General features: G+C 50.9%; 1 protein-coding gene across 1 annotated transcript; it reads right to left on the bottom strand.

The window, feature by feature from the left end:
• Positions 1-37,429: 37,429 nt before the first annotated feature.
• Positions 37,430-117,533, bottom strand: LOC140729237 (ephrin type-B receptor 3-like). The gene is made up of 16 exons (XM_073048787.1): positions 117,327-117,533; positions 77,128-77,192; positions 73,782-74,454; positions 65,930-66,085; positions 64,601-64,933; positions 63,895-64,022; positions 63,029-63,191; positions 60,184-60,283; positions 59,130-59,182; positions 57,953-58,072; positions 55,242-55,489; positions 52,470-52,685; positions 46,829-46,978; positions 44,834-45,027; positions 40,376-40,531; positions 37,430-39,247 (listed from the first exon to the last, which is right to left on the bottom strand). Exons 1-16 carry the CDS (start codon positions 117,376-117,378, stop codon positions 39,139-39,141), a joined length of 2,916 nt encoding a protein of 971 aa, XP_072904888.1. The 5' UTR covers positions 117,379-117,533; the 3' UTR covers positions 37,430-39,138.
• Between the last annotated feature and the right edge of the window lie 26,646 nt (positions 117,534-144,179).

Here is a 144,179-nt window from a genome sequence, read left to right as displayed (position 1 = left end):
CTCTCCTACAATCTGTCCTGACCAGGCTAACACTCTCCACCATCTGACCTATCCAGGGATTCACTCTCCTACCATCTGTCCTGTCCAGGGATTCACTCTCCCACCATCTGTCCTGTCCAGGGATTCACTCTCCCACCATCTGTCCTGTCCTGGGATTCACTCTCCCACCATCTGTCCTGTCCAGGGATTCACTCTTCTACCATCTATCCTGTCCAGGGAATCACTCTCCCTACATCTGTCCTGTCCAGGGTAAAACTCAGCTACCATCTGTACTGTCCAGCGATTCACTGCCCCACCATCTGTCCTGTCCATAGTGACAATCTCCTACCAGCTTTCCTGTTCAGGGATTCACTCTCCGACGATCTGTCCTGTCCAGGGATTAGCTGTTCCACCATCTGTCCAGACGAGGGTTACACTCTCCTGCCATTTGTCCGGTCCAGGGATTCACTTTCCTACCATCTGCCCTGTTCAGTGATAACCCTCTCCTACCATCTGTCCTGTCCAGGGATTCAGTCTCCTACATTCTGTCCTGTCCAGGGATTCACTCTCCAACATCTGTCCTGTCCAGTGATTAACTCTCCACCATCTGTCCTGTCCTGGGATTCACTCTCCACCATCTGTCCTGTCCAGTGATTCACTCTCCACCATCTGTCCTGTCCTGGGATTCACTCACCCACCATCTGTCCTATCCAGAATAACATTCTCCAACCATCTGTCCTGTCTTGGGATTCACTCTCCTACCATCTGTCCTGTCCAGGGATTCACTCTCCCACTATCTGTGCTGTCCAGGGATTCAATCTCCCAGCATCTGTCCTGTCCAGGGATTAACTCTCCACCATCTGTCCTGTCCTGGGATTTACTCACCCACAATCTGTCCTATCCAGAATAATACTCTCCTACAATCTGTCCTGACCAGGCTAACACTCTCCATCATCTGACCTATCCAGGGATTCACTCTCCTACCATCTGTCCTGTCCAGGGATTCACTCTCCGACCATCTGTCCTGTCCAGGGATTACCTGTTCCACCATCTGTATAGACGAGGGTTACACTCTCCTGCCATTTGTCCTGTCCAGGGATTCACTTTCCTACCATCTGCCCTGTTCAGTGATAACACTCTCCTACCATCTGTCCTGTCCAGGGATTCACTCTCCTACCATCTGTCCCGTTCAGTGATAAAACACTCTCCTACCATCTGTCCTGACCAGGGATTCAGTCTCCTACATTCTGTCCTGTCCAGGGATTCACTCTCCAACATCTGTCCTGTCCAGTGATTAACTCTCCACCATCTGTCCTGTCCTGGGATTCACTCACCCACCATCTGTCCTATCAGAATAACATTCTCCTACCATCTGTCCTGTCCAGGGTAACACTCTCCTACCATCTGTCCTGCCCAGGGATCAACTCACCTACCATCTATCCTGTCCAGGGATTTTCTCTCCACCATCTGTCCTGTCTGGGGATTCACTCTCCTACCATCTGTCCTGTCCAGGGTAACACTCTCCTACAATCTGACCTATCCAGGGATTCACTCTTCTACCACATGTCCTGTCCTGGGATTCACTCTCCTACTAAATGTCCTGTCGAGTGATTCCCTCTCCAACCATCTGTCCTTCCAGGGTAACACTCTCCTACCATCTGTCCTGTACAGGGATTCACTCCCCTACAATCTCTCCTGTTCAGGGATTCACTCTCCTACCATCTGTCCTGACCAGGGATTAGCTGTTCCACCATCTGTCCAGTTGAAGGTAACAGTCTCCTGCCATTTGTCCTGTCCAGGGATTCACTCTCCTACCATCTGTCCTGTCCAGGGATTAGCAGTTCCACCATCTGTCCAGTTGAAGGTAACAGTCTCCTGCCATTTGTCCTGTCCAGGTATTCACTCTCCTACCATCTGTCCTGACCAGGCATTCACTCTCCTACCATCTGTCCTGACCAGGCATTCACTCTCCTACCATCTGTCCTCTCCAGGGATTCACTCTCCTACCATCTGTCCTGTCCAGGGATTCAGTCTACTACCATCTGTCCTGTCCAGGGATTCACTCTCCTACCATCTGTCCTGTCCAGGGATTCACTCTCCTACCATCTCTCCTGTCCAGGGATTCACTCTCTTACCATCTGTCCTGTCCTGGGTAACGCTCTCCTACCGTCTGTCCTGTCCAGGGATTCACTATTACACCATCTCTCCTGTCCAGGGATTCACTATTACACCATCTGTCCTGTCCAGGGATTCACTATTACACCATATGTCCTGTCTGGGGATTCACTCTCCATACCATCTGTCCTGTCCAGGGAATCACTCTCCCACCATCTGTCCTGTTCAGGGATTCACTGCCCCACCATCTGTCCTGTCCAGGCATTCACTCTCCTACCATCTGTCCTGACCAGGCATTCACTCTCCTACCATCTGTCCTGTACAGGGATTCACTCTCCCACCATCTGTCCTGTCCAGGGATTCACTCTCCTACCATCTGTCCTGACCAGGCATTCACTCTCCTACCATCTGTCCTGTACAGGGATTCACTCTCCTACCATCTGTCCTGTCCAGGGTAACACTCTCCTACAATCTGACCTATCCAGGGATTCAGTCTTCTACCATCTGTACTGTCCAGGGATTCCCTCTCCCACCATCTGTCCTGTCCAGGGATTCACTCTCCCACTATCTGTGCTGTCCAGGGATTCAATCTCCCAGCATCTGTCCTGTCCAGGGATTAACTCTCCACCATCTGTCCTGTCCTGGGATTTACTCACCCACAATCTGTCCTATCCAGAATAATACTCTCCTACAATCTGTCCTGACCAGGGTAACACTCTCCACCATCTGACCTATCCAGGGATTCACTCTCCTACCATCTGTCCTGTCCAGGGATTCACTCTCCCACCATCTGTCCTGTCCAGGGATTCACTCTCCCACCATCTGTCCTGTCCTGGGATTCACTCTCCCACCATCTGTCCTGTCCAGGGATTCACTCTTCTACCATCTACCCTGTCCAGGGAATCACTCTCCCTACATCTGTCCTGTTCAGGGTAAAACTCAGCTACCATCTGTCCTGTCCAGCGATTCACTGCCCCACCATCTGTCCTGTCCAGAGTAACAATCTCCTACCAGCTTTCCTGTTCAGGGATTCACTCTCCGACCATCTGTCCTGTCCAGGGATTAGCTGTTCCACCATCTGTCCAGACGAGGGTTACACTCTCCTGCCATTTTTCCTGTCCAGGGATTCACTTTCCTACCATCTGCCCTGTTCAGTGATAACACTCTCCTACCATCTGTCCTGTCCAGGGATTCACTCTCCTACATTCTGTCCTGTCCAGGGATTCACTCTCCAACATCTGTCCTGTCCAGTGATTAACTCTCCACCATCTGTCCTGTCCTGGGATTCACTCACCCACCATCTGTCCTATCCAGAATAACATTCTCCTACAATCTGTCCTGACCAGGGTAACACTCTCCAACATCTGTCCTGTCCAGTGATTAACTCTCCACCATCTGTCCTGTCCTGGGATTCACTCACCCACCATCTGTCCTATCCAGAATAACATTCTCCTACCATCTGTCCTGTCCAGGGTAACACTCTCCTACCATCTGTCCTGCCCAGGGATCAACTCACCTACCATCTATCCTGTCCAGGGATTTTCTCTCCACCATCTGTCCTGTCTGGGGATTCACTCTCCTACCATCTGTCCTGTCCAGGGTAACACTCTCCTACAATCTGACCTATCCAGGGATTCACTCTTCTACCACCTGTCCTGTCCTGGGATTCACTCTCCTACTAAATGTCCTGTCGAGTGATTCCCTCTCCAACCATCTGTCCTTCCAGGGTAACACTCTCCTACCATCTGTCCTGTACAGGGATTCACTCCCCTACAATCTCTCCTGTTCAGGGATTCACTCTCCTACCATCTGTCCTGACCAGGGATTAGCTGTTCCACCATCTGTCCAGTTGAATGTAACAGTCTCCTGCCATTTGTCCTGTCCAGGGATTCACTCTCCTACCATCTGTCCTGTCCAGGGATTAGCTGTTCCACCATCTGTCCAGTTGAAGGTAACAGTCTCCTGCCATTTGTCCTGTCCAGGTATTCACTCTCCTACCATCTGTCCTGACCAGGCATTCACTCTCCTACCATCTGTCCTCTCCAGGGATTCACTCTCCTACCATCTGTCCTGTCCAGGGATTCACTCTCCTAACATCTGTCCTGTCCAGTGATTCACTCTCCTACCATCTGTCCTGTCCAGGGATTCACTCTCTTACCATCTGTCCTGTCCTGGGTAACGCTCTCCTACCGTCTGTCCTGTCCAGGGATTCACTATTACACCATCTGTCCTGTCCAGGGATTCACTATTACACCATCTGTCCTGTCCAGGGATTCACTATTACACCATATGTCCTGTCTAGGGATTCACTCTCCTACCGTCTGTCCTGTCCAGGGAATCACTCTCCCACCATCTGTCCTGTTCAGGGATTCACTGCCCCACCATCTGTCCTGTCCAGGGATTCACTCTTCTACCATCTATCCTGTCCAGGGAATCACTCTCCCTACATCTGTCCTGTCCAGGGTAAATCTCTGCTACCATCTGTCCTGTCCAGGGATTCACTGCTCCACCATCTGTCCTGTCCAGAGTAACAATCTCCTAACAACTTTCCTGTTCAGGGATTCACTCTCCGACCATCTGTCCTGTTCAGTGATAACCCTCTCCTATCATCTGTCCTGAACAGGGATTCACTCTCCTACCATCTGTCCTGTCCAGGGATTCAGTCTCCTACATTCTGTCCTGTCCAGGGATTCACTCTCCAACATCTGTCCTGTCCAGTGATTAACTCTCCACCATCTGTCCTGTCCAGGGATTAGCTGTTCCACCATCTGTCCAGACGAGGGTTACACTCTCCTGCCATTTTTCCTGTCCAGGGATTCACTTTCCTACCATCTGCCCTGTTCAGTGATAACACTCTCCTACCATCTGTCCTGTCCAGGGATTCACTCTCCTACATTCTGTCCTGTCCAGGGATTCACTCTCCAACATCTGTCCTGTCCAGTGATTAACTCTCCACCATCTGTCCTGTCCTGGGATTCACTCACCCACCATCTGTCCTATCCAGAATAACATTCTCCTACAATCTGTCCTGACCAGGGTAACACTCTCCAACATCTGTCCTGTCCAGTGATTAACTCTCCACCATCTGTCCTGTCCTGGGATTCACTCACCCACCATCTGTCCTATCCAGAATAACATTCTCCTACCATCTGTCCTGTCCAGGGTAACACTCTCCTACCATCTGTCCTGCCCAGGGATCAACTCACCTACCATCTATCCTGTCCAGGGATTTTCTCTCCACCATCTGTCCTGTCTGGGGATTCACTCTCCTACCATCTGTCCTGTCCAGGGTAACACTCTCCTACAATCTGACCTATCCAGGGATTCACTCTTCTACCACCTGTCCTGTCCTGGGATTCACTCTCCTACTAAATGTCCTGTCGAGTGATTCCCTCTCCAACCATCTGTCCTTCCAGGGTAACACTCTCCTACCATCTGTCCTGTACAGGGATTCACTCCCCTACAATCTCTCCTGTTCAGGGATTCACTCTCCTACCATCTGTCCTGACCAGGGATTAGCTGTTCCACCATCTGTCCAGTTGAATGTAACAGTCTCCTGCCATTTGTCCTGTCCAGGGATTCACTCTCCTACCATCTGTCCTGTCCAGGGATTAGCTGTTCCACCATCTGTCCAGTTGAAGGTAACAGTCTCCTGCCATTTGTCCTGTCCAGGTATTCACTCTCCTACCATCTGTCCTGACCAGGCATTCACTCTCCTACCATCTGTCCTCTCCAGGGATTCACTCTCCTACCATCTGTCCTGTCCAGGGATTCACTCTCCTAACATCTGTCCTGTCCAGTGATTCACTCTCCTACCATCTGTCCTGTCCAGGGATTCACTCTCTTACCATCTGTCCTGTCCTGGGTAACGCTCTCCTACCGTCTGTCCTGTCCAGGGATTCACTATTACACCATCTGTCCTGTCCAGGGATTCACTATTACACCATCTGTCCTGTCCAGGGATTCACTATTACACCATATGTCCTGTCTAGGGATTCACTCTCCTACCGTCTGTCCTGTCCAGGGAATCACTCTCCCACCATCTGTCCTGTTCAGGGATTCACTGCCCCACCATCTGTCCTGTCCAGGGATTCACTCTTCTACCATCTATCCTGTCCAGGGAATCACTCTCCCTACATCTGTCCTGTCCAGGGTAAATCTCTGCTACCATCTGTCCTGTCCAGGGATTCACTGCTCCACCATCTGTCCTGTCCAGAGTAACAATCTCCTAACAACTTTCCTGTTCAGGGATTCACTCTCCGACCATCTGTCCTGTTCAGTGATAACCCTCTCCTATCATCTGTCCTGAACAGGGATTCACTCTCCTACCATCTGTCCTGTCCAGGGATTCAGTCTCCTACATTCTGTCCTGTCCAGGGATTCACTCTCCAACATCTGTCCTGTCCAGTGATTAACTCTCCACCATCTGTCCTGTCCTGGGATTCACTCACCCACCATCTGTCCTATCCAGAATAACATTCTCCTACAATCTGTCCTGTCCAGGGTAACACTCTCCCACCATCTGTCCGTCCAGGGATTAACTCTCCACCATCTTTCCTGTCCTGTGATTCACTCACCCACCATCTGCCCTATCCAGAATAACACTCTCCTACAATCTGTCCTGACCAGGGTAACACTCTCCAACATCTGTCCTGTCCAGTGATTAACTCTCCACCATCTGTCCTGTCCTGGGATTCACTCACCCACCATCTGTCCTATCCAGAATAACATTCTCCTACCATCTGTCCTGTCCAGGGATCAACTCACCTACCATCTATCCTGTCCAGGGATTTTCTCTCCACCATCTGTCCTGTCTGGGGATTCACTCTCCTACCATCTGTCCTGTCCAGGGTAACACTCTCCTACAATCTGACCTATCCAGGGATTCACTCTTCTACCACCTGTCCTGTCCTGGGATTCACTCTCCTACTAAATGTCCTGTCGAGTGATTCCCTCTCCAACCATCTGTCCTTCCAGGGTAACACTCTCCTACCATCTGTCCTGTACAGGGATTCACTCCCCTACAATCTCTCCTGTTCAGGGATTCACTCTCCTACCATCTGTCCTGACCAGGGATTAGCTGTTCCACCATCTGTCCAGTTGAAGGTAACAGTCTCCTGCCGTTTGTCCTGTCCAGGGATTCACTCTCCTACCATCTGTCCTGTCCAGGGATTAGCTGTTCCACCATCTGTCCAGTTGAAGGTAACAGTCTCCTGCCATTTGTCCTGTCCAGGTATTCACTCTCCTACCATCTGTCCTGACCAGGCATTCACTCTCCTACCATCTGTCCTCTCCAGGGATTCACTCTCCTACCATCTGTCCTGTCCAGGGATTCACTCTCCTACCATCTGTCCTGTCCAGGGATTCACTCTCCTACCATCTGTCCTGTCCAGGGATTCACTCTCCTACCATCTCTCCTGTCCAGGGATTCACTCTCTTACCATCTGTCCTGTCCTGGGTAACGCTCTCCTACCGTCTGTCCTGTCCAGGGATTCACTATTACACCATCTGTCCTGTCCAGGGATTCACTATTACACCATCTGTCCTGTCCAGGGATTCACTATTACACCATATGTCCTGTCTAGGGATTCACTCTCCTACCGTCTGTCCTGTCCAGGGAATCACTCTCCCACCATCTGTCCTGTTCAGGGATTCACTGCCCCACCATCTGTCCTGTCCTGGGATTCACTCTTCTACCATCTATCCTGTCCAGGGAATCACTCTCCCTACATCTGTCCTGTCCAGGGTAAATCTCAGCTACCATCTGTCCTGTCCAGGGATTCACTGCTCCACCATCTGTCCTGTCCGGAGTAACAATCTCCTAACAACTTTCCTGTTCAGGGATTCACTCTCCGACCATCTGTCCTGTTCAGTGATAACCCTCTCCTATCATCTGTCCTGTCCAGGGATTCACTCTCCTACCATCTGCCCTGTTCAGTGATAACCCTCTCCTACCATCTGTCCTGTCCAGGTATTCACTCTCCTACCATCTGACCTTTTCAGTGATAACCCTCTCCTATCATCTGTCCTTTCCTGGAATTCAGACTCCTACATTCTGTCCTGTCCAGGGATTCACTCTCCAACATCTGTCCTGTCCAGGGATTAACTCTCCACCATCTGTCCTGTCCTGGGATTCACTCACCCACCATCTGTCCTATCCAGAATAACATTCTCCTACAATCTGTCCTGACCAGGGTAACACTCTCCACCATCTGTCCTGCCCAGGGTAACACTCTACTACCATCTGTCCTGCCCAGGGATTCACTCACCTACCATCTATCCTGTCCAGGGATTTTCTCTCCACCATCTGTCCTGTCTTGGGTTTCACGCTCCTACCATCTGTCCTGTCCAGGGATTCACTCTCCCACCATCTGTCCAGTCCTGGGATTCACTCTCCTACTAAATGTCCTGTCCAGTGATTCCCTCTCCAACCATCTGTCCTTCCAGGGTAACACTCACCTACCATCTGTCCTTTCCAGGGATTCACTCTCCAACCATCTGTCCTTCCAGGGTAACACTCACCTACCATATGTCCTGTTCAGGGATTCACTCTCCTACCATCTGTCCTGTCCAGGGTATCACTCTCCCACCATCTCTCCAGTTCAGGGATTTACTATTACACCATCTGTCCTGTCCAGGGATTCAATCTGCTACCATCTGTCCTGTCCAGGGTAACACTCTCCCACCATCTGTCCTGTCCAGGGATTAACTCTCCACCATCTCTCCTGTCCTGGTATTCACTCACCCACCATCTGTCCTATCCAGAGTAACACTCTCCTACAACTTGTCCTGACCAGGGTAACACTGTCCACCATCTGTCCTGTCCAGGGATTCACTCTCCAACCATCTGTCCTTCCAGGGTAACACTCTCCTACCATTTGTCCTGTCCAGGGATTAGCTGTTGCACCATCTGTCCAGTCGAGGGTAACACTCTCCTGCCATTTGTCCTGTCCAGGGATTCACTCTCCTACCATCTGCCCTGTTCAGTGATAACCCTCTCCTACCATCTGTCCTGTCCTGGGATTCACTCTCCTACCATTTGTCCTGTCCAGGGACTCACACTCCTACTAAATGTCCTGTCCAGAGATTCCCTCTCGAACCATTTGTCCTTCCAGGGTAACCCTCACCTACCATCTGTCCTGTCCAGGGATTCACTCTCCAACCATCTGTCCTTCCAGGGTAACACTCACCTACCATCTGTCCTGTTCAGGGATTCACTCTCCTACCATCTGTCCTGTTCAGGGATTTACTATTACACCATCTGTCTTGTCCAGGGATTCAATCTGCTACCATCTGTCCTGTCCAGGGTAACACTCTCCTACCATCTGTCCTCTCCAGGGATTCACTCCCCTACAATCTCTCCTGTTCAGGGATTCACTCACCTACCATCTGTCCTGTCCAGGGATTAGCTGTTCCACCATCTGTCCAGACGAGGGTTACACTCTCCTGCCATTTATCCTTTCCAGGGACTCTCTTTCCTACCATCTGCCCTGTTCAGTGATAACCCTCTCCTACCATCTGTCCTGTCCAGGGATTCACTCTCCTACCATCTGTCCTGTCCTGGGATTCACTCTCCTATCATTTGTCCTGTCCAGGGACTCACACTCCTACTAAATGTCTTGTCCAGAGATTCCCTCTCGAACCATCTGTCCTTCCAGGGTAACACTCACCTACCATCTGCCCTGTCTAGGGATTCACTCTCCTACCATCTGTCCTGTCCAGTGATTCACTCTCCAACCATCTGTCCTTCCAGGGTAACACTCACCTACCATCTGTCCTGTCCAGGGATTCACTCTCCAACCATCTGTCCTTCCAGGGTAACACACTCCTACCATTTGTCCTGTCCAGGGATTAGCTGTTCCACCATCTGTCCAGTCGAGGGTAACACTCTCCTGCCATTTGTCCTGTCCAGGGATTCACTCTCCTACCATCTGCCCTGTTCAGTGATAACACTCTCATGCCATCTGTCCTGTTCAGGGATTCACTCTCCTACCATCTGTCCTGTCCAGGGAATCACTCTCCTACCATCTATCCTGTCCAGGGATTTTCTCTCCACCATCTGTCCTGTCCACTTAATCACTCTTCCTACATCTGTCCTGTCCAGGGTAAAACTCAGCTACCATCTTTCCTGTCCAGGGATTCACTGCCCCACCATCTGTCCTGTCCAGGGTAACAATCTCCTACCAACTTTCCTGTTCAGGGATTCACTCTCCTACCATCTGTCCTGTCCAGGGATTCACTCCCCTACAATCTCTCCTGTTCAGGGATTCACTCTCCTACCATCTATCCTGTCCAGGGATTCACTCCCCTACAATCTCTCCTGTCCAGGGATTCACTCTCCTATCATCTGTCCTGTCCAGGGATTCACTCTCCTACCATCTGTCCTGTCCAGGGATTCACTCCCCTACAATCTCTCCTATCCAGGGATTCACTCTCCTACCATCTGTCCTGTCCAGGGATTCACTCTCCAACCATCTGTCCTTCCAGGGTAACACTCACCTACCATCTGTCCTGTCCAGGGATTCACTCTCCAACCATCTGTCCTTCCAGGGTAACACTCTCCTACCATCTATCCTGTCCAGGGATTCACTCTCCTACCATCTGTCCTGTTCAGGGATTCACTCCCCTACAATCTCTCCTGTCCAGGGATTCACTCTCCTACCATCTGTCCTGTCCAGGGATTCACTCTCCTACCATCTATCCTGTCCAGGGATTCACTCCCCTACAATCTCTCCTGTCCAGGGATTCACTCTCCTACCATCTGTCCTGTCCACGGATTCACTCTCCTACCATCTGCCCTGTTCAGTGATAACACTCTGCTACCATCTGTCCTGACCAGGGATTCACTCTCCTACCATCTGTCCTGTCCAGGGATTCACTCTCCCACCGTCTGTCTTGTTCAGGGATTCACTCTCCCACCATCTGTCCTGTCCAGGGTAATACCCTCTTGTCATCTGTCCAGTGAAGGCTTGGAAGTATTTTATTTGTTCCTCCCTGATCGCACCTCACACTTGGAACAGAAGAGCATTCCGATTTTTTTCCCGTTCATGGTGCAACCTTGCCAGGCAGGCTGTATGTCAGGTGTTGCAACCCTAATGTACGGTTAATTATCTGATCTGTATGAACACTGCAAGATGCGTTTTCACTTGTTTCTGGGTGCATTTGACAGTGTACCAGTGTGTGTAAACCAGCTCCTCTATTCAAAGATTAGTTTTATTTGTCACGTGTGGAATGTGAGATTTCTCCTTTGAGGCAGCCATCAAGTGTCACCATACTTTCAGCACCTACGTAGCTTTCCCACAACTTACTAAACCTCATCTGTACTTTTGTGTTGTCAGTTAGTTACATATTGATTGATTGACAAACTGTGCTGAACAGGCACTTCCGGGCTTTGAGCCGTTCCAGCCAGCAACGTCTGATTTAATCAAATGGTGATGAGAGGGTGTAACGGAGTGAGATATACCAGCTAGCTGAGTGGTGTCAGAGCTATAACCTTGCTTTGAATGCCAGTAAGACTAAAGAGATGTGTGTGCACTTCAGAAAGGGGAGGATGAGTCACATGAACCAATCCTCATAGAGGGATCAGAGGTGGAGAGGTGCGCACTGTCTTTGAGTCAATATCTCTGAGGATCTAACCTGGTCCCAACATATCGATGCAAGTATAAAGAAGGCAAGACTGCGGTTTTATTTCATTGGGAGTTTGTGGAGATTTGGTTTGTCACTAAAACACTCACAAACTTCTACAGACGTACCATGGAGAGCATTCTGACTGGTGGCAACACTCTCTCGTATGGAGGTAGGGGGAGCTACTGCACAGGTTCGAAATAACGTATAGAAAGTTGTCAAATTAGTGAGCTCCATCCTGGGTACTAGCTTCCATTGTATCGAAGATATCTTCAAGGGGCAGTGGCTCAGAAAGGCAGCATCTATTATTAAGGACCCCCCTCACCCAGGATCAGCCCTCTTCTCACTGTTACCATCAGGAAGGAGGTACAGGAGCCTGAAGACACACACTCAGTGATTCAGGAACAGCTTCTTCCCCTCTGCCATCAGATTTCTGAATGAACATTGAACCCATGACTCTACCTGCCTTTTTTTAAATATTATTTCTGTTTTGGACTATTTTTAATTTAACTGTTTAATATACATGTATATACTTACTATAATTGATTTACTCATTTATTTTTTTCTGTCTTTTCAGGTAGTGGTTACACTGTACTGGGAATACGGCGGGCAGTTTCGAGCCCCTAATCTAAGAAAGGATGTGCTGGCATCGGAGAGGGTCCAGAGGAGGTTCACAAAACTAATCCAGGGAATCAAAGGGTTAATGTACGAGGAGCATTTGATGGCTCTGGTTCTGTTCTTGCTGCAGTTTAAAAGAATGAGGTGGGGAATCTCATTGAAACCTATTGAATATTGAATGTGGATGTGGAGAGGATGTTTCCTATAGTGGGGGATTCTCAATGAACGCTACCTCACTAGTTCCCTCTCTCTTTTTTGCAGTATTTATTTAATTTTTTAGATATACTTATTACTGTAATTTATAGTTTTTATTATGTGTTGCAAGGTACTACTGCCACGAAACAACAGTTTTCATGACATTTGCCAGTGATATTAAACCTGATTCTGATTCTGACCAGAGAGCACAGCCTCAGGATACAAGCACATCCTGGTCGCCCCACTACAGGAGGGATGTTGAGGCTTTGGAGAGGGTGCAGAAGAGGTTTACCAGGATGCTGTCTGGTTTACAGGGCATGTGCTGTCACGAGAGGCCGGATAAACTTGGGTCGTTTTCTCTGGAGTGCCGGAGGCTGAGGGGAGATCTGATAGAGGTTTAAGAGATTATGAGAGGCATAGACAGAGAGTATCTGATTCCCAGGGATGAAATGTCTAATACCAGAGGAAGGTGAGAGGGGGTAGGTTCAAGGGGGATGTGAGGGGTAAATTTTTACTCAGAGAGGGGTGGATGTCTGGAACGTGCTGCCTGGTATGGTACATTAGAGGCTTTTAAGAGATGTTTGGATAGGCACATTGGGTGTAAGGAAGACTGAGGGATATGGACATAGTGTAGGTAGGAGGGATTAGTGTTTGGGTGTTTTTGATTTGTTTTTTAGCTGGTTCAGCACAACATTGTGGGCCGAATGGCCTGTTCCTGTGCTGTTCTCTTCTAGGTTCTATGTTCTTCAGAGAAGATGACGAGGAATTTCTGTGTGAATCTGTGGAATTTATTGCCACTGATGACCGTGGAGGCCCAGTCATTGGGTATATTCAAAATGGAAGTTGATAGGTTCTTGATTTGTCAGGGCATCGAAGGATATGAGGAGAAGGCAGGAGAGTGGGGTAGAGAGGGTAATAAATCAGGCATGATGGAATGGCGGAGTAAAGTCGATTGGCGAAATGGCCTACCTCTGCTCCTATGTCTTATGGTCTTAGTATCACAAGGACTAAGTGAGGAGGGGCTGGTGGGTTGTTGTGGTTGAGTTCACAATGAATAAACATCTGATGTAATTCAAACAGCCCGTGACAGGGACTGCAGGCCAGGGAATTCAAGTTCAGCGGCCGTACTGCCGGCATTTTGATGTGGTCCAGCCAAGGGAAATGCCAGATGAGCCACTTAAGGCCTGGAATGCATCACAGCCTTAACTCCAAATCGCAGCCATTTCCCTGAGCAAACATTCGCAGCTGCCAACATCTGGTGCTCCGAGGCACTCCACTCCGGGTCGCTGCCTGAAGAGGCTCGGGAATAACGATCCACAGATGTTCCCAGCTTTCCCGGTGTCCCAATCCATGCTTCAGAATTCTTTCCCTTGAGACCAATTGTGAATTAGCACTCATTGGTACACTTGCTTCTGTCAGGAAATTCCAGGATACTTTAAACAGGCTCTAACACTCCAGGATTTTAACGCAACGTCAGGAGAATCGAAAATTTAAAAAAATTGTCGGATTACTTAGAAGATTACATTCATTTTTGGCTACCCTGTTGCGGGGAAGACATCAGTAAACTGGAAAGAGTGCAGAGAAAATTTACGATGATGTTGCCTGATCTCAAGATACGGTAGCGTGGCGGTTAGCGTAATGCTGTTACACCACCAGTGACCTAGGTTCAATTCTGCCGCAGTCTGCAAGGAGTTTGTATGTTCTCCCCATGACTGCGTGGGGTTTCCTCCAGGTGCCCTGGTCTCCTCCCACAGTCCAAAGACGTAGCGGCTGGTAGGTTAATTGGTCATTGTAATTTGACCCGCGATTAGGCTAGGGTTAAATCGGGTGGGGGGGGGGGGGTGCTGGTCAGCTCAGCTCAAAGGGCTGGAAGGGCCTGTTCTGTGCTGAGGGGGCGAGGGAAGGAGAGGGAGAGAGAGGAAGTAGGGGACGGAAAGGGAGAGAGTGGGAGTGGGGGAGGAAGAGGGAGAGAGAGAAAGAGGGGGAGAGGGAGTGGGATTGGGAGAGGGAAAAGGAGAGAGGGAGAGGAAGGAAAGGGAGAGAGGGAATGAGAGGGGAGAGGGAGTGGCAGATGAATAACGAGGGGCACAGATTGGGTGAATACTCTCAGCCTTTTACCCCAGGGTTGGGGGGATCAAGAACTGGAAGGCATAGGTTTAAGGTGAGAGGGGAGAGATTAAAAAGAGATTAAAGAGATTTAAAGATTAGCTTGATTTGTCACACATACATCAAAACGTAGAGTGAGATGTCGTATTTGCATTGAGGATGTGCTGGAGGCAGCCGCAGGTGTCACAACATAGCAAGTCCACAAGTCACTAACCCGAACTCGTACGTCGTTGGAACGTGGAAGCTCGAAGGAAACCCAGGTGGTCATGAGGAAAACGGACAAACTCCTTACAGACAGCGGCAGGAATTGAACCCCAGTCTTACAGCCGGTGCTGTCACGGTTACAAAGACCTTTTCCCCTTCGAGGGGGTCAGTACACAGAGGCAGGTACAACAACAACAACACAGAAGATGGTACTGACGGCTTTGTGGCCAAGTTCGCAGATGATACCGAGACAGGTGGAGGGCCAGGTAGTTTTGAGGAAGCAGAATCTGCAGAAGGATTTAGACAGATTAGGAGAATCGGCAAGGAAGTGGCAGATGGAATATAGTGTAGGGAAGTGTTTGACCATACACTTTGGCAGAAGGGATAAAGAAGTAGACTATTTTCTAACTGGGTGAAAATTCAGAGATCAGAGGTGCAGAGGAACTTGGGAGTCCTCGTGCAGGAGGAGTCGGAGGTTAGCATTCATTTCGAGAGAATGTATAAGCAAGGCTGTAATACTGAGACTACAAGGCCCTGGTCAGGCTGCAGTTTTGAGCCTCGTTTCTAAGAAAGGATATGCTGACATTGGAGAGGGTCCAGAAGAGGTTTATGAGTATAATCCTGGGAATGAAAGGGTTAACGTATGAGGAGCGTCTGAGGGCTGTGGGCCTGTACTCTCTGGGGTTTCGAAGGATGAGAGGGGGATCTCATTGAAACCTATCAAATATTGAAAGGCCAAAATAGCGTGTTTGTGGAGGGGATACTTTCTACAGAAGGGGAGGCTAGGACCAGAGGACGCAGCCTCAGAATAGAAGGATATCCATTTGGAACAGAGGTGAGGAAAATTCTTTTGGCCAGAGAGTGATGAATTTGTGGAATTCATTGCCACAATGACTATGGAGGCCAAGTGAGTGGGTATATTTAAAGTGGAGGTTAATAGGTTCTTGATTAGTAAGGGTGGCAAAGGTTATAGGGAGAAAGCAAGGGAATGGGGTTGAGAGGGGTAATAAATCAGCCAAGATGAAATGGCAGAGCAGACTTGATGGGCTGAATGGCCTAATTTGTTCCTATGTCTAGTAGTCTTATGATCTAACATTTAAAAGACATTTGGGTAAGTACAAGGATAGCAGAGATTTATAGGGATATGAACGAAACGTTGAAAATGGGACTAGATTGGTCAGCATGGATGAGATGGGCTGAAAGGCCTGTTTCTGTGCTGTGTGACTCCATGACACTATCAGGGAGGGTGAAATAAACTCTATCATGGCCTCAGCAGGTAGGTGTGGCTTGGGGAGGAGATGGGGAAAGGAATGAATGGGTTTCAAACCATCCGGTTGGATTTTCTTCCCAGGAAACATCTTCCAGACCATGACCCAAGTCAGCTCCAGACACGAGGACCTCAGTGCTCTGGGTGTGACGCTGAAGGAGAGTTTGAGGATCTCTTTGAAGGTCCCATGCCAGAGTAGAGGTGGGCATCACCCCCAAACCCCCACGGCCATTTTTTTTATTGAGATGCAGCGTGGAATAGGCCCTTCCCGTCCTTCGAGCTGTACTGCCCACCAATCTCCCAAATTAATGGCAGCCTAAACACAGGACAACTTACAACGACCAATTAACCTACCAACCTACACACCTCTGGACTGTGAGAGGAAACCTATATGGTCATGGGGGTGGGGGGAGGAATGTACAAACTCCTTACAGGCAACGGTGGGAACCCCCTCCTGGGGGGGGGGCCATTATAAGGTGTCTGCCATTCAGGAGAGAAATGGGAAGAAGTTTCCTCCCCCAGAAGGTGGGAGAGGTTTGGAATTCTCTTCCGGAGAGACTCCGTGAACTCAAGGCACAGAGTTTGGGATGTTAAGCTTGATGGAAATGGCACTGAGGTCAAAGATCAGCCAAGTTTGAAAAGACCTCCTGCTCTGGTTTCCAGTGGTCTCAGTAACATATGATGCTTGGCGATGTAATTAAGTTGGCGAAGGAGGAAGCCAATCAGCTGACCCCCACGGTGACCTAGAAGTACCTGTGATGGCGTGTCAAGGATGGTGAGTGATGCCACATGCTGCCAATCTGTCGTAGTTATAGAATCATACCAGAAACTCCCCTTCACTCTCTGTGTGGCTAAGTACAGCTCCAACACCATATTCAAGTTTGCTGATGACGCCATTGTTGTGGGCCGTAAAAAAGGGGGTGATGAATCAGCGTACAGGAGGGAGAGCGAAACTTTGACTGAGTGGTATCATAACAACAACCTCTCACAATGTTAGCAACACCAAGGAACTGATCATAGACTTCAGGGGAAGGAAACCAGAAGCCCATGAGTCAGTCCTCATCAGAGGATCAGAGGTGGAGAGGGTTAGCACCTTTAATTTCCTGGGTGTCACTATTTCAGAGGACCTATCCTGGACACCTAAGAACAATTGCAAAGAAAGCATGGCAGTGCCTCTAGGAGTTTGCGGAGTTTTGGCATGACATCTAAAACTTTGACAAACTTGTACAGATGGAGAGTTTATTGACTGGCTGCATCACAGCCTGGTACGGAAACACCAATGCCTTTGAATGGAAAATTCTACAAAAAGTAATGGATTCAGCCCAGTCCATCACGGGAAAAGCCCTCCCAAACATTGAGCACATCTACATGAAACCCTGTCACAGGAAAGCGGCGTCCATTATTAGAGATCCCCACCACCCAGGCCATGTTCGTTTCTCGAGCTGCCATCAGGTAGAAGGTACAGGAACCTCAGGACCCACACCACCAGATCCAGGATCAGTTAATACCCCTCAACCATCAGGCTCTTGAACAAAAGGTGATAACTACACTCATTTGCCCATCCATTGAGATGTTCCCACAACCAGTGATCTCACTTTAAGGACTTGATTAACATGGTAACGGGATCTGAAGTGGGAGGAGAAGTGTCGGTGGATGGAGCCACTTCCTCACGGTTCCAGAGATCCTGACCTCCGGTACCATGTGCTTGTGGGCTTGTGTGTTTGTGGAATTTGCACGTTCTCACTGTGACCGCAAGGGTTTCTCCCGAGCGCCCAAGTTTCCTCCACATCCCAACGATGTGCATGGTTGGTGAGTTAATTGAATCTCCAAAGGATATCTCTTTACTCCACTCTGTCTCAATTTCTCCCTCTCTCTAAATCTTCTGCCTCACTCTTTCTCTCTTTTCTACCTCACTCTCTCTCATGCCTCCCTATCTGTCTCTCCTGTCTTACCTTCTCCTCTTCCTGGACATCTTCAAGGAGTGATGCCTTAAAAAGACAGTGTCCATCATTACTTTCATTCCAGGATGTTGTAGCACACTGTGCTGTTTCTACAGACGTACTGTGGAGAGTGGTACAAAGCCATCTGGTATTGTGGGGTGAGGGGGGGTCTACTGCAGAGAATTGTAATCATAGTCAGCTCCATAAAGGGCTCTAGCCTCTGTAGTATCCAGGACATCTTCAAAGAGCGATGCCTCAAAACGGCAGCATCCATCATTAAGGACCCACATATGCCGGTGATATATATCTCTCTCTCTCTCTCTCTCTCTCTCTCTCTCTCTCTCTCTCTCTCTCTCTCTCTCTCTCTCTCTCTCTCTCTCTCTCTCTCTCTCTCTCTCTCCTCCCCCCCCCATCTTTATCTCCCCTACCTCACTCTTTCTCCTGCCTGCTCTCTTTCTCTTTCATCTGCCCCTCCCTTTTCTACCTCATTCTCACTCCTGTTCCTCTCCTGCATGTCTGACCCCACCTCTTTCTCTACTCTCTCTATTACCTCTGCCACCTCTCTGTCTTCGCCAAGGAGGAGTCAGTGATGAAGCTTGTGGGAACTGATAGGCTGTCTTGGGTTGACGGGACGATGGGAATGAAACGACTGTGTGGCCAGGCACAGCTCAAATGCCATCTACAAATTTGCTAACAACACAACTGACACTGGCAGTATTTCAGGTATGATGAGAGGGTGTACAGGAATGAGATATATCAGCTAGTTAAGTGGTGTCATAGCAACAACCTTGAACTTAACATCAGTAAGACCAAAGAACTGATTGTGGATTTTAAAAAGGATAAAATGAGGGAACTCACTCCAGTCCTCACAGAGGGATCAGAAGTGGAAGGAGTGGGCAATTTTAAGTTCCTGGGTGTCAATATCTCCGAGGATCTAACCTGGACCCAACATATTGACGTAGCTACAAAGAAGACAGGACACCGGCTATATTTCATTTGGAGTTTGAGGAGACTCGGTATGTCACCAAAGACACTCGAAAATGTTTACAGATGTACCGTGGAGAGCATTAAGTGGCTACCTCACTGTTTGGTGGGCGGGGGGGAGCTATTGCACAGGATTGAAATAAGCTGCAGAGTTGTAAACTTAGTCATCTCCATCATGGACACTGGCCTCTGTAGTATCCAGGACATCTTCAAGGAGCGATGCCTCAGAAAGACGTTGTCCATCATTAAAGGTGTCATCCCGTCACCCAGGTTATGCCCTCTTCTCACTGCTACCATCAGGAAGGAGGTTCAGAAGCCTGAAGATACACACTCAACGATTCAGGAACAGCTGCTTCCCCTCTGCCATCCGATTTCTGAATGAACATTGAACCCATGAACACTAACTCATTACTTTTTTATTTCTATTTCTGCACAACTTATTTAATTTAATGTACTTATTTAATATACAGTTTAATATTATACACTTACTGTAATTCACATTTTTTCTATTATGTATTGCATTGTGCTGCTGCCACAGATACAACAAATTTCACAACATATGAAACCTGATTCTGATGGCATCATAGATGGTTTATGGTTGAAGCAGACATGATGGGCCAAAGGGCCTGTTTCTTACACATGAGTAAGCGGTGGAAAATGGAGTGCAAGAGATACTTCGGGAGAGAGAAGGCCGGCGTAATTAAACGAAACTTCAGATCAAAAGACAGGCTTATCCTGCCTATTGTGCACAGGGCTTTCCCCGGCTGTGTGAGAGAACAAGACTGACAGATCCCGTCAGTCACACATCTCCCTGTACCTCATCAATCACTCCTCGGCTCAAATGTATTGAGATAAGCCACATTGTCTCATTATCACTAGAAGGGGGAATTAGAGAACCACCGTTGCTGTTATTAATAAGAGCACAACAGGCGTCCTTTGTGAGGAGAATGGGTTATTACAGCCTGCTTTTCAATCACTTTGCTTTTAGGCCTTAGGCACTGGCAACACCACTGACTAATTAAACACTGGGTAAGGTAGCTCTCTCCTACCTCGCTTTCTCTCCTGCCCCCTCCCTCTTTCTGTCTCTTCCCTACCTCTCTCACTACATGTCTCCCCTACCATGCCTTCTCTCCTGCTCTCCTCTCGTTCTCCGCACAACCCCCTACCTCACTCCCTCCATCTCTCTCCTCCCTATCTCTCTCTTGCTACGTCTCTCCTACCACACTTTCTCTCCTGCTTCTTTCTCACCCTCCCAACATCTCTTCCTTACCTCACTCTCCCTCCTCCTCCCTATCTCTCTCCCTCTACCTCACTCTCATCCCTGCTCTCCTCTCTCCCCCATCTTTCTCTCTCTCTCTTTCTCCCCGCCTCTCTCTCTCACTATCTCTTCCCTACCTCACTCTCTTCCCTATCTCTATCTCTCTCTCTTCCCTACTTATCTCACACTCTTTCTCCCCACCTCTCTCTCTCTCTCGCTATCTCTCTTCCCTTCTTGCTATCTCTTTCCCCTCTATTTTTCTCTTCTACCTCACTCTCTCCTGCTCCTCCCTCTTTCTCCCCTACCTCTCACTACATCTCTCCCCTTTATCTCTCTCCTCTCCTCCTCTCTCCTAATGCACTTTCTCCCTCTCTCTCTCTTTCTTTCTCTCTTGCTCTCCTGCCTCACTCTATCTTTCCTGCCTCACTGTTCCTCACGCCTTCCCATCTGCTGCCCCACCTTCTCCCCCACCTCATCTTGCTCTTTTCTACCTCGTTCTCTTTCCTGCCCCTCTCTCTCATCCCTGCCTCACTCTCTCTTCTGCCCCCTCTCTCTCCCACTACCTATTAAACGTTCCAACGGCCTGAGTATCAGACAGCCTTGGACTACCATGTCCAGCTCCAGGCCTTTACAAATAAGAGAAAATCTGCAGACCTACATTGAGTTCAGTGGTAATGGACAACTCCTGCAACACCATCGATGCCAAATTGTATCTGTCTCTGCCACTCCTGGGGACCTTGGTTAATGGTAGGGGATATAAAGGTTGGGAAGCCAGCTTTGGATTCATCAGCTCTGTGGAGACGAGGAGCCTGCTTTATGGGCAACAGCTGCCCTCCCTTATCGTACAGCCCTGCTTTGTGTATCACATTAGACAATTAAGACACAATATCAATGATCAACCATATTTTTATAGATGTAACGTAACGCCCCAACTCTCCTATGCTATACCCAGACCTAGGGAGGCAAGCAGGACATCACCACCGTGCCAATCTGTGCCAATCTTTCCAGGGAACTATCAACCCCCTCATGAATCTCATCTACCACAGAACCATAGAATACTACAGCACAGTACAAGCCCTTCAGCCCTCCATGTTGTGCCGACCCATATATTCCTTAAAATAAGTACTAAACCCACACTACCCCATAACCCTCTATTTTCCTTTCATCCATGTGCCTGTCCAAGAGGCTCTTAAATACCCCTGTTTTAGCCTCCACCACCATCCCTGACAAGTCATTCCAGGCACTCACAACCCTCTGTGTAAAAAACTTACCCCTGATGTCTCCTCTAAACTTCCCTCCTTTAACTTTGTACATATGCCCTCTAGTGTTTGCTATTGGTGCCCTGGGAAACAGGTACTGACTATCCACCCTATCTATGCCTCTCATAATCTTGTAGACCTCTATCAAGTCCCCTCTCATTCTTCTACGCTCCAAAGAGAAAAGTCCCAGCTCTGCTAACCTTGCTTTATATGACTTGTTCTCCAATCCAGGCAACATCCTGGTAAATCTCCTCTGCACCCTCTCCATAGCTTCCACATCCTTCCTATAATGAGGTGACCAGAATTGAACACAATACTCTAAGTGTGGTCTCACCAGAGATTTGTAGAGTTGCAACATGAACTCTCTACTCTTGAACTCAATCCCCCTATTAATGAAGCCTAGCATCCCATAGGCCTTCTTAACTATCCTATCAACCTGTGCAGCGACCTTGAGGGATGTATGGATTTGAACCCCAAGGTCCCTTTGTTCATCCACACTCTTAAGTAACTGACCATTAATCCTGTACTCAGTCTTCTGGTTTGTCCTTCCAAAATGCATCACCTCACACTTGTCCGGATTGAACTCCATCTGCCATTTTTCTGTCCAACTCGGCAGCCTGTCTATATCCTCTTGTAACCTTCGACAACCTGCAGCTCCATCCACAACTCCTCCAATCTTCATGTCATCTGCAAACTTACTCACCCATCCTTCCACCTCTACACACAGGTCATTTATAAAAATTACAAATAGCCAGGGTCCCAGGACAGATCCTTGTGGCACTCCACTAGTCACCAACCTCCAGGCAGAATATTTTCCTTCCACAGCTACCCTCTGCTTTCTTCCTTTAAGCCAATTTTTTATCCAAACAGCCAAGGTTCTACTTAATCCTATGCCTTATGACTTTCTGGATGAGTCTCTCATGAGGGATCTTGTCAAATGCGTTGTTAAAGTCCATGTAGACCACATCCACTGCCCTACCCTCATCAATTTCTTTTGTTACCTCTTCAAAAAACTCAATCGGGCTTGTGAGGCACGATCTTCCCTTCACAAAGCCATGTTGACTATCCATGAGTAGACTGTACTTCTCCAAATGCTCGTAGATCCTATCCTTAAGAATCCTTTCCAGTAGTTTGCAGACCACCGACGTAAGACTCACTGGTCTATAGTTCCCAGGTTTCTCCCTATTACCTTTTTTAAACAAGGGAACCACATTTGCCATTCTCCAGTCCCCCGGCACTTCCCCTGTAGCCAAAGAGGATTCTTTGGCCTTCTCTCTAAACCCCTTACCTACATCCAGAAGTGGTACAATACTCTAGCTGTGTGTGAACCAGTATTTTGCAAACTTTCTTCATGACTTCTTTACTACTGTACTCCCTTTTTAAAAAAAAGAATTCCTTAAATTCCAAGACCCAAACCACTTTTAATTAACCATACACACGTCCTCAGTCCTCAGTTATTTTAGAACCAAGAATTTAAATCTCCTGATTTAAAAAATTTAAATTTACTAGCAGTTGTAGTGGGATTTGAATTCACAACCACACACCCCCACCCCCCGGTGATGAATCTGAAATTCGGCTACTATCACCATGTCCCTGAATGTAAGCAATTAAAGTAACACTGGACAACAAGGATTTTGGGCTGCTGACCATGAAAATCACCATGAAATCTCCCCATCATGCATTATTTTTTGTAATCGCCTATATTTGTTATTTTATTTCATAACTCAAGTCAGAATAACTGATGCCAAGATGAAGAAAAGCATTTTCGGTGGTCCACAAATCAAACAGGTCCTCAATGACAGGCAATTCAAAGAACTTCTAGTGGGACCAGAGAAAATCACATGGAAGGCATTAAAGGATATTGTTGAAAAATTTCTTGGCAACGACAGAGCACCAAACTACGTGCAGCTGGTTGACAACATGCTTCAAGCACACAAAACCGTGAAGTGCAACATGTCACTAAAGATTCACTTTCTGCACTCCCATTTAGACTTCTCCCCTGCGAATCTTGGCACCGTCAGTGACGAGCCCGGTGAAAGGTTTCTCCAGGACATTGTCATCATAGAGAAACGGTATCAGGGCAACTGGAATCCATCCATACTGGCTGATTATTGCTGGACACTTAAGTGAGAAGCCTCAAACTCTGAGTACAAATGAAAATCATCAGCAAAACATTTTTATCCCAGTTGAACTATTGCCATGTGTAAGCACCATTATGCAATTAAACACATTATATTCAATAAAAGTTAATTTCTTGTTTCACCAAATTTCTACATGATAAAAATAGCCGAAAATTATATTTGTGTTCAGCTTCAAGTGCTCTACCATAAACAAAAAAAATTCTGAGCAAGCAACACTTTTGAAACAAATTGTTGTCCTGTGTAATTTTAAAAATGCTTGCTCCCCCAGGCAATGGTTAGAGCAATGTGTAGAGGTACCTTAAAGGGGACGAGAGGAAAGAGAGAAGGTTAACAAAGACTGACAGCTCGTCGTCTCGGTATCACCTGGGGCAACGCCTGTGGAGGGACAGAATGGGACACGAGTCACTGAGGAGGCCATTGTGCCCATTTTATTTGTTCTAGCCACCCGGGAAGGTACTGACAGGCCCTAGCAGATACAGTTGCTATGCTTGAGAGGGGTTAGGAGGGTTATGGGCCTAACAAAGACAGCTGGGATTAGCAAGAAGGATGCCACGGTCGGCTAAAGGGCCTGTTTCTGTGTTGTACTGATCTACGACTAGGTCAGTAAGAAACACAGCCCTATATCACCCACATGCATAACCTTTGAGGCAATAGAACACAAAAATGAAAGGGCTAGGAGCAGGATGAGTCCATTCAGCCCATCGAGCCTGTTCCACATCGATTGTGAACGCTTGGAACTCCTGGTTGCCAGCCGTTTCCATTCCCCTCCCCACCTCGACAGCCACACTGATCTGTCTGTCCTTGGCTTCCTCCATCGCCAGGAAGAGGAACAGCTCTGCACAATTCACCTGGGTGCTCCACAACCCGACGGCACGAAAACTCAATTCTCCAACTTCTGGTCACCCTTGTTACAAGTGTGTATATTCCCTCCTTCAATCTCTTTCCTCACACCCTTTCCTACCTTTCCCATCCTCCTCAGTCCTCCATTTGTCTTCCCCTTCCCCATAACCCCTCCACTACTACACCCTCAACCTCGTAACCCATCGTTGTCTTTCTCCCCCGTTGGTTCCACCCAACCACATCTCACACAATTCGCCCACCACCTCCCCTCCCTGGTTTGTCTTCTATCTCCTCTCAACCAGAATAACTTCTGCCGACCCATCTCCACGAACCAGCCTCCTCTCGATCTTCTCCCACTCGGACACAACAACCCCCGGCTTCTCCAGTCTGAACTAAGAAGCTCTCAGTGAACCTCAGCTCAGCCTTTTCAGGCCACCCTACTCCTTCCTCAGGCAAAGAGCCAGAACCGGATACCCTCACGGTCTGACTGATGTTCTGCATAACCTCCCTACTTTTGTTTCTCTTCCTGAAGCCATTGCATGCCACACATAAGAGCTGGCCGTTGAACCGAGAAAGCAGGGAAGGATTCACACCCCCGTCAATGATGCCGAGGAGGAGATGGTCGAGAGCTTTGTCTCTATATGCAAATATCACCAGCGACTTGTACTGGCCCAGCCACTGAGACGCCGTGACAAAGAAAGGCTCCACTCCCTCGGAAAGTCAGCACGCCCACAACATTTCCACAAATGTTTAAAGATGCACTATGAAAAATATTGGATAGCGAAGTGGAGATACGTCTCTACCAAAGGAGGTGTAAGGTGCTCCTACCCTCCTCTAGCCTGCAGGTCACCCTTGGGTGAGCTGTAGCACCTGCTTAGGTCCTCCCCCCGATCAGAGTCATGTGAAGCCAAGGGAGCAGGTGGTGGACGGTCATACAAGCAGCTGCTGTAGATCACGTCCTGTTTATGCGACTCCTGACGTCAGGCAGACAATCTCTGGAGTATCGATAGTGGCTGGGGTCACCCGTCTTGTAAAGACACTGCCCAGAAGGCAGCAATGGCAAACCACTTGGGTGTCACGGTAGCGTAGTGGTTAGCACAACGCTTTACCGTACCAGCAACCCGGGTTCAATTCCTGTCGCTGCCTGTAAGGAGTTTGTACGTTTCCTCCCACAGTCCAAAGACCAACCGGGTGGTAGGTTAATTGGTCATTGTAAATTGTCCTGGGATTAAATCGGGGAGGGACTGCTGGGTGGTGTGGCTCGAAGGGTCTATTCCACACTGTACTTCAATAAATAAAACCAGGTCTGTAGAAAAATTAGGCAAGTGTTATTATAGTCATGGGTAGACCACGATCTCCCACATCATGCAACACAGCACATAGCATGCATCAGTGTCTCTACTCCCTCAGGAGGCTGAGGAAATTTGGCAGTTCCCTATGGGCACTTCATCATTCCTATCGGGATACAACACAGCTCGGAATGGCAACGGCTCTCCCCATGTCCGTAAGAAATAGCAGATTGTTGCGAACACAGCTCAGCACATCACAAAAAGCAGCCTCCCCTCCCAGGACTCCATCCGCACTGGCCTCTGACAACCGATACATCAGGGATCCCTGTCACCCCGGACACGGCCTCCTCTCCACACACCCATCTCGGAGAAGATATAGGTGTTTGAGAACACAGGGACACCGTCTACCCTGCTGTTATCAGTATCAGGTTTATTATCAGTGGCATATGTGGGTCCTTAACGATGGATGCCACCTTTTTGAGGCATCGCTCCTTGAAGATGTCCTGGATACTACGGAGGCTAGTGTCCACGATGGAGCTGACAGAGTTTACAACACTCTGCGGCTGATTTCGATCCTGTGCAGTAGCCCCCCACTCCCCCACCCCAATACCAGACGGTTAGGATGCTCTCCAGGGTGTGTCTGTCGAAATCTGCGAGTGTCTTTTTGGAGAGGTACCAAATCTCCTCACACTCCTAATGAAATACAGCCGCTGTCGCGCTTCTTTGCAGCTGCATCGATGTGTTGATATCAAGATTCTTGAATGGACCTCCCTTACACAAACAGAAAAATTCTTGATCGCCAGTCTACCTCGCTGCACCCTTATCTTCCATTTCCTGCACGGCTCGCTCGCAGTAACTGTAACACAATATTCTGCATTCCTTTAATCACGGCAATGTATTTATGTGTGGGATGATCTGTCTGGATGACACCCAATCTAAATCTTCTCGGTCTATCGCAGGGCAGTGACAACAATAAACAGATTAACCCCTCCCTCTCCACTTCCAGGATTCATGTACACACACACCTACCTTAAGATATTGGAGCAGAATTAGGCCATTTGGCCCATCGAGTCTGCTCCGCCATTTCATCTTGGCTGATCCATTTTCCCTCTCAGCCCCAGTCTCCTGCCTTCTCCCCGTATCCCTTCATACCCTGACTGATCAAGAATCTATCAAACTCTGCCTTAAATACACCCAATGACTTGGCCTCCACAGGCAATGAATTCTACCAATTCACCTCTCTCTGGCCAAATAAATTTCTCATCTCCAACCTAAATGGACGTCCCTCTATTCTGAGGCTGTGTCCTCTGGTCTTAGACTCCCCGACCATGCAGGGCACTCGTGCATTTAAACTAGCTGTGCCTTCCTAGCAAACACGAGGAAATCTGCAGATGCTGGAAATTCAAACAACCTGATGGAGCTGACTGAGTTCACAACTCTCTGCGTCTGATATCAAACCTGTGCAGTAGCCCCCCACTCCCCCACCCCAATACCAGACGGTGATGCAGCCGGTTAGAATGCTCTCTATCACGTGCATTCCTAGTCCTTCTTCAAGCCTGGACCCATTGGTGCGGGGGGGGGTGGAGAACCGCTCCAGCAGACTGGTTCAATCCTGACAACGAAAGACCAGACTGAGCGGATGCAATCTCTCATTGACTCTTACCTGGTTATTACTCTATAGATATGCCCACAAGAAAATGAATCCCAGGGTTGTATACGGTGACATATATGCTTTGAATTTTTCCAGGAGACAGAGAGAACGCGAGTTTGTGTTTTGCACCTTCTGACCATGTGACCACATGGGTTCCCAGCCCCTGCCCCGAGTCTATGGCTTCCTCCCTCAGCCCAACGACTGGTGCTTTAAATGGCCACTCTACATTGCACCCCCAGAGGTGTTGGTGGGAGTGTGGGGAGAGAAAATACGATCAATGTAAATGGGAGACTGATGGCCTGCGGACTGGATTGGCCAAAAAGGTTCTGCTGTCGTCCACAGAACCTCGGCGATTGTCCAGCTCCCCAGGGGTGACGGAATGTTGTCCCGTACCCCACCCTGACACCCCCCAGGGGTGACAGAATGCTGTCCTGTACCCCACCCTGACCCTCTCCCCAGGGGTGACGGAATGTTGTCCCGTACCCCACCCTGACCCTCTCCCCAGGGGTGACGGAATGCTGTCCCGTGACCCACCCTGACCCTCTCCCCGGGGGTGACGGAATGCTGTCCCGTACCCCACCCTGACCCTCTCCCCAGGGGTGACGGAATGTTGTCCCGTACCCCACCCTGACCCTCTCCCCAGGGGTGACGGAATGCTGTCCCGTGCCCCACCCTGACCCTCTCCCCGGGGGTGACGGAATGCTGTCCCGTGCCCCACCCTGACCCTCTCCCCGGGGGTGACGGAATGTTGTCCCGTGACCCACCCTGACTCTCTCCCCAGGGGTGACGGAATGTTGTCCCGTGCCCCACCCTGACCCTCTCCCCAGGGGTGACGGAATGCTGTCCCGTGCCCCACCATGACACTCTCCCCGGGGGTGACGGAATGCTGTCCCGTGACACACCCTGACCCTCTCCCCGGGGGTGACGGAATGTTGTCCCGTGCCCCACCCTGACCCTCTCCGAAGGGGTGACGGAATGCTGTCCCGTGACCCACCCTGACCCACTCACCAGGGGTGATGGAATGTTATCCTGTGACCCACCCTGACCCTCTCCCCAGGGGTGACGGAATGTTGTCCCGTGCCCCACCCTGACCCTCTCCCCAGGGGTGACGGAATGTTGTCCCGTGCCCCACCCTGACCCTCTCCCCAGGGGTGACGGAATGCTGTCCCGTGCCCCACCATGACACTCTCCCCGGGGGTGACGGAATGCTGTCCCGTGCCCCACCCTGACCCTCTCCCCAGGGGTGACGGAATGTTATCCCGTGACACACCCTGACTCTCTCCCCAGGGGTGACGGAATGTTGTCCCGTGACACACCCTGACTCTCTCCCCAGGGGTGACGGAATGTTGTCCCGTGCCCCACCCTGACCCTCTCCCCAGGGGTGACGGAATGCTGTCCCGTGCCCCACCCTGACCCTCTCCCCAGGGGTGACGGAATGCTGTCCCGTGCCCCACCATGACACTCTCCCCGGGGTGATGGAATGTTGTCCCGTGCCCCACCCTGACCCTCTCCCCGGGGGTGACGGAATGCTGTTCCGTGCCCCACCCTGACCCTCTCCCCAGGGGTGACGGAATGCTGACCCGTGACCAACCCTGACCCTCTCCCCAGGGGTGACGGAATGTTGTCCCGTGACCCACCCTGACCCTCTCCCCAGGGGTGACGGAATGTTGTCCCGTGCCCCACCCTGACCCTCTCCCCAGGGGTGACGGAATGTTGTCCCGTGACCCACCCTGACCCTCTCCCCGGGGGTGACGGAATGCTGTCCCGTGCCCCACCCTGACCCTCTCCCCAGGGGTGACGGAATGTTATCCCGTGCCCCACCCTGACCCTCTCCCCAGGGGTGACGGAATGTTGTCCCGTGCCCCACCATGACCCTCTCCCCAGGGGTGACGGAATGTTGTCCTCTGACCCACCCTGACTCTCTCCCCAGGGGTGACGGAATGTTGTCCTCTGACCCATCCTGACCCTCTCCCCAGGGGTGACGGAATGTTGTCCCGTGACCCACCCTGACCCTCTCCCCAGGGGTGACGGAATGTTGTCCCGTGCCCCACCCTGACCCTCTCCCCAGGGGTGACGGAATGTTGTCCTCTGACCCATCCTGACCCTCTCCCCAGGGGTGACGGAATGTTGTCCCGTGACCCACCCTGACCCTCTCCCCAGGGGTGACGGAATGTTGTCCCGTGCCCCATCCTGACCCTCTCCCCAGGGGTGACGGAATGTTGTCCCGTGACCCACCCTGACCCTCTCCCCAGGGGTGACGGAATGCTGTCCCGTGCCCCACCCTGACCCTCTCCCCAGGGGTGACGGAATGTTGTCCCGTGCCCCACCCTGACCCTCTCCCCAGGGGTGACGGAATGTTGTCCCGTGACCCACCCTGACCCTCTCCCCAGGGGTGACGGAATGCTGTCCCGTGCCCCACCCTGACCCTCTCCCCAGGGGTGACGGAATGTTATCCCGTGCCCAACCCTGACCCTCTCCCCAGGGGTGACGGAATGTTGTCCCGTGCCCCACCCAGACCCTCTCCCCAGGGGTGACGGAATGTTGTCCTCTGACCCATCCTGACCCTCTCCCCAGGGGTGACGGAATGTTGTCCCGTGCCCCACCCTGACCCTCTCCCCAGGGGTGACGGAATGTTGTCCCGTGCCCCACCCTGACCCACTCACCAGGGGTGACGGAATGTTGTCCCGTGACCCACCCTGACCCTCTCCCCAGGGGTGACGGAATGTTGTCCCGTGCCCCACCCTGACTCTCTCCCCAGGGGTGACGGAATGTTGTCCCGTGACCCACCCTGACCCTCTCCCCAGGGGTGACGGAATGTTGTCCCGTGCCCCACCCTGACTCTCTCCCCGGGGTGATGGAATGTTGTCCCGTGCCCCACCCTGACACTCTCCCTGGGGTGATGGAATGTTGTCCCGTGACCCACCCTGACCCTCTCCCCAGGGGTGACGGAATGTTGTCCCGTACCCCACCCTGACCCTCTCCCCAGGGGTGACGGAATGTTGTCCTGTGCCCCACCCTGACCCTCTCCCCAGGGGTGACGGAATGCTGTCCCGTGCCCCACCATGACCCTCGCCCCAGGGGTGACGGAATGTTGTCCCGTGCCCCACCCTGACACTCTCCCCGGGGTGATGGAATGTTGTCCTGTGCCCCACCCTGACCCTCTCCCCAGGGGTGACGGAATGTTGTCCTGTGCCCCACCCTGACCCTCTCCCCAGGGGTGACGGAATGCTGTCCCGTGCCCCACCATGACCCTCGCCCCAGGGGTGACGGAATGCTGTCCCGTGCCCCACCATGACACTCTCCCCGGGGTGATGGAATGTTGTCCCGTGCCCCACCCTGACACTCTCCCCGGGGTGATGGAATGTTGTCCTGTGCCCCACCCTGACCCTCTCCCCAGGGGTGACGGAATGTTGTCCTGTGCCCCCACCCTGACCCTCTCCCCAGGGGTGACGGAATGCTGTCCCGTGCCCCACCATGACCCTCGCCCCAGGGGTGACGGAATGTTGTCCCGTGCCCCACCCTGACACTCTCCCCGGGGTGATGGAATGTTGTCCTGTGCCCCACCCTGACCCTCTCCCCAGGGGTGACGGAATGTTGTCCTGTGCCCCACCCTGACCCTCTCCCCAGGGGTGACGGAATGCTGTCCCGTGCCCCACCATGACCCTCGCCCCAGGGGTGACGGAATGCTGTCCCGTGCCCCACCATGACACTCTCCCCGGGGTGATGGAATGTTGTCCCGTGCCCCACCCTGACACTCTCCCCGGGGTGATGGAATGTTGTCCCGTGACCCACCCTGACCCTCTCCCCAGGCGTGACGGAATGTTGTCCCGTGCCCCACCCTGACCCTCTCCCCAGGCGTGACGGAATGTTGTCCCGTGCCCCACCCTGACCCTCTCCCCAGGGGTGACGGAATGCTGTCCCGTGCCCCACCCTGACCCTCTCCCCAGGCGTGACGGAATGTTGTCCCGTGCCCCACCCTGACCCTCTCCCCAGGGGTGACGGAATGTTGTCCCGTGACCCACTCTGACCCTCTCCCCAGGGGTGACGGAATGCTGTCCCGTGCCCCACCATGACAATCTCCCCAGGGGTGACGGAATGCTGTCCCGTGACCCACCCTGACCCACTCCCCAGGGGTGACGGAATGCTGTCCCGTGCCCCACCCTGACCCTCTCCCCAGGCGTGACGGAATGCTGTCCCGTGACCCACCCTGACCCACTCCCCAGGGATGACGGAATGCTGTCCCGTGCCCCACCCTGACCCTCTCCCCAGGGGTGACGGAATGTTGTCCCGTACCCCACCCTGACCCACTCCCCAGGGGTGACGGAATGCTGTCCCGTGCCCCACCCTGACCCTCTCCCCAGGGGTGACGGAATGTTGTCCCGTACCCCACCCTGACCCTCTCCCCAGGGGTGACGGAATGCTGTCCCGTGCCCCACCCTGACCCTCTCCCCAGGGGTGACGGAATGTTGTCCCGTACCCCACCCTGACCCTCTCCCCAGGGGTGACGGAATGTTGTCCCGTGCCCCACCCTGACCCTCTCCCCAGGGGTGACGGAATGCTGTCCCGTGCCCCACCATGACACTCTCCCCGGGGTGATGGAATGTTGTCCCGTGCCCCACCCTGACCCACTCCCCAGGGGTGACGGAATGTTGTCCTGTGACCCTCCCTGACCCTCTCCCAGGGGTGACGGAATGTTGTCCCGTACCCCACCCTGACCCTCTCCCCGGGGGTGACGGAATGTTGTCCCGTGCCCCACCCTGACCCTCTCCCCAGGGGTGACTGAATGTTGTCCTGTGACCCACCCTGACCCTCTCCCCGGGGGTGACGGAATGTTGTCCCGTGCCCCACCCTGACCCTCTCCCCGGGGGTGACTGAATGTTGTCCCGTACCCCACCCTGACCCTCTCCCCAGGGGTGATGGAATGTTGTCCCGTACCCCACCCTGACCCTCTCCCCAGGGGTGACGGAATGTTGTCCCGTGCCCCACCCTGACCCTCTCCCCAGGGGTGACTGAATGTTGTCCCGTACCCCACCCTGACCCTCTCCCCAGGGGTGATGGAATGTTGTCCCGTACCCCACCCTGACCCTCTCCCCGGGGGTGACGGAATGTTGTCCCGTGACCCACCCTGACCCTCTCCCCAGGGGTGACGTAATGTTGTCCCGTGCCCCACCCTGACCCTCTCCCCAGGGGTGACGGAATGCTGTCCCGTGACCCACCCTGACCCACTCACCAGGGGTGATGGAATGTTATCCTGTGACCCACCCTGACCCTCTCCCCAGGCGTGACGGAATGTTGTCCCGTGACCCACCCTGACCCTCTCCCCAGGGGTGACGGAATGTTGTCCCGTGACCCACCCTGACCCTCTCCCCAGGCGTGACGGAATGTTGTCCCGTGCCCCACCCTGACACTCTCCCCGGGGTGATGGAATGTTATCCTGTGACCCACCCTGACCCTCTCCCAGGGGTGATGGAATGTTATCCTGTGACCCACCCTGACCCACTCACCAGGGGTGATGGAATGTTATCCTGTGACCCACCCTGACCCTCTCCCAGGGGTGATGGAATGTTATCCTGTGACCCACCCTGACCCACTCACCAGGGGTGATGGAATGTTATCCTGTGACCCACCCTGACACTCTCCCCAGGGGTGATGGAATGTTATCCTGTGACCCACCCTGACCCTCTCCCCAGGCGTGACGGAATGTTGTCCCGTGACCCACCCTGACCCTCTCCCCAGGGGTGACGGAATGTTGTCCCGTGACCCACCCTGACCCTCTCCCCAGGCGTGACGGAATGTTGTCCCGTGCCCCACCCTGACACTCTCCCCGGGGTGATGGAATGTTGTCCCGTGCCCCACCCTGACCCTCTCCCAGGGGTGACGGAATGTTGTCCCGTGACCCACCCTGACTCTCTCCCCAGGGGTGACGGAATGTTGTCCCGTGCCCCACCCTGACCCTCTCCCCGCGGTGATGGAATGTTGTCCCGTGCCCCACCCTGACCCTCTCCCCGGGGGTGACGGAATGTTGTCCCGTACCCCACCCTGACGCTCTCCCCAGGGGTGACGGAATGTTGTCCCGTGCCCCACCCTGCCCTCTCCCCAGGGGTGACGGAATGCTGTCCCGTGACCCACCCTGACCCTCTCCCCAGGGGTGACGGAATGCTGTCCCGTACCCCACCCTGACCCTCTCCCCAGGCGTGACGGAATGTTGTCCCGTGCCCCACCATGACACTCTCCCCAGGGGTGACGGAATGTTGTCCCGTGCCCCACCCTGACCCTCTCCCCAGGGGTGACGGAATGCTGTTCCGTGACCCACCCTGACCCTCTCCCCAGGGGTGACGGAATGTTGTCCCGTGCCCCACCCTGACCCTCTCCCCAGGGGTGACGGAATGCTGTTCCGTGACCCACCCTGACCCTCTCCCCAGGGGTGACGGAATGTTGTCCCGTGCCCCACCATGACACTCTCCCCAGGGGTGACGGAATGCTGTTCCGTGACCCACCCTGACCCTCTCCCCAGGGGTGACGGAATGTTGTCCCGTGCCCCACCCTGACCCTCTCCCCAGGGGTGACGGAATGCTGTTCCGTGACCCACCCTGACCCTCTCCCCAGGGGTGACGGAATGTTGTCCTGTGCCCCACCCTGACCCTCTCCCCAGGGGTGACGGAATGCTGTCCCGTGCCCCACCATGACACTCTCCCCAGGGGTGACGGAATGCTGTCCCGTGCCCCACCATGACACTCTCCCCGGGGTGATGGAATGTTGTCCCGTGCCCCACCCTGACCCTCTCCCCGGGGGTGACGGAATGTTGTCCCGTGCCCCACCCTGACCCTCTCCCCAGGGGTGACGGAATGTTGTCCCGTGCCCCACCCTGACCCTCTCCCCGGGGGTGACGGAATGCTGTCCCGTGCCCCACCCTGACCCTCTCCCCAGGGGTGACTGAATGTTGTCCCGTACCCCACCCTGACCCTCTCCCCAGGGGTGATGGAATGTTGTCCCGTACCCCACCCTGACCCTCTCCCCGGGGGTGACGGAATGTTGTCCCGTACCCCACCCTGACCCTCTCCCCAGGGGTGACGGAATGTTGTCCCGTACCCCACCCTGACCCTCTCCCCAGGGGTGATGGAATGTTATCCTGTGACCCACCCTGACCCTCTCCCCGGGGTGATGGAATGTTGTCCCGTGCCCCACCCTAACCCTCTCCCCAGGGGTGACGGAATGTTGTCCCGTGCCCCACCCTGACCCACTCCCCAGGGGTGACTGAATGTTGTCCCGTGCCCCACCCTGACCCTCTCCCAGGGGTGACGGAATGTTGTCCCGTGCCCCACCCTGACACTCTCCCCAGGGGTGACGGAATGTTATCCCGTGCCCCACCCTGACGCTCTCCCCAGGGGTGACGGAATGTTGTCTCGTGCCCCACCCTGACCCTCTCCCCAGGGGTGACGGAATGTTGTCCTCTGACCCATCCTGACCCTCTCCCCAGGGTGACGGAATGTTGTCCCGTGCCCCACCCTGACCCTCTCCCCAGGGGTGACGGAATGTTGTCCCGTACCCCACCCTGACCCTCTCCCCAGGGGTGACGGAATGTTGTCCTCTGACCCACCCTGACCCTCTCCCCAGGGGTGACGGAATGTTGTCCTGTGCCCCACCCTGACCCTCTCCCCAGGGGTGACGGAATGTTGTCCCGTGCCCCACCCTGACCCTCTCCCCAGGGGTGACGTAATGTTGTCCTGTACCCCACCCTGACCCTCTCCCCAGGGGTGACGGAATGTTGTCCTCTGACCCACCCTGACCCTCTCCCCAGGGGTGATGGAATGTTGTCCCGTGCCCCACCCTGACCCTCTCCCCAGGGGTGACGGAATGTTGTCCTGTGCCCCACCCTGACCCTCTCCCCAGGGGTGACGGAATGTTGTCCCGTGCCCCACCCTGACCCTCTCCCCAGGGGTGACGGAATGTTGTCCTCTGACCCACCCTGACCCTCTCCCCAGGGGTGACGGAATGTTGTCCTGTGCCCCATGGTACCAATGGCAGTGTGTGTGGGACAGTACATTAAACATAGCCTCCCTGGGTGGGTGGGTACGTCATCGTCCCGAGTCCCACTGTAGCCCAGGGGCAGACAGGAACCCCTGCTGTCATCAGGGTATCGACACTTCTCTATTCAACAGAGACCAGGGTAGGACGAGGTGGTGTTGTGTCCCGACTACCCTCCACCCCTCTCACTCTCTCCTCCCTTTCCCAAAGCTTTCTCCTCGCATTCTATTCTCTCCACATTCCTTCTCCACCTCAACAATTCTGTCCTCTTTACCATCTCGATCTTATCACTCCCCCTCCCTTGCACATCTCTTCTCCATCTCCCCATCCACCCCAACTCTTCTCCTCCCTTTCCCCTATCCACACCAACCCTCTCTCCTTCCGCCAACCCTCTCCTACCACGCCCTACGGTAACTCTTTACCTCATTGCACCCTTATCTTCATTCCTTGCGTTGCTCCTTCTCAGTAACTGTAACACAATATTCTGCATTCTTTTAATTATGTCGATGTTTTTATGTGTGGAACTGATCTGTCTGGATGGCACGCAATCTAAATCTTCTCGCTTTGTTGCAGGACAGTGACGACAATAAACCAATTAACCCCTCCCTCTCCACCTCCAGGATTTGTGAGTACACACACACACACACACACAGAGACACACACACACACACACACACACAGAGACACACACACACACACACACACAGACACACACACACACTCACATACACACTTACACACACACACACGCACATGCACACACACACAGACACACTCACACACACACACACTCACACAGTGAGAGAGCGAGCGCCAGCCTCCCTGTACATTGAAACTTCCGCATTTCCTCTCCGTATCTCGGCTGACCGGCGCAGTGGGCAGAAGTTGAAGCCTATGCCCTAGTCTGAGCCTCTCTCCCTGGCGCTGATGGTACCGTGTGTGGGACAGTACATTAGACAAAGCCTGCCTGGGTCATCATCCCGAGACCCACTGTACCCAGAGGCCAACAGGAACCCCTCCTGTGGTGTCAGAGTAACACCTCTCTGTTCCACATAGACCAGGGTAGACCGAGGTGTGTCCCAAATACCTACCCCCCCCCCCCACTCCCAATACTTTCTCCTCACCTCCTATTCTCTCCCTGGTCGTTCCTTCTCCATCTCACCAGTCACCTTCTCTCTTTACCCGGTCTCAACCATCTTATCACTTCCCCTTGAACCCTCCCAAACCTCTTCTCCAGCTCCCTCATGTCATTCACCCTCTCCTTCCCCTCCATCCCAAACTCTCCCCCCTTTTCCTCATTTCCCCATCCCTTTTGCTACTCCCAGAATTCCCCCCTTGTCCCCCCCCCCACGCCGACCCTCTCCCCTTGTCACCCCCCAGGCCGACCCTCTCCCCTTGTCCCCCCCCCAGGCCGACCCTCTCCCCTTGTCACCCCCCCACGATTACCCTCTCCCCTTGTCCCCCCCCACGATTACCCTCTCCCCTTGTCACCCCCCCCACGATTACCCTCTCCCCTTGTCCCCCCCCACGCCGACCCTCTCCCCTTGTCCCCCCCACGCTGACCCTCTCCCCTTGTCCCCCCCACGCTGACCCTCTCCCCTTGTCCCCCCCCACGATGACCCTCTCCCCTTGTCACCCCCCCCACGATGACCCTCTCCCCTTGTCCCCCCCAACGGCGACCCTCTCCCCCTTCTTTCCCTCGTCCATTCTCTCACCCTCCCTTCTTTGCTCCCATCTCACCCCTCACGTCACCCAAGGTATCTGGACCATGACCATCTCCAATCTTCTGCCCACACCCCACACGCTCCACCTCAACCCCCGAGACCACCCACTTCCCCTTGGCCCTGCGCCTTTGACACCTAAAGGACAAGTTATGTCACTTGCTTTGAGAGTTAAAGACAGGAAGAAGTGGAAACCAGACACGACACAGGAAGTTAAAATGAACTTTAGAAGTTTAATGTCAAAGAGGTGGTGTCACTATTACCCTTGGGGTACGATCCCTGGCAGGATTGCCACTACTAAACTCCTGAGTAATCCAGGGGCGTGAGTAAGAGTGGAAGAGCAGCCCTCAGCTCCAGGTCTAGCTCTCCATCTTGAATAAGGTGGTGGATAGGGTGGGGGTCATGCCAGACACAGAGAAAAGGCAATGTAGGCCAGGTTCTGAGGGAGATGTTAACCTGCCCCTCCCGAGGTTGTTGACACCTCCTCAGCACCACCCCCCTCGCCCCTCCCATGGGGTCTTCTCACACCTCTCTTCCTCAACTGACCAACCCGCAAAGGAACAGGACGCGTGATCCCAACCCGCCCCCCACATCCCCACCAAGTGAACTACCGCTACCTCCAGGAGATGGAGGGGCGTCACCTCACCCAACAGTGGACACCCCTGGGTGGTGGTCAGATGTTTGACGGGGTGCGGTGCTCACCACAACAGGAGAGGTTCTGTGCAAGTGCCCCCAGGTTCTGAGAGTGAAGCACATTGTTGGAAGTTCCTTCACATCCCCTCCCTCCCAACCACCCTCTGCTGTCTCTTCCTCCCTCCTACTGATGGAAGCATGTCCACTCACTCACCCTCACCCACCCTCCACTCCAACCCCAGTGAGAGTTCTCCATCTCCGGCTGGGCTTCACACCGCTGCGAGGATGATTGAGCCCTCAGGCAGGGCGTTAGAGGAGTCGAGCGGCCAGTTGCCAGAAGAAGACAAGCTGGCAAGAGGGTGAACAGGAGGCACTGAGGGAGGAGGACAAGGTAGGGAGAGAATGGGTACTGAGGGAGGGAAGAAGGTTTGACAGAGGGAAGATGGGGGTTGCTGAAAAAAGGTGAGGGAAGAAAGGAGGAATTGAAGGACGGAGGGAAGTGTGAATTTGAGGGAGGGAAGGGCGATTTTGAGGGAGGGCAAAGTGGGCAGAGAAGAATAGGGAGGACAGGAAAGGGGAAAAAAGACATCTCGGGTAAGTGATGAAAGGGAAATTTGACCCTATCCCTGGATTTTGGAGGCCTTGGAGTCTCGAACGAGGATCATTTGACTGTGTCCATCGCTCACCCTTTCCACATCGTTACATTAAACATTATAAAACAATACAAAAGTACAAAAGAGAACCAGGCTTGGAAGTGAGGTGGAGCCCAGTCTGTGTCAGCCAGTAATATTAATATTCAACTGTTTTTTTCTCTTATCTCCACTGGGGAAACCAGGCCAATCCCGAAACCGGGAGTCCACTGGTGCAGTTAAGTTCACTCATCTTCAATATGAAGACAACAGGCCAATTGGTCTCTCCATCCTGTGTGCAACTGTGCCCACTCCGGCCTCCTCAGGACATCTTTGTGCCTAGGTGGGGAGGGTCTCAGAATTCATCCTTCCTCCAGCAGCTCGGCCGAAGTCCCCCCTCCCTGGAAAAGGGAAGGGTCACGGGTCCAAGAGTTTCAGCGGTTGCCACAGGAACCGGGACAGCTCATGGTGAGGTGAAGCCGAGACCTCAAAGTGCAAACAATAAAGGCCAAAAGTCCGGGAGATCCTCGGCCAATGGGGAGAGGGGAAGGAGGGTGGAGGGGGTTGCAAGGCAGAGCGCGGGCACCCGAAGCGCCCATCTCTGCAGAAGCTGTGCCCCACTCACCCTCCACCCTTGCTCCTCAGCGGTGCCCGCGGCAGTCAGATGTGGGCAGAGGCTGGCGGCCTCGTCTGTTTCAACATTGCCTGGATGCTGGAGAGAATCTTCTTCTGGTGTCCGGCTGGAGTGACTCCAATTCGCAGTAGATCTCTGCGGGGCAATCAAACTTTCATCAGCGATATGGGCATCTCCTCTCCTCCCCTCCATCATCCTACACCCCTCCTCCTCTCCTTCCCTGCCTTCCTCCCCTCCCTCATCGTCCTCTCCCATTCCCTCCCTCCCTATCCTCCCTTTCTCTCCCCATCCCTCCCTCCTACCCCTCCCCATCCTCCTCCCCTCTTCCCTCCCCATCCCTCCCTCCTACCCCTCCCCATCCTCCTCCCCTCTTCCCTCCCCATCCCTCCCTCCTACCCCTCCCCATCCTCCTCCCCTCTTCCCTCCCCATCCCTCCCTCCTACCCCTCCCCATCCTCCTCCCCCTTCCCTCCCCATCCCTCCCTCCTACCCCTCCCCATCCTCCTCCCCTCTTCCCTCCCCATCCCTCCCTCCTACCCCTCCCCATCCTCCTCCCCTCTTCCCTCCCCATCCCTCCCTCCTACCCCTCTCCATCCTCCTCCCCTCTTCCCTTCCCCCTACCTCTCCCCATCCTCCTCCCCTCTTCCCTCCCCATCCCTCCCTCCTACCCCTCCCCATCCTCCTCCCCTCTTCCCTCCCCATCCCTCCCTCATACCCCTCCCCATCCTCCTCCCCCTCTTCCCTCCCCATCCCTCCCTCCTACCCCTCCCCATCCTCCTCCCCTCTTCCCTCCCCATCCCTCCCTCCTACTCCTCCCCATCTTCCTCCCCTCTTCTCTCCCCATCCCTCCCATTCCCTCCTTCCACTTTCTTCCTTCCAACTCTACTCCTCTCTCCCCCACTTACCCCCCTCTCTCTTACATACTGTTTTGCTCCCTCCCCTCTCCACCTCTCTTTCTTCTCCTCTCCTCCCCTTCCCTATCCCATCCTCTCCCCACCCTTCCCTCTTCATCTCCTTCCTCTTATCCCCTCCCTCTCCCCCCTCCTACTCAACCGCCCCTCCCTCTTCTCCTCCTTCCTGCCCCCTCTGTTCCAGCCTCGCTGAGTCCCTGCCTCTGGGCACTGCCCAGTCTCACTGAGAGTCGGGAACAGCTTGACAAAACCCCAACTCTCCCCACGCCACTGAGCCATACCTCCCCCAGAACAGGTTCCCCTCTTTCCAGCACACTCCTCCCCATCCCCAGCCCTCTCGAGAGGTGACCTACTCTGCTGAGATCTGAGCAATGAGGTCGAAGGTCGTGAAGCCAGCATTGACAAAGTTCTCCTCGTACCGGCCCATCTTTATGGCCCTCAGCCACTCGCCGACGCTGGAGAAGGCAGTGTAGTGAGGACTGCCCCGGTCCAGCAGTGGCTGGGAGAGTCTGCGGAGAGAGTGTGGCATCAATTACTAGCTGTGGCATTAACGGGGGGGGGGGGTGAAAACGCCAGCTTCCCAGCACCACCCTCGCCCTGCCAGCATCATCCCCCTCAGTCACCACCGTGGCAACCCCACGATCGCCAATAACCCAGAACGTTTGGTTCTGACGCTGGTCGAGGATCGAAATGTGCACAAGGCTGCGGCCTCTATTCTCTTATCGGAGGGGGCTGCTCCTTTCCTTATGGTTGCATTTTAGCCCCACCCTCTTCATATTTGGCCATCCAGTACAGAGGTGGGGGCAACAAGTGGGGAGGATGTCCTGGGGCTGGCTAAGTTAGCTCTCTGTGAGTCCTGGAGATGGGCAATGAAGGGTTCTGCCCAGGCCGACTGCCTGGTAATATTCCGGGGGGGGGGGGGGGGGTGTCCACGCGTGGATAACCCTGAAGAAAGAACACAGTGTCCATGGGATCCATGGCCGTGTCCTAGGGCCATTGGGCACCACAGGAGACACATATCATATTAGATGAGCGGATGAGAAGGCGTACAGGAGCGAGATATACCAGCTGGTTGAGTGGTGTCATAGCAACACCTTGCACTTAACATCAGTAAGACCAAAGAACTGATTGTGGCCTTCAGAAAGGGTAAGACGAAGGAACACATCAATCCTCATAGAAGGGTCAAAGAGTGGAGAGAGTGAGCAAGTTCAAGTTCCAGGGTGTCAATATCTCTGAGGATCTAACCTGGATCCTGCATATCAATGCAGTTACATTTCATTTGGGGTTTGAGGAGATTTGGTATGTCTCCAGAAACACTAGCAAATCTCTACAGATGTACCGTGGAGAGCATTCTAACTGACTGCACTACCATCTGGTACGGGGGAGGGTGCAACTACTGCACAGGATGGAAATCAGCTGCAGAGAGTTGTAAACTCAGTCAGCTCCATCAAGGGCACTAGCCTCCATAGTATTCAGGACATCTTGAAAGAGTGATGCTTTAAAAAGGCAGCATCCATCATTAATGACCTCCATCACCCAGGACATTGCTACCATCAGGAAGGAGGTACAGAAGCCTGAAGACACACACTCAACGATTCAGGAACAGCTTCTCCCCATCTATCACTGGATTTCTGAATGGACATTGAACCCATTAACACTACCACACTACTTTTTTAAAAATTTCTATTTCTGCATTACCTATTTAATTTAACTATTTAATATATATACTTAATGTAATTCATATTTTCCCTCTATCATGTATTGCGATGTACTGCTTCCGCAAAGACAACAAATTTCACTACATATGCCGATGATATTAAATCTGAACATTTAGTTTCATCTGTGCTAGTCACTGTTATTGCCACTAACATTTTTGTGGTACATTACAGTAATGTAGAAGTTGAAATTAATCTATATTTATAAGAAAAAAAGCCTCAAACCTCCTTTGTGGGGGGGGGGGGGAACTACCTTGTGAGGAGGTTGCGGTAAAGCCTCATGAATTCCTTCAGCTCTCTGGGAACTGAGAACCTGGAGGCAGGGCTGTCATTGATTTGAGGAGACGTGTTGTGTCACCACAGTCTCTACAGTTTTCTACAGATAGACCGGGGGAGAGCATTCTAACTGGTTGCATCAGTGGCTGGTATGGAGGGGGCAGGGCACTGCACCGGATCAGAAAAAGCTGGAGAAAGTCGCAAACATTGGCTTTGCGGGAGGAGCCAGGGAGTGGCAGTAGAGGGTTGCCTCTCTGACTGGAGGCCTGCGACTAGTGGAGTGCCTCAGGGGCCTCTGTTGTTTGTCATCTATATCAACGATCTGGATGGTTAATGGGATCAAATTTGCCGATGACATCAAGATTGGGAGTGCAGTGGACAGCGAGGAAGACTACCAAAGCTTGCAGAGGGATCTGCATCAACTGGAAAACTGAAGGGGGAATTTAATGCTTCAAGTGCTGCACTTCATTAGGACCAGCCTTACACAGGGAGCGGTAGGGCATTGAGGAGTGCAGTGGAACAGGAAAACACACAGGGAGCGGTAGGGCATTGAGGAGTGCAGTGGAACAGGAAAACACACAGGGAGCGGTAGGGCATTGAGGAGTGCAGTGGAACAGGAAAACACACAGGGAGCGGTAGGGCATTGAGGAGTGCAGTGGAACAGGAAAACACACAGGGAGCGGTAGGGCATTGAGGAGTGCAGTGGAACAGGAAAACACACAGGGAGCGGTAGGGCATTGAGGAGTGCAGTGGAATAGGAAAACACACAGGGAGCGGTAGGGCATTGAGGAGTGCAGTGGAACAGGAAAACACACAGGGAGCGGTAGGGCATTGAGGAGTGCAGTGGAACAGGAAAACACACAGGGAGCGGTAGGGCATTGAGGAGTGCAGTGGAACAGGAAAACACACAGGGAGCCTTAGGGCATTGAGGAGTGCAGTGGAACAGGAAAACACACAGGGAGCGGTAGGGCATTGAGGAGTGCAGTGGAACAGGAAAACACACAGGGAGCGGTAGGGCATTGAGGAGTGCAGTGGAACAGGAAAACACACAGGGAGCGGTAGGGCATTGAGGAGTGCAGTGGAACAGGAAAACACACAGGGAGCGGTAGGGCATTGAGGAGTGCAGTGGAACAGGAAAACACACAGGGAGCCTTAGGGCATTGAGGAGTGCAGTGGAACAGGAAAACACACAGGGAGCGGTAGGGCATTGAGGAGTGCAGTGGAACAGGAAAACACACAGGGAGCGGTAGGGCATTGAGGAGTGCAGTGGAACAGGAAAACACACAGGGAGCGGTAGGGCATTGAGGAGTGCAGTGGAACAGGAAAACACACAGGGAGCGGTAGGGCATTGAGGAGTGCAGTGGAACAGGAAAACACACAGGGAGCGGTAGGGCATTGAGGAGTGCAGTGGAACAGGAAAACACACAGGGAGCGGTAGGGCATTGAGGAGTGCAGTGGAACAGGAAAACACACAGGGAGCGGTAGGGCATTGAGGAGTGCAGTGGAACAGGAAAACACACAGGGAGCGGTAGGGCATTGAGGAGTGCAGTGGAACAGGAAAACACACAGGGAGCGGTAGGGCATTGAGGAGTGCAGTGGAACAGGAAAACACAGGGAGCGGTAGGGCATTGAGGAGTGCAGTGGAACAGGAAAACACACAGGGAGCGGTAGGGCATTGAGGAGTGCAGTGGAACAGAGTTAGGAAAACAATCAACAACATCCTTGTACATTTTCTCTGTACTCTTTCAATATTATTTACATCGTCCCCGTGGGTCAGTGACTAAAACTGTACACGATACTCCAAATCAGATCTCACCAACATCTTATACAACTTCCACATAACATCCCATCTTCTGTGCTCAATACCTTGATTTATGAAGGCCAAAAGCTTTCTTTACAACCCTACCTACCTGCGACGCCACTTTCAATGAATTATGGACCTGTATTCCCACATTGATTCAGCATAGAAAAGGCCCTTTGGGTCATTCCAGCCAGCAAACCACTGATATAACCCTACTCTAAACACAGCACCATTTACCTTTGGTCTGTGGGAGGAAACTGGAGGTGGAGGAAACCCACGTGGTCACGGGGAGAATGTACAAACTCCTTACAGGCAGCGGCGGGAATTGAACCCGGGTCACCAGTACTGTAAAGCGTTGTGCTAACCACTACACTACTATGCCACCCCACATACACATATAGATGAAAGAAAAATGGAGGCATTAGACTGTAGTGTGGTGGTACAGTACTGGATCCAATTCCCGCTGTTGCCCTGTAAGGAGTTTGCATGTTCTCCCTGTGACCACGTGGGTTTCCTCCGGGTGCTCCGGTTTCCTCCCACAGTCCAAAGACGTAGTGGTCAGTAGGTTAACTGGTCATTGCAAACTGTCCTGTGATCGGGGCGAGGGTTAAAGGGTTAAATCGGGGAATTGTTGGGGGGGGGGGGGCTGCGCCGAAAGGACTTCTTCCACACTATATCTCAATAGAAGGTCAGCACTACATTATGGACTGACGAGGCTCTGCTGAGCTGCGTTGTTTTAAGAAATGTCGGGCAATTGGCCCCTTCAACCGAGCCCCATCACTCTTTCTGACTAAGCCCCTAAACCTCAACTCCTTTCCTTTCCCAAATTCGCCCTCAAATTCACACATTTAACCCCCTCCTCTTTAATGGGTGGAAACTTTTCTGCCCAAAAGTTGTCGTACGTGGAACAGGCTGCCAAGGAAGTGGCTGAGGCCAGTACGTTAGTACTGATCGGCCCGTGGGGAAACAGTCCGACGAGCCAGCCGCTGCGCGGGGGGTTGCAGAAAGGCGGGACTCACGTTCCTAACTCCCGGGTCACGATCTTCAGGCTGGCGGGGTTGCGGATGAGCTTGTCCAGGGCACTGACGATCTGGATGAAGCGCGGCCTGGTGTTGCGGTCCTTCTGCCAGCAGTCCAGCATCAGCTGGTGCAGGGAGGCGGGGCAGTCCGTGGGCGGCGGCAGCCGGTAGTCCTGCTCGATGGCGTTGATCACCTGCGGAAAGGGAGCGACAGCGGTGACTATGCAGACCCCGTCCCCGCAGACACCCCTCCCCTCACACCGGTTTCTCGGCGCCTGCCCCCTCTCCACGTATCTACCACCCCTGAGTTCACATCCCCGGATGTCGATGACCACTCCTCTGAGGCAGTGGTCCCCAACCACCGGGCCGTGGACCGGTACCGGGCCGCGAGGAAACGCTATGAGTCAGCTGCACCTTTCCTCATTCCCTGTCACGCCCACTGTTGAACTTGAACCCACGTGAGGTCATTACCCACGCGAAGCCATCAAGTCGCCTAAACGCAGTGATACCCTCGTGCCAGGGATCACTGGTTGGTCTCGGGTAACCGGCTGCCTTGCACAGCCGGCGGGAAGTGCCGTTGGTACTGGCCTGGAGTGCGGACAGATGGGCGCCGCCTCTAAACCAGTTTACCACTCCTAATGTTCGTGGGGTACCCGGTGCTAAGATATTCACAGACAACCTAATTCGGGCTCAGGGTGTCGTAAGTAACAGAGCAGCTACCTCGCTGCGATCTACTGGAAGTCATCCCTCCAGCCAAACTTTTGTCGGCCGATAGTTGCTACAAGGAGCGGGCAGGCACGCGCCCTGTCGCACCCCTCGCTCGGTCGGTCGCTCTCTCCGGACTGTGACCATCGCAGCCCCGGTACGGGGACCTCCGGCCCTTACCTTGTCCTTTCACTGGTGTGTTGCAATGATTTTATATGTTCATACGAGGAAAATATACGCTGTGTGTTTAATATCCAAATGTTACTTAAAATGTTATGATGCTATTGACTAATGAGTGAGTTATAATTGACTTATCACTATATTCATGTGAGGAAAATATGCGCTGTGTGTTTAATATTAAATTCGTTAGATAAACCCTTTTAGAAACGAAATTGAGTGTATTAGCCACTTATAAGTGACTTATAGTTGACTTATCACCTATATTCCGGTCGCGATTAACACCACCCCCTCGGTCGGCCGGTCCGCAAGAATATTGTCAATACTGTATCAAACCAGTCCGCGGTGCAAGAAAGGTTGGTGACCCCTGCTCTGAGGTATTTCAGACAGGGCTTCAGCCATCATCTATACCCAGCCAGCAAGGATAGCAAATTCTGTTTCTTTCACGGGCATTAGTGGAACAGGCAGGTTTTTAACCACAATTCCCTCGTTTTTGTGACCACCACTGTGATTGTTTTCTCCCCTTGGAGTAAACCGCGAGCAGCACAGTGGCAAAGTGGGTAGAGCCACTGACTCACAGCTCCCAGGGGCCAAGTCCGATTCCGACCCCCGGCGCTGCGCGTGTGGGAATGTGCACTGCACACTTGCGCATGTGTGCCTGTATGTGTTCCTACGTGCATATCCGCATGCACGTGCATGTCTCACTGTGTGCGTCTCTCTCTCTCTGCCTCTGTGCGTCACCATCTCTGCCCGTGTGTCTCCATGCATCGAGTTTGCTCATTCCCCCTGCGACCGCATGGGTTTCTGCCCCAGGTGCACCGTTTTCCGCCCGTAAGACAACGGTATGTTGGGTCGTTGGGGTAGCTGCCCCCCTCCCTGCAGCATGCGGGTGAGGAGTGAAATCTGGGGGGAGTCTATGGGACTGTGGGGAGAATAAGATCTGATGAGTGTTAATGTGGCTGATGGTCAGCATGGACTCAGTGGGCCGAATGGCTGCTTTCTGTGATTCTATGACAGAGCATAGTCTGGGTGCAACCCTCCTCATTAACAGCTCTGGAAGCCGAATCGGGAATTGTCCCAGACTGCTCAAGTGCATGGTATGGCAGTACTTACGTCCTGATTGGACATGTCCCAGTAGGGTCTCTCTCCAAACGACATCACCTCCCACATGACAATGCCGTAACTCCACACGTCGCTCGCCGTGGTGAACTTGCGGAAGGCGATGGCTTCCGGGGCCGTCCAGCGGATAGGAATCTTTCCGCCCTGTGGCCGAGAGGGGAAGTGGTCAGTCCGGGTGAAGGGAAGAGGAGGATGGCGAAACATGGGAAGAGTAGGAAGAGGTTCATCCCTCATTCCATACTATCCCCGTTGACCCTCAATATCATGCTCCCACTCCATCCCCACACATCTTCCATGAACAAATTGTCTAGTCCTTGCTGACCAAGATTTCCATCTAAACTAATATTCTACAACATTCCCAAAGTCTGTACCATTCACTGTAAAATCTCCTAAATATTTCTTTTCAATCTTCTTCACTCAGTTTCACTCACCCCATCACTGAAATGTCCCACAACCTATGGACTCAGTCTTAAGAATTCTTCATCTCATCTTCTCGATATTTATTGCTTATTTATTACTCCTCCAAGAGGATCACAACCTTGTCATAGGGTTTGAAGGCTTGCGTGCCTCAGTGACCTGGAGAGCTGTGTTGGCTGGAGTCAGGGCTTTATGCTTTGGCTCTTGGTAGGGTCACCCATGTCAAACAGCCAAAGGGGTTGTGGCTTCCACAGGGTCACCCACCTCGGAGTGAGAAAATTTCTGCTAATCCTCATCCTACGTGCCTTATCCTAGATCTTGGACCTGTGACTCCTGGTTCTAGATCTCCCACCTGAGGGAAACACTGTCCCACACACCCTGTCTGTCCGATCCAGACAGAATTCCGTACCCTTTCACGAGATCTGCTTCTCATTCTTCTAAACCTCAGCAAACATGGGCCTGGTTCCTCCAATCCCTCACGTTGTACTTTAATGATCTGGATTATGGGAATTGATGGCTTTGTGACCAAGCCTGCAGATCGGTGGAGGGACAAGTAGCATTAAGGAAGCAGGAAGTCTTCAGAAGGACTTGGACAGGTTGGGAGAAAGGAGGGGCAGATGGAGTATAGGATAGGAAATGGTGCAATTATTCTCTTTGGAATTAAGAGCAAAGGTGCAACTATTTTCTAAATGGAAAGAGAATTGGAGGTGCAAAGGGATTTGGGAGTACTTGTGTAGGACTCCCGAAAGGTTAACTTGGAGGTTGCGTTGGTAGTAAGGAAGGAAAATGCACTTCCTTTCAAGAGGACTGGAATATAAAAGCAAGGACGTAATGCTGAGGCTTTGTAAGGCATTGGTCGGACCACACCTGGAGTACTGTGAACAATGTTGGGCCCCATATCTGAGGAAGAACATGCTGGCATTGGACAGGGTCCAGAAGAGGTTTACAAAAATAACCGTGGGGATGGAAGGGTTAACATTTGACATCAATGGGTCTGTACTTGCTGAAGTTTAGAAGAATGAGAGGGCTCTCTTTGAAATCTAATGAACATTGAAAGGTCTGGATTGAGTGAACCTGGAGAGGTTGTTTCCAGTAGTGGGAAAGTCTCGGATCCAAAGGCATAGCCTCACAATAAAAGGATGTCCCTTTAGTACAAAGATGAGAAGGGATTTTTTTTGGAGGGTGGCAAATCTGTGAAATTCACTGCTACAAAGGGCTGTTAAAAGGCCAAGTTACTGGGTGTATTTATGGTGAAGGTTCTTGATTGATAAGGGTATCAAAGGTTATGCGGGAGAAGACATGAGAATGGGGTTGAGAGGGATAATAAATCAGCCATTGTCAAATGGTAAAGACTTGATGGGCCAAACCTCCTCTTTCTGCTCCTATGCCTGGCACGTTAGGCTCCGAGTTCAGGAAGCAGTGTGGTGAATCTTCACTATGCCTCTTCCATGAAAAGTGCGTCACTCCCTGCGTGATGAGATTAAATCTGCACTAAAGTGCTCCAGATATGGTCATGTCAAGGCTCTGTCTAATTGCAGCCAGACATCCTTGAAATTGGAATTGGTTGATTGAGCTACAGCGGAGAAATGTGGCTTTGCTTACCATCCATACAGATCCTATCATCACACACATTATCGTCATGTGCCGTGTCGTGGGACCTGGCTGATCACGGTCTTTCCATGACCATGATTGTTCTTGGCTAATTTTTCCAGCAGAAGTGGCTTATCACTGCCCTCTTCTGGGGTGACCCCAGCCATTATCAAAACTCTTCAGAGATTGTCTGCCTGGTGTCAGTGATCACATAACCAGGAGTTGTGTTGTACTCGTTCGACCATCCACCATCTGCTCCCATGGCTTCACGTGACTGTGACTGGGGGAGGGGGGCAAGCTAAGTAGGTGTTACACCTTTCCCAAGTTGACCTGCAGGCTAGCAGAGGGAAGGAGTACCTTATACTTTCATTGGTGGAGACATATCTCCACACTACCGCCCTATCACATCAGTACATCAAGGAAATGCAATGAGAGAGGGAAAATTCTTGCTCCTGTAACTTAAAGACTCTTGTATTGAGGGCCAATATATCTTCTGCTTCTTAACTGCTTGCTATCTTGGTACGTTTGCTCTGAGACTGGGCACCAGGTTTCCTAATCCAACCTTATGCCATAATAAACTGCCATTCTGTCTCCCCAACAAATTGCTGATCTCCACCTTAAACTGTACTTGCCACATACTTGCCCACTCAGGCAGCTTGTCTAAGACATGAGGTAATAAGGGCAGGAGTAGGCAACTCAGCTTCTCAAGCCTGCCCCACCATTACATGGCTCAGCTGCCCAAGGTTTCACCTTCGGTGGCAGTTCCTAGTCACTCTTCTCCTTCAATATTTCAAACATTAATCGCCCTTCTCTTGCAACCACTTCCACCCGTCTAGCCCCCACAATTCTGCAGGGAAGAGTTCGAAGATTCAACGTCCTCAGCAGGAAATCCAAATTCCAAGGCACTAACACCTTGAACATTCTGTCTTAGGCCCAACATATAGAAGTATAGTGCCGTGCAAAAATTTTAGATGCACATATGTAGCTAGGGTGCCCAAGACTTTTGCACAGTACTGTAGTAATTTTATGTATTACACTATACTGTTTCTGCAAATAAAAAAACTAATTTCATGACGTGTGATTCTGATACGGGTCTCTACTGAGAGTGGAGAGTGGGAAGCCGGCAGGGAGAGGGGAATCATGGTTAGGAAAAGGGGAAGGGAGCACAAGCACCAGAGGGACTTTCTGCAATGACCAATAGCCAATTGAAAAAGGATCTAGTGCTTTCCTGGCGTAAATGACAAATAAACTTCCCTCTGGCTTTCAGCCAGGTTCGGGTCTCAATTATAACTAACATTTTAATGACAAACTCTGCCACCATCATCAGGAATGATGTCTGGGCACATCTAGTCCAGTGGTATTTATACCCCCATAGTCCATCCCTCCTGATTGGATGAGAACTAATCAAACAGGTTTCTGCTCTCCCACCTTGTTTACAATCGAATTCCAATCCTTCCTTAGAGTAAGACTTTTGCCTTTGTGAAAATTCCTTTCCTCTCGTGTTATTTCAATGGCTTCCTTCACCAGATGGTCCCAAAAACCACTGGGCCCTGCACAGTAGTTTTGTGCTGTCAAAGTCAATCCTATGGCCACTGCAAATGCAGTGTTCTGCTACCGCCGATTTCTCTGGGTAACCCGAACAGATTCACCTCCTGTGCTCCTCGATGTGGGTTTCCACCGTGCGTTTCATCTGGCCGATGTACGCTGCTCTGTATTCACAAGGAATCCTGTAAAGGCCAGCCAACCTGAGTTCCAGGCCATCTCTGACCCACCTAAGCTGTGACTTTAGCTTGCTACTTCTTTTCTACTTCGATTAACTGTGAGAAAACTATTTTGGACCCAGAGAGTCTCCCTGAGGATATAAGACGATAATACACGATGTTCCTACAGAATGGTGACAAGGAGAAGGAAATCGAAAGGGCTGACAAAGAAACCAGGAAGCTTAACAAGAGGAGGAGCCTGTCACTACCGCCTGCCTTCCCAATATTTCCACAGTTTCTGGAAGGATCGCCAGGATCCTGAAGTAATGCGGGATTCATATCATCCACAAACCTATGAGCAAGCTCACGTTACAGCTTATTCGATTGTGAACAAGGTGGGAGAGCAGAAACCTAGGCCGGGCGTATAAATACCACCGGCCTAGACATGCCCAGACATCATCCCTGAAGAAGATGGCAGAGTCTGTCATCGAAACATCAGTTATAATTGATACCTATGTAAGGGGTTCCTTCTTCTATGTTACTACTAAGGCTAATAAAATGGCTTACCAGGGGGCTACACCTGTATCCGACTGGAAGCCTGAGAAGAGCTTATTTGTAATAAACCAATTGTTTGGAATCAAATGACCTTGCCAGGTACATCAGGTCCGGGTGTGCCTGCGTCACCTCCCCCCCCCACCCCAACTGCCCCTGGCACTCCTCTGTCATCTGTCTCACACCCCTCTCCCGGCACTCCACCCTCACCATTCCCAACATACAGCAGATTTACAAACCCGCTCTCCACTTTACACTGTCAAATACAGTACTGTGCAAAAGTCTTAGGCACCCTGGCTATATCCATACGCCCAAGACTTTTGCACAGTACTTAAGTCACAATGAAGCTACGTCAGTGCCTCTAGTTTCTTAGAAGCTTAAGAACATTTGGCAAGTTACCCAATACACCAACAAACTTCTACAGCTGCACTGTGGAAAGTATCTGACCAGTTGCATTAAATCCAACGCACAGGAACCCAAGAGCCTGTAGAGAGGAGTGGACACAGCCAGGTCCATCACAGGCAAAGCCCTACCCACTACTGACAGCCCCTACAGGAGGCACTGCTTCAAGAAGGTGGCATCTTTCAAAGGTCCCCACAACTTCTCAGGCAGGAGGTACAGAAGTCCCACACCACTAGGCTCAGAAAACAGCTACTTTTGTCAAGTTCTTGACTGAGATGCACAACGCTGACCCTACCTTAGCAACAGAACACATGGCACTGCCATGGACTTGTTTCCGAATCTGTTTTTGTCACGGCTCCTTGGTTTACAGATATTTTATTTTACTTTCCCCCACTCCCTTGCTTAAGTCGTACATAAATTGTATATAGATGATGTTCTGCGCTCTCTGTACATACGGAGTTTGTGATGCAGCTGCGAGCAAGTTCCTCATTGTATTGTGCACTTGACGATAAACCCGAGTTAGACCTGCTTCTTCACAATCCCACCCAGAGTTGGGCGGTCAGCAAACTCTGCAAGGCAACGTTCTGTCCCTGCACCTGGCCGTTGGGGCATTTGAAAATCAGGGCCTGAGGGGGGGTGCTCACTTTGGTAACTCTCTTAACACTACCCAACACACCAGGAACGTCCCACGAGAGGCAGAGAGGTCAATGGTGGGGGGGGGGGGGGGGGGGGGATGAAGAATAGGGAGAAGGGTGGAGACATGAGGAAATATGACAGGGAGGAAGGGGGGTAAATGGCAGGAGGTACGGGGCGGGGGAGGGAGGGAGAGGCGAGATTGGGAGAGGAGATGAATTGAAGCAGGGAGGGTTGGAGAGGTAGGATGGGAGTCGGGATGATGGTGGGGAGAAGTCAGTAAGGGTAACGGGAGGGGAAGTAGACCACAGGGAGATGGGGGTGGGGAACAAGAGCCTTACCAGGGAGCTGGTGTAGGTGGGGTCCGAGGAGTTCTCCTCCAGGAAGCGGGACAGGCCGAAGTCAGACACCTTACACACCAAGTTGCTGTTAACCAGAATGTTGCGGGCGGCCAGGTCTCGGTGCACGTAACTCATATCTGACAGGTATTTCATCCCCGAGGCGATTCCCCGCAGCATGCCCACAAGCTGGATGGGGGTGAATTGCCCGTCGTTCAGCTGTGGGGGGGGGGGGGGGGGGGGGTGGAGAGACAGGCATAGAAACACGTTACAAAACAAGACCAGGCCTCAAGCTACAAGCAAGTGGGCAAGTGGCTCACTAAATTACAACGTGGCCGGTTCAAGACCCAATCTGGACCCTTGAACCTCACTCACTGAAGGCCCAGCCTACACTGAACATCTGAATAGCTACAGATGTGAAACACAAATGCCCCAGCCTACACTGAACATCTGGATATCCACAGATGTGATCCACGAGCGAGGTCCTGTCTACGTAGAACATCTGTATTTCTGCAGGCATGGACTAGACACAAGGCCCAGTCTACAAGAAACAATTAATAACCACACACTACCTATTTTTATTCCTAAGACCTACTTTGATTCTTTAGATTCAATTTTAACATCTTATATTTGGAATAATAAACAAGCTCGTTTAAGTAAAGTTTATCTACAAAGAAATAAAGAGATGGGTGGATTAGCCCTACCCAATTTTAGGTTTTACTATTGGGCTGCCAATATAAGGAATATTACTTTCTGGTCCTATTATATTTATCGTAAAGATTGCCCATCATGGGTCTCCTTAGAAGTTAATTCTGTAAAAAATTCCTCTATTGTCTCTCTTCTTGGATCATACTCTTCTTTTTCAGCAAATAAAACAACAGATAACATAATTGTTAAGCAAACTTTAAAGATCTGGTCTCAATTTAGAAAATTTTTTGGTTTAGCGAATTTTTCATTATCATCTCCCATTCTCCTTAATTTTTTTTTTATCCCTTCCATGACTGACAAAGTCTTTAAGGATTGGGATGAACTAGGTATTAAGTGTTTTTGGGACCTGTTTATCTCAGGAACTCTTGCTTCATTTGACCAATTGTCAACTAAATTTGCACTCCCAAAAACACATTTTTACAGATACCTTCAAATTAGAGATTTCTTACGTTTCTAATTAACTACTTTCCCTATAGGTCCTGATAAAAATTTACTGGACGATCTTTTAAATTTAAAACCTTTTGTTAATGGTTCTATTACCGGTATCTATAACTTGTTGATTGATTCTAGACAAGACTTTTTAGATAAAATAAAAAGAGCTTGGGAGGATGACCTAAATTGTCAGATTTCTGATGATAGATGGAATAAAATTCTTAAACGGGTTAATAAATCATCTTTCTGTGCTCGTCATTCTCTTCTACAATTTAAAGTGGTTCATAGAGCTTACATTTCTAAACAGAAGCTGTCCAGTTTTTATCCGAATGTTTCTCCACTTTGTAATAAATGCAACTCTGCTGATGCCTCTTTAATTCATATGTTTTGATTTTGCCCTACAATTGAAAAGTTTTGGCGGGAAGTATTCCATACCTTCTCACAACTTTTTAGGGTCCAATTTGACCCAAATCCCCTTACTGCCTTGTTTGGTATTATTGCAAATGAAGATATAACTTTAAATACTCCTAACCTACAGGTTTTAGTTTTTACCTCTCTTTTAGCAAGGAGAGCAATCTTGCTTAAATGGAAGGAGTCTACCTCTCCTACACATCTTCAATGGCTACGTGATATTATGTCTTATTTAAATTTAGAAAAGATCCACTGCTCAGTCTTAAATTCGAAACAATCTTTTTATGATATCTGGGGACCTTTCCTAAATTACTTTTCCAATTTATAAAGTTTAAGTGTGCACAGACTTTTATGTATATTTTTATCTTCTCTTCTTAAGCGAATATGTTTTTTTCCTAATTATCCATTATCATCCATCAGCTTTTTTCTTTGGTAGTTGGTAGGGGGTTGACTTTTTTTTATATGAAAAATTTATTTTATGATGTATGACCTATCTTTAAATTTTTGATTACAGGGTGGTATACCTTTATGTGTTATGCTATAACATTTTGATCAATTTTATTACAATATATGAATGTACACAAGTTATGTTGAGATGTATCTATGTGTTACACTCTGTAAATCTTGTTTTTTTCTTCTGAATAAAAATATTGTAAAAAGAAAAAAGAAAAGAATAACCACACACAAGACTTGGTACCATAGAACATCTGGATATTTACAGATGTTACAGAACAGGACCAGGCCTCGGGCTACAGATGGGTGGGTACACACCCCCAATACCCCAGGGTGGCCTGTTCCAGACCCATGTTAGATGCTTCAACTCACTCACGGAAGGCCCAGTGTGCACTGGATATCTACAAATGTGATCCTCACACAAGATCCTACTTACATCAAACATCTGGATACCAGCAGATGTGAACCACACCATACCCTGTCTATAAGAAAACTCTGGCTATCTCCGGACGTGAACCAGAACAGCTCCGTCTCTTAAGTTTGGTCAACAGTTTATACTGCTCCCACACCCCAGCCTTGGTGGGTGTTTATGTTTAGATCAGGTTGCTTGGGTTGGAATGGAGCTCTTTCTGTTTTACCAGGTGAGGGCAGACACAGGAGCCCAGACAGCACTGGCCCTCCACCTTCAGACTGAGGTTCCCAACTCTGGATTGGCCACAGCTGGCCACCATTACCCGCTCAGCCTGACGGTGCAGAGACTGGCCAACTCACCCGTAGGAAGGAATCGAGGGCGCCATTCTCCATAAACTCCGTGATGATCATCACCGGGCAGCTGTTGGTCACCACGCCCTCCAGGTGGATGATGTTGGGGTGGTCGAACTGGCCCATGATGCTCGCCTCACTCAAGAAGTCCCGCCTCTGCTTGTCCGTGTAGCCGCCTTTCAACGTCTTGATCGCCACGTAGATCTCTCTCTTACCCGGGACTTTCAGGCGGCCTCGGCACACCTCTCCAAACTCGCCTGCAATGACAAGACAGGTCAAATGCCCACCTCGCAAAGAAGGCCGCTTGGCCCCTCACACCTCCTACTAGCTCTCCATAAGAGCTCCACCACTTCTCCCACAGCTCTCTCCCCCTGTAGCCCTACCTTCTAATATTCACTCAGGAGCGAGAGACAGGGAGAGAGCTCTCCGACCTATCATGACATTCCTTGACAACGTAACTGATCATACCCAGGCCCCCAGGCCCACCTTCCACCTGCCTATTGACCAATCACAGTCCTGGTTGGTACATATTTTTTAGCAAGGGCAAGAGAAGTTGCAGGAAAGGACATTGCCTGGACTGGAGGACTTGGGTAGGTTAGGCCCTGACTGTTTTCGCAGGAGCGAAGGAGGTTGAGGGGTAACATTCCAGGATTGAAAAGCTTATCACATGAGCAGCGACTGATTTTGGGCACAGATAATTGGTGAGAAATACAATTCAGAACAGTTTTACACACTGCGGTTTCAAGCATTCTGGTTCGGAGATGCCAGTAACAGTCGGGATTTCAAATGAAACCATTTCACTACTTCAACAAGTTAGGAAACGTGAAGAATTTGAAGGTATTGACAATAATATTACAATAAAAATTAAGATTTGGAGGATGCAATCGTTAAAAGCGTTATAAAAAGGCAGGCCGTTATCTATACTGGGTGTCCGCGCTGATTTTGTTCATTTACAGTCAAACTAGAAGCACGACCTCCAAGAGGACCACAACCTTGTCTTGGTTTGGAGGTTTGTGCGCCTCAATGACCTGTTGAGTTACGTTGGCTGGAGTCAGGGCTTCATGCTTTGGCTCTTGGTAGGGTCACCCATGCCGAACAGGTCAAAGGGTAAAGGACAGACCAAGAGTGGCCAACCGGTCCTCCAGATTTGGGGGTTCAGCCCAAGGCTAAAAAAAGCAAAATTGTTATGGAAACAGCAACAAAGAATCTTTCTACACCTGAGTGTGACGGTATTCCTGAGTCTCCACCCAGGACAGAAAACCCAGAGGAAGCTGCTGACACGATGAAGGAAGCTCTGAACTTCACCAGAGATGGAGGACCTGCACTGCTGCCTAATGCGGCGTAATGGGAAGTGAGTAAAAGAACATCACAGTGTACTCTAGATGAATTCCTCCATCAATACTATTAGGAACTAATACACAGTTTTGTGGTACTGCAGCAGCACTGGCCGTGTTGCAATTTGTTCTATACTGTATTTCATTTAAATACATAATTTATTACCAAGTTAAATGGTAGTTTGTCATTTATATACCTTTTCAACTATTTCCATGAAACTTCGGCTAATTGGGACAGCTTCTTAATTGGGCTAAAATGCAACAGTCCCAATGTAACCGAATCCACTGTACTCCAGAAAATAAAAAAAACCTTGTCTCGGTTCATCCTGAGCAGAGGACTCTCTGACCCATGTGCTGTTCCCAGGGGCACACAGCAAGCATTAGCCACTGCTGCCAAAAGATCAGCAGCTCGCTGATAGACCCACATCAGCCAGTCCAGCGTAAGGAGATGTCAGTCAGGGAACAATGCCGACTGGCACATCCAAGGGTGCGGAGGTGCATGCCGAGGGATCCATGAGGGGAAAGAATCCAGCCTCGGGTCCTGTTACTGCTGAACACCGAGGCATTGGATGCTGTTCCTCAAACACTCATGGGTGCAACGATGATGGCAGTGACTCACTGAAAGAAGGGATAGAAAAGTTTTATCATAAACAGAGTTATAACACTCTGGTTCAGCCACATCTGGAGTATTGTATACTGTCTGGTCACCCCACTATAGGAGGGATGTCGAGGCTTTGGAGAGGGTGCAGAAGAGGTTTACCAGGATGCTGCCTGGTTTACAGGGCGTGTGCTGTCACAAGAGGCTGGATAAACTTGAGCTGTTGTCTCTGGAGTGCCGGAGGCTGAAGGGAGATCTGACAGAGGATTAGAAGATTCTGAGAGAGGCATAAATAGAGTGGACAGGGAGTATCTGTTTCCCAGGGTAGGAATGTCTAATACCAGAGGGCATATATTGAAACTAGGAAGAGTTAGGTTCAAAGGGGGATGTGAGGGGCAAGTTTTTTTTTTACTCAGAGAGTGGTTGATGCCTGGAATTCACTGCATGGTATGGTGGTAGAGCAAATACATCAGAGACTATGAAGAGACATTTAGACAGGCACATGGATGTGAGGAAGATGGAGGGATATGAACGTCGTGTAGGAAGGAGGGATTAGTGTTTACGTGTTTTTGATTTGCTTTTTAGCTGGCTCAGCACAACATTGTGGGCTGAATAGCCTGTTCCTGTGTGGTACTGTTTTATTTTCCCGATGTGCATAAGGAATAAAGTATTTAATTGACAAATATAAGCAAGTGCCTGGAGACTCTGTTCACTCATAGACACAAGAGAATCTGCCCACCTGACACCGACATGGATCAAGCCGCTGGCACAGAGCGGTCTTCACTCACCAGCGCCTATGACTTCTTCGATCTTCACGTAGGACACGTCGATCTCCTTGGCAAATTCACGGACAGCCTCATTGGGATCCTCATAGGTGAAGGGGTCAATGTAAACCTTGATGCCCGGAGCTGATGTGGAGAGAAGGGAGAAGTTACCAGGAAACAGGTCACCCAGCAGCACGCGCTTGCTTCGCCATTTAATTGGTTTACCACAGCCCCTTCCAGCCAATGAGGGGAGGCTTTCGTCAATGGATGCCACTGAAGATGGGAACCGTTGTCCACCTCATGACATGGTCAATGGCTGCGAAGGGCTCACTTCTCCCTCTGGCCCTGGGTGTCAGTCTAGTCAGACTCCAGTTCAAGAGGTTGTCTAAACAAGACCCCAGAGCACAGTCTAAAAGCTTTAGCCTACAAACTCTGATCCAAGAGCTTCACTCTAGACAAGTCCCAGCACAAAAGCTTTATTCTAGAATTCTCATCTCCAAAAGAGCCTGAATTCAGAACTCCCATACCAAGACTCCAACCCATCTATCTTGACTTGGAATCCCAACTCATAGGTACCGATATTGTAACCCATAGGCTTTGATCTAGAACCACCAACCCAAGGGACATCAATCTAGAATACCTAGCCCTTTGGGATAACCCAAAGATACCAAATCCCCCAGGGTCCATATCTAGAACTACCAACCCAAGGAACATCCAACCAAAATAGTCCCAATCTAGAACCATCAAGCCAAGGGACATCAATCCAATGATACCACTCTTCCAACCCAAGGGTGCCGATCTAGAACCCCAACACAAGGAAGGCCTATCTAGAACCCCGAACCCACGATCTTTAATTGAAACCCTCCAGACCAAGTACTTTGATCTACAACATCCAAATCAATGCTCCTGATCTAGAAGCCCAACAAGAGATCTCGGTGGAGATACCCCGGGATCAAGAACATTGATCTAGACAACTCACTCCAGCCCACAGGGCTCAGACCAGGCAGCCTTATGGTTCTATGACCTTTCACACTTCAGCGCAGTCTGCTGGGAATGGGGATGGATGGTCACAGGGCCACAGCAGGTACACGGTACCCAGTTGGAGAACAGCCCGCAAATCTCACTGCTAAGAGGCTTCTTCCCACCCTTTCTTATCTACACCCCACCCCTCCCAGAAGCTCTGAGATCTCGGTCTTCTTACCAGCTGTCGGGGGCATCTTCTCCGAGTAATTCGGGTCCCGCTTTCGCTGCTTCCTGTTGGGAGAGGAGACGTTGAAGGTTTGGAGAGGATAAACTTTCAGAGCTTGGAACACAGGCCACTGAGGGCCACAAAGGGGTGGTAGGCAGGGGGCTGGGGGTGAGTGTGATGCAGGTGACAGGACACACGTGCAGATGGGGGTGATAGCTGCGTCAATGCTGTCCCCCAGAGACAACCTCAGTACCAACACTAAAGTACTGGAATCTTCACGTGCAGAGAGCCACTGCCTCCCTGCTAGAGATGTGGGCTCTATCCTGATCCCTGGCACCATATGCCCGCACTGCAGTAAGTGGCATGGATGGGTGGTAGCACAGGCCAAGAGGGAAAATGAGTGGCGAGAATGGGATTGGCCTGTGAGCCAGCACAGATTCAATAGACCAAACAACCTTCTATCCCGTGAGGAACCACGGAAATCTCAGTCTGTTTGCCCTGGAGTGAAGGATCGAGGCATTAAATTTATCAGGGGTATAAATGAGGGTCAGTCTGCAAGAAACTTTACCTCTTTATCAGAGCTAGTTAAAATTAGAGGACATGGATTTTGGGCTGGGGTGGTAGAGATATAGAGGGGGGTCAGACAGGGACTTTTCTTACTCAGAGAGAGTGGTGGAAACAGAGACACCGATGGTGTTTAAGACGAGTCTAAACGAGCTCTTGAATCACCCAGGGACAGACGTCTACAGGCCGAATGCCAGGCGATAGAGTTACCATAGGTAGGTACCCATGGGTCAGAATGGATTTGTGGACCGAATGGCCAGTTTCCATGTTGTGCGACTCCATGACCCTCCTCCAGCTCGCTCCGGCCACTGGTTCCTGACTCCTCCCTACAGTCGGACATGGGTTCCCTCTGCAGCTTCTCTGCCGAAGCCACCCCATGTCTAAAAACACTCGTAACGTCCAGCCCACCCCCCCCCCCCACCCCAGCCACTCCGTTCATCCAACCGCCACTCCCAGACGGGAAGGGTGGGAATGCCAGGGAAGCCCCTGCACCCGACTGTACCTGAAACAGACCACGGCCACCACAGCGAGCACCAGCAGGACAAAGATGGCAGAGGCAGAACTGCCGATGAGGAACAGCTCTTCCCGGCGGCCGGAGCTCTCTGCAAAACAAGGGGAGGGAGGGGGCTGAGTGCCAGCTGATTCCCGGACAGGCCGGACAGTTGAGGGTTCGACAGCAAACGCAGTGATCAGGTTAATCTTTTCTGAGATAGAGCCGGGAAAAGGCCCTTCTGGCCCTTTGAGCCAAGCCACCCTGATTTAATGCTACACTGATGACGGGACATCACCGGCCGCTGGTGCAGTGGCAGCCGCACTGGACTTCCAGCAAGAGGTCCCGGGTTCGAATCCGGCCGGCTCCTTGCGCACTTTCCACTTGCGCTGGGTTGAGCGTCGAGGGAGCAACTCAGCCTCGTAAGGGACGGACAAAATGCTGAGGGAACGGCAAGGTTGCCGCCCGATGCGCCACAAGACGTGGAGAGGAACAGCAACAATCACGGGACAAGTTACAGCAACCAATTAACCTACCAACCAGTCCGTCTTTGGACTGTGGGAGGAAACCAGAGCACCCGGAGGAAACCCGCGCAGTCACAGAGAGAACGTACAAACTCCTTGCTGACAGCGGCAGGAATGGAACCCGGGTCGCTGCTTCTGTAAAGCGTTGTGCTCACCGCTATACTACCAAAGAAGGGCACAACAGTAGCGTAGCGGTTAGCGTGACTCCATCACAGCTTGGAGTGTCAGAGTTTAGAGTTCGATTCCGTAAGGAGTCCTTGTACGTCCTCCCCATGGAATGCGTCGGTTTTCTCCAGGAGCTCCAGTTTCCTCTCACAGTCCAAAGATGTACCTGGTAGGATAACTGGCCGTTGTAAATTGTCCCTAATTAGATTAGGGTTAAATCGGGGTAGTCGGGGGTTGTGGGGCAACGCAGCTTGAAGGGCTAACCAAAGCTATTGCGGGTAAACACAGGAGCCCTGTAGATCACGGTAAGGTCCCACAGCCTGAATGAATGATACTTTAAGTATTCTAATACTTGAGAATGAACCTTTCAGATGACCTGTCCGGGGCCCATCATGTCCGCTCAGTGGCCACTTTATTAGGTAGACCTGTTAATGGAAATATCCGATCAGCCAATCACGTGGCAGCAACTCAATGCATAAAAGCAAGCAGACATGGTCAAGAGGTTCAGTTGTTGTTCAGACCAAACATCAGAATGGGGAAGAAGTGTGATCTAAGTGACTTTCACCATGGAATGGATTGTTGGTGCCAGATGGGGTGGTTTGAGTATCTTAGAAGCTGCTTACTCTGGGGTTTTCACACAGAGTTGATAGAGCAGGGGTTCCCAACATGGGGTCCACAGACCCCTCGGTTAATGGCAAGGCTCCGTGGCATATTAAAGGTTGGGAAGCCCTGCTCTAGAGTTTAAAGAGAACGGTGTGAAAAAAATCCAGTGAGCGACAGTTCTGCGGGCAAAAATGCCTTGTTAATGACAGAGGTTAGGAGAGAACGGCCAGACTGGCTCAAGCTGACAGGAAGGTGACAAAAACTCAAATAACCACATGTTACAACAGCGGTGTGCAGAGAGGTTTCTCTGAGTACACAGCCTGTCAAACTTTGAAGTGGGTGCAGCAGCACCAGCATAAGATGGCACGGTAGTGTAGTGGTTAGCACAACACTCTACGGTACCGGTGACATGGGTTCAATTCCTGCTGCGGCCTGTAAGAAGTTTGTACGTTCTCCCTACGACCCAATGGGTTTCCTCCCACTGTCCAGACATACCACTTGGTAGGCTAGTGGATTGTCCTGTGATTAGACTGGGGTTAAGTTGGGGGACTGCTGGGAGGAGCAGCTCGAAGGGCCTATTCCACGCAACATCTCAATAAATAAATAAGACCATGAATATACACTTTATGAGGTACAGGAGCTGTCTAACAAAATGGCCACTGCGTGTAGATGTAATCATGAAAAAGTCACGCCAGTTCCTCTACTTTCTTAGAAGCTTAAGTAGATTTAGCATGCACCAAACTTCTTCCCTGACCTGTCACAGAATGGTCCGGTACAGCAATTCCAGCCCACAGGAGCGCAAGCCCTCCCCAACTCCGACAGCATCTACAGACGGCGCTGCCTTAAGGCAGCAGCGTCCATCATCAGAACTCCATACCATCTGGGTCAGGCTCGTTTCTCGCTGCTGCCGTGCGGCAGGAGGTACAGAAGCCTGAAGTCCCACACCACCAGGTTCAGGAACAGCGATGTCCCTTCAACCGTTTGGTTCCTGAACTGCCCTGCACAACCCTAACCCTCCCTTAGCAAAAGAACACTACTCTCTGTGTGTGTGTGTGTGTGTGTGTGTGTGTGTGTGTGTGTGTGTGTGTGTGTGTGTGTGTGTGTGTGTGTGTGTGTGTGCGCGTGTGCGTGCGCGTGCGCGTGTGTGTGCGCGTGTGTGTGCGTGTTTTTAAACTGTTTTGTTTTACATTTTAAGTCTCGTAGGATTTTATGTGAAGTTTATGTCTGTAACTATGTGCCTGTCATGCTGTTACAAGGTTTTCTACTGTCCCTGTACCTCACCATAAATGTTCACATCACTATATAAATATATATATTTATATCACTATATATCATCATATATCCCACTTGACCTATCTTTCCCCCGACCTAACTTCTCTGGTATATTTACAACTGGCCAAAGCAATGCAAAGCACATGCTCTCAACGTCTGTGCAATTTTGCCTGATTTAAAGATAAATACTTAATTCCTGGAGGCCCTGGGGAAACTCCCAAGAGGATACCAAAAGAGGGAGGATGAGGAACTAAGCGGCCTATACTGGACTCAAGCCTGGGCCTTTCCTGTACCTGTGCTCAGGGTCAAGAAGCTTTTCTTTCTGCTGAACCTCCCGTAGCCAGCTTCTGTCCTTGCCCGAACCTGCACCACGTAGACAACCCCGCTCCTCAGTCCATCTATTGCCAGGGAGTTGGTGGAGCTATTGACGTGGGAGGCACTGGATTCGTTCTTCTCCTGCAGAAGGACAGGGAGTAACAGGGTCAGATACACGAGCTGGGCTATCAAAACGGTCGTCCTGTATTCTTATTGCCTCTCTCCACTGCCTCCTCTAGTGTCCACAGAACTCTGGTGCATTGGTGGGGAAGACGGTAGCCATCTTGTGCTCCCTTAATGGAAGTCAAACCCGTCTGTGGGTGAGGTTAGTCAGGGGACCCAGGAATCCCCCATGCTTCACAAAAAACACGCACCCCAGGAAGCGAGGGCAGAAGGGGCTCCTTTTAGCACTTCACAGCTTGCCACAAAGGCCAGGATCTGATCGGTCTTGGAATGCCCTTCCTCTTGGCCCACCCTGCTCTCTGTCCCTTCTCCCTCCACCCCCCCCTTGTCCATTCTACCCTCCATTTTCACCCACTCTCTTACCCTCCCTATGCTCCTGCCTACCTTACTCTCCCCTGCTATCTTCCACTGCTTTTTCTTCCCCTTAGCCTCCCTCCTTCCTCCTCCATCTCTTTAACTTTCTCTCCTTCCCTCTCTCCTCTTTCTTACCCTCTCTCCACCCTGCAACTCCACACTTTCTTCAACAACCCCCCCCGACCTTATTCACCCTAACTCTGTCCCTCCATCCCTCCCCCCAAATCCCTTACTGCCCCTTCCCCCGCACACGAGACCGCTGACACCCAGAGCCACCTCCGGGACACAGAACAATCCGACCACGTACCTTCTCGTAGTACTTGACCTCGTAGTCGAGGACGTGTGCGTTGAGATCGGAGGGGATGGGCCAGCGCAGGACGATCCTGTTTTCGGTCACAGTCGTCTGCTCGATCTTGTTGATGGCCAGGGGGTGGTCTGCGGGGTGGGGGAGGGGGAGCGGATGCCACTGTCAAACCACAGTCTGGCTCACAGATCTGACCGCCCAGGACAAACTGGACCAACCCTCCAACACAGCATCCCACCACGTGAACACACGAGCAGCCCGTTGTGAGAGGGAAGGGGTGGTGCAGAGACTGGGAGTGGGGGGGGGGGGAGAAGAACGAGAGAGATGGGGAGCAACAAGGGAGGGGAAGAGAATGGGTGAGAATGAAAAGAGAGGGGAGAATGAGAGAAAGCAAGAGAGAAAAGGAAGAGAGAGAGAGAGGGAGTTAAAGAGAGAGGGGAGACACACACACACAAAGACAGTGTGTAAAGAGAGGCAGAGAGAGGGGGAAGGTGGAAGGGGAGAGATGGAGGAGGAGAGAGATAGGGGATGGGGGAGAGGGAGAGAGACGCACGCAGAGACCATGTGGCTGAGAGGCACAGAATAGGAACAGAGGGGGTGACAGATTAAATCAATATGAAGGCCAGTCAATAACCCCCCCCCACCCTGTGTATACCAAGCAACTATTGCCCCCACCCCCACATCATACAAATTTCCGCCCCATACTCACCGTCCTGACTGGTGGTGACGTTGATGGTGGCGGACCGTGGCGGGTACACACTCTGGCTAGACACCCCGTTGAACGCCTGCACCTCGAAGGCGTAGCTGGTGTGGGGCCAGAGCCCGGTGACGATCACCCACCGCTGCCTGAACCTGCTCTGGCTGGGGGAGAAGCTGACGTCCTCGGCGCACGGGCCAGGAGGAGCGCCCTCCTGGGACTGGCGGCACAGCACCCCGTAAGTCAGGTCGCTCCTCCCGCCCGCGTCCAGCGGCTCACTCCACGTCAGCATCACCGTGGTGTCGTTCACCGTCGCCCGCACGTCCCGCGGCCTCGTTGGGATGGCTGGACAAGCACAAGGAGGACCAATGGGTAAAACCGGGGAAGGGTGCGCCGTAACCAATGGCAACACACTTGATTACAACCCTCCCCACACAACACACAGCTCATGGGATCATTTCTACCCCATTCTCTCCTCGGCAAGGCACTCATCCCTCCTCCAAGCCAACCGCTCACCCCCCTTCCCCTCTGTACCTCCGTTATCCTGTAGGTTAATGTCATAACTCACACCCACCGGCATTCAGCTGGGTTCACATTCGGGGGCTGGTCTGCCGTGATGATGTAATTACGCGAACTTCAGTTACCACACTTCGCGCTCAGCATTTTGATTACAATAAACGAGTCATTACAGTTTTTCTTGAACATTAAACACCTCGCGCCATTTTATTTGCGAAAACCTACAATCCACAGGGACAGGAGCTCATGGAATCCTCTCTCTTTCACTCAAAGTCCCTCGAGACAAGAGCTTGTGGCATCCACACTCTCTCCCCCTCTCTCACTCACAATCCCTAGAGACAGGAGTTTGTGGCATTCTCTCTCATTCCCTCCCTCCATAAAAACATAAATAGGAGCAGGAGTTGGTTATTCGACCCGGTGAGTCTTCTCCGCCACAGCAGATCTGGTCACGGATTCAGCTCTGCCTGCCTGCCGTTCCCCATAGCCCTCGATTCCTCTGCTATGAGAAGATCTACCTAACTCTGTCTTGTCTTTATTTAATGAGTTAGCCTCTACTGTTTTTCTAGCAAAGAATTCCACAGATTCACTACTCTCTGGGAGAAGCAATTTCTCCTCATCTCCCTCTTAAATCTATTCCTCTGAATCTTACAACTACGAACCCCAGTTCCACTCTCACTTATCCGAGGAAACAACTTTCCTGCCCCTAACCCCCCCCCACCCCCCGACAACTCCAGAAGTTAATACATTTCTTCAAGATTCCTTCTCATAATTTTGAATTCCAGCCTGGTTTTGAACCCACAGCTTCGGGGATTGAGGGAGACTTACTGGTGCAAGGCATCTCGGGCTGCTCATTGTGGGCTCGGTAGTGCCCCCGCAGGCAAGTGCAGAAGGTGGCACCCTGGCCAATGGCCTGGCTGTTCCGCGGACAGAGGCTGCACGAGTCCTCGCCTTGGCTGGCCTTGAACCTGCCTGAAGGACAACCTGGAAGAGAAGGTGGGGGAGGGGAGAATAAAAAAAAGCAGAGTTAAATCATTCAGAATCTAGAAAGTTCTCTTTCACTGTCTCAGTAAGAGGACAATTTGCAAGTGTCCAACACAGTTAATACAGCTCCAATATCCCAAGTTGTTTTAGGAAATCATTATTAGACCATTGGATATAGGAACAGAACCAGGCCGGTTGGCTCATCGAGTCTGTTCAGTCACCCAACCATGACTGTTTCTTTTCAACCCCATTTTCCAGACTTCTTGTAACCCTGAAACGCCCTTAACTATCAGGAACCCATCAAACTCTGCCTTGGCGATGGCATGGTAGCATAGTGGTTAGTAGGACACTTTACCATTCAGACGACCCGGGTTCAACTCCTGCCACTGCCTGTCCTCCCTCTGACCACGTGGGTTTCCTCCGGGTGCTCTGGTTTCCTCCCACAGTCCAAAGATGCACAGGTTGGTAAGTTAACTGCTCAATGTAAACTGTCCAGTGACTAGGCTAGGATTAAATCGGGGGATGCTGGGCGGTGTGGCTCAGAGGGCCAGGAGGTCCTATTGCGTACTGTATCTCAATCAATAAGTATACCCAATGATGTGGCCCCCACATGTGTCAATGATTTCCACAGATTCACCACCCTCTAGCTAAAGAAATTCCTCCTCATCTCTCTTCCAAATGGACGCTCCTTTACTCTGAGGCCGTGCCCTTGGATCCTAGACTCTCCCACTGACGGTGACATCCTCTCCATTTCCACTCTAACCTGGCTTAACCAGGTGTTCTCAACCTGGGGTCTACGGGCCACTTGCTTAGTGGTATTGGTCTATGGCATTAATAAGGTTGGGGCCCCTGCTTTCGGTTTCAATAAGATTCCTTTCCCCCCCCCCCCCAACCCTCTTCTGAACTCCAAGTACAGCACCAGAGAATCAGAATGTAGAACAGTTCAGCAAAGTACGGGCCCTGCGGAGAATCTGTGGAATCTGTTGCCATAGAGACCATGTCATACAGTGTATTTCAGGCAGAGATTGATAAGTTCCTTCTTCAAGAGGACCACAACCTTGTCGTAGGGTTTGGAGGCTTCGTGCCTCAATGACCCGGAGAGCGATGCTGACTGGAGTCGGGGCTTTAGGCTTTGACTTCTGCTTGGGTCATCCACGCCAAACAGGTCAAAGGTTGGAGGCTAGACTAATAGTGGTCCACCGGTCCTCCAGATTCGGGGGTTTAGCTCAGGGCTAACAACCCTGACTGGTCAAACAAAATTATTACGGAAATGGCAACGAAGTATCCTTCTAGATCTGAGTGTGACTGAGGACCCTGAACCACGCCTGGGGCACAATAGAGAAGATGGCCAAGGACAGAGAGAGATGGAGGACCTTCATTGCTGCCTAAACACCAGTGGAGTAGCGGGCAGTGAGTTGATTGGTTCCTGATCAGTTCGGGCGCTGGGGGGGAGTGGTAACAAGTTAAGGGAGAAAGGGTTTGGGGGAAAAATATCAGCTGAGGTTGAAAAGCATCATATGGTCTTCAGTGAACTGCCGAGGCCCATCCACAAGGCGAAGCCAGTTTCCAGACAACAGTGAGGCCTCAGAAGCCTTGCCCAGTTCTGGCAGTTTAAATTCCCTGATACCACTGAGTACCCAGAAGCTGACACAGCTGAACATGATCTCGAATAAATTACGATAAAATCCCTTAAAGTGTTGTAAATTAATTAAAAACACTCTGACTAAAATAATTTTAAAAATACGAATTATTTCAGTCCACACTTCAGATGGATAACACCAGAGTTCAGCATCGGACCCCCGTCACTGGAGCTGCAGCTTCATCTTCTGCGCCACTCTGCAAGTCCCTCTGTTTCACCCCTTTCCGGAGGCTTCCATGCTTCGTTGAGGACACCTCCTGCCCTTCCGCTCAATTATTCTGCAGGACTATGGCCCCATATCCCCGGATAATGTGTGGATGTGGAGAGTGTGATCCCAGCTTCCAGGACGGAAGAGAATTCCATCCGTCTGCCTCGCCCGCCCTCCCAGCCGCAAGTCATGGGACGTTTGGTGTCTACAGGCAGCTCCTGACACTGACAGGTTCCTCATCGCTGCAGTGAGAGGGGTACTGGGGCATTCTGTTCGAAGTCACCCTCCCCTCTCTCTTTTTCCTCAACTCTCCCCATCCCCCTTCATCCTCCTCTCTCTCTTCCCCCCTTCTCTGCCCTTAAATCTGGGCTCTAAAAAATATCCCCTCCATCTCTCTCTCTCTCTCTCCCCTCTCACCCCTTGCCTTCTCTATCTCTCCCCATCTTCCCATTCACCGGCTCCTACCTACCTCACCCTCCCCTTTTCACTCTCCTCCCTCCGCCTCTCCCCTGCCCTCCATCACCCTTAGATCTAAAAATTCCCCTCCATCTCTCCCACCTTCCTAATCACACCCTCATCTGCGTTCCCCCCACCATCCTCCCCCTCCCCATTCACTCTCCCCACATTCTCCTCTCCCCTCCCTCACACTTTAACCCCCCCATCCTTAAATCTGCACATTAAAAGTAACCTCCAACACCCACAGTTTCCAAGCTCCCCCATCCTTGCACTGAAGGCCCTTTCTGGCACATGACACAGAAATACTTTTCTTTCTCCCCCTCCCTTGCAGAACTAAAAGCCCACATCACTCTTGACTGCCTGGGGCCTTTTCATCTTTACTTCCAGCTGAAGGAACGCAGATTTCCTTGCAGTGTAAGGGGAGGGGGAGTGTGGGGGAATCCACACACAAGTAATGGGGCCTACATAGGCTTCAGTGTCAACCCACAGCCCCTTGGCAACCCCTCCTGTCTAACAAGATTTCCCTTCCATCCTCCCGGGCTCGGTTTTGGTCTGGGAGCGTGGAAAGGCAGCACGCACTCAAGAGAAAAGGAGGAATTCAGCATCCATCGCTCCCCAGACCGATGGGAGGCCTCTGACTGCTCCCCCCCACCAGTCCTTGCTCCCTCCACAGGGATCCGTCGGAACAGAAGTCTGCGAGACGAATAAATCTCCTTTTTTATTGTTCAGCAGTCTGAAGCTCGCTGCGTGAAGCAATTAGACCCGGATCTCCCCCCCCCCAACCCCCCACCACCAGCCTCACTCTTCACCAGCAAGCAGCACTAATTGTTTTGGGCAACGGGCCTCGGACTTTTAGGGAGGGAGCGAGGAGGGAGGAATGGGCAAATCAACGAGGACAAATTGGAGGCAAGTTCAACCACTGTCACAACGCGGTTAATGTTAACAGCAGGAGGAGAATAGCAGAATTCAAAAGGAGATGGAAAGGAGGGTCTGGGGGTCCCATTTTAAATTTCTTCAGTGGCACACAGCTCCAGACACCCAGGTTCAATCCCCAACCCGTATGCGTGTGTGTCTATCTGTGTAGTGAGAGACAGACAGACAGAGACCTGGGTTCAACACTGTGTGTCTGTGTAGTGAGAGAGACAGAGAGCGGGCACGAGAGCGAGAGAGAGAGAGAACGAGTGCGAGTTTCACACCCCTCCTCCCCGCTCTGCAGGATCTGAGTCAATGGCAAAACAGGATAAAAAGAGGAGGGGATTAGTATAGGATTACTGTGAGCAGGTGATGATTGAAAGTCAGGACAGTGTCAGTGGGCCAAAGGGCCTCTTTCTATCTAATATCTCTGGGTGACCTGTTGCAGCAGTAGGGTCTTTGCTTTGGGATTGGTGGCTCAGGACGGAGATCAAAGATGGAGGGTGAATACTCCAGGGACATCGATAACCCGAATGGACATCAGGTGAAGAGCTGTGCCAGGCACAAAGGGCAAGCAAGTTCACCATGACAAAGGCACTCTCCCCTCCACCGTTCCTCTTCGTGGAGTATGGATTTAAACGAGAAAATAGTAACCATGGAAATCCCCTCGCAATCAGTGGCTATGTTGGGTTGGCACTGGGCCCCACAGTGTAATAGGTTAATTGGTTACTATAATTGGTCCTGTTAGGTGTCGGGGTGAAGATGCGTCTCCACCAAAGGAGGTGTCAGGTGCTCTTTCTCCACTAGCCTTGGGCATGGTGCAGCACCTGCTTAGACCCCCAACCCCTCCCACATCAAGCCACAGGAGCAGGTGGTGGATGGTTGTACGAGCAGCCGGTGCATATCACAAGTCCTGGTTATATGACCACTGACACCAGGCAGACAATCTCTGAAGAGTATTGATAGTGGCTGGGATCACCCGTCTTGTAAAGACACTGCCCAGAAAATTATTAATATAATTCCTAAATTATAAATGATAAATCAATTTATCAATTGGATTGGAATTGGTTATTATTGTCACATGTACCAAGATACAATGAAAAGCTTGTCTTGCATACTGTCCATACAGATCAGATCATTACACAGCGTATTAAGGCAGAACAATAACAGACTGCTGAATAAAGTGTCACAGCCACAAAGACAGTACAGTGTAGACACACAAAAGGTACAAGCTCATAATGAGAGAGACTGTGAGGTAACGAGTCCATCTTTATTTATTTAGAGATACAGCACGGTCCCAGCCCCTTCCAGCCAAGCGAGCTCGGATTGCCTAGTTACACCTGTGTGCCCAATGGCCTACTAATGTGTACGCCTCTGAGGTGCGAGAGGAGACCGAGCACATGAAGGAAACCCATGCCGCCATGGGGGCAGCATACAGAGACCCGGTCCATTGTCACTGACACCAGTGCCGGCAAACGTGGAGGCAGGCCCGAAAATTTTTAGAATCGTGATTCTCTTCTGATAACACCACAAACAAACATATTGAAATAGACTCCATCTATGAACCCCTAAGAGCCAAAGAAGTGTGAACCAATGGAATTCAAAAGTCAGACAAAGGGGTAGCCAATCAGGACCGAGGCAAGCGAACGGGGACCTATATAAACGTAAGCACACCAACAACTGCGCACTGATGATGGCATCTCCACCGGCGATGAAACTGCTCTGTCTGTAAAGCCCTCCCAACTACTGAGCACCCTGACGTGACACACTGTCGCAGGAAAGCGGCATCCATCATCAGAGATACCCACCACCCAGGCCGTGCTCTCTTCTCGCTGCTGCCATCAGGAAGAAGGTACAGGAGCCTCAGGACTCGCACCACCAGGTTCAGGAACAGTTACTGCCCCTCAGCCATCAGGCTCTTGAACAAAAGGAGATAACTACACACACAAAATGCTGGTGGAACACAGCAGGCCAGGCAGCATCTATAAGGAGAAGCACTGTCGACATTTTGGGCCAAGACCCTTCGTCAGGACTAACCGAAAGGAGAGATAGTAAGAGATTTGAAAGTAGTGGGGGGAGGGGGAAACGCGAAATGATAGGAGAAGACCAGAGGGGGTGAGAACTACACTCACTTGCCCATCCATTGAGATGTTCCCACAACCAATGATCTCACTTTAAGGATTCTTTATCTCAAGTTCTCATTATTTATTGCTATTTATTTATGTTTGCATTTGCGCAGTTTGTTGTCTTCTGCACTCTGTTTGACCCTTCAGTGATCCTGTTCTAGTTACTATTCTATAACTTGCGGAGTATGCCCACAGGAAAATGAATCTCAGGATTGTGTAGGGTGACATACATGTACTTTGATAATAAAATTTACTCTGGACTTTGAAGAGACAGCAGGGAGTTGTGTACACGGCTCAGCACGTCATGGAAACCAGCCTCCCCACTGTGTAATGATCTGATCTGTACGACCAGCTTTTCAATGCATCTCGAAACATCCGTCAATAATAAACCCATTCCAATTCGAGGCGAGTTTTTCATTGCCCCTGTGCACACGCCAAGAAGCTTTAGTTGTGGGTTTTCACACCTTCCGACTGAGATTTGCTTCCAGTAGGATCATGTGCCAAATGTTTCCCGTGTCTCAACAGTCAGGGAAAACAGAAAAGAGGGTTGTCTGCCCAACCCAGCCCCTCGGGCTCAGTCTCCGTCTCTCTCCAGCACTGACTCAGTGAGGGAGAGGCAGAGTGGCTGCTTTGGGCCTCTCGTCTGTGTCAACCCAGCTAGTCACCGTCTGCTAAACCCCGACAGCCGGCGATGACTTCAGAAACAGAGCAAGACCCATCCTGCTTTCCCTTCCAGCTCCCCTCGTCTTTCCCAGAAGCCAGCCAATGCTTGGGATTACCGGCAAGGGAGGGAACGCGAGACGAGAGAGAGGGGCTGGCTGCCATGGCAACGGATTCTTACCCGTCACTCCTGGTTCGGCCGCCAGCCCTCAATGGTGGCTCACGATCCCTTCCTTCTCTTCTTCATCACATGGACACACCCCCTCCTCCCACTCCCACTCATTCCCATCTCCCAGATCACTTTTGTTAGAGTTCAGACCGAGGAAACTCCCCCCCCGCCCCACCACCGGTGCCCCTCTAATCCTCATGTTAGCCCTTCTGGTTCCCTCCTCACGTCCCCTCGGACCCTTACCAACCTCCCTCAACTCCCTCCCCATCTTCAATTGCTCCAAATCCCTCATTGTCCCCTCCTCCCCCCACTCACTCAAACCAAAACCCTCCGATCACTGTTCCTCACTCTTCCTTAAATCAATCCTTCCAAAGTCCTCCACAACATTCCAAACAAATCCCTTTTGACTCCTTCCCACAGTTCCCACAAACCAACTCCCTCCACTGGCCCCCCTCAGCTGGCTCAAATAAATCCCTCAACTCCCTAACTCCAATTCCCTCCCCCACCTTTCCAACTCCCTCCCCAATAACCTCTCCAACTCCTTCACTCCCTACAACTAATCCCTCCAACTACCTTGCTCTTCCCTCAAAGCAGTCCCTCCAATGGCTGCCTCAACTTCCTCAAAAATCACTCCAACACCCTCCACCACCTTCTGTCACTCCCCATCTTCCTCCAACCAATCTTCCCTACTCCCTTGCTTTTCCCTCAAACTGACCCCTCACAAGTCCAAAGCAACACACACAAAATGCTGGAGGAACTTAGCAGGTCAGGTAGCATCGATGGAAAAGAGTGAACGGCTGATGTTTTGGGCCGAGACCCTTTAGCAGGACTGGAAAGAAATGGGTGAAGTCAGGACGAGAAGATGGTGGGGGGGAGAGAGGGCGGAAGTAGAACAAGATGGCAGGTGATAGATGAAACCAAGAGAGGGGGGAGAGTGAAGTAAAGAGCTGGGAAGTTAATTGGTGAGAAATAAAGGGTTGGAGAAGGGAGAATCTGACAGGAGAGGACAAGACCATGGAAGAAAGGGAAGGGGGAGGAGCACCAGAGAGAGGTGATGGGCAGGTAAGGAGGAAAGGTGAGAGGGAAATAAGGATGGGGTATGGTAAGGGGGGCATTACTGGAAGGTTGAAACATCAGTGTTCATGCCATCAGGTTGGAGGCTACCCAGGTGTTGCTCCTCCAACCTGAGTGTGGCCTCATCCTGACAGTAGGGGAAGCCATGGACTGACATGTCGAAAAGTCTCCTCACTTTCCTCCAACTAATCCCTGCAGCACCCACCCCCTTCCCTCAGATCAATTCCCTCAACTTTCCCCAACCAATCCCTCCAACTCCCTCATTCTCTCACTTTGTTCAAACCAACTCTCTCCAAATGTCTCGCACATCCCTCAAATTCCTCCAAAGGCCTCCTCAGCTTCACCCAACCAATCTCTCCAACTTCCTACAACAAATCCTTCCAAACTCTCAGCCACCCTAACTCCTCCAAACCCCTCTCCCTCCATCACCCCCCGCCCCAGCGACCCCTCACCTCTACAGGCCGTGTTCTTCTCAGCGGGCTGGTGGCCTGGTGCGCAGGTACAGGCCCCCACCGCCACCATCCACTCTCCGTTGCTGTTGCAGTGGTACTTGAGGGGGATGGAGACCTCGACGGCGTTAGGGACGCAGGTGCCAGGCGCCACGGCCAGCGAGGTGTGCTCGGCGCCCGTCACCGTCTCGGCGAAGGAGGCGAAGTGGACAACGGTGGGCGAGCACTTCTTGTAGAAGACGCGGACGGAGAGGAGGGCCATGCAAGCCCCTTGGTCCTGGAAGGCCAGGTAGAAACCCCTGGCCGTCAGCGGGCCCAGGCTGACCGTCTTGGTGTTGGCCCGGCCGTTCTGCTTGTTGGGGAAGGTCGACTCGGCCGCCACCGTGTCCACCTTCACGTAGGGGTTCTCCATCCAGGCCGGCCAGCGCGAGGTCGCTGAGTCCCTGTCTGACTCGAAGTAGTAGAGATTGAAGGTCTCCTTGCAGGAGCCGCGGACATTGGGGATGGTGGCGCAGTCCCTCACGGTGAACTTCAGCTCCACGTAGACCCGCTGGGCGCTGCGCCGGGGGATGTAGGTGGTGCGTAGCCAGTTGTTCTGGCCCGGCTCGAAGACCCGGCAGATCTGGTAGGTGCGGACCGTGTTCATCTCATCATCCCTGCCGCTCACCTCCTCCCACTGCAAGGGGCAGAAGCAGAGGGTGGTGAGACGAGGCCCAGATTCTTCCTCCCAGCATCCGACACGCATCCCCAACACAAGACATGTAGGATGGGTGGAGCTCCCTGTCAACATCTAGCCCCATCCCACAACACAACACATGCAGGGTGGGGTGGGGGGGCTCCCTGTCAACATCTAGCCCCATCCCACAACACAAATCATGCAGGGTGGGGTGGGGGGACTCCCTGTCAACATCTAGCCCCATCCCACAACACAACACATGCAGGGTGGGGTGGGGGGGCTCCCTGTCAACATCTAGCCCCATCCCACAACACAACACATGCAGGGTGGGGTGGGGGGGCTCCCTGTCAACATCTAGCCCCATCCCACAACACAACACATGCAGGGTGGGGTGGGGGGGCTCCCTGTCAACATCTAGCCCCATCCCACAACACAAATCATGCAGGGTGGGGTGGGGGGACTCCCTGTCAACATCTAGCCCCATCCCACAACACAACACATGCAGGGTGGGGTGGGGGGGCTCCCTGTCAACATCTAGCCCCATCCCACAACACAACACATGCAGGGTGGGGTGGGGGGGCTCCCTGTCAACATCTAGCCCCATCCCACAACACAACACATGCAGGGTGGGGTGGGGGGGCTCCCTGTCAACATCTAGCCCCATCCCACAACACAACACATGCAGGGTGGGGTGGGGGGGCTCCCTGTCAACATCTAGCCCCATCCCACAACACAAATCATGCAGGGTGGGGTGGGGGGGCTCCCTGTCAACATCTAGCCCCATCCCACAACACAAATCATGCAGGGTGGGGTGGGGGGGCTCCCTGTCAACATCTAGCCCCATCCCACAACACAACACATGCAGGGTGGGGTGGGGGGGGCTCCCTGTGAACATCTAGCCCCATCCCACAACACAACACATGCAGGGTGGGGTGGGGGGGGCTCCCTGTGAACATCTAGCCCCATCCCACAACACAACACATGCAGGGTGGGGTGGGGGGGGCTCCCTGTCAACATCTAGCCCCATCATCCCACAACACAACACATGCAGGGTGGGGTGGAAGATTGACCCAGACACCCCGCCAACCTTTATTCATAATCCTGATCACAATCCCAACACAAGGCAAGGAAGGTGGGTGGGGAGAGGGGGTGGGGGGAAGAGGTGATAGAGATGGGACCCAGAGGTTCCCTGCCAACACCTGGCCCATGTTCCCAACATGAGACTTGGACAGTGAAAAGCGGTTGGGGTGGGGGGGGGGGGTGTGAAAGAGAGATGACCCACTGCCAACAGCACAGCAATGCTTTACAGTACAGGCAAACCTGGGTTCAGTTCCCACTGCTGTCTGTAAGGAGTTTGTACGCTCTCCCTGTGACTGCGTGGATTTCCTCTGGGTGCCCTGGTTTCCTCCCACAGTCCAAAGGCAGGTTAATTGATGATTGTAAATTGTCTGATGATTAGGATAGGGTTAAATCGAGGGATTGGTAGGCGGCTCGGTTCAAAGGGCTGGATGGATGGAGGGAGAGAGAGATAAATGGGACAGTAGCCCCAGAGGGGCAGGCACTGGGGTTGGGGGCTAAATCCCCCACCATCATCTGGCCCATATCTCTAACACTGCATGTCGTTGGGATGAGAGAGAGAACTGGGAGAAAACACACGTAGTTACAGGAAGAACACACACACACACACACACACACACATGAATGTCCTTAGCCAGAGGGTGGTGAATGTGTGGAATTCATTGCCACAGGCAGCTGTGGAGACCGAGTCATTGGGTGTATTTAAGGCAGAGGTTCATAAGCTTCAAGACCCTGGCTGCAATACCTGCTTGTGCAATGGATCCTTGACTTACTCATTTGATATTAATTGCCTATTTGTTTATTATTATTGTTTCTTTATTTTTGTATTTGCACAGTTTGTTGTCTTCTGCGTTCTGGTTGAACACCCAAGTTGGTGTAGTCTTTCATTGATCCTGTTATAGTTATTACTCCATTTTGAATTTAGTAAGCATGCCTGCAGAAAATGAATCTCAAGATTGTATATGGTGACATATATGTACTTCAATGATAAATTATCAAAGGTTCTTCATTAGTCAGGGCATCAAAGGTTACAAGAGAATGGGGTTGACAGGGATAATATATTAGTCATGATGGGATGATGGAGCAGATTCGATGGGCTGAATGGCCTATTTCTGCTCCTACAGCTTGTGGACCCACAGCTGACAAATGGGTTTTAGCACAGTTAAGTAGAAGGGATAGCAGGGACATACTGGAGCAGACTCAATGGGCCGAATGGCATAATTCTGCTCCTATGTCTTGTGTATATACACCCACACACACGCGCGCGCTCACACACAGAGCACCAGGGTTTAGAATCAAAACCAGATCTCTAGAGCCGTCAGCCAGCCGGTTCTACCCACTGCATCACTGTGCCCACCCAATTTCTACCCTGGCGGAAACCCTCAACATCCTCGCGAACCAACCTGAGGCTCAGCTCAGAGTTCCACCCCTCCACAAGACCCCGGCAAACGTTGTGCGGAAACGTCTCCACTGGTACCCTGTGGCAAGGCCCCAGCCTCTGTGGGCTCTCCATTACCTCCCTGCGTGCACCCAACCTCTCAACCACAAGGGAAGCCTTGAAAGTGGCACTGGGGTTCAGAAATTAAGAACTCTTACCCCCGATTCTGGATAAACCGTCCACTTCAGATCTGCTGTCTCCAACCGTGTGTTCATCAACATTTCTGCAGACACAGGGGGTGGGGGAAGGAAAGGAAAAAAAAAACAGGTTTTCAGCATGTTTTGGGCTTATTCTCTCAATACGTTTGCCAGCATTTTTTTTTAAAACACATCCGCAGATGCCTTGGGACAGAGCAGACCATGGGATTGGAGTCCCAGAGCAGCCGGGGGTGGGGGGGGGGGGGGAGAGAGAGCAGGGCAGAGTCCTGTCCCGAAGGCATGGCGGTGTCGGGAGTCTCTCCTGACAGTCCAGGACCTCACGAGTTTGGAGTCTGCTCGAGTGGAGGCTCTTTGCCTCCTCCCTGTAGTCTCTCATGGTCCATGATTCAACTGCAAAGTGGCCGGTTACCATCTCAACGCCCCCTCATCAGTGTCCCCACCACTACAGCCTGGGTGAGTGTCCATCTGCCGGTGTCTGTGTTGGGTGTGAGCCCTCCAAATGGAGGAGAAAGGAGGGAGGGAGAAGGAGTGAGGGCTTTTCAGATTGAGAGGGAAGCGAGGGGGCCAGAGTAAGTGAGGGGAGGCAAGTGGGGGAGGAGTGGAGCATGAGGGGAGTAATGGGGGGAGTCGGAGTGAGAGGTGAGCGAGGGATGGAGAGGGAGAGGGAGACAGAGAGGGCTGGAGTGAGTGAGGGGGAGGGGTGGGAGGGCTGGAGTGAGTGAGGGGGAGGGGTGGGAGGGCTGGAGTGAGTGAGGAGGAGGGGTGGGAGGGCTGGAGTGAGTGAGGGGGAGGGGTGGGAGGGCTGGAGTGAGTGAGGAGGAGGGGTGGGAGGGCTGGAGTGAGTGAGGAGGAGGGGTTGGTGGGCTGGAGCAGTAGGACAGGCAGACACCGATCTGAATTCAGTCTCTTTGTGGCTCCCACTAAGCGTGCGTTCCTGTGGGATGAGACGACTCCCAATTCCCTGCAGGAACGTGTCGGGACACGAGCAGAGCAGGATCAACAGCTGCCCAGCAAAGGAGATTCGGGAGATTTCTGCAAACACTCTGGATAAGACTCCTTGTGTTTATGACATTATAAGTTTTTAAGATTTTGTGCCTGCAGACTCTGGAAATCTAAAGCAACGCACACAAAACGCTGGAGGAACTCAAAGGCAGCATCTATGGAAAAGAGTAAACAGTCAACGTTTTGGGCCGAGCCCCTTCTTCAGGATTGAGAAGGATGGGGGAAGATGCCAGAATAAAAAGGGGGGGGGGGGCGGAAAGAGGCTGGTTGGAAGGTGATAGGTGAGGCCAGGTCAGTGGGTGGGAAAGGTCAAGGGCTGGAGAAGGAAGAACCTGACGAGAGAGGAGAGTGGTCAACAGGAGAAGGGGAAGGCGGAGGGGACCCAGGGGAAAGTAATGGGCAGGTGAGAAGTGGAAGTTCAGAGGAAGGGGATGGGAGACGTGTTCACTGGAAGGAGAAATCGATATTCATTCCATCTGGTTGGAGGCTACAAATTGTTGCTCCTCCACCAAGTGCGGTCGCATCTTAGCACAAGAGGAGACCGTGGATAGGAGGCTGAGGGGTGACTTTAGGACTTCAGCCCACTCCCTTTACTACTCAGTTTAAAACCCCACCCACAGTACGATTTTGGCCCCAGTGTGCTTCGGTTGGAGCCCGTCCCATTGGAACAGCTCCCCCCCCTCCCCAATACTGGTGTCATGAATTCAAAACCACCTCTCCCACACTGACCTTTCAGTCTGCAGATCACGGGGTGGTAGGCAGATGTCTGACGGGCCAAAAGGCCTGTTTATTCACTGACTCTTCAGTGTGCGCAAGTCTGAGGTAAAAGGACTAAACAGTGGACTAGTTTCTGCAAGGTTATAAAAAACTGAACCGAATTCCAGTAAAACTGTTTCAATCTGCCGGGGGAGTATTGTGTCCTGCTTTGGCAGTAGGCCACAGGAAGGGTGTCAAGGCAGAGGGTGTGGAGGAAGCTTGCTGGATCCGTTTAAGTGCCGAAGTTTATAAGGAGCAGTTTGAATTGTTCTACTTGGCCTAGAGGTCAAGAGGGAGTGAATGCAAGAGGACTCACGGATGGGTCGGTGAGAGGTCGGTCAAGGGAGCTGAAGTCACAGAGGCGCCAGGCCCCCCTCTGAATCCTGGAGATACTCAGCACAGAAAAGGCCCTTCAGCTGAGGCCATGCTAACTGCCAAACACAAATTTAAACCATCGAATTGCATTCTCCCCCAATTATACCAAGTTCTCCACCTCACCCCCCCCCCCCAGTTCTGCCCTTCGACAGCCCAAATATCAGCAACCCAGGGTGAACTAACACAGTCACGGGGGAACAGGGACATGAGAACTTCACTCAGACACAGATATATACACACATGAATGCATAGACAGACACACACACACACACACACTCACTCACCCTCCACCCTCAGCAGAACTGTACCTCGGTGTTACACAGTGACAGACCCGTCCCCACCGGTACCGTACCCCGGTGTTATACAGTGACAGACCCGTCCCCACCGGTACCGTACCCCGGTGTTATACAGTGACAGACCCGTCCCCACCGGTACCGTACCCCGGTGTTACACAGCGACAGACCCGTCCCCACCGGTACCGTACCCCCGTGTTATACAGCGACAGACCCGTCCCCACCGGTACCGTACCCCAGTGTTATACAGTGAAAGACCCGTCCCCACTGGTACCGTACCCCGGTGTTACACAGTGACAGACCCATCCCCACCGGTACCGTAGCCCGGTGTTATACAGACGGTACTGTACTCCAGTATAATAGAGACAGACCCGTACCCTGGTGTTATACAGACGGTACTGTACTCCAGTATAATAGAGACAGACCCGTACCCTGGTGTTATACAGACGGTACTGTACTCCAGTATAATAGAGACAGACCCGTACCCTGGTGTTATACAGACGGTACTGTACTCCAGTATAATAGAGACAGACCCGTACCCTGGTGTTATACAGACGGTACTGTACTCCAGTATAATAGAGACAGACCCGTACCCTGGTGTTATACAGACGGTACTGTACTCCAGTATAATAGAGACAGACCCGTACCCTGGTGTTATACAGACGGTACTGTACTCCAGTATAATAGAGACAGACCCGTACCCTGGTGTTATACAGACGGTACTGTACTCCAGTATAATAGAGACAGACCCGTACCCTGGTGTTATACAGACGGTACTGTACTCCAGTATAATAGAGACAGACCCGTACCCTGGTGTTATACAGACGGTACTGTACTCCAGTATAATAGAGACAGACCCGTACCCTGGTGTTAAACAGACGGTACTGTACTCCAGTATAATAGAGACAGACCCGTACCCTGGTGTTAAACAGACGGTACTGTACTCCAGTATAATAGAGACAGACCCGTACCCTGGTGTTATATAGACGGTACTGTACTCCAGTATAATAGAGACAGACCCGTACCCTGGTGTTAAACAGACGGTACTGTACTCCAGTATAATAGAGACAGACCCGTACCCTGGTGTTAAACAGACGGTACTGTACTCCAGTATAATAGAGACAGACCCGTACCCTGGTGTTATACAGACGGTACTGTACTCCAGTATAATAGAGACAGACCCGTACCCTGGTGTTAAACAGACGGTACTGTACTCCAGTATAATAGAGACAGACCCGTACCCTGGTGTTATACAGACGGTACTGTACTCCAGTATAATAGAGACAGACCCGTACCCTGGTGTTATACAGACGGTACTGTACTCCAGTATAATAGAGACAGACCCGTACCCTGGTGTTATACAGACGGTACTGTACTCCAGTATAATAGAGACAGACCCGTACCCTGGTGTTATACAGACGGTACTGTACTCCAGTATAATAGAGACAGACCCGTACCCTGGTGTTATACAGACGGTACTGTACTCCAGTATAATAGAGACAGACCCGTACCCTGGTGTTATACAGACGGTACTGTACTCCAGTATAATAGAGACAGACCCGTACCCTGGTGTTATACAGACGGTACTGTACTCCAGTATAATAGAGACAGACCCGTACCCTGGTGTTAAACAGACGGTACTGTACTCCAGTATAATAGAGACAGACCCGTACCCTGGTGTTAAACAGACGGTACTGTACTCCAGTATAATAGAGACAGACCCGTACCCTGGTGTTATATAGACGGTACTGTACTCCAGTATAATAGAGACAGACCCGTACCCTGGTGTTAAACAGACGGTACTGTACTCCAGTATAATAGAGACAGACCCGTACCCTGGTGTTAAACAGACGGTACTGTACTCCAGTATAATAGAGACAGACCCGTACCCTGGTGTTATACAGACGGTACTGTACTCCAGTATAATAGAGACAGACCCGTACCCTGGTGTTATACAGACGGTACTGTACTCCAGTATAATAGAGACAGACCCGTACCCTGGTGTTAAACAGACGGTACTGTACTCCAGTATAATAGAGACAGACCCGTACCCTGGTGTTAAACAGACGGTACTGTACTCCAGTATAATAGAGACAGACCCGTACCCTGGTGTTATACAGACGGTACTGTACTCCAGTATAATAGAGACAGACCCGTACCCTGGTGTTAAACAGACGGTACTGTACTCCAGTATAATAGAGACAGACCCGTACCCTGGTGTTATACAGACGGTACTGTACTCCAGTATAATAGAGACAGACCCGTACCCTGGTGTTATACAGACGGTACTGTACTCCAGTATAATAGAGACAGACCCGTACCCTGGTGTTAAACAGACGGTACTGTACTCCAGTATAATAGAGACAGACCCGTACCCTGGTGTTATACAGACGGTACTGTACTCCAGTATAATAGAGACAGACCCGTACCCTGGTGTTAAACAGACGGTACTGTACTCCAGTATAATAGAGACAGACCCGTACCCTGGTGTTAAACAGACGGTACTGTACTCCAGTATAATAGAGACAGACCCGTACCCTGGTGTTATACAGACGGTACTGTACTCCAGTATAATAGAGACAGACCCGTACCCTGGTGTTATACAGACGGTACTGTACTCCAGTATAATAGAGACAGACCCGTACCCTGGTGTTATACAGACGGTACTGTACTCCAGTATAATAGAGACAGACCCGTACCCTGGTGTTATACAGACGGTACTGTACTCCAGTATAATAGAGACAGACCCGTACCCTGGTGTTATACAGACGGTACTGTACTCCAGTATAATAGAGACAGACCCGTACCCTGGTGTTATACAGACGGTACTGTACTCCAGTATAATAGAGACAGACCCGTACCCTGGTGTTAAACAGACGGTACTGTACTCCAGTATAATAGAGACAGACCCGTACCCTGGTGTTAAACAGACGGTACTGTACTCCAGTATAATAGAGACAGACCCGTACCCTGGTGTTATATAGACGGTACTGTACTCCAGTATAATAGAGACAGACCCGTACCCTGGTGTTAAACAGACGGTACTGTACTCCAGTATAATAGAGACAGACCCGTACCCTGGTGTTAAACAGACGGTACTGTACTCCAGTATAATAGAGACAGACCCGTACCCTGGTGTTATACAGACGGTACTGTACTCCAGTATAATAGAGACAGACCCGTACCCTGGTGTTATACAGACGGTACTGTACTCCAGTATAATAGAGACAGACCCGTACCCTGGTGTTATACAGACGGTACTGTACTCCAGTATAATAGAGACAGACCCGTACCCTGGTGTTATACAGACGGTACTGTACTCCAGTATAATAGAGACAGACCCGTACCCTGGTGTTAAACAGACGGTACTGTACTCCAGTATAATAGAGACAGACCCGTACCCTGGTGTTAAACAGACGGTACTGTACTCCAGTATAATAGAGACAGACCCGTACCCTGGTGTTATACAGACGGTACTGTACTCCAGTATAATAGAGACAGACCCGTACCCTGGTGTTAAACAGACGGTACTGTACTCCAGTATAATAGAGACAGACCCGTACCCTGGTGTTATACAGACGGTACTGTACTCCAGTATAATAGAGACAGACCCGTACCCTGGTGTTATACAGACGGTACTGTACTCCAGTATAATAGAGACAGACCCGTACCCTGGTGTTAAACAGACGGTACTGTACTCCAGTATAATAGAGACAGACCCGTACCCTGGTGTTATACAGACGGTACTGTACTCCAGTATAATAGAGACAGACCCGTACCCTGGTGTTAAACAGACGGTACTGTACTCCAGTATAATAGAGACAGACCCGTACCCTGGTGTTAAACAGACGGTACTGTACTCCAGTATAATAGAGACAGACCCGTACCCTGGTGTTATACAGACGGTACTGTACTCCAGTATAATAGAGACAGACCCGTACCCAGCATTTAAAGGTGTTGTGCTGGTTCTCCAGTAGGAAAGGAGTGGGGTGACATGGGCCAGCTGGATTTTCATACACAGTTATGCAAGTTAGCATGGACATGGTGCAGAAGGTGGTCCTGTCATCGCTGCATGATTGTTTCACCCAGTTGTTGGAATCGTAGACACAAAGACTGCACCTTCTTCTACACCTTATCTAAGCTGACCCATGTATGCAAATCCCAACAGGCCCACGTCAGCCCACAGCTTTTCCATCGGAGAACCTGCAGGGCATCTTTAAATGTAGTAACCACCACCACCTCCTCCAATGGCTTGTTCTTCACTCCCTGTTTGGAGAAACTTTACCCTCTGAAGTTAAACCTGTACCCTCTGGTTCCTTGAGAGATTAAAAAGACCCCAGCTCCCTGCCCATCCACATTCCTCAGTATTTTACAAGGTCAACATTCAGCCTCTTGTGTTCCTATGCAGGTGAACACAGCGTTGTCCCACGTTCGTCTGATTCTAATCAGAGCAATACTGCTTCTTAAATCAGTGAACCCGATCTACTCATGGTACTCGAGCCGTGGACACACTAACTGGGTTCAACTGCGACAATAATACCCCATTCCTGTTTTCCAAACCTCTTGCAACACGCCATATGCCTTCCCAAGCATGAAATGTGAGGAGGTGTAAATGTTAGGTGCAACCAGTGCATCATAGGAGGGAGGGATAAATTGGGCAATAGGGTGAGTCTTAAGGTTGTCATAGCCAGGGGAGCTAGTGGGGATCAGCTCCCACTCCCTATTAAATGTTCCCAATGGCGTGCGCCTCAAACAGTCTCTGACAACCAAGTCCAGCTCCTGGCCTTCACGTGTGGCTTAGCTACCAAGGCCCGGCTGAACCGTTTCTACTGACAGGAGAAGGGGCAAAGGCAGATTACTGGAGCCTTAAAACCATTTGCTTCAGGCAGATGGGGCTGGTCAGCCAGCCGTGGTTGGCAGCTTATCTGGGAGAAGGAAAACTCTGATCTCAAATCTCCACTTGCGGCTACACCCACTCACGGGGAAGGCTTCGGGAGTGAACCCAGAGGGAAAAATCCAGAGCTGGAGTCCCTTAAGGCAGTCAACCGTTGAGTTTAACGCTGACCAGCAACTCCTGCGACGCTGCTGGTGCCAAACTGTATCGGTCTCTGCCGTTCAATGGGTTCCTCAGATGTGTGGAGGGGGGAGCTTCCTACACAAGCAACAGCTTGCTCTCCATATCATACTGACCTGGCTTGCGTATCCAGACAGCTGCGATACAACATCCGCGGTCGGACCTGACCAACGGAGCGGGTGAGACTGGGAGATGGAAAAAGGCGCGGGTGGAGGAACGATACCGTGCAACAGATTTCTGACCTGATTCACATCGGCCTGTCCTTCCCACCTTTGACAGGAGTCAGTGTACTATGTATATTAGAAGCAGGGGGTGCTCGCAGACCCTGTCTGAGTATCTGAATGGGTTGCTCAGATTCTGGTGCACTTCAGCACTGTGCTCCTGATCTGTCGGTCAGTACGGGATGGATCTCCTGGCCCTGGCCAAGCTGGCCATTGATGGGTCCATGCGGCAGGCAGCCGAGGGCTCTGCCCAAGCCTACTGCCTGCCCCTCTCCCGTGCTTGCCAGAGTGTCCTTGGATAATGAGCACGTTCGGATGCTGTTCATAGACTTCAGTTCAGCATTCAACACAATCATCCCTCAGAAACTGATTGGAAAGCTGAGCCTACTGGGCCTGAACACCTCCCTCTGCAACTAGATCCTTTTTATCTGTTGTTTTTTACTAGTTTAGTAAGTCTAGTCTAGTTTTTGTACTGTCATGTAACACCATGGTCCTGAAAAAAAGGCTCATTTTTACTATGCATTATACCAGCAGTTATGGTTGAAATGACAAGTGACTTGACTCAACTTGACGTAATCTTCGTGGGCACAATTGGGAATTCCGAGAACGGTGGGTACTACAGGGGCTTGAATGCTTTTTGGGTAATAGTAAAGGTATTTTAATTTGAAAGTGTAAACCATTTTGTGATTGTTGCATGTACTTTCATTTCTGATTTGGATTGTGTATTTTTGTTAAAAAAGGGTTTACAGCGGGAAGCCACGAAGGCTGTTCCACGTTCCGGGCGAGTGGCAGACACACTCCTCCAGAGTTCTAGCGAAATACGCTGTGGGAAGTCAGCGCCAATAACTGAGCGGTTCGTAATCAGCCACTCTGCCAACCTGGCGCGGCTCTGTGTTTAACTTTCCTGCCGGCTGCTCCTCTTATCCTTCTCTTTGTTGACAGATCTGAGCCAATATCCCCAGTTATCGCACTGCTTTCCCTCCTGCTTTGATACTGTTATCTTGTACGTTAAACACTCCCTCCTTTCTCCTGCACTCCCACACTCAGTCAACCACACACTACACGCTGGAGCCATTCCGAGCACAGCATCCGTGCGAGCTCGGCGTGGGAACTTTCACACTCACTCCAATGCAAGCCGGCGCATTTTCCGGCCCGTGTCAGCAGTGGTCATGTTCATAGTGTCATGGAAAAGTACGGCGCAGAGTCAGGCCTTTCCGCCCATCTAGTCCGTGCCAAAACATTTAAACTGATTACTCCCACAGTCCTCCATTCCCCTACCATGTACCTATCCAAACATCCCTTCAACATTGAAATCGAGCTTGCATGCACCACTTGCATTGGCAGCTCTTTCCACACTCTCACCACACACTGAGTGATGAAGTTTCCCCTCATGTTCCCCTTAAACTTTTCACCTTTCACCCTTAACCCATGACCCCTGGTTGTAGGCCCACCCAGTCTCAGTGGGAAAGCCTGCTTGCATTTACCCTATCAATACCCCTCATAATTTTGAATGCCTCTCCACAATCTTCTGAGTTCCATGGAATAAAGTCCTAACCTTTCCATGTAACGCAGGTTCTCCAGTTCCAGCAACAGCCATGTGAATTTACAAAATTCCCAGACTATCAGGCAGGGATCTGTTCTGCATATTACAGGTTCAAATCCCAACACATTCCAGAAATGCGGGGGTTAACTGATGAGGAAAGAGTGAGTCGTCTGAGACAAGACTCGCTGAATTCAGAAGAATGAGAGAGGGATCAAACAGTCCTGTGTAAGTTTACATATGTGTTTATAACCTGATTCTGGTATGGGTCTCTATGAGAGTGGGAAGGGGGCAGGGAGAGGTGAATCACGGTTGGGAAAAGGGAAAGGGAGTGGGGAGAGAGGAGGGAGCGGAAGTAGCTGAGAGACACTCTGTAATAAGCCAATTGTTCGGAATCAAATGACCTTGGCTTGGTGTCTGAGGGCTGGGTGTGTCTGCACCTGTGCCAACCCCCGCCCCAGGCACTCCTTCTCTGCCACCTGTCCCTCACCCCTCTTGCTGCAGGCAGCAATTAAAGCAACTGCAGGAACCAAAGTGGCCCACATACATACTTCAGCGAGGTGAACCAAGAGAGTCCCTTTTTTTGGTGAGGAAGGCAAATGTGATGTTAGCATTCTTTTCGAGAGGACTGGAATATAAAAACAAGGACGTTATGTTGAGGCTTTATAAAGCACCAGAGAGGCTTCATCTGGAGTACTGAGAGCAGTTTTGGGCCCCTTATCTCAGAAAGGAGGTGCTGACATTAGAAAGATTTCAAAGGAGATTCACAAAAAATGATTGAAAGAATTGTCACATGAGGAGTGTTTGATGGCTCTGGACCTGTACTCACTGAAATTCAGAAGAATGAGGGGTGCCCTCATTGAAACCTACCAATAGAGCAGATAGGGAGGATGTTTCCTCCGGTGGGCGAGTCTAAGACCAGAGGGCACAGCCTCAGAACAGAGGGGCGTCATTTTAGGACGGAGATGAAGAGGAATTTCTTTAGCCAGAGAGTGGTGAATCTGTGAAATTCGTTGCCACAGGTGGCTGTGGAGGCCAAATCATTGGGTATATTTAAGGCAGAGGTTGGTAGGTTCTTGATTAGTCAGGGTATGAAAGGATAAGGGGAGAAGGCAGGAGAATGGGGCTGAGGGGGAAATGGATCAGCCATGATGAAATGGCAGAGCAGATTCAATGGGAAAAGTGGCCTAATTCTGTTCCTAAATCTTATGGTCTAAAAGTCTGTATTTCATATATTTTTCTGTAAACAAACAAAATATTTACAAGACAGTGAACATACTCAAATTACAATATCACAAAGAGAGAATCTGCAGAGGCTGGAAATCCAAGCAACACACACAAAATGCTAGAGGAACTCAGCAGGCCAGGCAGCATCAACGGGAAGAGAGTCCAGTCGATGTTTCAGGCCGAGACACTTCAGCGGGACTGGAGGGGAAAAAAGATGAGGTGTAAATTTAAAAGGTGGGGGGGGGGAGAAGAAACACAAGGTGATAGGTGAAACCGAGGGGGGTGGGTTAAGTAAAGAGCTGGTACGTTAATTGGTCAAAGAGATATAGGGCTGGAGGGGGCATCTAATATGGGAGGACAGAAGGTTATGGAAGAAAGTAAAGGTGGGGGGAGGAGTACCAGAGGGAGGTGATGGGGGGGGGGGGGGGTTCGCATTACCAGAAGTTTAAGAAATCGATGCATTAGGTTGGAGGAAATCCACGGCCTCCTCCTCTGTCATGATGAGGCCACACTCAGGTTGGCGGAGCAACACCTTGTATCCCGTCTGGGTAACCTCCAGCCTGATGGTGTGAACATCGATTTCTCAAACTTCCGGTAATACCACCCCTTCACCATTCCCCATTCCCCATTCGAGTTTAGAACTGGCTTATACATGTTGTTTTTATTGAAGTCATTATTGATTCACTATGTTGAATTCTAAAGAAGCAAAGGGTGTGAAGCGAAAATGAACTGTGAGTTCATTGAAAGCGGAATGGTTTAATGGAACAGTGGAAACTGCTGCACCGAAAGCTCATGAGGTCAGTAGCATGCAGGTAGGAGAAATATTCATGAATGATAGAGAAACTGGTGTTACCCTTATGTATTTTTGTGATACAAAAGTCACAATATAAAGTAACTATCTAGATATTTTATCAACTAGCTTTGCAATTTTATAAGTTTTGTTTGACCAGTTCAAACAACTTTAGTAACGTGAAACGATTTGATATTATTACATACTGTCATATAGTCTATGAGAAATAAGACTCATTGATGTATATCACTTTATTTCTTTTAAACAATGAACAACGAACTAGACTTGGGAGTTTATTATCCTTAGAATAGCTTCAGCTTTGCTTCCGTTTAAAAACTCAGTGTGCACGTGCTGTTGTGACCGGGCATAACACGGCACAGCACAAGATTTTTGTGCACACTGGGTCATTACAAATTAGAGGGGACATTGCACGGAGGCAATTTGAGGTGGCAGAGGAGAGGCAGTAGGCCCGTCGCCGAGAGTGAGGAAAAACCGAGGTTCGATCGACTTAAGCGCCAGGCTGAATCAGAAAGGCCAGGTACAGGCTGAATCGAGACAGCATGGTCCAGCTCGCAGGTCATATTTTAGCGACTGAACCCAATGTTTGGATGGCGACTTAGGTGCTGGGCCAGATTGAAAAGGCCAGGGTGTTGGGGCCCAAGGTGAGGATTGGGCTGGTTCTGCTTGCTGCTCCACTCTGCGCAGAACAAAGGGTCTGGGGATTTCAATTTAGAGCGATATCTGATTGAATTTATTGTTTGCACAATTTATTTATTTTCTCTCTGCACATAGCGTGCTTGACTGTCTTTTTTTAAAATGGGTCCTTTTGGGATTCTTTGTATCGTGTGTACTTTGAACACAAAATGGCAGAGCAGTCTCAACGGGCCAAATGGCCTAATTCTGCTCCTATATCCTAAGGTTTAAAAACGGCACACAACAAGACAAAGGACTCGTTCAAAAGACTATAAACTGTGCAAACAACAAAATAATAATTAATAAGCAATAAATATCAAGAACAGGAGGTGAGGAGACAGTGTTGACAGCCACTTTCAATTTGTGACCCACTTGTCGTGGAAGATGACAATCCAAAGTGAAGCCATGGGTTTGACTGTCTGAAGGCCAACAGGATGCCAGAGAGACTGGGATTCAGGAAGGACTGGGAAAGTTGCGACAGCACTCAGCAACGGCGAGTGCCTTTTGAGAAGCACTTCATTGACACGAGGCTTTAGGGAAACGAACGGTCATTTCCATCCACTCCAAAGAAAGAAAAAACTTCAAAAGTGAATTTATTATCAGAGTGCGTATACGTCACCATATACAACCCTGAGGTTCATTTTCCTGTGGGCAGACTCAGCAAATCTATAGAATAGTAACAGGATCAATGAAAGACTGGCTAACTGGGGTGATCAACCACTGAGCGTAGAAGACAAACTGTGCAAATACAAAAAGAAAGAACTAATAACAAAAAATAAATAAACAACAAATATCGAGAACATGAGATGAAGAGTCCATTGGTTGTGGGATGGGGTAAGTGAAGTTGAGTGGTTATCCTCTTTGATTCAAGAGCCTGATGGTTGAGGGGTAATAACTGTTCTTGAATCTGGTGGTGTGGGTCTTGAGGCTCCTGATGGCAGCAGTGAGGAGAGAGCATGAACCGGGTGCTGAGGATCTCTGATGTCCTACGACAGCGTTTCATGTAGATGTGTTCAATGGTGAGGAGGGTTTTACCCGTGATGGACTAGGCAGTATCCGTTGCTTTTTGTAGGATTTTCTGTTCAAAGGCATTGGTGCTTCCATACCAGGCTGTGATGCAGCCGGTCAATACACTCTCCACCACACATCTATAGAAGTTTGTCAAAGTTTGAGTCTCTCCTCGGGATCCCACATGGAGAGAGTGCTCTGCAGGGACACAACCCTCCTACAGGAGGTTCCCTGCCTCTTGTAACGATGCACAGCATTACCTCAGCAGACGGGGGTTACCAACATCAGCACATAGAAGCATTCAGCAGCTGATCAATCCAGGGTGTCCTGTGCCAGGTAGAGACAGCTGTAGGAAAATCAACTACAGCTCCTCACTCATTAACTGAACTGTTACAGATAACGCCAGTGATCTACAGAAACAGACTGGTCCCCACCATAACTACCCTAGTGTTACAGTGACAGACCCATCCCCACCAGTACCGTACCCCGGTGTTATACAGTGACAGACCCATCCCCACCAGTACCGTACCCTGGTGTTATACAGTGACAGACCCGTCCCCACCGGTACCATACCCCGGTGTTATACAGAGACAGACCCGTCCCTCCGGTACCATACCCCGGTGTTACACAGTGACAGATCCGTCCCCACCGGTACCGTACCCCAGTTACAAACAACACATATGCTTTGATGCACATGTGAAAAATAAGATTTCAATCTCAACTCTGATCACCTTCAGAGACAATGCTGGCATCTTGAACCAGGAATCGGTCTCCTCTCGTGTCAAGATGAGGCCACCCTCAGGGTGGAGGAGCACCATCTGACATTCAGTCTGGGTAGCCTCGAATCTGATGGCATGAATATTGATTTCTCCTTCTGCTAAAAAAAAATCCATCTCCCTACCCTCTGACTTTTTACTGCTTTCTCACCTGTCACACCTCCCCCTGGGCCCCCTCCTCCTTCCTTTTCTCCTACGCTCCACTCTCCTCTCCCATCAGATTCCTCCTTCTCTTGCCCTTGACCTCTCCCTCCCACTTGGCTTCACCTATCACCTTCTGGCTATCCTCCTTCCCCAACCCCCACCTTTTATTCTGGTGTCTTCCCGCTCCCTTTCCAGTCCCGAAGAAGGGTCTCGGCCCGAAATGTCCACTGCTTATTCATTTCCATTGATGCTGCCTGACCCGGCCGAGATCCTCCAGCATTTTGTGTGCTTTGCTTTGGATTTCCAGCATCTGAAGAATTTACATTTTGTTCTGGGTCTGCTTTACTGAAGCATTCTGGCATTGGGATCAAATCCCTGGCCTTTGGCGAATGATCAGCGGGGAGGTGACTTTGTGCTTGCTCATGAACTTCTGTGAGAATCAAACATCTTGGCTGTTCATATCAGAGCCGCCATTAACGATAATGTTAATCCATCGCTTGTAAACATTGACTCAAACTGCACATTATCAGGCCCGCATTCAACTTAAGGGCAGTTACTCTACAAATATTGTAAACATTGTTAGTCCTGACAAAGATACGGTCAGTTACCCTATCGCTGAATAAACACAGTTTCCCTGAGACTGAGAGAATGTACTGTTCTCATCCCGACTCTGTGACTCTTCCCACCATCTACAAGGCAGAGCCAGGAGTGTGACGGAACACTCCCCGCTCGCCTGGATAAGTGCGGCTCCAATAATTCTCAGCAAGTTCAACATGACCACCTCCAACAGGACCACAACCTCGTCGTAGGGTTTGGAGGCTTGCGTGCCTCGATGACCCGGAGAACTCTGTTGGCTGGAGTCAGGGCTTTATGCTTTGGCTCTTGGTGGGGTCACCCATACCAAAAAGGTCAAAGGGTAGAGGCCAGACTAAGAGTGGTTCACTGGTCCTCCAGGTTCAGGGGTTCAGCTCAGGACTAACAAGCCTGACTAGTAAAACAAAATTGTTATGGAAACAGCAACGAAGAATCCTTCTACATCTGAGTGTAACGGTATTCCTGAGTCTCCACCCGGGACTTACATGACTGACCTGAGAGGGTGCTACTGACACGATGAAGGAAGCCCTGAACACCGCCAGAGATAGAGGACCTTTGCTGCTGCATTAAACACCAGCGGCTTAATGGGCCGTAAGTCGACACAAGCAGGGTCAAGACAGCCCACTCAACCTTGTTAAACAGTCTAAATGCTCTCCCTCCCTCCACCACTGGCCCACAGCGTGTTAATCATCTACAGAAGGCACGGCCACAGGTGAAAGGCTTGGACAGAGTGGACGTGAATGAAGAGAATGGTTTCATCAGTAGGAGATTTACAGTACACTACAGCACTGAAACAGGTCCTTCGGCCCCTCTAATCCATGCCAATCCCATTGACCTGCGCCTGGACCTCAGCCCTCCATATCCCTCCTATTCCATCCAACCTTCTCTTAAATGTGGAAATCAAACCCACATCCACTGGCAGCTCGTTCCACACTCACACCGCCATCTGAAGTAGTATCCTCTACGGTTAAACATTTCACCTTTCAACCTTAACCTATGACCTCTAGTTCTGGACTCACCCAACGTTAGTGGAAAATAGTCCGCTTGCATTTACCTTATCGTTCGTTCGTTACGTGCCGTAAAACATGACGTAAGCTAACATGGTTTTTCCATGACCATGTTTGTCCTTGACAAATTTAACAGCAGAAGTGGTTTGCCATTGCCTTCTTCTGGGCAGTGTCTTTACAAGACAGGTGACCCCAGCCATGTCAATACTCTTCAGAGATTGTCTGCCTGGTGTCAGTGGTCACATAACCAGGGCTTGTGATCTGCACCGGCTGCTCAAACGACCATCCACCACCTGCTCCCATGGCTTCACATCACCCTGATCAGGGCTAAGCAGGTGCTACACCTTGCCCACCTTCCTGCAGGCTAGCGGAAGGAAGGAGCACCTTACACCTGCTTTGGTAGAGATGTATCTCCACCCTGACACCCAACCCTATCTTTGCCCCTCACGTACCTCTATCAAATCTTCGCCTGAGTCTAGGATGTGAGGGCACAGGAATGCCTCTGTAGAAATGAGAAGAGTAGGAATTTTTCAACCACAGGTTGACACGTTTCCGTGTAAGGCAGAGACCAACAGGTTCCTGACTGGTGGGGAGGGAGGTGAGTTTAAGGGTTACAGGGATAAGGTGGGAGAACGTCTGTGGTTGACTGGTGGAGTAGACTCGATGAGCCAGACAGCCCAATTCTGACCCCATATGTCTCACCTTGAAACTCCATGCACTTACCCTCCCCGGCTACACTGACAGCCCTCCAAACCTCGGCAGGAGAGTACCTTCACCAGAAAGACTGCAGGCTTCTACTCAGCAAACGAGCCCCCCTTCCCCACCCACCTTCTCTCGGGGATGCATGATAAATACCTGCACCGCACATATCCTACATTTGAATAACACAGGTATACACCCAGTGGCCACTTTATGCAAGTATCTAATCAGCCAATCACGTGGCAGCAACTCAATGCATGCAGACATGATCAAGAGGTTCAGTTGTTGTTCCGACCAAACATCAGAACGGGGGAAGGAATGCGATCAAAGTGACTTTGACCGTGGAATGATTTCTGGTGCCGTCCGGCGTGGTCTGATTGTCTCAGGAACTGGTGATCTGGGATCTTCACGCACAACGGTCGCTCGAGTTTACAGAGAACGGTGCGAAAACCAAAAAGAAAAAATCCAGTGAGCGGCAGTTCTGTGGGCGAAAATGCCCTGTCAATGAGAGGGGTCGGAGGAGAATGGCCAGACTGGTTCAAGCTGACAGTAACTCAAATAATCACGTGTTACAACAGTGGTGTACAGAAGAGCATCTCTGAATGCACAACACGTTGAACCTGGAAGTGGACGGGCTATACCAGCAGAAGACATAAACATACAGTCGGTGGCTACTTTATTAGGTACCTGCTATATCTTAATAACAAGGCTATAACACCATGAAACTCAAGAACACAATCGGGCCATTCGGCCCATCAAGTCTGCTCCGCTCTTCGATCCTGGCTGATTTATTTTCCCTCCCAACCCCATTCTTCCAGCTTCTCCCTGAAACTTTTGATGCCCCGACTAATCAAAAGTCCATCCACTTCCATTTTAAAAATACCCAGCAAGTTGGCCCCCACAGCCGTCTTAACGGCAATGAATTCCAGCTTCCAGTCCTGTGCCTAATAAAGTGGCTACTGAACGCAAAAAAAAATGCAGCTTAAAGCAGTCAGATTTCATTCCCATATCTGCTACAGAGCAGCGTGAAGATTAGACACAGAACAAGCCCACGTCACCAAAACCTTTGAAGTTCATTCCTAAATCCAGTCTTCAGAACAAGAGATATATTGTAATCCCGTGTTTGGCTTGAGTACTCCCCCCTCCTTAATCGTCAATTCTTATCAGTTCTGAGTAACTGATATGCTTTGATGTTTCTTTCTGTCTGTGTACAGAGTTATGCTTTTTTTGGTGTATAGTTTCACAATAATACCAGATAGCTCATTCCGCCCCAACCCACCCAAATGCATCACTTCAAACCACACAGGTTGTTTGCGCGGTTATCTAGTTACTCTCCAAGCCAGCTATCGCCAGGTGAACACACCCACCCCCAAATGACGGGCAAGCCACTCTTAAAAGTTCCCTCCGCGGTACAACAACAAAAAATTACTGGAAGATCACAGCCAGTCGGGCGGCATCTACAGAGAGGGGAGTTTCCCTGTTTGCCTTTAAACCCCCTCTCATGGCATCAAGAATTCCCTGCACGGAGGATGGAGCGATCTGGAATTCTCTATCTTGAGGGAATTGTGGAGTGTGAATCACTACATCACATTACATGGATGGAAACAGGTCCTTTTACGCATTGAAACCCCCCCCCCCCCGTTTACACCAATCCCATTTCATTCTCCCCATATTCCCATCAACTACCCCACCCTCAAGATTTTACCCGTAACCCCCTCCCCCACGAACACACTGGGCAGCAATTAAGCCACCGACCCACAAATTATTGGGATGAGAGAGGAACCTGGACAGCATAGAAGAGAACAGCACAGGAACAGGCCATTCGGCCCACACTGTTGTGCTGAACCAGCTAAAAAGCAAAACAAAAACACCCAAATACTAATCCCTCCTACCTACATCATGTCCATATCCCTCCATCTTCCTCACATCCATGCGCCTATCCAAACATCTCTTAAAAACCTCTGCAGCACACATAAAATGATGCCTGGCCAGCTGAGTTCCTCCAGAATTTTGTGTGTGTTCCAACATCTGCAGATTCTCTCTTGTTTGGGACCTTAAAAGTCTCTAATGTATTTGCCTCTGTCACCATACCAGGCAGCGCATTCCCAGCATCCACCACCTTGAGTAAAAAAAACTTACTCCTCATATCCCACTTAAACCTATCCCCTCTCACCTTCATTTCTACCCTGGGAAACAGATACTCCCTGTCCACTCTCTCTATGTCTCTCATACTCTTGCAAACCTCTACCAGATCTCCCCTCAGCCTCCGACACTCCAGAGAAAACAACCAAGTTTATCCAGCCTCTCGTGACAGCACACGCCCTCTAAACCAGGCAGCGTCCTGGTGAACCTCTTCTGCACCCTCTTCAAAGCCTCAACATCCTTCAACCTGGGGCCAAACCCACACATTCCCACAGGGAGAACATAAAATACACACACACACACTCGTCTGTAAGGAGTTTGTACGTTTTCCCCGTGACTGCGTGGGTTTCCTCGTGTTCTGGTTTCCTCCCACAGTCCAAAGACGTACCAATTAGTAGGTCAGTTGATCATGTAAATTGTCCTGTGATAAGGCTAGGATTAAATCAGGGCTTGCTGGGCAGCGTGGCTCGGAGGGCCGCTGTATCCCACTAAATAATAACTACAGACTCAGTGGGTGTCGGGGTGGAGTTCTGTCTCTACCAAAGGACGAGTAAAGGTCTCCTTCCCTTCGCTAGCCTACAGGTCACCCTTGGGCAAGGTGTAGCACCTGGGTGGCCCTTCGATCAGGGTCACGTGAAGCCATGGGAGCAGGTGGTGGATGGTCGTACAAGGAGCCGGTGCAGATCACAAGCCCTGGTTATGTGACCACTGACACCAGGCAGACAATCTCTGAAGAGTATTGATAATGACTGGGGTCACCCATCTTGTAAAGACATTGTCCAGAAGAAGGCAATGGCAAACCACTTCTGTAGAAAAATTTGCCAAAGACAATCATGGTCATGGATAGACCATGATCGCCCAACGTCATATAATGAACGACATATTGAGTGACGTAAGTCAGTATCGATCTCGTGTTTCCAATGCTGTGAGGCAGCAACTCCACGTACTTCTTCTGCTATGGCACAGTGGTTAACGAGGAGATGAACAGATTTTTCAAAGATTGGGGAATTGAGGGTGGCATTGGAGAGGGTCAGAGGAAGAATGAGGCCGGGGGCCATCCATTCATCATCGTACTGAGTACTGGGGCAGGGTTAAGTGCTTCAGCATGCCATCTTGCTGCTACACTCCGTTCTTAGAAGCGTTCGTCCTGCTAGCTGGTGCTGCAGAACGTGCTTTGTGACCACATTGCCCGCTAGAAAGATAATGAGGCGACAGATGCTGAGGTCTCCTCCCCCGCTTGTGCAGGTAGTTTTGTGGTTATGGTACCTAGCCCCCAATTCACTAAGGTAGCAGGTTCAAATCCCGCTGTGACCAATTAGGCATCCAAACCCATCCAAAGCAGTTAATTCCCCGCGAGGCCAAACTGATCGAAGCCTTTGATGTGGTGACCCTCCTTAGTAATTAGACAGAAAAGTACAGAAAAAGTCTGTTTCATGGTGGGGGGGGGGAGGAAACAGAGCAAAAGGGTAGCTGAAGTTACCACTTGGGCAACCGAGAGAGGGCAATTTCTCCATTTCTTTCTCTCTTTCCCTTGCTCCTTATCAGGAGAACTTTGCCCCGAGCACACTCCGGACAGATTACACGACCAGGCTCAGGAAGACAGGACCTTTCTCCAGCTCTTTGCCAATACACTTGGAACTAAATAAAAGTTCCCTAGGCAGGGATACAAGGTGTATTAGATATAACAACCCCCCCACTCCACGGGTCACAACTCCACCACATGGATCAACTCTCAGCTCCAGGAGGACGTCACGTTCCCAAGCTCTGGATACTCCTGGAAAGTGCAGGAGGATCATCGCTCTGCACGTCTGCGAATTCCACCACGTTGATAGCGGAGGCCGGCTTGCTCAGGAAAGATTTCACAACCACGGCCTACAGAATTCCAGACTCCAGTTATTCCCATGACCTTTCCAGCCTCAGGGATGATCCCGGGCAATATTTATCCTACATTTGGCCTATCAGATGCATACTGGACAAAGTGAGGCTCTTCATGGGTGGACACAAAATTCATTGTCAAGAAGTTACACACAGTGTGACTGTGGGAAGGGGAACATCATCTCCCCTTTGATCAACACCCTCCAAAAGGGTAATAACTTATTTGTGGTATATGGGATCTTGCAATGCATCCCCCACCCACCCTCAGCCTTACAACTAGGAACGAGTTTGAAGGGTGCTTCAGCAACATGAATACCTTTCCCCAAAGCGTGTGTACCTTCCCTCGACCATTGCAGGACATCCCAGAATTGGGACTGGCGCTATCAAAATGCAAGTCTAACTGGATGTATTCAACGCAAAGGGTGAGAACTTGGGCTAACAGGTTAACCAGCTTGAACCACCAATATTCTTCTCCCTCACTACTCTTTAATATTCTAGGTTTGTATCTAAACACAAGAAAATGTACAGGCAGTGGAAATCCAGAGCAACACACACACACACAACGCTGGAGGAACGCAGCAGGTCAGGCAGCATCTACGGAAATAAACAAACAGTTGATGTTTTGGGCCGAGACTTCTTCAGGACTGGAAAGGGGGGGGGGGAGATGCCAGCCCAGAGGAGCTAGCAGGGAAAGAGGGTCTCACTGAACTCCCAAAAGGCAAGATTTAAACTTCTTCAAGGTAGGCATTCCTCTAAGATTCTTCACAGTGGAGTAGCAAATCGTAAACATGAGAAAACCTACAGATGCTGGAAATCCAAAAGCAACACAGACAAAATGCTGGAGAAACTCAGCAGATCGAGCAGCATCTATTGAAATGAATAAACGTTCAACAATTCCATAAGACTATAACATACAGGAGCAGAATTAGGCCATTTGGTCCATCAAGTCTGCTCTAACATTTCATCACGGCTGATCCATTTCCCCTCTCAGCTCCAATCTCCTGCCTTCTCCCCGGAACCCATAAGATACAGGTGCAGATTTAGGCCATTCGGCCCATCAGTTCTACTCTAAGGGTTTCGGGCCAAGGGCCTTCTTCATGCCCTGTTCAAAAGCCTCTTGGGAACCTATCATACCTGGCTTCATCACCATCTCTGGCAGCACCTTCCAGCCACCCACCATTGTGTAAAAATACTTGCCTCAAGGGCAGCCTCTACACAACTGGTTAAGACAATTAAATAGTTTCCTAGTACAATAAGATAGATTCTTGACCTCACAATCAACCTCATTATGACCGTGCACCTTATTGTTTACCTGCACTGTACTCTTTCTGTAGCTGTTACACTTTATTCTGCATTGTTATTTTACCTCAAAGTATTTATTATAAAAGTCATCGTTGCCATTATGTGCCGTGTCATATGACATGGGCAATCATGGTCTTCCCATGACTGTGATTGTCCTTCGCAAATTTTTTTCTACAGAAGTGGTTTACCATTGTCTTCTTCTGGGCAGTGTCTTTACAAGACGGGTGACCCCAGTCACGATCAATACTCTTCAGAGATTGTCTGCCTGGCGTCAGTGGTCACATAACCAGGACTTGTGATCTGCACCGGCTGCTCGTACGACCATCCACCACCTGCCCCCATGGCTTCATGTGACCCCGATCGGAGGGTGACAGGGGGCAAGGGGTCTAAGCAGGTGCTAAACCTTGCCTAAGGGTGACCTGAAGGCTAGTGGAGGCAAGAAGCACCTTTCATTTCTAGCAAAGGTGGTGTATCTCCACCCCGACACCCTATTATCAAAGTATGTATGATGTACAACCTTGAGGTGTGTCTCCTTACAGGCAGCACAAAGGAACCCTATTGAACCGATTAAAAAGACCAGAGACAAAAAAAAACAAATTGTGCAAATAATAAAAGTAAGCAAATAACATGCACAGCTGAAGTTCACAACAATGAGCCCACAGCCACGAGGCCGGTCATCGCCATAGTCGATCTAGGAGACAGTCAGCCGCAGGCCACAGCCTCAGCTCACTGCAGAGGTGAGTAAACCTCTGACCGGCCCATCCCTGACACCCTGACCTTTCCAATCCGGCCCGGTGCTTAAATCCGCCAAACGTTGGGTCATTCCTCGCTCCCGGACCCCAGCCTTCATTCCGCCAGCACCTGACGTTTCCAATCCAGCCCGGTGCTTAAAACGTTCAAACCACCTCAACTCTGCCTCTATGTTACCATCTGATCCGTATGAACTCCTTGCAAGACAAGCTGTTCACTATGCCTCAGTACCTGGGCCAACGATCCCAAAGTTCCTTTAAACATTTCCCCTCTTCTTAAACTTACTCTCTCTCTCTACTGTCTACTAAAAGAGAACTTAAATGTAACGTTACTTAATTAACTTAAACATAACATCTCAGATCCTGAGGAAACTTGGTACAGTGAGTGTGGAGAGAATGAGGGTCACCATTAACAACAAGAGTTTGTAAATTTAAGACAATTGACTTGGGATTCTCCCTGGGCAATAGTGTTCCTCAAAGATCAGTAAGAGTGCCTTTGAATATTTCTGCAGTATCGGTTTATTATTGTCACAGAAACTGAGACATACAGTGAAAAGCATTTCTTTGCACTCCATTCAGACAGATAATTCCATACAGTGCTGTGCAAAAGTCTTAGGCAAATACTATATACATAGCTAGTATGAAATACAGTACCGTATTTGTCAACGTCAAGCGCAGAGGGAGTTTGTAAATCTGGCAGGAGCAAAGAATGTTGGGGATGGCGGGAGTGGAGCACTGTGGGAGGGGTATGGGACAGGTGGCAGAGAAGGAATGCTGGAGCAGGTGCAGACACACCCAGCCCTGAGATACCAGGCAAGGTCATTTGATTCCAAACAAGTGGTTTATTGATCATCACAGATTGTCTCTCTGGTGCTTCCTGCTCCCTCCCCGCTCCCTTCCCCTTTTCCCAACCGTGATTCCCCTCTCCCTGCCCCTTTCCCTCTCTCAGTCCACAATACAGACCCAGATCAGAATCAGGTTTATCATCACTCATGTCAGGAAATGTGTTTTTTGCAGCAGCAGTACAGTACAATACATAAAATTACCACAGCACCATGCAAAGTCCAAGACTTTTACAGAATACCATTTATATACACAATGCCTGTAAAAAATGTTCACCTCCCCCCCCCCCCCCCCCGGATGTTTTCATGTTTTATTGTTTTACAATATTGAATCACCGTGGATTTAATTTGGCTTTTTTTTGACATTGATCAACAGAAAAAGACTCTTTTGTGTCAAAGTGAAAACAAATTTTGATAAATTGGTCTAAATATATTACAATTATTAAACAGAGTAATTGATTGCATAATAACTCACCCCCTTTCAAGTCAGTATTTAGCAGATGCACCTCTGGCAGCAATTACAGCCTTGAGTCTGTGTGGATAGGTCTCTATCAGCTTTGCACATCTGGACACTGAATTTTCCCCATTCTTTACAAAACTGCTCAAGCTCTGTCAGATTGCATGGGGATCGTGAGTGAACAGACCTTTTCAAATCCAGCCACAAACTTTCAATTGGATTGAGGCCTGGATTCTAACTTGGCCACTTCAGGACATTAACCATGTTGTTTTTAACCCATTCCAGTGTAGCTTTGGCTTTACGCTTGGGGTCATTGTCTTGCTGGAAAACAAATCTCCCAAGTCACAGTTCTCTTGCAGACTGCATCAGGTTTTCCTCCAGGATTTCCCTGTATTTTGCTGCATTCATTTTACCCTCTACCTTCACAAGCATTTCAGGGTCTGTTGCAGTGAAGCATCCCCACAGCACGATGCAGCCACACCAGACTTCACGGTAGGGATGGTGTGTTTTTGATAATGTGGTGTTTTGCTTACATCAATCATAGTGTTTAGTCTGATTAGACCATAGAACCTTCTTCCAACTCATTCCAGAATCTTCCACATGCCTTCTGGCAAACTCTAGCCAAGATTTCATGTGAGTATTTTTTCCCCAACAGTGGCTTTCTCTTTGTCACTCTCCCATAAAGCTGTGACTGGTGAAGCACCCGGGCAACAGTTGTATGTGAGTCTCTCCCATCTCAGCCACTGAAGCTTGTAACTCCTCTAGTTGTCGTAGGTCTCTTGGTGGCCTCCCTCACTAGTCCCCTTCTTGCATGATCACTCAGCTTTTGAGGATAGCCTGCTCTAGGTAGATTTACAGCGGTGCCAAATTCAGGTTACAGACTCACCAGCAGTTGGACCTTCCCGATACAGGTGTATTTTTATTACAATCAACTGAAGTACCTTGACTGCACACGGTGATCTCCATTTAACCAAGTATGTGACTTTAAAACCAATTAGTTTTGATTTTGTATGTCATATTAAAGGGGGTGATACTATTGCAAGCAATTATTTTGTGTTTTATATTTGTAATTAATTTAGACCACTTTGTAGAGATCTGCTTTCACTTTGACACAAAAGAGTCCTTTTTTCCTGTTGATCAGCGTCAAAAAAGCCAAATTAAATCCACCGTGATTCAATGTTGTAAAACAATAAAGCATGAAAACTTCCAAGTGGGGTGACTACTTTTTGTAGGAACTGTACATGTTCCTGAAACTTTTACACAGTACCGTCTATACATATGTGCCTCAGATTTTTGCATAGTACTGCTATACCATTATTTATGACTTTTGCATAGTACTGCTATACCATTATATATGACTTTTGCACAGTACTGTACACAGGTACATCAAGTTAATAAAAAGTGTTAGAGTTACGGAGAAAAGGCACTGCAGGCAGGCAACGTGTAAGGTTCAGCATTCTCTTTCTGGTTTCCGCTCCCTTCCTACGCAGTCCTGATGAAGGGTCTCGGCTCAAAACGTCGACTGTTCATCTCCCTCCACACAGATGCTGCCTGACTTGCTGAGTTGCTCCGGCATTTAGCGGGTATCGCTGGCGTACTGTTCATGCTGATCAATGCATCACACAGTAGACTAAGGTAAAACGAGAACCAATATTGAAAGACCCAGACAGAGTGGAAATGGAGAGGATGTTCCCTATAGTGGGGAAAGCCTAGAACACAGCCTCAGAAGAGAAGGGGGTCCTTTTACCACAGAGATGAGGAGGAATTTCTTTAGTCAGGGGGTGGTGAATCTGTGGAATTTATTGCCACATGAGGCTGTGGAGGCCAAATCATTGGGTATATTTAAAGTGGAGGTTGATAGGTTCAGAATTAGTGAAAGTGTCAAAGGTTGCAGGGAGAGGTGAAGAGAATGGGGTTGGGTGGGATTATAAATCATCCATGATGAAATAGTGACTCCACTCGAGGGGCCAAATGGCCTGATTTTGCTCCTATGTCTTATGGGACAATGCAGAACAAAGTGCAACAGCTACACAAGAGTCCTTCTCATCGTTGAAGAGTCTGACAACAGCAGGGTAGAAGCAGTGCTTGATCCTGCTGGTACATACTTTTGTACCTTCTGCCTGACAATAGTGGGTACAGGAGAGAACGTCCAGGATAGGTGGGACCCTTGACTATGTCGGCTGCTTTCCTGAGTCAGCACGGGTCCATAGAAGGGAGTCGGGTCTCCTTGATGAGCTGAGCTCTGTTCAAAACTCTCTGCAGTCTCCTGTGGTCCCAGGCAGAGCAGCTGCTGTACCGAGACATAATGTCTCGAGATAGAATGTGTTCTGTGATGCACCGACAAATACTGGTGAGGGTCAAAGGGGACATGCCAAACTCCCTCAGCCTTCTGGTGGTGGGGCAATGAGGGGTGCAACGTAACTGGGATGGATTGAATCTGATCTTGACAAATACCACAGCAGGTTTAAGATGCTGAGATTCCTAATCCGTACACACTTCCAGTCCATTTACTGTGCCTTTACCCTTTTCCCTACGGTGGCCCAGTGGTTAGGTCACAACACCCGCAGCCTGAACCTCGACAACTGACAATGAGGCATTAGTTCGAAACCTGCCAGGGAATTTAAAATTCTGGAGTGTGAGGTGACCTTATAGAGGAGTGTAAAATCACGAGAGGCAAAGAGTTCATTCCTTCTGTGCCATGGGTGAACACGGTCTTTCCATGACCATGATTGTTCTTGGCAAATTTTTCTATAGAAGTGGTTTGCCATTGCCTTCTTCTGGGCAGTGTCTTTACAAGACGGGTGACCCCAGCCATTGTCAACACTCTTCAGAGATTGTCTGCCTAGTGTCACTGGTCACATAACCAGGACTTGTGATCTGCACCGGCTGCTCCCATGGCTTCACGTGACCCTGATCTGTTCTGGGGGGGGGGAAGAGAGGGTGCTAAGCAGGTGTTAGACCTTGTCCAAGGGTGATCTGCAGGAGCTCCTTACACCTTCTTTGGTCGAGACGCATCTCCACACTGCCACCCATAGATAACTCAGCAGGTCTACGGAGAGGAATAAATTGTCTCTATCAGTTCTGATTACGAGTCTCAGCCCAAAACGTCACTGTTTACTCCTCCCTGTAGATGCTCTTTGGCATGCTGAGTTCTTCCACCATTTTGGGTGTGTTGCTCTGGATTTCCAGCATCTGCAGATTCTTGTGTAACGGGGTTTTTTTTCTTTTTCTTTGTTACTGTGTATGTAATCAAAATGGCGTCTTTGTTTTGTTACAAGTAGGAATGCTGGCGCCTGTATTAATAGTAGGAATGCTAGGTTCTTTGTTATGATAAGTGCTGGAAGCTTGTTTGGGACTGTAAACTGATTGTTGGCGGGGCTTTTGGGGAGTCGGCGTGATGGAGTGAGAGAGAGAGGACGGGGTGCTGGAAGCTGGGCGACGGTACGGACCTCGAGCGGGGGTCCCCGGCCCAAGGTTTTCGGTGAGGAGAGGAGACGGAGACAGAGGAGTGTGGAGCGTCTGGTCGACCACCGTGGGGGTCCCAGGAGGCGGGTCGAGGAGTTCGGAGGGGATCGAATACCAGAAGACTTCAGTAATTGAGCTCCAACGATTGTGCACGAAGTGGTTTGGACTTTGATAAGTTTGGCGCCTTTTCTTTTTTTTCTCTTATTCATATATACTGTATCGTTAGTAATCGCTTAGTTATAGTAATCTGTATAAATTGTACTCATTTAATCGCATGAGGTGTACTGTCTGTTTTTGGGCGAGGCGGGGACATCACACAGCATCCACACCAGCTGATTACCCAGTTTGGCGGGGCCGAAGGCTGCTCCCCCTAGACTAGAGCGAGTTTGAGCGATGCCTGAGGTGACCCAGGGGTTACATTGTGGGTGCGATCGTCCGGGATTGATTTCTGTGGAAGCTGTGTGATCGCCCTCTTCAAATTGTGTCTGCGGCGAAGAGATGGTGTGCCTTTGTGGGTGTGCGATTGCTGGTTATCTCTGCATGTGTGTTGGGTGGGGTGGCTGCTGTTGGTAGCCCGGAGGTCGTTGTTCGAGTTCCGACTAGCGCTGACGAAATGGTGGTGGTACCATGGGGTGTCCGTACTGTTTGGAGAGTGAGGTTGGGATTTTTCAGCTATGGTGGTGGGCTCCGCCCGGTTGTTGGAATAATGTCCAGCCCTAAAGGGACGGAGACGTGGGCGGAGCAAACCTCTCAGTTGTTGGGTGAGTGGCAGTGCTTGACTGTGGGAAAGCGACAGGGATTGGTTGAAAGTTTGAGTAGGCGGGCTGGTAGCGTTGTTAGAACTGTCGGGCGCAATTACCTCGAAGTGACAGCTGCCAGTTCTGGGAAAGTGTGGGAAAATGCGTGTGGTTCGACTGGAAGTCAGATGCCGCAGCTGGGGGGCTTATCATATCCGTGGCAGGAGATTGGTGGGAAGTTTTTAGGGTATCCCTTTTGGTTAGGAGGGCAGATAAATTGCTTGCGGAGACAGGGGGATCTGTCAAGGGGATCAGTTGTTCCGTTGATCCGAGAGGTGTCGGGAAACTTAGAGGAGGCCCAGTGGGGGAACGGCTTGGGGTCTCTGGGGGAGCACGTTCCCAGCAACGTACCAAGGAACTCCAGCAAGGAACAGACCCTATTCCTGAAGGCTTAGAGGGACCACGCACTCAGGTGTTGTTACGGATGGATGGAAGTCAAGTTAAAGCCATCCTCGGCACCGGGGCACCGGTTAAGTTGCTGTACAGTTTGTTTTATAACCGCTTTTGGAAGCCTTTACCCTTGATGACATTGACGGCACTGGAGATTTGGGGTACCAGTGCCGGTGATTATAAAGACGACGGTTGTTGGTCAGTGAAAATGGAGTTCTTAGAGGCAAATGTGGAGGTGACTGAGGTTCGTGAATCGTTAATGCTGATGTGTCCGGACATTGTTGAGACGGGCAGCGTTTCGGTTATGGAGAGAACCAATATCCTGTTGGTGCGCTTGGGGGCCTGCCCGGAGGAGGCGGGTGAGAGCTGTTTGGAGGCATTATCGATGCACCCAGAGTTTCGAGCTGCTTGTGCGGACGTGTGTAGCAGCATTGGGCCAATACCGAATTCAAACGAGAGCCGGTGGTGGTATGGCCTGGAGGAGTATCTGAGGGTGAGACCCTCTTAGTGGACGCCGCGAAATACCACCAGGGAGGGGAGTTGACTGCTGAAGACACCTCGGTGAGGCAGAGGTTGCGGCGACTGGCCCCTACAGAGTGGCAGACGTAGGCAGCGTGTGTGGATTATATTGGGCCATAGAGGCGATGGCCTATCTGAGTAGTACGAAGAGGTTTACGGTGCTGGATCTGAGGAGTGGATGTTGCCAGATCCCGATGAGTGAGGCCGCCAAGGAGAAGACGGCGGTTCAAAGTTTCCTAGGAGTCTTTCCGGTCCGAAAAGATACCACAGGGTATCTCCGGAGCCCTTGCAACCTCCCTGCAGGGCATGTGGAAGACCATGGGGTGTGGAGGCGTTTGGAATTTTGACGTATGTGGATGATCTCCTGTTATTTGGATTTGCCTCAGGAGAATATGAAGTGAGGTCGTTGCAGGAGCGGCTGAGAACTACAGAGTTAAAGTGTTTTCTGGACACGTGCCAGAGTTGTCTCTACGGAATCAAGTTTGAAATGAAGACTGAGAGACCGGAGAGAGTGATCTGGAACCATTTGAAAGACTTACAAGTTGGAGAGAACGAAGAAAGTTGTTTGACTAAGGGCCACAGCAAACTGAGAGCCTGGAGAAGGGAGTTTGCGGAGGTGAAGAAATTGCGGACAAATCTCGGAAGGGGGAAGCGGTAGCTTGAAGGGAACCTGAAGATGACCATCGACAGTTCAAATGAAGTGCAAAACCTGAAGGTTGATCTGGAAGAAGTCATGAGGAGAAAAAAAGCTGGAGAGAAGTGTAGTGAATACTGAACTGGAGGGTGACCAATCTTTAACTGCTGCTTTTCAGGTCGGGGTGGAAGAAGCTGTTGGAGTAACTGCATTCCAGATTGAGATGGTCGGGATGCAGGAGTCAGAACTGCTGAGCCAGGGGCCAGAGAAGATGATAATCTCAATTGCAGGAGGCTGAAGAGACTGCAGGAGCAGTGCAGGCCACGTGTTTCCGTTTGGAGAAGATCAAACAGCAGCTACCGATCGAAGAAATGAGGAAGAATACGGATTCAAAGGCTGATGTGCTGGATGTGTGGTACATGCTGCCTTTTGCTGACTTTCCCTCGATTGAGGAAGAGACCTTTGGCCCTTCTTCCACTGAGTCAGGTGTAGTGGGGAGGGTTAGCTGTGTGCAGTGTGGGGTATGAGTGAGAGATTGAAAGAGGAGTTGGTAGTGGACCCAAGGTATCCCCAGCTGTGTCCTAGCCTAAGGGTTTAGGTGAGGGGGGTACGGAGGTCTCAGAAGGGTTAGGGAACGCCCAGATAGTTGGCCTATATAGTGCCTAAGGAACAGGGCGTGAGGTTTACTGTGTGGGGAGGAGATGTCACTGCTTGTGCTTGGGTTACGGTGTGTTGGCAGGAAAGGTGACGAGTTATCTAATAGTCATGAGGACATGACTTTTATTTGGTGGGGGGAGAGTGTAACGGGGTTTTTTTTCTTTTTCTTTGTTACTGTGTATGTAATCAAAATGGCGTCTTTGTTTTGTTACAAGTAGGAATGCTGGCGCCTGTATTAATAGTAGGAATGCTAGGTTCTTTGTTATGATAAGTGCTGGAAGCTTGTTTGGGACTGTAAACTGATTGTTGGCGGGGCTTTTGGGGAGTCGGCGTGATGGAGTGAGAGAGAGAGGACGGGGTGCTGGAAGCTGGGCGACGGTACGGACCCCGAGCGGGGGTCCCCGGCCCAAGGTTTTCGGTGAGGAGAGGAGACGGAGACAGAGGAGTGTGGAGCGTCTGGTCGACCACCGTGGGGGTCCCAGGAGGCGGGTCGAGGAGTTCGGAGGGGATCGAATACCAGAAGACTTCAGTAATTGAGCTCCAACGATTGTGCACGAAGTGGTTTGGACTTTGATAAGTTTGGCGCCTTTTCTTTTTTTTCTCTTATTCATATATACTGTATCGTTAGTAATCGCTTAGTTATAGTAATCTGTATAAATTGTACTCATTTAATCGCATGAGGTGTACTGTCTGTTTTTGGGCGAGGCGGGGACATCACACAGCATCCACACCAGCTGATTACCCAGTTTGGCGGGGCCGAAGGCTGCTCCCCCTAGACTAGAACGAGTTTGAGCGATGCCTGAGGCGACCCAGGGGTTACACTTGTGTTATACCTGTAGATAAGATCTTCCTCCCAGCATCGGAAACCAAAAACTGGTGGGTGTAGGCTTACGATAAGACAGAGGGGCAACTTTATCCCCCACACAGAAGATTATGTGTGCATGCAACAAGTTGTCAGAGGAGGTGGCTGAGGCCGGTACAATAATAAAACTGAATTATTATTTGTAAAAATATACAGATGGAAAAGGTTTAAAAGGATACAGGCCAAACACAGGCAAATGGGACTTAGCTCTTTGATCAGAATGGATGAGATGGGCCGAAGGGCCTGGATCGGCATTGTAAGACTATGACTCCAAGCCTTGCTAACAAGTCAACTTTCCCATTCTAGACATGGATCTTGTACACCTTCACTAAACTGCCTCTTGCGCATTAACATCTGCCCTTAAATAAGCAGACCAGGGGCAGCAGAGCAGCTTGCATAATGGTTTACGTTACGTCACCGGCGATTGGGGTTCAATTCTCATCACTGCCTTTATGGGGTCTTGTACATCCTCTCCCGGCGACCACACGGGTTTCCGACCGCATACATCACAAAGACATACAGGCTAGCAAGTTATGGGCCTGCTACATTGGAGGGATGGCAACACTTGCAGGCTGCCCCCAGTACATCCATGGACTGTGCTGGTTGTTGATGCAAATGACACATTTCTCTATGTTTTGATGTACATTTGATAAATAAAACCATTCTCTTATCTGTCCTCAAATAGCCATGCTCTCGTCTCACTTCTACCATCAGGAAGGAGGTACCAGAGCCTTAGGCCCCAGACCACCAGGTTCAGGAACAGTTATTACCCTTGAACCAATGTGGATAATTTCACTCACCTCAACCCTAAACTGATTTCACAGACACACTTTCAAGACTCAAATTCATTAACTCAGTACTTTTAAATTTTAATTTGCACCCTTTGTCTTATTTTTCACATTAGATATTTGTCAGTCATGAATTCTATTCTATTTCTTCATTTTCCTGTAAAAGCCTGCAGGAAAATGAATCTCAGGGTAGTATATGGTGACCACTTTGTGACATCAGGCTCTTGAACTAGTGGGGATAACTTCACTCACCCACTGAAACGTTCCACAACCAATGAACACAGCTTCAAGGACTCTTCACCTCAAGCTCTTGATATTTATTGCTTAGTTATTTATTATTAGTTCTTTTCTTTTGGTATTTGCAAGGTTTGTTGTCTTCTGCTGACTGGTTGAAAGCCCAGTTGCTGCAGTCTTTCACTGACTTTATTATGGTTATTATAATATAATGGATTTATTGATTATGCCCACAAGAAAATTGTTCTCAGTATCGTACATGTTCTTTGGTAATTCATTTATGTTGAACTTCGTTAGGTGCACCTGCTCATTAATGCAAATATCTAATCAGCCAATCATGTGGCAGCAGTTGGCCTAACCAAACATCAGAACGGGGAAGAAATGTGATCAAAGTGACTCTGACCACAGAACGATTGCTGGTATCAAGGTGGTTTGAATATCTCACACACAACAGTCCGAAGAGTTTACAGAGAACAGTGCGGGGAAAAAAAATGGAGAGCGGCAGTTCTGTGGGCGAAAACGGCTTGTTAATGAGAGAGGTCAGAAGAGTCTGATTCAAGTCTGGTTCAAGCTGACAAGAAGGAGACAGCAGCTCAATAATCACACGTTACCACAGTGGTGTGCAAAAGAGCATGGTGAACCTTGAAGCGGATGGGCTATGACAGTGGAAGACCACACGGGTTCCACTGTGGCCACACTGAAAATAAATTCACTGCATCATTACTGTACACAGAGCTCTAGATGTGGTCCCGACAACAGCTCAGAACTGCAGCGTGACCTTTTACATACAGCACAAATCCCCTCACAATGAGGAACATTCTGTTCAATTTCCTAATAACACTCTGTTCATTCAGAAACCCTTTGTAATATGACATGACTCAGATCTCGCTGCGTCTCAGTTCTTTAATCCCTCACTTAGATAGTCATCTTTGCTTATTTTTCCCTTGCAAAATTCGACCACTTTATACTTTCTCTACATCGTACTTCACTTGACAGTATTTACCCACTCACTTAACCTATCTATATCCTCCCCTCCCCCTCGTCACCTCCTTATCACTATTTTACTTCCCTACTTATCTTTGTGATAGGCACCAGCTGAGCAACTGGTACACATCACAAGTCCTGCTCGTGCGACCACTGACCTATCCTGAACTAACTGGAACAGTATTCCATTCTGAATATTGTTTTCAGTTCTAGTTACCCTGCTGTAGGAATCTGGTGGCAGGATGGAGATACGTCTCTACTGAAGGAGGTGTAAGGTGCCCCTTACCTCCACTAGCCTGCAATCACCCTTGGGAATTCCACACCGCCCTCAAATTTACCTGGTCCATTTCCAACACCTCCCTCCCCTTTTTCGACCTCATTGTCTCTATCTCTGGAGACAGCTTATCCACGGACTCTCACAGCTATCTGGACTATACCTTGTCCCACCCTGTTACTTGTAAAAACACCACCCCCCTTCTCTCAAGTCCTCTGTCTCCGCCGCATCTGCTCATTTTTTCAAAGAAAGGGGCTTCCCTTCCTCCACCATCAACACTTCCCTCAAACATCTCTTCCATTTCACACATGACTGCTCTTACCCCATTCTTCTGCCACTCAGCCAGGGATAGGATTCCCCACGTCCTCACCTACCACCCCACCAGCCTCTGTCCGGCACATGATTCTCTGAAACTTCCACCATCTCCAACGGGATCTCACCACCAAGCACAACTTTCCCTCCCCTCTCCCACTTTCTGCTTTCCACAGGGATCGCTCCCTACGTGAATCCCTTGTCCATTCGTCCCTCCCCACTGGTGCTTATCCTTGTAAGGGGAACAAGTGCCATACCTGCCCCTACACCTCCTCCCTCACTACCATTCAGGGTCCTTCCAGGTGAGGCGACACTTCACCTGTGAGTCTGTTAGAGTCATCTACTGCGTTCAATGCTCCTGGCGTGGCCTCCTGTATATCGGTGAGACCCGACATAGATTGGGAGACCACTTCACTGAAAGCAGGATCTCCCAGTGGCCACCCATTTTAATTCCACGTCCCATTCCTATTCCTGTCGTGATGAGGCCACACTCAGGTTGGAGGAACAATATCTTATATTCCGTTTGGTTAGCCTTCAAGCTAATGGTATGAACGATTTCTCAAACTTCCAGTAATGCCCCCACACCATCCCCCCCAACTTCACCATTCCCCAACCCTTTTTCCCCTCTCTCATCTTCTCCTTGCCCACCCATCGCCTCCCTCTGGTGCTCCTCCCCCCTTTTCTTTCTTCCTCCCACGGCCTTGTCTCTTTCGCCAATCAACTTTCCAGCTCTATACTTCATCCTTCTCTCTCCAGGTTTCACCTATCACCTTGTGTTTCTCTCTCTTCTCTCCCCTCCCTCCATCTTTTAAATCTACTCCTCAGCTTTTTTTTCCTCCAGTGCTGCTGAAGGGCTTCGGCCCAAAACGTCAACTGTTTATTCTTTTCCTAGATGCGGTCAGGCCTGCTGAGTTCCCTCCCCCCCCCCACCACCCCCACCAATTAGGGTCACGTGAATCCACGGGAGCAGGTGGTGGATGGTCATGTGAGCCGCTGGTGCGGATCACAAGTCCTGGTTATGTGACCACTGACACCAGGCAGACAATCTCTGAAGAGTATTGATAATGGCTGGGGTCACCCGTCTTGTAAAGACACTGCAACAGAAGAAGGCAGACCACTACAGTAGAAAATATTGCCAAGAACAATCACGGTCACGGAAAGACCATGGTCACCCACGTCATACGACCTGGCACATAGTAATGGTGATGCTGCTGGTAGAAAGATGCCTTTTAAGATAGAATACGTGCAGAAAAGATTCACAAAGATTTTGCCTGGACTCGCAGGGCTGAGTTATAGAGGGACGTCAGGGTTTATCCCTCACAGGGTAGGAGACTGATGGGCGATTTTACAGAGGTGTACAAAATCATGAGGGGGTAACCGTGCTGCCTTTCCCCCCCAGGGTTGGGAATCAAGACCTTGAGGACACAGGTTTAAGGTAAGGGACTGAATAGGAGGGTGTTCAGTAAATGGAACAAGCTTCACTCACATCAACACAGAACTGATTCCACAACCTATGACTCACTTCCAAGGTCTTTACCACTGTTATTTGTTTATTATTATTTTATGTGCTGTATTTGCACACTTGGTTTTTTGCACATTGGTTGTTTGTCAGTCTTTGTGTGATTCTGTTGTATTTATTTGTTCTACTGTGAATGCCTGTAACAAAATAATCTCAGGGTAGCGTGTGCGGACATACATGCACTTTACTTTTGAGCTTAAGATGATCCACAGGTATTTGGACCTGTGATGGTCTTGGAAGTTCTGGAGTTTGTGAAAAAGCCAACATCAGGGCACCCAAGGTGGCAGACACCATTTTTTTTGGCAGTGGGCAAACTACCACCATAACCATGGCTCTGGCTTTTGCATCCCCTGCTAATAAAGAAGGTTCCCAAATCCCAGGAACTCATCAATCTGGGAATTCTCTACCTGCCCCATTAGATCCATCTGAATCCTAACCAAGTTTCCCCATCACAAAACCCAGCCTAATCTATACTTTTCACCGCCTCGGGTGACGGAGGTGGCTCTCAGCTCTGCGCCGGTATTCACAAAGTCTTCCCATCCCTCCACCCCCATCTCCTGTCCACCATGTGACTTTTGGCACGTTTCTTCCCCCCCCCCCCCCCCCCACACAGCAACAGTCAGACAAGATCAGCGTGCCCCTCGCTAATGTTCGCCGAGGAGTATGGCAACTCCTCTACCCGTACCAGCACACCTCAATGCATCATGGATGCCAACCTCTGCCAATACTTCTCGCTGCCTTATTAAAACAGTCAGCCACCCTGGACCCTCCCCACACACACACTGCTCAGAGGACACAAAAATCTACCACCAGGCTCGAGGACAACTTCTGTCCCGCTGTTACAAGACGATTGAACAGCCCCCTAGCACGATAACATGTTCTCTTGATCCCAATCTTCATCGCAGTGGCCTGTGACCCTATGAACTTTATTCTGTGTTGGTCCGGATCTGTTCTGGAACCATCACGCAAGTGCAATTGCAAAGAAAGGGTGGCAGTGCCTCTACTTCCTTGGGAGTCTGCAGAGATTCAGCGTGACATCTAAAATCACAACAGATGTGCAAGGGAGAGTTTATTGACAGGTTGCACTACAACATTATTTATGGAAACACTAACGCTCTTGAATGGAAAATCCTACCAGTACATCACGGGTAAAACCCTCCCAACCACTGAGCACATCTACATGAAACACTGTCGTAGGAGAGCAACATCCGTCAGAGATCTCCACCACTCAGGCCACGCTCTTTCCTCATGGCTGCCAGCAGCTAGAAGGTCCAAGAACCTCAGGACTCACACCACCAGGTTCAAGAACAGTCACTACCCCTCAACCACCAAGCTCCTGAACAAAAGGGGATAACTACACTCACTTGCCCACCCATTCAAATGCCCCCACAACCACTGAGAAGGGTCTCAGCCCGAAACATTGACTGTTTATTCATTTCCATCGACGCTGCCTGACCTGCTGAGATCCTCCAGCATTTTGTGTGTGTTGCTTTGTTGGATTTCCAGCTTCTGCAGATTCTCTCATGTTTGTGTCACTTTAAGAACTATCTCACGTTCTCGTTATTTACTGCTATTTATTTATGTTTACATTTGCACAGTTTGTTGTCTTCTGCGCTCCGGTTGATCTTTCATTGATCCTGTTACAGTTACTATTCTATCGATTTGCTGAGTATCCCCACAGGAAAATGAATCTCAGGGTTGTATGTGGTGACGTGTAGTTTGATAATAAAATTTACTTTGAACATCAACTGTTTATTTCCCTCCATAGATGCTGACTGACCAGCCGAAATCCTCCAGTATTCTGTGTCTGTGTGATGCTCTGTTATTGATTTTCCACTGTACTACCTCGATCTACAGATGTGGTGGAATTATCTGTAGTAAGAGAAAGATTTTCACTACACCTACAATTTATCACCCAAGTTGTTCTACAGTCAAGCCTACTACCCCTTCAGAGGCAAGAGATTCTGCAGATGCTGGAAATCTTGAGCAACATACACAAAGCGCTGGACAAACTCAGGTTTATTCCTCTCCATGGATGCTGCCCGGCCCGCTGAGTTCCTTCAGCATTCTGGAGGAGCTGGTCAGGGCTACCCAGATTCTGGTTTAATATCACTGACAAATGTCATGAAATTCGTTGTCTTTGCGGCAGCAGTACAATGTTAATAAATGATAGAGAAAAAACTGTGAATTAAAGTGTGTGTGTGTGTGTATAAATAAAATAGTTAAATTAAATAGTGCAAAAATAGTAATAAAAAAGTGGGAAGACAAAAATTCAGAAATCTGATGGCAGAGGGGAAGACAAGAAGTGAAAATCTTTAAGTAGGGTCTGGGCTGAAACATCAACAGCTTACTCTTTTCCATGTGCTGCCTGGCCTGCTGAGTTCCTCCAGGTAGGGGTAGGGATGTGTGTGTGTGTGTGTGTGTGTGTGTCTGTGTGTGTGTCTGTGTGTGTGTCTGTGTGTGTGTGTGTCTGTGTGTGTGTGTGTGTGTGTCTGTGTCTGTGTGTGTGTGTCTGTGTGTGTGTGTCTGTGTGTGTGTGTCTGTGTGTGTGTCTGTGTGTGTGTGTCTGTGTGTGTGTGTCTGTGTGTGTGTGTCTGTGTGTGTGTGTGTGTGTCTGTGTGTGTGTCTGTGTGTGTGTCTGTGTGTGTGTCTGTGTGTGTGTGTGTCTGTGTGTGTGTCTGTGTGTGTGTCTGTGTGTGTGTCTGTGTGTGTGTGTCTGTGTGTGTGTCTGTGTGTGTGTCTGTGTGTGTGTCTGTGTGTGTGTGTCTGTGTGTGTGTCTGTGTCTGTGTGTGTGTCTGTGTGTCTGTGTGTGTGTGTCTGTGTGTGTGTGTCTGTGTGTGTGTGTCTGTGTGTGTGTGTCTGTGTGTGTGTGTCTGTGTGTGTGTGTCTGTGGGGAAGAAGTTGTTAATGAATTGTTGAGTGTGTGTCTTCAGGCTTCTGGACGTCCTCCTTGATGGTAGCAACGAGAAGAGGGCATGACCTGTGTGTTGGGGGTCCTTAATGATGGACGCTCCTTTTTGAGGCATGGCTCCCGGAAGATGTCCGGGATACTGGAGGCTAGTACCCATGATGGAGCTGACTGTTTACAACTCTCTGCCAGCGTACTTTGACACTGTGCATCCCTCTCCCCAGACACTGCCTGACCTGCCGAGTTCCTTCAGCGTGTTGCGTGTCGCTCTCGCATCGACCAGCATCCCCGCGGCCATGTACTAGCCACGCCAGTCAACAACTCCTGCCGTCGACTGTACTCGTTGCAAGCACAGCAGGAATAGATCACAGCCACTTGGACGCTCCTTTGCCCCCACAAGCTTTCCCCAGAGATCTCGCCCCGATGACTCCCAGTCCCCCTCTCCGAGGCCTTATGCATGGTTCCTTTGTGAGGGTTAATCCCACGCTCTCTCCTCGGGAAACTCCTATTAAAGCTGCTCCCACCCCCTTCCCTTTCAAGAAACGCGTCACAACTACCAGCAGTACACGGACAAAAAACATGCAAAAATGCTCTTCCTTCCCCCCCCCCCCTCCCCTCTGCATATGTTGTCAATTGTCTTAAAGCTGCGTCGGTTTACTGAATAGTCCACCCCCCCCAATAAAAAATACCCTTGCACTGCAAGAAAATTCTGCCGGTTTAATCTACAAACGCCCGTCAGGATTCCAGAACATTGGCAAATAATTTTTCTCTCTCCAATAGACACACACTCACGAAAAAGTCACATACACAGGGGAAGGAAGCAGGCAAAACAATAGGTTAGGTTGTTTTCCCTTTAGGGGGGAGAGGCTCACACTCCAGAAGGTAGAGCCGGCTGACTCACAAGTATTTTACCGACTCAGATTACAATGGCATCGGGGAGTGTTCAGGGAACCAAGGAGAAAATGTAACAGGCTCTCAACACCCCATCCCAACTTAATGGATGCCAGTCCGAATAGCTCTGTGGTTTTGTGGGGGGTGGGTTGAGAGAAAGGACACCTCCCCCTTTACCCCTCTGCTCCCCTATCCTCTACCCCCTCAAACTTTCCCCAGGCCCCTGCTCCCCAGCACACCCTGCCCAACGCCACACTAGTCGGATTTCAACCCAAACTCTCGCCATTTCAGAATCCGATTTAAAACGACGTTAAACCTGTTGTTTTGCGGCAGCAAGTACATTTCAACACACAACAGTAACAAAAACGATAAATTACTATATATAGTTAACATTTTTAAAAATGTTTTTAAAAAATCCTCCCCTAAACACCAGCAGCTTCCCGTTTCCCAAATCCCCTTCATCAAATAACTTCTCACTCCCCCCTCCCTCTCTCTCTCTCTTGTTTTGCCTCCCCATCTTCTCCAGCACAGACCCAGTGGGCAAAAGACCACCCAGACCCCAGCGCTGGCTGCCGGTCCCCCCCCCCCCAGTGCCCCTGAACTTGTTCCCAGTCCAATCCGCTCCTCCTCAGGAAGGCAGATGGTGTCTGCCTCTGACCAGAGCAGAAACACCTTCTCCACACCTCAACCACCTTTTGCCCCCACCTCGCGTCTTTGTCCCCCCCTTGTCTCCCGCTTCTCCAACCTCTCCAAAGACCCCTGTCCCCCTCTTCCCAGCTTCTCAAGAAATTAACCCACCTCCTTCTGTCCGGACAGTCCTCACCCAATCTCTTCCTCTGATCCATCTACAACCCCCTCAGCCTCGACAATCCCGTCGCCTCTGAAGCTTCCCCGTAAACTCCCAAATCCAAATGCGCTCCACAATCTGCTGATCCCGTTGCCTCTCTACAATTCGGAACCTCCTAAACCCGACAATCCCTTCCCCTATTCTGCCCTCTAAACTGACAACCCCTTCCCCTCTCTACACTGACAATCCCTTCCCCTCTCTACTCCCTCTACACTGACAACCCCTTCCCCTCACTGTACCCTCAGCTCGACTCTACACTGACAATCGCTCCCTTCTCTATTCTCTCGCTGTACCCTCTTTTTCTCTCCTCTCCAACCCCTTTTCTACACTCTTGTCTCTGTGCTTTCCTCTTCTCTTGTGCCTTCTCCCCGCTCTAATCCACTCTCTACTCCCCTCCTAACTCTTGTACACCCCCCACCCCCACCGCTCCCTACCCTCCTTCGCCAGTACCCTTGCACTCCAACCCAGCCCTCTCCCGACGCGAACCGGTCCGGCCGGAGTTACGCCGCGGATCCCGGGACCCGGGTGGGGGGAGATTTTTCCTCGGATACCTTCCAACGCCATCGCGGCGGGCAGCAAGCAGCACAGCAGCCAGGGACCCATCGCGGCCGGTGTGCCGCTCCCGAAGTCAGCGCATAGCAAACAAAAATCCGGCGTAAACCTCTCCCGCCCGCTCTCACTCCGCACAAACTTTCCTCCCGTCCGCACAAAACTTCGCCAGCGTCTGCGACTGAAAGTGGCTCCCAGGCGCCCGGGGACCCGCCTCCTTCCCCGGATCCGCCCCTTCATCCTCCCATTGGCTGTCTCCTCGAGCCCCAGGGAGCGTTCCGCTACCTCGTTGGCTTATCGCCCTGTCAATCCACGCCGATTGATAGCCCCCAAGATATTTAACCCTGTGAAAACTTGTCAACTTTTCCTCGCAAGAAAATGTGAACTAAGGCGAGCTTTTGCAATCATTGATGAGATCTCCATGTTGGCAATCTATCACATTCGCAGAACTGACCTTTCTTTAGTCAGGAAAATTTGCTTTTTTTGCAATTACGGAATGTCCACTTTTGTCTAATTTTCCAATCAACTTTTTTTTTGTGTGTTCGTGTCCGGCAGATTTACGGGAGAGTGAAAAGCTGATGCATTGCAGATCGGTCTCTCTCTGGAAAAATTCCAATTTTAATTGTCGGCAGGTCTCGTTAAATTTGTTCCTCAATTCCTTCCGCGCACCTAATGCGCGTTTTTGTTCTTTTTGCACATGGCGAATCCGCCTCAAGTCTGCACACAAAAAGGATCTTTTTCCAGCGTTCACACCTCTAGCTGCAAGCGCCGGGTTCTCGCCTCGGCTGTAATACCAGCCCGTCCGCGCGGTGCCAGCGCCCCCTGGCGGCACGGAGACGGACTCGGCCAGTAAGATCCCGAAGCAGGGTCTCGGCCGGAAACGTCGCCGGTTTTCTCCGTCCCGTAGACGCTGCCTGACCTGCTGAGCTCCCCCAGTATTTTCTGTGTGTTTCTTTGGACTTCCAGCATCTGGAGATCTTCTCGTGTTGACATTCCCTGCTCCTACAGCTCTGGCCGTGTGTGGGGGTGGGGGACCTTTAACAATGAACACTACCTTTTTGAGGCATCTCTCCTCGAAGATGTCCTGGATACGACGGAAGTTAGTGCCCATGATGGAGCTGACAGAGTTTACAACTCTCTGCAGCTGATGTCGATCCTGTGCCGTAGCCACCCCCCCCCCCCATACCAGAAGGTGATAAGGTTAGAATGATCTCCACAGTACATCTGTAGAAATTTGCCAGTGTCTTTGATGACATACCGAATTTCCTCAAACTCCAAATGAAATATAGCCCCTGTTGTGCCTTCTTTGTAGCTGCATCGGTATCTTGAGTCCAGGTTAGATCCTCAGAGATGTTGACACCCAGAAACTTGAAACTGCTCACTCTTTCCACTTCTGATCCCTCTATGAGGACTGGGGTGTGTTCCCTCACCTTACCCTTTCTGAAGTCCACATTCAGTTCCTCCGTCTTACTGATGTAGACTGCAAGGTTGTTGCTGTGACACCACCCATCTAGCTGGTATATCTCGCTCCTGTTCACCCTCTCATCACCATCTGAGAGTCTGCCAAAAATAGTTGTACCGTCAGCAAATTTATAGATGGCTTTTGAGCACAGTCATGGGTGTAGAGAGAGTAGAGCAGTGGGCTAAGCACGCATCCCTGAGGCGCGCCAGGTTGCTTGTTCAAGGTTCAAGATTGCTTTTTGTCGTTCTTCAGTACGAGTTTAAATGGAAACAAAATGATTTTTTCTCTGGATCCAATCCTCCAACAGGACCACAAACTTGTTGGAAGGATTGCAGGCTTGCGTGCCTCAGTGACCCAGACAGCCATGTTGGCTGGAGACAGGGCTTTATGCTTTAGCTTTGGTAAGGTCACCCAGGTCAAACAGGTCAAAGGGTAGAGGCCAGGCTAGGAGTGGTCCACCGGTCTTTCAGGTTCGGGGGTTCAGCTCAGGGCCAACAACCCTGACTGGTAAAACAAAATAGTTACGGAAACAGCAATGAAGAATTCTTCTACATATGGGTACTATGGTATTTCTGAGTCTCCACCCGGGACTTACATGACTGACAGTAGAGAAAACTGAGAGGAAGCCACTGACACGATGAAGGAAGACCTGAACACCGCCAGAGATGGAGGGGCTTCAGTGCTGCCCTGACGCCAGTGGCATAAAGGGCCATCGTTGTGTTGTTGTCAGATCCAATATGGCAGTAAAATTCAATAATCATACAAATAGAAATATAAAAGCAATCCACTAAAATACAGTGTACTGTTTTATAAACACAGTTGTTGTTTTGCAACAAAACATGAACATTACGATAAGATGCAAAATAAATAAATCAAAGGATGAATAACAAGGTAATGTCACCGGTTGGTGGACGGTTCTGGCAGAGAGGCAGACGTTTCTGATTCATTGAGTGTGGGCCTTCAGCTCCAAAGCACGACAGCAACTGCATTTCATCCGGAGTTTGAGAGGCTTGGTATGCCACAAAAGACCCTGGCAAATTTCTACATATGTAGCACGGAGAGCGTTCTAACCGGCTGCATCACCGGTATGGGGGGAGAGTGGGGCTCTACTGCACAGGATCGAAGGAAACTGCAGAGAGTTGTAAAATTAGTCAGCTCCATCATGGGCACTCGCCTCCCCATCATCCAGGACATCTTCGAGTAGTGATGCCTCAATCAGGCAGCATCTGTCATTAAGGACCCCCATCACCCAGGACATGCCCTCTTCTCATTGTTACCATCAGGGAGGAGGTACAGGAGCCTGAAGACACACACTACCTCATTACTTTTTTATTTCTAATTTTGCAATACTTATTTAACTATTTAATATACTTCCTGTAATTCATGTTTTTTCAATTATTATTTATTGCAAAGACAATGAATTTCACGACACACGTTGATATTAAACCCAAATCTGATTCTGATTCCTGTATCTCCTCCCTAATGATAAGGGAGCACGTCCCAGATGGTGGGGGTCCTTAACAATGGATGCTACCACTACACGAAGATCTGCTCGGCGGTGGGGATGGAGCTGGTAAGTCTGCAGCCTCTTGCGATCCAGTGCAGTGGAGGTTCCAGACCAGGGGAATGATGTGTTAGTTCTGGGGAAGGTCCAGGGGAGGCTAACAAGAACAATCCTGGCAGTGAAAGCGACGCTGTACGAGGAGAGTATGATGTCCTGTACCTGTTGGCGTTCAGGAGGACGAGGGGGTTTCACTGCAGGAAGACGAATCTCAGGATTGTATACTGCAAACGTACTTTCATAATAAATGTACTTTGAGTCTTGAATCTGAATCTTGATTACTGCGTGAGTCTGTGTGCATGCATGTTTGTGTATGTGTCTAGAAAACTTGATATATTCCATGTACAATGAAGCCATTTAATCCATCAAGTTGATGCCAGCCCATCGAGCAACCCCACCAATCATATTTTATTTTCCTGTAACCCTCAAAACTGCTGCCAGATTCCACTTCTCACCCCATGGTAGGGGGACAATTTGCCCACCCGCCCCACACGTCGCTGGGATGTCGGGGGAGATGTTCGCAAATGGGGGGGGGGGGAACGCGGTCAGAGGGAGAGCATGCAAACCAGACACACACACACACACACAAACACAGACAGCTACAGACACACACACACACACACAGACAGCTACAGACACACACAGATACAGACACACACACACACACAGCTACAGACACACAGACACACACACACACACACAGAGATACAGACACACACATACACACAAACACAGACAGCTACAGACACATACAGATACAGACACAGACACAAATACACACAGATACAGACACACACACACAGATACAGACACAAACACACACACAGACACAAACTCATACAGATACAGACACACACACACACAGACATAGAGACAAAAACACAGATACAGAGACACACACACACAAACACAGAGATACAGACACAAACACACACAGTTACAGACACACACACACACACACATAGAGACAAAAACACAGATACAGAGACACACACACACACACACATAGACACAAACACAGACAGATACAGACACACACACACAGACACAAACACAGATACAGACACACACATACAGACACAAACACACAGATACAGAGACACACACACTAGTGCCGGAGGTCAGGATCGAACCCAGGCCTCTGGAGTTGTGGGGCAGTAGCTCTACCCACTGTGTCAACTGTGCTTGATTTCCCTCCCAGTGGAATCACCAGCTGAAAACCATCCCTGCAGAGACCGGTAGAGAATCGCCACACAGACGCCAGGTGATTTGTTTATTTATTTATTTATCTATCTATCTATCTACCTACCTACCTATTTATTTGGTTAGTTCATTAATTAGTAGGTTAGTTAGCGAACAGGCCTTCCAGCCCTTTGAGCCACGCCTCCCATCAACCTCCAATTTTAACCCCAGCCTAATCACAGGACAATTTACAATGACCAATTAATTGGTACATCCTTGGACTGTGGGAGGAAACCATTGGGAGGACGTACAGACTCCTTACAGACAGTGTTGGAATCGAACTCCGAACTCTGACACCCCGAGCTGTTATAGGGTCGTGCTAACCCCTAGGCTCCTGTGGTGCCCGGTATTTGTCAATGCTGGCCCCGTCCCGCACTCCCCCTGCAGCAGATAGATGTACTCCAGCCTCACTGTCCACTCCCGCGGGCCAGCTCAGTCCTATTGTGTGTTTCCAAGATTATCATTGTTCCTTCTCTTCCTGTTTCGGCTGTGGGTGGGAATCCCGGGGGATCGTGGACGGGAAGCGAGAGCACAGCAGCGCGACCCCTGTGCATTGTGTTGCCGATGGATTTGCTGAGCGCAGTTATTTAGTCAGCACCACCTCTTTGCCCTCTGACTGTGTCTCAGGGAGATACTGCTGTGGTCTTGGGGACGAGACCAGCCTCCTTCTCTTCGGCAGTCGCTCCCAGATTCAAACTCCCTCCGCAGGGCACTCTGGGTCTAAAAGCAGTTTTATTCCCACCAATTCTATTGTGTTTCTTTGTTACTACTGTGAATGCCCGCAAGGAAAATAATCTCAGGGTGGTAGATGGTGACGTATACTATCAAATACTGTGCAAATGTCTTATCACGTATAAATAACTAGGGTGCCTGAGACGTTTGCACAGTAATGGGGTAATTTTATGTAATGTATTGTACTGCTACCATAAAGAAAAACTAATTTCATGACAAGTGTGAGTGATGATAAACCTAACTCTAATCTGGGTCTCTATTGCGGACTGAGAGTAGGAAAGGGGGCAGGGAGAGGGGAATCATGCATTCACCCTATCTATACCCCTCATCATTTTGTATCCCTCTATAAGATTTCCCCTCGTTCTCCTATCCCATTCAACGTTCCCTTGTAACGCAGGTCGTCAAGTCCTGGCAACGTCCGTGTAAGTTTTCTCAGCGGTCTTTCAAGCTTATTGCTATCCTTCCTGTGGGTTATTACAGACAATTAAAGACCTCCTGCTGATTTATAGATACTGCTCTCGAGGGAGGTCAATGCAGGAATATATGACTGCTCTTGTAACTTAATCACTTCAGCCCATTCGACTTGCTGATGGAAACACCAAAGAACTGATTAGAACACAGAACTTAGGAGAGTACAGCACAGGAACAGGCCACTCAGCCCACAATGCTGTGCTGAACCTGCTAAAAAAAGGAACTCCAAAACACCCAAACACTAATCCCTCCATCTTCCTCACATCCATGTGCCTATCCAAACGTCTCTAATATATTTCCCTCTACCGCCATTCCAGGCATCCACCACTCTCTGAGTAAAAAACTTACTCCTCACATCCCCCTCGAACCTACCCCCTCTCACCTTCAATGCTTGTCCTCTGGTATTAGTCACTTCTACCCTGGGAAACTCCCTGTCCACTCTATCCGTGCCTCTCATCACCTCTTAAACCTCCATCACATCTCCCCTCAGCCTCCGATGCTCCAGAGAAAACAGCCCAAGATTTTCCAGTCTCTTGTGCTCTAAACCAGGCAGCATCCTGCTAAACCTCTTCTGCAACTTCTCCAAAGCCTTTGCTATAGGAGATTGACCGGAATTGTATACAATACTCCAGATGACTGTGGACTTCAAGAAGGGGAAGATGGGAGAGCACACGCCAATCCTCATCGACGGGTCAGCAGTGAAAAAGCTGAACAACTTCAAGATCCTGTGTGTCAACATCTCAGGGGATCTATCCCTCTTGTGGTATGCACAGAAAAATGCCAGACCCTGGGGTTTAATGCTCCAGCTCTCTGGAGTGTGGCTAGCTGGCACCGTCTCTTTAAAGTTTCTGGCCCTCTCCGCTAATTGCTGGGCAGGTTTTGGCGCCTAGATTTGGATATTTAAAGAGCACCTTTTTTTCCAGGTTCAGTGCTCGATCATCAGCTCAACTTTGGTACGGTCTGCAGTTCCTGTCTCGTTTGGATTCTCGTCCAGCTCTCGTCTAGCATCTAGTCAAGAACCCTGTTCTCATCTCAGTCTTGAAACATGTCTTGGATCCAGTCTCAGTTATTCCAGCACTTGCTCCCTTACCGTCCTTGCCTAGACTCCCGTCGCAATCCTGGGCCCAACGTATTGATGCAATCCCGAACAGGAGATCGGCACAGCCTCAACACATGAGATTCTGCAGATGCTGTAAACCCAGAGCAACACACACAAAATGCTGGAGGAACTCAGAAACGAGTAAACAGTCGGTGCTTCAGGCAATGACCTATCACCAGATCTAATGAAGGGTCCCGGCTCGAAACGTCGACTGTTGAAAGGTATGGCCAGTGGATATACTTCATTAGGAGTCTCAGGAGATTTGATGCGTCACCTAAGTGTTGTGGAGAGCTCCAAAGTACGGGATTGTTAGAGGCTGCAGAGGGTTGTAAAGGCAGCCAGCTCCATCACAGACACAACCCTCCCCATCTTTAAAAGATGCTGGTATCCATCACTAAGGACCCTTACCACCGGAGACATGCCCTCTTCTCATTACTACCATCAGGAGGAAGTACAAGAGACTGAAGACACACACTCAATGTTTTAGGAACAGCTTCCCCCCCACCAATGCACCACCAGATTTCTGAATGGTCCATGAACACTACCTCACTCCTCGGGGTTTTGATTATTTATTTATTTTAAGGAGGAGCGAGTGACGATGGCGCCAGCGGTTTTTGAAGAGCCAGGCGACTTCTTCAGCTTATTTTTCTTCCCTTTTGTCTCTCTTTTCAAAGAGGTTGGGCTTCTGTCGGAGTTCAAACTGTGGTTCTTCACGAGTGGTGGCTCTTCAACCCGGCTGTGTGGCCTAGCCCTTCACCGTCTCCAGGAACGGCCTGGAAGACGAGTGCCCTCGGGGAGCGGTCCCGTAGATGACTCAGATCCTCACCGATTTCGCCAGCTGAGGCGTGGTATGATACTGAAACATCGGGACTGCGGGTGGTGGGTGCTGCTGTCGGAAGAACTCAAAAGATCTCTCTCTTTTGATGGCGAGTGACAGCCTGTCGGTCCTCAAGTCAGGAGAATTGGAGAGGCAACATGCAAGATTGTGACACACGCAACACACACACGCAAAATGCTGGAGCAACTCAGCAGGTCAGGCAGCATCTATGGAAATGAATAAACAGTCGATAATTTGGGATAAAACCCTTCCTCAGGACTGGAAAAAGAAAAGAGAAATCAGAGTAGGAAGGTGGGTGGAGGGGAGGAAGGAGTACAAGGTGGTAGGGGATAGGTGGAATCAGGAGAGAGGGAATGGTAAAGTAAGGAGCTGGGGAAGAGTTCATGGCATCAGAACAGTGCGTTGCTGGTCTCCACTCTTGCTGTTTCAGGAGAGAACTCTCTCTCAATGGAGACAGAGAGCCTAACTGAGATCCTGAAGTGCTGGGTTAGAACGATACCGTAGAGGGAAGGAGCCAAGGAAACGGTGGATGAACTGAGCAAGTATTTTGCATCAGCCTTCACGGTGGAAGACACTAGCAGTATGGTGGAAGTTCCAAGTGTGTGAAGCTGCCATTACAAGAGAGAAGGATCTTGGAAAACTGAAAGGTCTGAAGGTAGATAAGTCACCTGGACTAGTTGGACTACACCCCCAAGGTTCTGAAAGAGGTGGCTGAAGAGATTGTGGAGACATTAGTAATGATTTTCCAAGAATCAGTAAATTCTGGAATTGTCCCAGAAGACTGGGAAGTTGGAAATGTCACTCCACTCTTCAAGAAGGGAGAGAGGCTGCAGAAAGGAAACTACAGGCCAGTTATCTGACCTCAGTGGTTGGGAAGGTGTTGGAGTCAATTATTAAGGACGAGGTTTCAGGATACTGGGAGGCACATGGTAAAATAGGCCATACTCAGCATGGCTTCCTCAAGGGAAAATCTTGCCTGACAAATCTGTTGGAATCCTTTGAAGAAATAACAAGCAGGATAGACGAAGGTGAATCAGTTGATGTTGTGTACTGGGTTTTCAGAAGGCCTTTGACAAGTTGTGACACGTAAGGCTGCTTAACAAGCTACGAGCTCACGGTATTGCAGGAAAAATTCTAGCATGGATGAAGCAGTGACTGACTGGCAGCTGGCAAAGAGTGGGAGTAAAGGGAGCTTTTTCTGATTGACTGCTGGTGACTGGTGGTGTTCCACTGGGGTCTGGGTTAGGACCGGTTCTTTTTACATTGTACATCAATGATTTGGATGACGGAATCGTTGGCTTTGTTGCAAAGTTTGCAGATGATATGAAGATGGGTGGAGATGCAGGTAGTTTTGAGGAAGTAGAGAGGCCACAGAAGGACTTAGATTAGGAGAATGGAAAAAGAAATGGCAGATGAAATAGCGTGTTGGGAAATGCATTTCGGAATGGAGAGAAAATACAAAAAACTGAGGTGCAAAGGGACTTGAAAGTCCTTGCACAGGAGTCTCTAAAGGTTAATTTGCAGGTTGAGTTTGAGGAATGCAAATGCGATGCTAACATTCATTTCAAGAGGACTAGAATATAAAAACAAGGATGTAATGTTGAGGCTGGTGAGGCCTCACTTGGAGAATTGAGAGCGGTTTTGGGCCCCTTATCTAAGAAAGGATGTGCTGAAACTGGAGAGGGTTCAAAGGAGGTTCATGAAAATGATTCCAGGATTGAACGGCTTGTCAGTTAAAGAGTGCTTGATGGCTCTGGGCCTGTATTCACTGGAATTCAGAAGAATGAGGGGTAACCTCACTGAAATCTATCGAATGTTGAAAGACGCTGATAGTGTGGGTGTGGAGAGGATGTTTGGTATGGTGGACACAGCCTCAGAATAGAGGGACGTCCTTTTAGGATGGAGATGAGGAGAAATTTCTTTAGGCAGAGAGTGGTGAATCTGTGGAATTCTTTGCCACAGGCAGCTGTGGAGGCCAAGTCATTATGTACACTTAAGGCAGAGTTTGATAGATTCTTGATTAGTCAGGGCATGAGGGGATACGGGGAGAAGGCAGGAGATTGGGCCTGAGAGGGAAATGGATCAGCCATGATGAAATGGTGGAGCAGACTCGATGGGACGAATGGTCTAATGCTCCTCCTATGTCTTATGGTCTCATGGTTCTGGGCTATAGTTTTTGATCAAGGTCTCTCTGGGGGCTTTTGCTATTTCTTTCATGGTGGGGTGTGGGGGGTTCTGCTGCTGCTTGTGTGTGGGAAGGGGAGGGGACTTTAGGGATCTGAAGTTTCTATCATTAATTTTATGGGGTTCTTGTTTCATGGATGTCTGTGAAGAGTAAGACTGTGTAAAGTTTCAGATATTAAATTGAACCTTTTTGAACCATTGTAGTAATTTTTAAGCAATCTTTGTAGTAATTTGCTCACCGCACTGCCGACACAAAAGTAACAAACTTCACAACGTATGTCAGTGTTAATAAATCTGATTTTGGAAGGGAGCACAAAGAAACAGGAGCAGGAGTCGGCCACTCGGCCCCTCAAGCCCGTCCCATTCCATGATATGCCCCAGGCGTCATCTCTACTCCCATCAACACGTACAAACCAGCTGGATGAACTCAGCAGGTTGGGTGTCGCATGTTTGAGCCGGGTTCGCAGACGGAGTTCGTATGGCTACCGGAGATGGAGTGAGCGATTTCGGGAGGATTCTATGTAGGAAAGTTTCGACGCCCGTCCATTTAACCCGAGCGCGAGGTCGGATGCCGAGCTGATTAGGCGAGATTGAGAATGGCTTTGGGCGGAGAGGCCCAGGCGGATTGGGGAGCCTGGATCTGGCTCCTGGAAGACAGCACCACTCGGTGCTTGGACAATTTAAACATAGTCTACAGTGTCGGGTACGGAGACGGGGCATATACACTCAGTGGCCACTTTATCAGCTCCCTCCTGTACTTAATGAAGTGGCCACTGAGAGTATGTCCATGGTCTTCTGCTGCTAGACTTCCAGGTTCGATGTGTTGTGCATTCAGAGATGCTCTTCTGCACACCACTGTTGTAACACGTGGTTATTTCAGTCACTGTCACCTTGCTGTCAGCTTTAACCAGCCTGGTAATTCTCCGCTGCCCTCTCTCATTAACAAGGTTTTTCACTGGTTATCTTTTTTGAATCTTGTACCATTCTCTGTAAGTTCTAGAGAGCACTCTGCGTGAAAACCCCAGGAGATCAGCAGTTTCTAAAATCCTCAAACCACCCCGTCTGGCACCAACAATCATTGCACAGTCAAAGTCACTTCGATCACATTTCTCCCCTATTCTGATGTTTGGTCTGGACAACAACTGAACCTCTTGACCATGTCAGCATCCTTTTGTGCACTGAGTTGCTGCCACGTGATTGGCTGATTAGATATTTTCATTAACGAGCAGGTGTACAGGTGGACCAAATGAAGTGTCCACCGAGTGTATCTCCACAAATATAAGCTCATACACGCAAGATAAACTGAAACGCTCACATTCACACCCACACACAGTCACTCCTGAACAGCTTGGACAAACTTTGGGGAGTTCCCTGACACCTGGGGTACAGTCACACACCACAGGTTCAGTGTGATGACAGATGAGTCTGTAACCACATTCCCACTCCCCCTCTGCAGCCCCCTCGCCTCTCAGCAGACAGCCTACATCCGGTTTCAAAGTGTTTAAGAGACTGGGACAGAAAGAAGGAGAGAGGGAAATCAGGGCACAAAAAGTCTGGGCTCCCTCTCGTAGAACACAGAATATAGAACATTACAGTACACTGCAGGCTCTTCGGCCCACAATATGGTGCTAACTTAACCTACTCTAAGATCAATCTAACCCACCCCTCTGTTTTTCTATCATCCATACGATTATCTAAGAGTTTCTAACTGTCCCTAATGTTTCTAACTCTACCACCACCCCTGGCAGGACGTTCTGTCCACTGTCAAAGTAACGCACACAAAACGTTGGAGGAACTCAGCAGGTCAGACATCAACTACGGAAAAGAATAGATTGTCGATGTTTCAAGCTGAGACCTTTCTCCAGGACTGAGAAGGAAGGGGGAAGACAGCAGAATAAAAAGGTGGGTGGGGAAAAGGGAAACTGGCAGGTGACAGGTGAAGCCAGGCGGGTGGGAAAGGTCAAGGGCTGGAAGTGGAAGGAATCTGAGAAGAGAGGAGCGTGGACCATGGTTGAAAGGGAAGGAAGAGAGGACCCGGGGGAGGTGGTAGGCAGGGGTGAAGAGGTAAAATGTCGAAATGGGGAATAGTCAAGAGGGGGGGAGTTGGGGAATTTGTTTATCAGAAGGAGAAATCAGGTTGGGGGCTACCCAGATGGAATATAATGTGTTGCTCTTCCACCCTGAAGGTAGCCTCACCTTGGCATGGACTAACGCATCAGAATGGGAATGACAATGGGAATGGGACTGGGACTGGGAATGGGAATGAGACTGGGAATGGGAATGGGACTGGGAATGGGACTGGGACTGGGAATGGGAATGAGACTGGGAATGGGAATGGGACTGGGAATGGGACTGGGACTGGGAATGAGACTGGGAATGGGAATGAGACTGGGAATGGGAATGGGACTGGGAATGGGAATGAGACTGGGAATGGGACTGGGACTGGGAATGGGAATGGGAATGGGAATGACAATGGGAATGGGACTGGGACTAGGAATGGGAATTAAAATGCTTGGGAACTGGGAAGTCCTGCTTGTGGTGGATGCTGCGGAGGTGCTCGACAAAGTGGTCCCCCAATTTTCGACGGGTCTCACCGAAATAGAGGGGTACCCCACACTTTCCTCTAATCACCATAAAATTATGCCCTGTTGTATTAGCCCTGGGAGAAGGTCTCTGGCTATCCATTTGGTCGATGTCTCTATCATCTTGTACACCTCCTTCAAGTCACCTCTCATCCTTCTTCACTCCAGAGAGAAAAGCCCTAGCCTGCTCAATCTATCCTCATAAAACGTGCCCTCTAATCCAGTCAACATCGATTTATTTATTTGGTTCTTTGTATTTATCCAGGTTTAAAGGATTCAAAATACATTTACTAAACAAAATATGTATAAATGATACAGTTTTGGGATTTCAATATGTTTGTCTACGGAGTTATCAGAAGAGAACCACGCTTCTAAAAACTGTCACGCCTGCTTTGTGTTTCCCTGTGCCAGAACTTCCACTGTGTCCCAGTTATTGTGGTGTACCTCTCAGTGTTCATGTGCTGAGATCAGTGACAGTGGATCGCCAGTTTCTGTTGAGCTTTTACATCCTGTCTGGCCGACATAGTTCTTGTTGCAGTCTCCAATCCCCCGATTTAACCCTAGCCTAATCACAGGACAATTTACAACGACCAATTAACCTACTGACCGATACGTCTTTGGACTGTGGGAGGAAACCCACACGCGATCACAGGGAGAACGTACGAACTCCTGACAGGCAGCAGCGGGAATTGAACCCGGGTCGTTGGTACTGTAAAGCGTGATGCCAGTAACATCGCTATTTTGCCATTTCTCTGTTGTGTCTCTTTGTTCTACTGTGAATGCCCGCAAGAAAATAAACCTCAGGGTTGCATTTGGTGACATACACCGTACGGACTTTAATAATAAAGTTACTTAGAACTTTGAATGTAAAAGTGAGCGAGTGTGCGTGTCTCTGTATGTATGTGTGAGTCCGTTTCTGTGCAAGTACGTGTGTGTGTGTGCGCGCGCACACACGCATCTGTAGGGACGTGTAACTCTATTTCTGTACAAGTACATATGTGTCACAAACACCAGAGATTCTGCAGACGCTGGAAATCCAGAGCAACACACACAAGATGCCGGAGGGACGTCAGCATCTATGGAAATGAATAAACAGTCGACATTTCTGGCCGAGACCCTTCTCCAGGCCCCTGTCCGTGTGTGTGTGAGACCTTCCTGTGCACCAGCCTATCGCCATGTTCTCCGGCCGCCCAGGCGGAGCGGCGTTGCGGTTCCAGGACGGTGGAACAGCAGGGATAGCGGGAACACTGCCCAGCCAGCGCTCTCAGAGCCAGGTACATCCTAAAAATACCGCAGGCGACCTCACCTATTTCCTTGATAACTTCCTCACTGTTCCAGCCTGGCAGTGGCTGTAGTCTCCAGTAATTCAACGCACAAGGGGAGGGGCATCACTGCTGGGGTCAGGAACATTCGGTGAATTATCTGCTGTCAGAGGATGGAATGAGAGAGGGGTCAGGAGGGGTGACTCGCTGGAAACGTATGAGGAAAGCTCCAGATCTCTCTACAGATCCCTCACAGCTCTGAGGTTGGCACCCGGCCAGTCTATTAGAGTCCCAGAGCTCCGGGGTTCCTGAATTTTAACAGGTCCGTTCACCCAGATGAACTCCTCTCCCCTCAAAGGCCGTGCAGAGTGTAGTACTGACAATACCCTGTGGCTGTAAGCGGGGATTGGTGAACCACTTTGTGCGTGTGTGAGAGAGAGGGTGAGTATCTGCCGTTACCCCTCCAGCCTGGCGAAGTCCAGAAGTCTATTGAACTCGGAGACTGAGTCACCAACTCATCCATCCCATGCCAATCCTGTTCCATTCCACCCTTCACCCACACTCCAGGGAGCAATTTTCAATGGCTGATTACCCCTCCAACCCCGCACGTTGCTGAGCAGGGAGGCATCCTCTCCCTGCACTCAGAATCCCTTACTGTAAACCCTCAGCGAGGCGCTCTGGGGCCACTCCGTCACGGGGCAGAAATCAGGCGCCTGCGGAACTCAGCAGGTCAGGCTGCACCTGGGGAGTAAAAAAGAAAGACATTTTGGGTTAAGACCCTTCCAACTAGACTGGGACAGCGACTAGGCTGGGAGGTGATGGGTGGATCGAGGTGAGGAGGGGAGAGAGGGAATAGTGACAGAGGCTGGGAGGTGATGGGTGGATCGAGGTGAGGAGGGGAGAGAGGGAATAGTGACAGAGGCTGGGAGGTGATGGGTGGATCCAGGTGAGGAGGGGAGAGAGGGAATAGTGACAGAGGCTGGGAGGTGATGGGTGGATCAAGATGAGTAGGGGAGATGAGCAGACGGAGGAGGGGAGAGAGGGAATAGTGAGAGAGGCTGGGAGGTGATGGGTGGATCGAGGTGAGGAGGGGAGAGAGGGAATAGTGACAGAGGCTGGGAGGTGATGGGTGGATCAAGATGAGTAGGGGAGATGAGCAGACGGAGGAGGGGAGAGAGGGAATAGTGACAGAGGCTGGGAGGTGATGGGTGGACGGAGGAGGGGAGAGAGGGAATAGTGACAGAGGCTGGGAGGTGATGGGTGGATCCAGGTGAGGAGGGGAGAGAGGGAATAGTGACAGAGGCTGGGAGGTGATGGGTGGATCCAGGTGAGGAGGGGAGAGAGGGAATAGTGAGAGAGGCTGGGAGGTGATAGGTGGATCGAGGTCAGGAGGGGAGAGAGGGAATAGTGACAGAGGCTGGGAGGTGATGGGTGGATCGAGGTGAGGAGGGGAGAGAGGGAATAGTGACAGAGGCTGGGAGGTGATGGGTGGATCGAGGTCAGGAGGGGAGAGAGGGAATAGTGACAGAGGCTGGGAGGTGATGGGTGGATTGAGGTGAGGAGGGGAGAGAGGGAATAGTGACAGAGGCTGGGAGGTGATGGGTGGATCGAGGTGAGGAGGGGAGAGAGGGAATAGTGACAGAGGCTGGGAGGTGATGGGTGGATGGAGGAGGGGAGAGAGGGAATAGTGACAGAGGCTGGGAGGTGATGGGTGGATCCAGGTGAGGAGGGGAGAGAGGGAACAGTGACAGAGGCTGGGAGATGATGGGTGGATCGAGGTGAGGAGGGGAGAGAGGGAATAGTGACAGAGGCTGGGAGGTGATGGGTGGATCCAGGTGAGGAGGGGAGAGAGGGAATAGTGACAGAGGCTGGGAGGTGATGGGTGGTTCGAGGTGAGGAGGGGAGAGAGGGAATAGTGACAGAGGCTGGGAGGTGATGGGTGGATCGAGGTGAGGAGGGGAGAGAGGGAATAGTGACAGAGGCTGGGAGGTGATGGGTGGATCCAGGTGAGGAGGGGAGAGAGGGAATAGTGACAGAGGCTGGGAGGTGATGGGTGGATCGAGGTGAGGAGGGGAGAGAGGGAATAGTGACAGAGGCTGGGAGGTGATGGGTGGATCCAGGTGAGGAGGGGAGAGAGGGAATAGTGACAGAGGCTGGGAGGTGATGGGTGGATCGAGGTGAGGAGGGGAGAGAGGGAATAGTGACAGAGGCTGGGAGGTGATGGGTGGATCGAGGTGAGGAGGGGAGAGAGGGAATAGTGACAGAGGCTGGGAGATGATGGTGGATCGAGGTGAGGAGGGGAGAGAGGGAATAGTGACAGAGGCTGGGAGGTGATGGGTGGATCCAGGTGAGGAGGGGAGAGAGGGAATAGTGACAGAGGCTGGGAGGTGATGGGTGGATCGAGGTGAGGAGGGGAGAGAGGGAACAGTGACAGAGGCTGGGAGGTGATGGGTGGATCGAGGTGAGGAGGGGAGAGAGGGAATAGTGACAGAGGCTGGGAGGTGATGGGTGGATCGAGGTGAGGAGGGGAGAGAGGGAATAGTGACAGAGGCTGGGAGGTGATGGGTGGATCGAGGTGAGGAGGGGAGAGAGGGAATAGTGACAGAGGCTGGGAGGTGATGGGTGGATCGAGGTGAGGAGGGGAGAGAGGGAATAGTGACAGAGGCTGGGAGGTGATGGGTGGATCGAGGTGAGGAGGGGAGAGAGGGAATAGTGACAGAGGCTGGGAGGTGATGGGTGGATCCAGGTGAGGAGGGGAGAGAGGGAATAGTGACAGAGGCTGGGAGGTGATGGGTGGATCGAGGTGAGGAGGGGAGAGAGGGAATAGTGACAGAGGCTGGGAGGTGATGGGTGGATCGAGGTGAGGAGGGGAGAGAGGGAATAGTGACAGAGGCTGGGAGGTGATGGGTGGATCCAGGTGAGGAGGGGAGAGAGGGAATAGTGACAGAGGCTGGGAGGTGATGGGTGGATCGAGGTGAGGAGGGGAGAGAGGGAATAGTGACAGAGGCTGGGAGGTGATGGGTGGATCGAGGTGAGGAGGGGAGAGAGGGAATAGTGACAGAGGCTGGGAGGTGATGGGTGGATCCAGGAGACAAAGAGCTGCAGATGGTGGGGTCTGAAAGGAGAGGAAGGTGGAGAATGGAAGCTGATAACGGAGGTGGGGGTAGCCGATGGGAACAGTTGGGGGGGGCCCTGTGGAAGGAGTGTGTGGGTGTCTGGTCATTCCTTCTCACTGAGTTCCTCTGGCACATTCTGGTTCAGCATCAGCCGTGTCCTGTGACATTGCAGACTTATATAGCACAGAAACAGGCCCTTCGGCCCATCTCATCCCTGCTGACCAGTACAGCACAAGAACAGACCTCTCCACCCACAATATTGTGTCAAATTAAGTAATCTAGGTAAACGAATTAATCTAAGGTAATCCTTCTACCTAGACCATGTCCTGTACATGCCAGGCACCCACCATTTTCTGTTTATATAAAAGAACTTGCCCCATACACCTTTGAAATATCTCCCTTTTGCTCTGGTATTTAATATTCTGACCCTGGGAGAAAAATACGGACTGTCTACACTACTCATGTGTCACATAATCTCATAAAGCACTATTAGGTTGCTCATCAGCCTCGGCCTCTCCAGAGGAAACAACCCTAATTTGTCCAACCCCTCCTTATATAAGGCACTTGTGAGACCTCACTTGGAGTATTGTGTGCAGTTTTGGGCTCCTTATTTTAGAAAGGATACACTGACATTGGAGAGGGTTCAGAGAAGATTCATGAGAATGATTCCAGGAATGAAAGGGTTACTGTATGAGGAACGTCTGGCATCTCTTGGGCTGTATTCCCTGGAGTTCAGGAGAATGGGGGGGGAATCTCATAGAAACATTCCAAATGTTAAAAGGCCTGAACAGATGAGATATGGCAAAGATATTTCCCATGGTAGAGGACACTAGGACAAGAGGGCACGACTTCAGGATTGAAGGACGTCCTTTTAGAAATGAAATGTGGAGAAATTACTTTAGTCAGAGGGTGGTAAATCTGTGGAATTTGTTGCCAGAAATGGCTCTGGAGGCCAAGTCACTGGTTGTATTTAAGGCAGAGATAGATAGGTTCTTGATTAGCCAGGGCATGAAAGGGTATGGGGTGAAAGCAGGGGAGTGGGGATGACTGGAAGGATTGGATCAGCCCATGATTGAATGGAGGAACAGACTCGATGGGCTGAATGGCCTGCTTCTGCTCCTATATCTTATGGCCGTCTGTCCCCTCTAATGCAGGCAGCACCCTGGTGACAGTGAATCTCTGCAAGCGTGTGCTGGGGAAGCTGAGGACCCAGTGTCTGTGAGTCCACGACTGACCACTGAAGGCTGGGGCCTCTCCTGGGGTTCGGGGGAGGACTGTGGGCTTGTATCATCGTTGTTGCTCTGTCATTTGGTAGGCTCTGTTCAGCGGTGTTCTGCCGAGCATTGTGGGAAGGCTACGTCGCTGCCCGAATGCGTGGCAATGCCTGTGGACTGCCCTCAGTACACCCCTGGGGCCAAACGTTCATCTTAGTACCGAGGTACGAACGCAGATACATTCCTTCTCCAGGAAGCCACAGAACAGAAAAACCACGGCGGTCGTTGAAGAAACAAAAATCAAACCCACCCCCCACACAAAAATAAATGAAACAAAAACCCCCCAACAACCGCCCACACAAAAACTAACATATTGCACACAAGGAAAAAATTAGATAACATGCTCCATCAGCATCAAGGAGAGTGACGGCTCAGACATAGGCCCTTCGTAGAGAGTGACACGGTGACACGTCCCTCCGTAGAGAGCAACACGGTGGCACATCCCTCCGTAGAGAGCGACAGAGACACGTCCCTCCGTAGAGAGCGACAGTGACACGTCCCTCCGTAGAGAGCGACAGTGACTCGTCCTTCCGTAGAGAGCGACACAGTGACACGTCCCTCCGTAGAGAGCGACACGGTGACACGTCCCTCCGTAGAGAGCGACAGTGACTCGTCCTTCCGTAGAGAGCGACACAGTGACACGTCCCTCCGTAGAGAGCGACACGGTGACACGTCCCTCCGTAGAGAGCGACAGTGACACGTCCCTCCGTAGAGAGCGACACAGTGACACGTCCCTCCGTAGAGAGCGACACAGTGACACGTCCCTCCGTAGAGAGCGACACGGTGACACGTCCCTCCGTAGAGAGCGACAGTGACACGTCCCTCCGTAGAGAGCGACACGGTGACACGTCCCTTCGTAGAGAGCGACAGTGACACGTCCCTCCGTAGAGAGCGACAGTGACTCGTCCTTCCGTAGAGAGCGACACGGTGACACGTCCCTCCGTAGAGAGCGACAGTGACACGTCCCTCCGTAGAGAGCGACACGGTGACACGTCCCTCCGTAGAGAGCGACAGTGACACATCCCTCCGTAGAGAGCGACAGTGACACGTCCCTCCGTAGAGAGCAACAGTGACACGTCCCTCCGTAGAGAGCGACAGTGACACGTCCCTCCGTAGAGAGCGACACGGTGACACGTCCCTCCGTAGAGAGCGACAGTGACACGTCCCTCCGTAGAGAGCGACAGTGACTCGTCCTTCCGTAGAGAGCGACACGGTGACACGTCCCTCCGTAGAGAGCGACAGTGACACGTCCCTCCGTAGAGAGCGACACAGTGACACGTCCCTCCGTAGAGAGCGACACGGTGACACGTCCCTCCGTAGAGAGCGACAGTGACACGTCCCTCCGTAGAGAGCGACACAGTGACACGTCCCTCCGTAGAGAGCGACACGGTGACACGTCCCTCCGTAGAGAGCGACAGTGACACATCCCTCCGTAGAGAGCGACACGGTGACACGTCCCTCCGTAGAGAGCGACACGGTGACACGTCCCTCCGTAGAGAGCGACAGTGACACGTCCCTCCGTAGAGAGCGACATGGTGGGACGTCCCTCCGTAGAGAGTGACAGTGACACGTCCCTCCGTAGAGAGCGACAGTGACACGTCCCTCCGTAGAGAGCGACAGTGACACGTCCCTCCGTAGAGAGCGACATGGTGGGACGTCCCTCCGTAGAGAGCGACAGTGACACGTCCCTCCGTAGAGAGCGACATGGTGGGACGTCCCTCCGTAGAGAGCGACAGTGACACGTCCCTCCGTAGAGAGTGACAGTGACACGTCCCTCCGTAGAGAGCGACAGTGACACGTCCCTCCGTAGAGAGCGACAGTGACACGTCCCTCCGTAGAGAGCGACATGGTGGGACGTCCCTCCGTAGAGAGCGACAGTGACACGTCCCTCCGTAGAGAGCGACAGTGACACGTCCCTCCGTAGAGAGCGACATGGTGGGACGTCCCTCCGTAGAGAGCGACAGTGACACGTCCCTCCGTAGAGAGCGACAGTGACACGTCCCTCCGTAGAGAGCGACACGGTGGGACGTCCCTCCGTAGAGAGCAACACGGTGGGACGTCCCTCCGTAGAGAGTGACAGTGACACGTCCCTCCGTAGAGAGCGACACAGTGACACGTCCCTCCGTAGAGAGCAACACGGTGGGACGTCCCTCCGTAGAGAGTTACACGGTGGGACGTCCCTCCGTAGAGAGCAACACGGTGGGACGTCCCTCCGTAGAGAGTGACAGTGACACGTCCCTCCGTAGAGAGCGACAGTGACACGTCCCTCCGTAGAGAGCGACATGGTGGGACGTCCCTCCGTAGAGAGTGACAGTGACACGTCCCTCCGTAGAGAGCGACACGGTGGGACGTCCCTCCGTAGAGAGCAACACGGTGGGACGTCCCTCCGTAGAGAGTGACAGTGACACGTCCCTCCGTAGAGAGCGACAGTGACACGTCCCTCCGTAGAGAGCGACATGGTGGGACGTCCCTCCGTAGAGAGTGACAGTGACACGTCCCTCCGTAGAGAGCGACAGTGACACGTCCCTCCGTAGAGAGTGACACGGTGACACGTCCCTCCGTAGAGAGCGACAGTGACACGTCCCTCCGTAGAGAGTGACACGGTGACACGTCCCTCCGTAGAGAGCGACAGTGACACGTCCCTCCGTAGAGAGCGACACGGTGGGACGTCCCTCCGTAGAGAGCGACAGTGACACGTCCCTCCGTAGAGAGCGACAGTGACACGTCCCTCCGTAGAGAGCGACACAGTGACACGTCCCTCCGTAGAGAGCGACAGTGACACGTCCCTCCGTAGAGAGCGACATGGTGGGACGTCCCTCCGTAGAGAGCGACAGTGACACGTCCCTCCGTAGAGAGCGACATGGTGGGACGTCCCTCCGTAGAGAGTGACAGTGACACGTCCCTCCGTAGAGAGAGACACGGTGGGACGTCCCTCCGTAGAGAGTGACAGTGACACGTCCCTCCGTAGAGAGTGACAGTGACACGTCCCTCCGTAGAGAGCGACATGGTGGGACGTCCCTCCGTAGAGAGTGACAGTGACACGTCCCTCCGTAGAGAGTGACAGTGACACGTCCCTCCGTAGAGAGCGACATGGTGGGACGTCCCTCCGTAGAGAGTGACAGTGACACGTCCCTCCGTAGAGAGCGACATGGTGGGACGTCCCTCCGTAGAGAGCGACAGTGACACGTCCCTCCGTAGAGAGCGACACAGTGACACGTCCCTCCATAGAGAGCGACAGTGACACGTCCCTCCATAGAGAGCGACATGGTGGGACGTCCCTCCGTAGAGAGCGACAGTGACACGTCCCTCCGTAGAGAGCGACATGGTGGGACGTCCCTCCGTAGAGAGCGACAGTGACACGTCCCTCCGTAGAGAGCGACAGTGACACGTCCCTCCGTAGAGAGCGACAGTGACACGTCCCTCCGTAGAGAGTGACAGTGACACGTCCCTCCGTAGAGAGAGACACGGTGACACGTCCCTCCGTAGAGAGCGACAGTGACACGTCCCTCCGTAGAGAGCGACATGGTGGGACGTCCCTCCGTAGAGAGTGACAGTGACACGTCCCTCCGTAGAGAGAGACACGGTGGGACGTCCCTCCGTAGAGAGCGACACGGTGACACGTCCCTCCGTAGAGAGCAACAGTGACTCGTCCCTCCGTAGAGAGCGACACGGTGACACGTCCCTCCGTAGAGAGTGACACGGTGACTCATCCCTCCGTAGAGAGCGACAGTGACACGTCCCTTCGTAGAGAGCGACAGTGACACATCCCTCCGTAGAGAGCGACAGTGACACGTCCCTCCGTAGAGAGCGACAGTGACACGTCCCTCCGTAGAGAGCGACATGGTGGGACGTCCCTCCGTAGAGAGCGACAGTGACACGTCCCTCCGTAGAGAGCGACATGGTGGGACGTCCCTCCGTAGAGAGCGACAGTGACACGTCCCTCCGTAGAGAGAGACACGGTGGGACGTCCCTCCGTAGAGAGCGACACGGTGACACGTCCCTCCGTAGAGAGCGACACGGTGGGACGTCCCTCCGTAGAGAGCGACACGGTGGGACGTCCCTCCGTAGAGAGCGACACGGTGGGACGTCCCTCCGTAGAGAGCGACACGGTGACACGTCCCTCCGTAGAGAGCGACACGGTGGGACGTCCCTCCGTAGAGAGCGACACGGTGGGACGTCCCTCCGTAGAGAGCAACAGTGACTCGTCCCTCCGTAGAGAGCGACATGGTGGGACGTCCCTCCGTAGAGAGCGACATGGTGGGACGTCCCTCCATAGAGAGTGACAGTGACACGTCCCTCCGTAGAGAGCAACACGGTGGGACGTCCCTCCGTAGAGAGCGACAGTGACACGTCGCTCCGTAGAGAGCGACACGGTGACACGTCCCTCCGTAGAGAGCGACACGGTGACACGTCCCTCCGTAGAGAGCAACAGTGACTCGTCCCTCCGTAGAGAGCGACATGGTGGGACGTCCCTCCGTAGAGAGCGACACGGTGACACGTCCCTCCGTAGAGAGCGACACGGTGACACGTCCCTCCGTAGAGAGCAACAGTGACTCGTCCCTCCGTAGAGAGCGACATGGTGGGACGTCCCTCCGTAGAGAGTGACAGTGACACGTCCCTCCGTAGAGAGCGACACGGTGGGACGTCCTTCCGTAGAGAGTGACAGTGACACATCCCTCCGTAGAGAGCAACACGGTGGGACGTCCCTCCGTAGAGAGCAACACGGTGGGACGTCCCTCCGTAGAGAGCGACACGGTGACACGTCCCTCCGTAGAGAGCGACAGTGACACGTCCCTCCGTAGAGAGCGACAGTGACACGTCCCTCCGTAGAGAGCGACACGGTGGGACGTCCTTCCGTAGAGAGTCACAGTGACACATCCCTCCGTAGAGAGCAACACGGTGGGACGTCCCTCCGTAGAGAGCAACACGGTGGGACGTCCCTCCGTAGAGAGCGACACGGTGACATGTCCCTCCGTAGAGAGTGACAGTGACACGTCCCTCCGTAGAGAGCGACACGGTGGGACGTCCCTCCGTAGAGAGCGACACGGTGGGACGTCCCTCCGTAGAGAGTGACAGTGACACGTCCCTCCGTAGAGAGCGACACGGTGGGACGTCCTTCCGTAGAGAGTGACAGTGACACATCCCTCCGTAGAGAGCAACACGGTGGGACGTCCCTCCGTAGAGAGCAACACGGTGGGACGTCCCTCCGTAGAGAGCGACACGGTGGGACGTCCCTCTGTAGAGAGTGACACGGTGGGACGTCCCTCCGTAGAGAGTTACACGGTGACACGTCCCTCCGTAGAGAGCGACACGGTGACATGTCCCTCCGTAGAGAGTGACAGTGACACGTCCCTCCGTAGAGAGCGACACGGTGGGACGTCCCTCCGTAGAGAGCGACACGGTGACACGTCCCTCCGTAGAGAGCGACAGTGACTCGTCCCTCCGTAGAGAGTGACACGGTGACTCGTCCCTCCGTAGAGAGCGACAGTGACACGTCCCTCCGTAGAGAGTGACACGGTGACACGTCCCTCCGTAGAGAGCGACAGTGACTCGTCCCTCCGTAGAGAGTGACAGTGACTCGTCCCTCCGTAGAGAGCGACAGTGACACGTCCCTCCGTAGAGAGTGACACGGTGACACGTCCCTCCGTAGAGAGCGACAGTGACTCGTCCCTCCGTAGAGAGCGACAGTGACTCGTCCCTCCGTAGAGAGTGACAGTGACATGTCCCTCCGTAGAGAGCGACACGGTGACTCGTCCCTCCGTAGAGAGCGACAGTGACACGTCCATCCGTAGAGAGCGACACGGTGACACGTCCCTCCGTAGAGAGTGACAGTGACACGTCCATCCGTAGAGAGCGACACGGTGACACGTCCCTCCGTAGAGAGCGACAGTGACACGTCCCTCCGTAGAGAGCGACAGGGTGGCACGTCCCTCCGTAGAGAGTGACAGTGACACGTCCCTCCGTAGAGAGCGACAGTGACACGTCCCTCCGTAGAGAGCGACACGGTGACACGTCCCTCCGTAGAGAGCGACAGTGACACATCCCTCCGTAGAGAGCGACAGTGACACGTCCCTCCGTAGAGAGCGACAGTGACACGTCCCTCCGTAGAGAGCGACACGGTGACTCGTCCCTCCGTAGAGAGTGACAGTGACACGTCCCTCCGTAGAGAGCAACACGGTGACACGTCCATCCGTAGAGAGCGACAGTGACACGTCCCTCCGTAGAGAGCGACAGTGACACGTCCCTCCGTAGAGAGCGACACGGTGGGACGTCCCTCCGTAGAGAGCGACAGTGACACGTCCCTCCGTAGAGAGCGACAGTGACACGTCCCTCCGTAGAGAGCGACAGTGACACGTCCCTCCGTAGAGAGCGACACGGTGACACGTCCCTCCGTAGAGAGCGACACGGTGACACGTCCCTCCGTAGAGAGCGACAGTGACACGTCCCTCCGTAGAGAGCGACACGGTGACTCATCCCTCCGTAGAGAGCGACACGGTGACACGTCCCTCCGTAGAGAGCGACACGGTGACACGTCCCTCCGTAGAGAGCGACAGTGACACGTCCCTCCGTAGAGAGCGACACGGTGACTCATCCCTCCGTAGAGAGCGACACGGTGACACATCCCTCCGTAGAGAGCGACACGGTGACACGTCCCTCCGTAGAGAGCGACACGGTGACACGTCCCTCCGTAGAGAGCGACACGGTGACTCGTCCCTCCGTAGAGAGCGACACGGTGACACATCCCTCCGTAGAGAGCGACACGGTGACACGTCCCTCCGTAGAGAGCGACAGTGACACGTCCCTCCGTAGAGAGCGACACGGTGACTCATCCCTCCGTAGAGAGCGACACGGTGACACATCCCTCCGTAGAGAGCGACACGGTGACACGTCCCTCCGAAGAGAGCGACAGTGACACGTCCCTCCGTAGAGAGTGACAGTGACACGTCCCTCCGTAGAGAGCGACAGTGACACGTCCCTCCGTAGAGAGCGACACGGTGACACGTCCATCCGTAGAGAGCGACAGTGACACGTCCCTCCGTAGAGAGCGACACGGTGACACGTCCCTCCGTAGAGAGCAACAGTGACACGTCCCTCCGTAGAGAGCGACACGGTGACACGTCCCTCCGTAGAGAGTGACAGTGACACGTCCCTCCGTAGAGAGCGACACGGTGACACGTCCCTCCGTAGAGAGCGACAGTGACTCGTCCCTCCGTAGAGAGCGACAGTGACACGTCCCTCCGTAGAGAGCGACACGGTGACACGTCCCTCCGTAGAGAGTGACAGTGACACGTCCCTCCGTAGAGAGCGACACGGTGACACGTCCCTCCGTAGAGAGCGACAGTGACACGTCCCTCCGTAGAGAGCGACACGGTGACACGTCCCTCCGTAGAGAGCGACAGTGACACATCCCTCCGTAGAGAGCGACACGGTGACACGTCCCTCCGTAGAGAGCGACAGTGACACGTCCCTCCGTAGAGAGCGACAGTGACACGTCCCTCCGTAGAGAGCGACAGTGACACGTCCCTCCGTAGAGAGTGACAGTGACACGTCCCTCCGTAGAGAGCGACACGGTGACACGTCCCTCCGTAGAGAGCGACAGTGACACGTCCCTCCGTAGAGAGCGACACGGTGACACGTCCCTCCGTAGAGAGCGACAGTGACACGTCCCTCCGTAGAGAGTGACAGTGACACGTCCCTCCGTAGAGAGCGACACGGTGACACGTCCCTCCGTAGAGAGCGACAGTGACACGTCCCTCCATAGTGAGCGACACGGTGACACGTCCCTCCGTAGAGAGCGACAGTGACACGTCCCTCCATAGTGAGCGACAGTGACACGTCCCTCCGTAGAGAGCGACACGGTGACACGTCCCTCCGTAGAGAGCGACAGAGACACGTCCCTCCGTAGAGAGCGACAGAGACACGTCCCTCCGTAGAGAGCGACACGGTGACACGTCCCTCCGTAGAGAGCGACAGTGACACGTCCCTCCGTAGAGAGCGACAGTGACACGTCCCTCCATAGTGAGCGACACGGTGACACGTCCCTCCGTAGAGAGCGACACGGTGACACGTCCCTCCGTAGAGAGCGACAGTGACACGTCCCTCCGTAGAGAGCGACACGGTGACACGTCCCTCCGTAGAGAGCGACAGTGACACGTCCCTCCGTAGTGAGCGACACGGTGACACGTCCCTCCGTAGAGAGCGACACGGTGACACGTCCCTCCGTAGAGAGTGACAGTGACACGTCCCTCCGTAGAGAGCGACAGTGACTCATCCCTCCGTAGAGAGCGACAGTGACACGTCCCTCCGTAGAGAGCGACAGTGACACGTCCCTCCGTAGAGAGCGACACGGTGGGACGTCCCTCCGTAGAGAGCGACAGGGTGGCACGTCCCTCCGTAGAGAGCGACAGTGACACGTCCCTCCGTAGAGAGCGACACGGTGACACGTCCCTCCGTAGAGAGCGACAGTGACACGTCCCTCCGTAGAGAGCGACACGGTGACTCGTCCCTCCGTAGAGAGCGACAGTGACACGTCCCTCCGTAGAGAGCGACACGGTGACACGTCCCTCCGTAGAGAGCGACAGTGACACGTCCCTCCGTAGAGAGCGACACGGTGACACGTCCCTCCGTAGAGAGCGACAGTGACACGTCCCTCCGTAGAGAGCGACACGGTGACACGTCCCTCCGTAGAGAGCGACAGTGACACGTCCCTCCGTAGAGAGCGACACGGTGACACGTCCCTCCGTAGAGAGCGACACGGTGACTCGTCCCTCCGTAGAGAGCGACACGGTGACTCGTCCCTCCGTAGAGAGCGACAGAGACACGTCCCTCCGTAGAGAGCAACACGGTGGCACGTCCCTCCGTAGAGAGTGACAGTGACACGTCCATCCGTAGAGAGCGACACGGTGACACGTCCCTCCGTAGAGAGCGACAGTGACACGTCCCTCCGTAGAGAGCGACAGTGACACGTCCCTCCGTAGAGAGCGACACGGTGACTCGTCCCTCCGTAGAGAGCGACAGAGACACGTCCCTCC

The sequence above is a fragment of the Hemitrygon akajei genome, chromosome 6, assembly GCF_048418815.1.
Source record: "Hemitrygon akajei chromosome 6, sHemAka1.3, whole genome shotgun sequence".
In the NCBI taxonomy this organism is placed as follows: domain Eukaryota; kingdom Metazoa; phylum Chordata; class Chondrichthyes; order Myliobatiformes; family Dasyatidae; genus Hemitrygon; species Hemitrygon akajei.
This window is presented reverse-complemented; position numbering and strand designations above follow the sequence as displayed.

Coding starts and splice junctions, on each gene's coding strand:
- LOC140729237 (XM_073048787.1), bottom strand. CDS start 117,378: ATGGGTCCCTGGCTGCTGTGCTGCTTGCTGCCCGCCGCGATGGCGTTG. Junction 55,490..57,952: donor CGAAGAAGTCATAGGCGCTG/GTGAGTGAAGAC, acceptor TTGTCATTGCAG/GCGAGTTTGGAGAGGTGTGC. Junction 45,028..46,828: donor GGGACATGTCCAATCAGGAC/GTAAGTACTGCC, acceptor CCCTTTCCGCAG/GTGATCAACGCCATCGAGCA.